Raw genomic sequence first — 144179 nt, forward strand, 5'->3', positions numbered from 1 at the left:
TAATTTTAAAAAAAGAATAATAATATATATACAATTTTATTTCGTTTTAATCCAAATTATGATATATATTTAAGTATAACTTTGTTGATGTATTGCTCTTTTTTTTTTTACTATTACATATTATTTACATAATTTTTTTTCTATATGTTTTTCAGTTGGAATTTTAAATTTTATTTCAATCAGGTAGGTACCCGATTACCCAATGTGATCCAACTTGGATTCCTTACAAGAAAAACGTTGCGTGTCATCAGATTTACTAGCGAAATAACGAAAATATCCGCCGACAATATATTTATTGATAAATTTTCCATTGGAAATAATCCGACGGTATAACCCTCACCAGTAACAAATTACTGTTGGATTTTTCAATTTGTCGGTAGTTACCGTCGGATTCTACGACGGATTCTTTTTTTATTCCTCCGATAATTACCGACAAAAAATTTTCGCCGGTAATTTTGGCGCTCCACTATTTTCTTTCCCGCCTAATTACTGTCAGATTATTTTCCGGTAAATTCGACGGTAAATCTAGTTTTTTTTTTAATACAATAGGTGGTCAATTTTTTTATTTAAATTTGTTTTTCGCACAATTAGTGTTCAGATTTTAAATAATAGGAACCAAATATGGTAAATTAAATATCAATTGTACAAAAAAAATTAAAGGTCAAATAAATAAAATACAATGAAACAATCTAAAACAAAACTCTAATAAATAAATATCCTGATAGTCGTCGTCGTTGTTATCTCGCTGGTCCTGCTGAGGCGGCAGACTAGACGGTGATGTCAGTGCCCCTCTAGCAATGCCGCTGCCACTGGCATGCATCTAATCTTGGTACATCGCCATCTGTTGCTCCAACCGCTGAAGCTACTCCAGCTCCCACGTCCACTCCAGCCTGAGGGAATGTGTGTCTAACACGCATGTGACGAACTCCTGATACCTCTTCTCAGACTGCTGCAGCTGCTGAGCCTGTTGGTGAAGGCTCCGGGTGAGCTCCAGCACCTGCTCCTTCAAATTGACGTCGTCCTTGGGATCAATGGGTCGGCTGGTGGCAGAGGCAAATGAAGGTCTCATTGTGGAGGTGCAGAGGTTGTCAGCGAAGAACGATCCCACCCCGTAGACATGGTTCATGTACGGCTTAGATGCGGTCTCGCGCCAAACTATGTCAGGATTGACTTCTGATGCAATGGAATTGTTGCCGTCCTCTCCAGTCTGCTGAGATTACTGGATTGTGGCCTCCAATCTTTGTGTGTATGACTCTTGTGCAACACATGCTATGATTAGGACTGCAGTCATTTGAAAATTTTATACCACATGATATTTACTCACATAATGATCCGCAGACCGCTGAAAAGCAAATATCTCCTTGTTCTCCTTCAAGGTATGAGTATACTTGAAAGTCTCTGCCATTGTCGCATCACGACTCAATGGCTTAGACTATGCAGGTTGATACAACATGTTAAATCAAGTAATAATTATATTATATTTCAAAGACAAAACGAACTTAATAACAAAATGAAACAAGTTACTTACCAGCTTGGCCTTTGTCTTTATGAAAGTCGCTGACCCACCAGTATAATTTGACGACCTGGCCGAGACCCTGTTAGCTCTGTTTGTGAGACAGTGACGCCTGAACCCTTCATTAGTCCCCCAATGAACATACAGTTGCTGAAGTCGCCTAGCCATCCGATGGTCGAAGATCTTCCTGATCATGGCATCGTGAGTCTTGTCCCATATAAATTTCTCCTACACAAAGAACATTTAGCACTAGTCAATCGAAATTAAATATATAATTAAACAAAATAGAAGATATAAACTAAAGTTTGAACATGTTGAGTTTTTACTGTCCACTTTTGAAATCATCGCTCTCTGGTCTCAGTAGAGATCTTCTTGTAGCTCGACCATGGTTAGCTGGATGACATTAGTACACTCTTGTGTACATGCATTGTTATTTGGCACAAACCTATAAATAAAAAACTTAAGATTAATAGTTTACTAAAAAAATATTTGAAGTAATCTATAAACTTCAATTATGTTTAGATTTTTTAAAAATTTCAACAGAGTTTCATCTATAATTAGAATGCGTCAAAAACTCTATCCATCAACAATTCACTTAAATAATTCACAAACAAACAAATATGAAATTATATTACTTAAGCAGCAACATCCATCAGCAATCAAGAATTCTCAAATACTTTCAACAATTCAAACCTACTAATCTAAATCGAACCTATCTTAACAACCTAAATCTACTAAAACTAGAAAATTGAGTGTAACTAAATTAAACTAACTAACTAAAATAAAAAACTTAAGATTAATAACCACATATGTTGAATAATCTCCACAAAGTAGTTTGCATATAAAAGATTTAAAATAGTACTCATGCTATCAAACCATCAAGCCAAATTGTCATCCGTATGATAAAAGGTGGTGGAGGGACATCTGGTTGGGATCCGTGAGAGGATTCTGACACCGCAATGTCTATCACTGGAGGCGTCATCGTCGAAATAGTGGGCTGCTGATCGGATGGAGGTGGTGGAGGAGTCCACTCTGGTGAAGCAGCCAGATGACTTCCTGGTTGTGTGGGTGGCGCATCAGAAGGAGCCACGTAGTTGGGGTTAGGGACCACGATAAACAGCTGGTCCTGTGCACCCATTGCCTGTAACGTCACAGGGGTAGTCGAAGTAGAGGGGGACGACTGAGAAGTTTTAGGGGTACCAGTAGAAATCCTCCCACTACTACGACCACGAGATCGATTCGTGACACGTTTACCTGTCGTCATGTTTGCAAAGAGCATACCAATAATACAAATCTCCCCACATTTATACTTTTGAAAAAGATTTTGACATAACCTCCCCTAAAAAGTGCTAACCTTCATAGTAATAAACTGCACAACAATCAAAACAAACTCTAAGAAGAATTAATTATAAATTAAAATTCAAAAACAACCACAACACATGAAAAATAACTTAACAAACAATAATAAAATACGAAATTTTACAAAGTTAGAACCCTTCAGTCTAAACCTAACTAATCCATTAGAGAATCTATTCTCAAACTTTAGAACTACTAAAGCATGCATATCATCAAGCATTGAAAATTCAATAAAGATTTTAATTTAGAACATTTCCATTTTCAATCCTTAGTTACTTAACCTTAAGGATACCAAATTACCAATCATTTTAGTCTAATATCAATATTGTTCTCTTTCTAACTCCACTCTCAAGATTAGATTAAATATTATCTAAGTATAAAGCTTTTATTCTAACCAAAATATTAAACCAAAGGCCTAAATCACTCTAAAACCTATTACTTCACATACTTTTATAAATTCAAATCAACACTTTAAATTCTAGTTTGTATAAATTACTAGATCTTATTAAACTAAAGTTGAAAATATGTAGTTATCTCTAAATTTAAGTTCTATTAGGACTTATATGATTTATTTTGTTAACTAATTAGTTGAATACCTAATTAATTAGGTGTTTTAATTTGTTCATCATCAAACTAATTTTTATAAGTTTGCTAACTGATCCTAAATTATCATCTTAGCTCTTATTACCACTATTTACTAAACATAGAATTCAAACAACACAACAAACAAATCAATTTAGAATCTATTCTCAACTTCCAACACCATCCAATATCAATGGTCATAAAAAAATTCATAATACCAAGCCAGAACCAATTTTAAGAAGAGGGAGAAGGGGGTCTTACCAGGAGGGAGCAGCGACAGCAGAAGCGGCACCAGCAATGACGATTCAGCGAAAACGACACAGAGAGACGAAGAAGAGGAGAGCCGAACAACGAGAGAGGGCCATCGGAAGAGGCTGATAGAGAGAATATTGAGGGAGAGATGAGAGGGATAGAGAAAATGGGAGGCGAGAGGGTGAGTAGAAAGAGAGTAATTCAAAATAAAGGGGAAGAGGGTTCGGAGTTCGAATTTAAGGCACGTTTACTATCGGATTTATAGGCGGATTTATTTGACGGTACAACTTCGTGAACACATAACGTTTCACTAATCAAGGTTACTGTCGGATTTATCCACCTATAAATCCGACGATAATCGTGGCGTTTATTTTTCGCTATTCCCTTCAATTATTACCATCGAAGTTACCATCAAAAAACAGAATCCGATGATAAATATGCGGGTAATTTCGTCGCTAACATGAGCTGCTAAATCCGACAAAAAATCTGACGGCACTCAGTATTTTTCTTGTAATGATTTAATCGATTCGATATTTATTTAGATTTGCTTACAAAAAAATTTTAAATTCAAACCAATTAAAATTTAATCAATTCGATTCTCATTCTTATCCAAACCCAAATCAATTCTACCTGCAATCAAAAACTTTTATCTACCACCTTTTTTTCTCTAAACTCATTTTTTTATATATATATATTAATACCTAAAAGGTAAAAAATAACTTTTTATATTTTTAACAACCAAATCATTGCAATTTAAATTAAATTATGTAAAAAAATAAAGAGATTTGAGTTGATTATCATAGAAATATTATGGATTTAGTGATTTACAAATTAATGCAATTCTTATTTTTATTCATTCTAAACAAAGAATTTAATTTTAAAATTAAATCAATTTTAATTTCATTTTGATTCAAATATTTTTTTTATGGTCTACAAGTCTATAACATACTATTTACTTCTTAATTTAACTAGGATTTAAACCTGTGTACATCTCTCAAGGAGGCCAATAATTCCTCCACTGTACCATTACATCAACTGCAATACATCTTTAAGAATGTGTTTAGTATGGAGTATTGAAATTAAAATTGGGATTTAATATTATATTTGGTAGTTAAAAATTGAAATTTTAGTCACATAAAATTTCAGTCTTTTTGATACCTGTAAAAAGTGAAAACAAAACTCAAATTTTTTAAAAACGAGATTAAAATTTTAATGACATTTTATTTGTTAAAGCTCTCATTTTTTATTTTTCAAATTTATCCCGTTGGTAGGGCTCAGATTAGGATTTCTTTCTCTCAGAAGATCGTTCTTCTCATTAGAGATTCTTTCCTTTGTGTGAAGAATTAGCACAGATTTTAGAGAGGAATTCGATGTCAATGAGCTGGGAGTCCTTTCGGAGGGCCGCGACGATGAAGTGGTGGCCAGAATGAGAGAGCGGGTGGATGCGTGGAGGGCGGCGGCAACAGCGATGTGGAAGGCTTGAATTGCGTTTTGGGAGGTGAAGGCGATGGTGGAGAAGGATTGGAGAGAGTGAGAGAAGAGGTAGGAGACGAATAGGGATGGCAATGGGTCCCCATGGGGGCAGGGACATGCCCCCCGTCCCCAGCCCCCGCCACCCAAAATCCGTCCCCCCTCCCCCGCGTCCCCGTGACGGGTAACGGGGACCCCGTATCCACCGGGGATCGGGGTCTCTGCGGATATCTACGGATTTAAAAAAAATTCAAAAATATTTAAAAAACAGAAAAATTGAAAAATAAAATATAATTAACATTTAACATAGTCTAAACCCTAAACTGAGTATTATAATCCAATTTTCCATTTTTCCAGTAAGAAATCAAACTCCAAACCCTAAATCCGATTTCACAGTAACAAAATTCTCTAAACCCTAAATCCAATTTGACAGCAACAAAATTTATCTCTAAATCCAAATTTATCAATTAACAGAATTCAAAACTTAATCCTAACTCCAATTTCACATTAATAGAATTGAAATCGTAGCAATTTCATCAATTAAAAATCAAAATATACATTAAAACGAAAGAGCAGAGGCGGACCAGAGGCAGAGGCAGAGGCGCCAAAGCTTTGAGCAGAAAGCAGTGAGCGACGCAGTGAGAGGAGGAAGGTGAGCGGCAGCGGCTCTCCTCTGACAGCGATGAAGGACGGCTCTTCTCTGGACGGCGACAAAGGCGGATCTCCTATGAACGGCGCCAACCAAGACAACTCTCCTCTGGACGGCGACGAAAACTGCGACGGTTCTCCTCAGGCGTGTGCCGTGAAGACGGCTCTCCTGTCCTCTGGACGGCGACAAAGTGGTGACAGTTCTCTTCTCCTCAAACGCACGGCGTGAAGACGGCTCTCCTCTCTTCTGGACGCATAGGCATAGTTGGTGATGACAGATCTGAATAAGCTGGTGATGGCAGAAGCATGGCTGGAGCAGCTTCGTCTTCGCGGAGTAGAAGCGACAATGTGGGTGCAGCGGCGACACGGGTGCAGGCGGCACCAACACTGTGAGAAGCAAGCACAGAGCAATACCGGCGACTCAGTGAGAGGAAGAAAGTAAGCGGCGGCAAGGGAGAAAGAAAAAGGAAAAAAGACGGAGAGGGTGAGACTTGAGAGAGTGAGAGACTGAGAGTGATCTGATGAGAAAGTGAGGGAGAGACGTGAATTAAGTTTTTGTTTCCATCATAATACATACATATATATATATTATAAGGATATTTATTTAATTCCAGCTATACGGGTATTTTACGCGTATCACGGGGTGGATACCTCTCTTCCTGCTTCCGCCCCATACCTGCTCCGTCAGAGAAAATTGCCATCCCTAAAGACGAAAGAGGACGATGTGGGTTGGATGGTGAGTGTTGGGCACCAAAGTACCTTTCGACGTAGTTGGGAGGAATGTGGTGAATGCCACAATGGGGTTTTGTTATGTGCTTGTGGATCTACACTTGAATGTGGTGGTGATGGACGTGGTCCTCAACTTTTTACTTCTTACCGTAGTTCTGGGCTTTTTGGCGGTTCATTTCCGCAGTTTGAGCAAAGCAAATGGGAAAAAGAGAGAGGGGAGTGGATAAAAACAAATATTAGAAGGGTATTTTAGTAACTTTAAATATATCAACCTTTATTTTCATCTTAAACAAAATATAATACTGAAATATTTTTCTCATCACATCAAGTTACTACCACCCTAGAATTGGACCGGTCATAGTTACATTTTAGTTTTTGGCAATGCGGTACTAAAATTGGATTTTGGTATTTCCTTTCTCAATATTTCTATTTTGGCCAAATGTTGAGTTACAAAATTGGTAGAAGAGAAGCTTGATTTGGAGGCCCATATTGAAGTGGCCATTTCAACGTACGGAGACCAAAACACAAGGGGCAATGGTTCTGGTTTTGTCACACGGCAAATTCAATGCCTCGTGAATCATGAAAATGAACCTCGACCAAAAACAACGAAAATGAGCACTCTACTTGGAGGAGAAATATAAAATATTTGCGTGGTTATGGCATATTCAGTTTATGTAATCACAATTAATAAATTTAGTTAAATGAGCTTTTTATGGTTTAAAAGTTTTCTACTTTTCTTACAGTAAATATATTGAATTTTTTTAAGAGTAAATCACCTAAATAAATTATTTCCTACTTAATATTATACTGTTGTTCTAAATTAATTTTTGTTACACATATATCTTATAAAAATCATTCTCAAAACGAATAGTAAATCAGAATGATTTTTATAAAATATATACGTAACAAAAATCAACTTAGGATAATGGTGTAATAGTGAATGAAAAATTACTTATATATGTGATTTATCCTATTAATATCTTTAATAAACATCCTGAAAACACTTATTACTAATTATCTTCAAGTAAAAAAAATAAATTTAATATATAACTCACTCCTTATTTATCTACACTACAAAAAATGAGAAAACTCTTATTTTAATTAACATTTTTTTATTAGTCACCAACATCATGCATTTATGACATTTGAGAAATCTCGTTAAAATTTCTCATCAACTCGCCAAAAATGTTTTGCTTTTTATTTAAAAAGAAAAAAAAAGTAGAAATATAATGAAGATAAGACACTTGTGGAGAACTCGTGCCACATAAACACACAGCTCCCATCTCAACCATTCAAAATCCAATCCAACGGTCCAAATTGACCTTCCACAACCAACCACAAACACATACAATATTATCATTGCCACTATCCAAAAAACCAAACTTTCCATAATTTCCAACCACCCCATTTTCCATTTCTATCAAAATTCATCAATGGCTTCAGTGATCATGTCATTTGCACCAGCAACAGGTAGAGTCTTTGCAGCAACAGCAGCAAAAGGTGCTTCTGGTGGCAACAAAGAAGAGAAGGGTTTGCTTGATTGGATCCTTGGCAATTTGCAGAAGGAAGATCAGCTTCTTGAAACTGATCCAATTCTCAAGAAGGTTGAGGACAAGAGTGGCGGAGGAACCACTAATGGCGGCCGCAGGAACTCCGTCACCGTGCCGCAGAAGAAGAAGAATGGTGGATTTGGAGGCTTGTTTGCTAAGAACTGAAAATTAATTGAAAAAAGGAAAAAAGATGAAGCATTTTAATTTCCATTGCTATATAATTTACCTTGTTTAAAGGTTATGTTAAATTCTCTTGACCATTATGGAATATTTTTATGCTGTGTGTCCTTTTTTTGCTCTTATTGGTCATTTGTATTTACAGAACAAATGGATTCATTTTTGGATCAGTTAGAATTGCCAGGTACATTCTGTTTTCAACAATTTGGATTGTTTGAAGTCTTTAGGCCAATTTGGTAATTTAGTTTACTTATCTTGGCAATTAACTTGAATTTATGTGATACATATAGTTTGTAATAGAGCAAATTCATCATCTTAATTATCTTTCTAATACTTAAACGAATAAAAATTGAAATATATACATTGAAGACAAAAAATTCAAAAATTTTCTTTATTTAAAAATAATTAAAAAAATAAATTAGTACTCCCAATATGAAGATAAAAAAAAATTAATAAATAGTTTGAAACCAGTTATTATGTAAGATATCCACAATTTCATTTTCATTTTCACTTTGCAGATGACCACCCAAAATGAGATTCATTGTCAAATGAGATTTACTAAATCATACAATTAGCTAGTTAGCAAGTGATGTTGTTGGTCTATGCAATGTTAGTGATACACTTAAGAAAATAAAGAGATTTCTTGCTCAAGAAAATGTCAGTTTAAGATCTATTAGCCTAGCTATGGACTTAAATAAATAAATAGTTGCAATCTCTAGCATCCTCCCATTATCAGATTAAATATTCCACAATACTGTGATGTTTATATGTGGTCATGGTTACAGTTTACTACAGTTGATTTAAGCATGATCTGCTGTGAAATATTATCGCATAGCTTGATTCATGTATCCAACCTAATAGAACAAACTTAACTTGTTATTGTATAGTTGATTAAGCATATAAAAGTTGGCTTTCAAATTGATAAGAAGTTTATCTATATTTAAAAAATAATAATAAAAAATAATAAACGCATTCATATACAACCATACATATACAAACAAAAGCAGTGTCAAAGGTTTAGAGCTTCGAATCCCATCAAAATACTACACAGCTAGTTCTGCTGATACAAACACAAAATACAACCATACATATCCAACATAGTAATCATCAGATGGCACCATCGTTTTTGTGAAACTAAACACATTCAAAAGGTAGACACACACACAGCAGCAAGAACAGGTTAATAGCTTCACACATTCTGTGATTCAAAGTTTCTCAAGAAAGCATGCATAAATTCATCCCTGGAAGGAGTTGGTGCAGCGGTTAAAGAATTTGATCTTGAGAACGAAGTGTGGATGAACTCAATGCAGTCTTCAACTGCAGCTGCCCTATAATAATCAACAGATGATGCCGCCGTCAGCTTCGATTTTCCTACAGACGTCGACAACCCTTGGTTCAGGGGTCGTCTTCTACTGACAGAACCACAGCACATAGCCCTTGTCAATCTTTCAGCAACACCCTTAAGAAACTCAATGGGAGAGAACTCCGTATGCCAACAAATCCCAAAGATGCATCTCGGCTCGCGCCGAATTCTAGCCGGTTTAGTCCTCCTAGAGTTGTTCCTCAAGGACAAGCTTTTGTTCTCAAAGTAGTAGCCTGTGTGATTCATTGTGTTTCATATAACTTTAATTTTGGGTACTAACCATCAAGATTTTTATATATGTGAGGTGATTTTGAAAGGAATACAGGTAAGACCCAGAGAAGCACAGTTGTTGAAAAAGGTTTGAACTGTGAAAATGAGAGAAGGTCTTGAAGTGTGCTTGAGTGAGGAATGAAACAAGTTCATACATTTGCGTTTATCATGTATCTATGATTACAATAGAGCTTGTTTGTAAGGATACAAGGGCATGTGCCAAAAGGGTGGGTTAAGGAGGTTAGAAAAAGGCATTTTAAGTAATGTGTGAAAAGTAAAAGCTAATATGAGTAGATACTGTTGCTTTTCTTGCTGGGTTTGCTTCCTGTTTCTGATGCACTATCACTCATTGACTAAATGACTATGTTGGTAATTGTTGACAACCCTTTCAAAACAACAACCCTATCCAGGCATAGAAACACCTATGTGGGTCCCATAATTGGTAATAACACATTTTTGAGAAGTTGAATGTATAATGTAAGATAGTTTTTAGTTTTATGGATAATTGCAATTCACCACTTCGATTTTTACACCATGTGCACTTTAACTTCTGAAAAATTCGAAAACTGTGCAAATCAACTACCTAAACTTTCCCAAATCTGCAAATCAAATATATTGATATGATAATCTTTTCCGTTCTTTGTTAACAATAAAAAGACACTTTTAACAAAACATGGCGTATCAAAGTTGTACAATTTAGGAAATTTTAGAGAGGCAATTCACACAAAAACCAAAGTTCAACAAGGCATAATACATTTGTTTTAGTTAAAACGCATGTTTATAAAAGTTTAAATGACTGATTTGCACATTTTCAAATTCCAAGGAATAAAATACAACGTAAAAATCTTTAGAAGTAAATTGGCACACAGATCCCAGTCCCAACCCAATCGCGTCCGCGATCCCATAATCCTAGCACAGTCCCAAATCTTTGGGAATCCAACCTCCGATCCTGGCCCAATATTGCAATCTCATCCTCAAACTGCACCTTCGATTCCTTAATCCTAATACAATACCAAATCTTCAGGAGACCCCTAGAATAACACCTTGATGGAGGCCTTTGAATCCTATAAACAGGTAGAGCTAAGACAAGCAAGGGAATTAACCCTACCACCTTTATGGTACCATCATGAGATGGATGTAACCCTGCAGTCTATATTAACACACTCCAATACCCTTAGATATCAATATGACCTCCATTCCAATACTCACTTTTATTTTTCACCTCTAAATCTTGATGATGTCAAATGGACACCAACTTTGGATGCCCAAAAAATTCCTTCTATTCTAAAATACATGATTAGGAGGGAGAGTAAAGGTTATATGCTATATTTTCTTATCTTAGCTATATATTAACAAACTAATAACTTCAGATCTTTGTATTATATTTTCCAGTTTAAAAACTTTCAAACCCTTAGAAATTAACATGGCCAACAAACTGAATCTGCTTACCAGGATTGGCTTAAGTCCAAACCATTGTATATAAGGCACACTCCCTGCAGAAGCATACAAAAAAAAAAGAAAGAGAAAAATGCACGCTCCCTACGCAGGCATCACCCTGATCAGGTTCAAAGGGACTATCTCAGCCTGATCTGCTAGCATCCTAGCTTTAATAATAGCCAGTGCTCATGCAGATTCAGGCACCCCTGGTGCATCTTGGGTATTAATAAAGTTTCCCAGAAAGATAAAAGATGATACCAAACAAAATACTATTACACAATTTATTCCTGACAATTGGATAATTCACAACAAAAGTAAAGTTGAAGATAGGAGTCTAAGATATTATCAACAAACTGAACTTTGTATTGTTCTCCTACAGCCAGCTTGAAAATGTTTCACACTATCCTTATAGATAAGGCCAGTTGTGTAGCCAATTCTCCCGTTGATTTGCTTCATTTATATAGTCCTGTAATATATGATAAAAGTAAAATAAGTACATTTTCACGTAAACCTATAAAATTAGACTAGATAATACATATTCTTGAGAAAAATGAAGCACTGCACAAGCCACAAAGCAAATCGATGCATGAGGCTCCCACTTGATGAGGCCTCAAAATAGTTACATGTAACAATGAATTTATGTTTGGATACTTCAGCTGATAAGTTGTTTTAAGATAATCTGTTGTATTTGGGATGTATGAAAAAAAGCTGCTTTTATATGATAGCATTACTAAAAAGGGTATAAGATGATCAATATAAATATAAAATATTTTATAGTTAGGTCAATCTGGTTAAAAACTCAAATAGTGTGTATTGCACAGAAAGCCTTTTTCACATAATGCTCAAACATGAGCTCATTAATTGGAACTTAAGTGATAAAAATGTACGGGGATAAATTCACCTCTCTTTGGAACTTAAGTATGTTGCTGGCAAGTAAATCTCTCCACCAGCTTCACCATGCTGCTCCCCACTGATAGTTTTCTTGGCAGCTAGAAATTCAGCACTCATAGCATCCATTCCACGCTTCAAAGCCTCCTCGGCGTCGCCATAGCCATGTTGCTCAGCATACTTTCTGACATCCTCAGTTATCTTCATAGAGCAGAATTTGGGGCCACACATAGAGCAGAAATGGGCTACCTTTGCGCCTTCAGATGGCAATGTTTCATCATGGAAGGACATGGCCGTCATTGGATCCAAAGACAAAGCAAACTGATCCATCCATCGGAATTCAAATCTCGCCTTGCTCAGTGCATCATCCCAGGCTTGAGCATGTGGATGACCCTTTGCTAAGTCAGCAGCATGAGCAGCTATCTTGTAAGATATAACTCCGGTTTTCACATCATCACGATTTGGTAGACCAAGATGTTCTTTTGGAGTTACATAGCAGAGAAGAGCTGTACCAAGTGCCCCGATATTGGCAGCACCAATAGCAGAGGTAATGTGATCATAACCAGGGGCAATATCAGTTGTTAGTGGACCAAGAGTGTAGAAGGGTGCTTCGTTACACCATTCTAGCTGCTTCTGCATGTTTTCAGGAATCTTGTGCATTGGAATATGTCCAGGTCCTTCATTCATCACCTGTAAAGTAATTCAAAGTAAACAAATGCACTGGTTTCTTAAGATCATATGAAATAGATAAGGTCGCCATCTAGCCCAAATAATATTTAGAGTCGATACAAAATTGAAGCTAAGGAGTAAGTTACTTCACCAGGCTATTAATTTATCAGAACATTAGTATGTGCATATCAAGAAAGTATGATGATTTTATCACCTGAACATCCTTTTCCCATGCTTTACGTGTCAGTTCTCCTTGCGTCAAGAGCTCAGCAAATTGAGCCGTGTCATTCGCATCATATATGGATCCAGGTCTTAGCCCATCACCAATGGATAGTGCTATATCATACTGATTGCAGATGTCAAGTATTTCGTCCCAGTGCTCATAAGCAAAATTCTCTTTGTGATAAGCAAGGCACCACTTTGCATGAATGGATCCTCCTCTGGAAACTATTCCTGTCATGCGCTTCGCTGTTAAGGGAATGTACCTAAGAAGAACACCAGCATGGATAGTGAAGTAATCAACACCCTGCTCGGCTTGTTCAATCAGTGTATCCCTGAAAACCTCCCAGCTAAGGTTTTCAGCAATGCCGTTAACTTTTTCAAGTGCTTGATAAATAGGAACGGTCCCAACTGGCACGGGGGAGTTGCGCAAGATCCACTCACGAGTTTCATGGATATGGCGACCTGTTGAGAGGTCCATGACTGTGTCAGCTCCCCACATAGTTGCCCACTGAACCTTGTAAACTTCCTCTTCGATAGAGCTAGCAACTGCAGAATTTCCAATGTTTGCATTTACCTTCACCAAGAAATTTCTTCCAACTATCATAGGCTCCAACTCCAAGTGCTTCTTGTTGGATGGGATGATAGCTCGTCCACGAGCAACTTCTGACCTCACAAACTCCGGGTCAAGCTTCTCACGAGTGGCACAATAAAGCATCTCCTCAGTAATGATCCCTTGCTTAGCATAGTACATTTGAGTGAATCTTGGTGTACCAAGTTTCTCTCTCCTATCAACCCACTCTGCGCGCAACTTGGGGAGTCCTAATTTATCCATGAAAAGAAATGAAGTAAATGAATGTATTTTCTAATGGCTTAGTGTAAGCGTATAGACAATCAAAAATTAGATTCTTCAATGACAATAATAAGTTAAATAAATATATACAAAAAATTGTTAATCTGGCTAGGTGTAATGTATAACCTTGGATTTAAAAAACACAGCATAACCAAGATACATATTAGTGTAGAAATTTGCAATTCTGTGAAATTTAGCCTTAATTAGTTGATCACATATCAATAATAGTAACAAATTGGAGAAAGTGAAGCTAAGCATAAACTGATGCTAAAACAACAATTTACAAAAGGACAAGTAAAAACATCTTGGAACGAGATTATATATCATATATATGACCTGTTAATGAAATTCAATCAAAATAAGTTTCAAAGAGGAAGATGTAGTTCAAGTAATCTCAGTTTGAAGCACCTAGCAAAGCTAGCAGAAAAGAAGTGAACGAAGAAAAGACAGGACTAAATGTACTTATGATTTTCCTCAAAGCTGGTGATGACATCAATGATTATATCATAGAACATATGCATGAAAGGAATTATAGTCCTTGTTATCCCAACATTATGCATAAGAAAAATGTACTGGTTTCCATTGGCAAAGAAAAATGACAACATGCTTGATTGCCATACCAATACTTGGGCTTATATTTTGGGGACCACTTGTATCATAGTTATCAAAGTGTTCTTCATCCCCAGAGAGGTGAACTCGTCGAAATGGAACTCTGAGAACATGACTAGTACCTTCATGAATGACTTCCCTGTAAACATTGGTAATAGAATGAGCTATCCAAGAATATGCTGTGTGCTTATTCAGATTACCAACAATGGGTTGGAAAGCCATATATTATCTGAAAGCAAATCACATTGGTTGCATAACTTTCTAAAGGAGAAAACAAGTCAGACCTGTATTCTTTCGTGCTCTTAGGAAAGCACTGTTCGAAGGAAGGAAGAGGCTGAAAATCGGGGGAAGCAGGGTCAACGGTGTGCTTCTTTTGTTTGGTTTTGTCCGAATTGGTTGTTTGAGGATCAAATGTTAATGTTGCTCTAGGTATCGAAGCCACGTAGGAAGGGACAACTTCCTTCTTCCAAGCACTTGAAATGCATCCAGCGACATCAAACCCAGGCAAAAATGTAGTACTTGGGAACTTCGGTTGAGAAGCATTGTTGCCACTTTTGCAAACAACTGATGTCACATTGGCATGCAAGGATGCCATCTCACTGCAGAAATATAAAATTTCAATGTTTGAAAGGTTAATTTTCAGTTAAACAGCAAGCAGGCATGTATAATGACAGAATATATCTGTATACTCATATATGGAGAGATTCCCTGTTAAAAGAATCAAATTATGTAAAATTTTGACATTCACAAATTGCTTATCTAATTAACTACATATTCATGAACTTCAGAATCTCCAAGTTAGCTATGTGAAAAATGAATCTGAGCCCAAAAAATTTAATATCAAATGTCACAAAAGTTAAAACTTATCCAACTATTCAAAATTTTTATCCATCTGTTATTCTGTTTTTAATTAAAATTATTTTTCCTTAAAATAAAAACTTAAACAAACAGATATGAGTCAAGCACAGAAGTTTATTAGTTAACCAAATACCAAAATCTCATGTTTTCCAAAGAGGTTTACATAAAAATAAATAAACAATAACAAAAGTTCCATTCCGGAACAATTTCAAGCACATCATGCTCAATGGAGACATTCTTTTGTACATGCAAAGATATTTATGACAACCACAGAAGCCATCATGAGAGATATCAAAAAATCTCATAACCAGAAAGAATCATTTAAAAAAAATAAAAGAAATTATTAAGGGTTCAGTAAATAATAAAGGACACAAAGTATATTCTCTCAATTAAAAAATCCTCTTCGAACATGACAAGCTTAGATTTTTACGATTCATATTTAAATTTGGACCACAATGGGTCCTACAATGATAAAAATGGATTTTTTTTTTAAGTGAGAAAAATCCATTCCCATAAAGCACACCATATCATCTCAGGTGATAATTTTACACGATCCAATCATGCACAAACCTCAAGCACAAAAAGTTCGTCTTTAATTCACCTTTTTTAAAACCTAACAACAATCAATTACAAAAATCAATCTATTTACAATCGAACTATGTCAAAAAAGAATAAAAATGTATTGCGGAGAGAGAGAGAGAGAGAGAGAACCTTGAAGGAAAAGCTGCGTGGATTGGGAAAGGTAGGGTTGGGTGTTATCTGGAACGGAATGGAGAAGAGTGAGTGAGTGAGTGAATGTGATGAAGAATAGCGGGTTTATATAGAGAGTGAATTAATAGATACTTATAAGATAGTAAGATACTGATGATACAAACCACACCACAAAATTCCGCATTCATGGTAGCATAGATATTTCGAGAAAAAAATCGCTTCTTTAGTCTTTACTCTTTACATTTGCATCTTACCAAATGTGGGGACTAAGTAATTAAGGTGTACAAAAATGTATATTAAGATTCATAAATATTAAAAGGTGGATACTAAGATTTTATAATTGTCTTCCTATAAAGATGTATCTTTTTTATCACTAGATGATAAATTGAAGAGTTTAATTTGATATATTATAAAAATTTTTTTTTTAAATGTGACCAAACAAATAAAATACACTTTTAATATAAGACTCTTCATAAAAATATGTTTTTAACATCTTTATTTAAATAAGTGTCATATTAAAATATAATTTAGTTATTATTTTTTATGAATTTGTAAACATTAAACTTTTTAAATGGTATGACATCTTTATTTATTGAAAATAATTTTTAAGATATATTTTGGTATTTATTAATTTTTTTTAAGTAAAAGAGCTCAACACAACAAAAACTAACGAATAGAAAAAGCCCTACAATTAAAAACAAAAAACACAACCTATAATCATGTCGGGCAATGTCATCAACAATTATTAGGTCTAATATTATTTCATTCGGTGTTGTTAGGTTTTTTCTCTCCTTTGTGAGGTTCAAACTCAACATTTTGAGGGTGTCTCTTTGTATCTATTGTGTCACAATCCTAATCAGATTTTGGGTTCAATTTGAGAGAAAGAGAGTAGCCACCAAAAGAGAGAGAAGAGGGAAAAACAGAATTTCCATTTTTTTGTAAAGCAGCAAATTTCAAATGACAGTTTCTCATTCGTTCACCGTTGGATCGGCTTGAAATTTGAATTTCGTGTTTCTATCATCTTGTTCTTTATTCTGGTCGGTGAAGATGTTGATTGGAGGTTTGCAGTAGGAGAAATTGGCTTCACAAGAGAGGAATTAGGTTTTCCGTTTTTACACAGAGCAGCAATCTTTGAATAACAGTTTCTCATTCTTTCATCGTTGGATCGACGTGAAATTTGAACTTTAGATTCTTCACATCTTGTTCTTCATTCTGGACGGTAGAGATTTTAATTGGAGGTCTGCAGAGGGAGAAATTGGCTTCGACAGCAGCTCTATTTTTTGGTATATTTCATCTTCTTGCTTCTCATTTGTAAGTTTTGGTGATTTGATATTTTGGCTGGTTATATGTACGTTTTTGTGCTTTGTTTGAGACTCTCTTGTACCTCATTTGATTATAGTGGAGCTATTTCATTGGTCTATACGACCCGTGATTTTTACCTCTCACATTGAGGGGGTTTTCCACGTTAAAATATCAGTGTGTTCTTGTTATTGCTTTACTTGCTATATTTGCTTGTTATAGTTGCTGCTATATTGTATTGTGAGTGCTTTCATATTATTCTTGTGTTGGATATTTGTGTCGTTTCCGCTGTTAGGCTCTTTCATACTGGCATCAGAGCTTGTTGGTATTTTTCTGGGCTTGTGATTCTATGAACAATGGAAGCTAATACTAATACTAGTAGGATGATCACTCTTAATGGTCCTAATTATGATTTGTAGAAGTCAAAAATGGAAGATTTGCTTTATGTCAAGAATTTCATCAACCAGTTTTTGGTACAGAGAAGCCTAATGATAAATCTGATGATGATTGGACTTTGTTGCATAGACAAGTCTGTGGATATATTAGGCAGTGGGTTGACAATAATGTGTTGAACCATATTATTGGAGAGACATATGCTCGAACCCTTTGGATTAAGCTTGAACAGTTGTATGCTCGAAAAATTGGGAAAAACAAGATGTTTTTGATCAAGCAGTTGTTGGCTTTGAAGTATACAGATGGGACATCAATGACAGATCACTTGAATAATTTCCAAGGAATTATGAATCAGTTATCTTCCATGGGTATCAAGTTTGATGAAGAGGTTCAAGGATTGTTACTTCTTGGCTCCTTACCTGACTCGTGGAAAATTCTCAAAATGTCATTGTCTAATTCTGCTCCTGATGGTGTAATCTCTATGAATCTTGCCAAGAGCAGTGTTTTGAATGAAGAAATGAGAAGAAAGTCACAAGGTACATCGACTACACATTCAGATGTTCTTTTTTCTGAGTCTAGGGGGAGAAACAAAAGTTGAGGTCCTAAAGGTAGAGATCAAAGCAGAAGCAAGTCTCGAGGAAAGTATAAGAATATTGAGTTTCATCATTGTGGTCAAAAGGGACATGTGAAGAAATTTTGTTGGCAGCTAAAGAAAGAGAAAGTCAAGGCAAGTAAAGGCAAGAGCACAAATAAAGATGATGGTAGCAATGAAGACAAGGTTAATGTAACTCATGATGATTTTCTTCTTGTTGATAATAGCACTAGTTGGGTGATTGATAGTGGTACTTCTATTCATGTTACATCTAGGAGGGATTTGTTTACATCTTATACTCTTGGTGATTTTGGTGATGTGAAAATGGCTCATCAAGGTGTTGCAAAATGTGCCGGTGTTGGACAAGTTTGCTTAGAAACCTCCAACGGTACTAAGTTGACTTTGAAGCGTGTGAAGCATGTTCCAGATATTCGGTTGAACTTACTTTCTATTGGTAAGTTGTGTGATGAAGACTTGGATAGCTCATTTTCTCGTGATAGCTGGAAGTTCACCAAGGGTTCCATGATTGTTGCTAGAGGTACTCGACACTCTACTCTTTATTTAACTCAAGCAAAGATTGTGAAAGATGTCGTTAATGCTGCTGAGTTTGTTGATGAAACTGATTTATGGCATAAGAGATTATGTCATATGAGTGAGAAAGGCATGAATATGTTATCCAAGAGGAATCTTTTATCTGGTTGCAAGGTTGCTTTGCAAAAGTGCAACCATTTCTTTGCTGGAAAACAAAACAGGGTTTCTTTCAAGAGCCATCCATCTTCAAGGAAGCCGGAGATACTTGACTTGGTGCATTCTGATGTGTGTGAGCCGATGAAGACAAGAACACTTGGAGGGTCTATTTATTTTGTAACCTTTATTGATGATCATTCTAGGAAATTATGGGTTTACACTTTGAAGACCAAAGATCAAGTTTTGAATGTGTTCAAGCAATTTCAAGCTTATGTTGAAAGAGAAACTGGGAAGAAGTTGAAATGCATTCGTACTGACAGTGGTGGTGAGAACTCAGGTCCATTTGATGCTTATTGTAAAGAGCATGGTATAAGACATCAAAAGACTCCTCCGAAAACTCCTCAGTTGAATGGCTTGGCTGAAAGAATGAACAGAACATTGGTTGAAAGAGTTAGGTGCTTATTGTCCCCTTTTATAACCAAGATTTCTGCCCTAACTTCTTCCTCTTCTTCTTCTACCCACTTTTCCTGGTTCTTCGTCTTCTTCCTCACTGTGCAGCTTTTTGGGTTTAGGATCATGAGTGCAAGTGGGAGCCAGAGTTCCCTGCGGTCAAACAGAAGGGTCTCCAGAAGAACCAGTAGAGAATCGAGTGTTCCAGAGTGGTGTGGGTGTGGCTGCCGCCCTGTTCTCTGGTGGTCCACAACAGAGGCTAACCCTAACAAAGTCTCAACTAATAAGAATTATACATAAATAGATATGTAATAAAAGCATTAAATTTTTATGAATAACTACAAAGTGATTTCTATCTAATCCTTGAAGAAATTGCCAAAAGAAATTACCAATAACCCATGAACTTGATAGATTTCATTATCACAGGAAATGGTGGATGATGGAAATTGAAAATACCTGGTATCCATGAGAAAGATGTCCACCATGAGGAAGATCAAGTGCCATGATTCTGTCATGAGGTTTTAGCAATGCAGTATAAACTTGAAAATTTGAAGGAGACCCAGATAGAGGCTGAACGTTCACTGCAGTTTATGAGTAATAACATATGAGAAAAATTGACACCTAAATAATTTAAAAGAATCTACTGAATATCAAGAAAGCTCATGAGCATTCATTTTGAAATTTAACCAGCAAAAAGTCTACAAGAGAATTCAACCTAAATGCTACTTCTGAATTCTGAACAAAAACTCGTGTGCCTCAAGTGGTAGAAGAAGAAAGGAAAAAAAAAAGGTAATTACAAAGAATAGATCATGTCCACCTGAAAGCTTAGAACAATTAGAACAACAGGACAATGACCAACAAGATGAAATAATGTGCAATCAACAAAGCCAAATAAAAGGGTATACCAATATAGTTATTGTGCAGTTACCTCCCCATTTAGCTGGATCCAACCTAAATGCCTCGAGGGCACGCTTCTGACATAGTCTTTCTGCCATATCAATGTACCTTGAGGAAGAAAGGCAACAATTTTTTAATTGGACTAGAAGCAGGAGTCCAATAATAAAATCCAAAATGCTAGCCACTATATATTATTGTGTTTGTTGAATTATCGAGAGGTGAACGAACACAAAGAAGAAAAGTGAGTTCCAATCCTTATGTAATGTTCTCCCTAGGTGCGGTAATTTTGAACAGAACCACGATTAAAACAGAAATAATTTTGTTGTTCCATGATCTCTGCAATCACATTGCACGCAACAATTGTAGCTGCATAAATGAAGAGTCTCATGACCAATAACATGTATGTAAATAAATTACCTTCCATTGCCTAGCTTTTTCGAGCTCAATTATATCAGCAATCTAAGGATCAACAACCTCAAGTGGGGCATTCAATTACTTTGGCCACTGAAAATCCCAACAAGGAATTATGAATCAGTTATCTTCCATGGGTATCAAGTTTGATGAAGAGGTTCAAGGATTGTTACTTCTTGGCTCCTTACCAGACTCGTGGAAAATTCTCAAAATGTCATTGTCTAATTCTGCTCCTGATGGTGTAATCTCTATGGATCTTGCCAAGAGCAGTATTTTGAATGAAGAAATGAGAAGAAAGTCACAAGGTACATCGACTACACATTCAGATGTTCTTTTTTCTGAGTCTAGGGGGAGAAACAAAAGTCGAGGTCCTAAAGGTAGAGATCAAAGCAGAAGCAAGTCTCGAGGAAAGTATAAGAATATTAAGTTTCATCATTGTGGTCAAAAGGGACATGTGAAGAAATTTTGTTGGCAGCTAAAGAAGGAGAAAGTCAAGGCAAGTAAAGGCAAGAGCACAAATAAAGATGATGGTAGCAATGAAGACAAGGTTAATGTAACTCATGATGATTTTCTTCTTGTTGAGGAGTTTGAATCTGTTAACCTTGTTGATAATAGCACTAGTTGGGTGATTGATAGTGGTACTTCTATTCATGTTACATCTAGGAGGGATTTGTTTACATCTTATACTCTTGGTGATTTTGGTGATGTGAAAATAGCTCATCAAGGTATTGCAAAATGTGCCGGTGTTGGACAAGTTTGCTTAGAAACCTCCAACGGTACTAAGTTGACTTTGAAGCGTGTGAAGCATGTTCCAGATATTCGGTTGAACTTACTTTCTGTTGGTAAGTTGTGTGATGAAGACTTGTATAGCTCATTTTCTCGTGATAGCTGGAAGTTCACCAAGGGTTCCATGGTTGTTGCTAGAGGTACTTGACACTCTACTCTTTATTTAACTCAAGTAAAGATTGTGAAAGATGTCGTTAATGCTACTGAGTTTGTTGATGAAACTGATTTATGACATAAGAGATTATGTCATATGAGTGAGAAAGGCATGAATATGTTATCCAAGAGGAATCTTTTATCTGGTTGCAAGGTTGCTTTGCAAAAGTGCAACCATTTCTTTGCTGGAAAACAAAACAGGGTTTCTTTCAAGAGCCATCCATCTTCAAGAAAGCCGGAGATACTTGACTTGGTGCATTCTGATGTGTGTGGGCCGATGAAGACAAGAACACTTGGAGGGTCTATTTATTTTGTAACCTTTATTGATGATCATTCTAGGAAATTATGGGTTTACACTTTGAAGACCAAAGATCAAGTTTTGAATGTGTTCAAGCAATTTCAAGCTTCTGTTGAAAGAGAAACTGGGAAGAAGTTGAAATGCATTCGTACTGACAGTGGTGGTGAGAACTCAGGTCCATTTGATGCTTATTGTAAAGAGCATGGTATAAGACATCAAAAGACTCCTCCGAAGACTCTTCAGTTGAATGGCTTGGCTGAAAGGATGAACAAAACATTGGTTGAAAGAGTAAGGTGCTTATTGTCACAATCTGCATTAGCAAAATCCTTTTGGGGTGAAGCTTTGAGCATTGTTGTTCATGTCTTGAACCGGACACCATGTGTTCCCTTGCAATTTGAAGTGCCAGAGAAGGTATAGTCAGGTAAAGATGTTTCTTATGATCATTTAAGAGTCTTTGGATGTAAAACTTTTGTTCATATTCCTAAATATGAGAGATCTAAGCTTGATATAAAGACTAGGCAGTGTATTTTTATTGGCTACGGCATGGATGAGTTTGGTTACAGGTTTTATGATCCTGTTAGCAAGAAGTTGATTCGGAGTAGAGATGTTGTCTTTGTTGAAGACCAAACACTGAAGGATGTTGATAATGCGGAGAAGCCAATGGTTCAGCCTAGTGATAATTTTTTTGACTTGGATATTACTCCTTCTACGCCTGTGGTAAAGGATGGTAGAGTTGAAACTCAAAATAATGAGCATGATACAAGTGCAGGTGAAGATGGAACAATTGATCCAATGCTTGATGAAGTTGGTGATGATGATCAAGATGAACAACCAACTTTGGAAATTCCTGCAAATGCACTCATAAGGTCTACAAGAGAGAGGAAGCCTTCGTCAAGGTATTCTCCACATGAGTTTGTTTTGTTGACTGATGAGGGAGAACCTGAATGCTTTGGAGAGGTTGTTGAAGATGAAAGCAAAGCTCAATAGCTTGAAGCTATACAAGAAGAAATGAAGTCCTTGCTTGAGAATGATACCTATGAGTTGGTGAAGCTATCGAAGGGTATGTGAGTTTTGAAGAACAAATGGGTATTCAGAATCAAGAATGAAGAACACAATTCTAAGCCTCGGTATAAGGCTAGATTGGTTGTTAGAGGTTTTAGCCAGAGAAAATGTGTTGATTATGAGGAGATCTTTTCTCCTGTTGTGAGGATGTCATCCATTCGTGCTGTGCTTGGATTAACAGCGTCTCTTGATTTAGAGATTAAGCAAATGGATGTGAAGACAGCTTTTTTTTCATGGTGATTTAGACAAGGAGATCTACATGGAGCAACCAGAGGGCTTTGTTATTAAAGGAAAGGAAGATTTTGTGTGCAAGCTTAAGAAGAGTCTTTATGGGTTGAAGCAAGCTCCAAGATAGTGGTACAAGAAGTTTGAATCTGTTATGGGGGAGCATGGTTACCGTAAGACAACTTCAGATCATTGTGTATTTGTGCAAAAATTTTCTGATGATGATTTTATCATTCTTTTGCTTTATATGGATGATATTTTGATTATGGGCAAGAATGCTTTGAGGATTAATGAGTTGAAGAAACAGTTGAGCAAGTTCTTTGCTATGAAGGACTTGGGTCCTGCCAAACAGATTTTGGGCATGACTATTACTCGTTATAGAGATTCCAAGAAGCTTTATTTGTCACAAGAGAAGTACATAAAAAAGGTGCTTCAAAGGTTTGGTATGAATGATGCCAAATATGTTACTAGTTCTTTTGCTCCTCATTTTAAGTTGAGCACCAAGCAGTGTCCAACCACTGATGAGGAGAAACAAGCAATAGATGAAATTCCTTATGCCTCAGCTGTTGGAAGCTTGATGTATGCTATGATATGTACTAGACCAGACATTGCTCATGCGGTTGGTACTGTGAGTTGTTTTCTCTCTAATCCAGGTAAAGAACATTGAAATGCTGTTAAATGGATTATGAGATATCTCAAAGGTACAACTAACTTGAGTTTGAGTTTTGGTGGTGAGAAACCTTTGCTAGTTGGATTTACTGATGCAGACATGGCAGGAGATATTGACTCTCGAAAGTCTACTTCAGGTTATTTGGTCAAGTTTGCAGGGGGAGCTACTTCATGGCAGTCAAGGCTATAAAAGTGTGTTGCACTTTCTACCACAGAGGCAGAGTTTATTGCAGTAACTGAAGCATGTAAAGAGTTGTTGTGGATGAAGAAGTTTCTTGCAGGACTTGGTTTTCAGCAAGATCGTTATGTGTTGTTGTGTGATAGCCAAAGTACTATTCATCTTGCCAAGAATTCTACTTTTCATGCAAGATCTAAACATATTGATGTTAGGTATCACTAGATACGGGATATGTTAGATTCTAAGTTGTTGGAACTTGAGAAAGTTCACACTGATGACAATGGTGCTGATATGATGACAAAACCATTGTCAAGAGAAAAGTTTGAAACATGTTGTTTGATCGCCGGAATGGCGAGAGCCTCCACCTAGTCGAGAAGGGGGAGATTTGTTGGGTTTTTTCTCTCCTTTGTGAGGCCCAAGCCCAAAATTTTGAGGGTGTCTCTTTGCACTCATTGTGCCACAACCCTAATCAGATTTTGGGGTCAATTTGAGAGAAAGAGAGTAGCCACCAAAAGAGAGAGAAGAGGGAAAAACAGAATTCCTGTTTTTTTGTAAAGCAGCAAATTTCAAATGATAGTTTCTCATTTGGTCACTGTTGGATCGGCTTGAAATTTGAACTGTATGTTCCTCTAATCTTGTTCTTCATTCTGGTCGGTGGAGATGTAGATTGGAGGTTTGCAGTAGGAGAAATTGGCTTCACAAGAGAGGAATTAGGTTTTCCATTTTTACATAGAGCAGAAATCTTTGAATAATAATTTCTTATTATTTCACCGTTGGATCGACGTGTTGAACTGTAGATTTTTCACATCTTGTTCTTCATTCTGAACGGTGGAGATTTTAATTAGAGGTCTGTAGAGGAATAAATTGGCTTCGACAGCAGCTCTATTTTTTGGTATATTTCATCTTCTTGCTTCTCATTTGTAAGCTTTGGTGATTTGATGTTTTGGCTGGTTATATGCATATTTTTGTGCTTCGTTTGAGACTCTATTGTACCTCATTTGATTATAGTGGAGCTATTTCATTGGTTTGGATGACCCATAGTTTTTACCTCTCACATTGAGGGGGTTTTCCACGTTAAAATCTCGGTGTGTTCTTGTTATTGCTTTATTTGCTATATCTGTTTGTTATAGTTGCTGCTATATTGTGTTGTGAGTGCTTCCATATTGTTCTTGTGTTGGATATTTGTATCGTTTCCGCTGTTAGGCTCTTTCAGGTGTAACTTATAAACGAGCTTTCAATAATATTCGTTATTTCAGCCTCTTGACTTTTAAATAATCTATTATTCCTTTCCATATATGTATTTTAAATAATAAAAAAAAACTCATCAACCACTTTTTTCTTTCTTCTTTTCTTGCAAGCACCCCTGACCAACTCCCAAAATGTTTAATTGACCCTGAAATAGTCCACAACCTGTCTTGGGCAATTAGTTATGCCCACCACACTTGTCAAGTAATCTCACAACTAATAAACAAGTGGTAAATAGTTTCAACATCCTTTTTACACAACATACATATATTATCATACAGATCGATAACGCCTGATTTTCATACTCTCTTCTTAGTATTAATCCTACCAACTAATACAAACCAAGTAAATAACTCAATCCGAGATGGTACTAAGCTCCTCCAAATAGAACTAGTAAATTGTAACTAGTAATATCTCCTAGGAGAGTTGCCGCCTGCAAAACACATAAAAGAGTTAATGGAATAAACGTCTGATTTATCAAATTTTCGTACAAGATGGTCCTCTCTCTCAGTCGATAATTTGACTGACTATAGAACCCCATGAAGTTAGTTAACTAGTTCCAACTTTCATTAGAATAGTTCCGTCCTCCATTGAAAATTTCAAATCCACTCCAATCCTTCCCAAAAACCCATAATCTCCTATAACAGATCTGTTTTGGTTTGAGACCGAAAAAAGCCTTGAAAAGGAGTCTTTCAACATACCACCTGATAACCAATTGTCCTCCTAGAACTGGATACTTCTATTATTCTCCACCTCCAAAAAAGTCTACGGATCATTTTATCTCTCACCTCGTGCTCTTTAACCTGTAATTGACATATATCCTTTCATGGACCCCCTCTTATAGGTAGAGTCTGATGAGAAAGCAAAACACTAGGATTTAACCTATTGTAAGAACACACAATCTTCTTTCATAATCGACAATCTTCCTTTGAGAATCGCCACCACTTAAATAAAAGGGTCACATTTCGAATTACTATATCCTCCACTCCTAACCCTCCTAACTTTTTTGGAGTTTGCACGATATCTCACTTTACTAAGGGAATTCCATGCTTACAATTCTCATTACTCCACAAAAATTTTCTTTGCAATGAGATTAACTTTTCTGTCACTGCTCTTAACATTTTGTACAAACTTATATAATATACTGACAAACTATTAAACACTAATTTAACAAGGATCAGCTTATCTGTTTTATTGAGGTTTTTTGTTTTTCATAAATTTAATTTTTCTTTCATTTTGTCTATTAATTTTTAATATGTATTTTTGTCTATTTATTCTAATAAAAATAATGGCCAAAATAATTATTAAGAATAGACACTATCTTGATTCTCAACGAATTTTTTATCAAACAATTTAAATTTTGATAAATTGCTAGAAATTCTTGAGGATTATTCCACAAATTGGTTCCTCTATAAATTTTAATTAAATTTTTAATATATATATATATATTAAAAATAATTATAAAATAATTAAATTTTTAAAAAATTTTATTATAAAATAAATTAATACAATGGAAGGACTAATATCTTATAGGAGTAATTTTTAAGAATAAAAATTTATTAAAAGTAAAAATTTGTTAAAAACTAATTTAGTTATTCTCTCAAATCTCAATAATTAAAAGCTAGAGTCATTTGGTGATTATAAATATGATTATTATGTTAGTTATACAATTTTAAGAATATTTTTACTTAAAAAATATTATTAAAATTAATGTCAAACTTTTTTTTTATGTTTTTGTAATATTTTTATTTTTATTTTTATTTTAAAAAATTTTAAAAATGTTAGCATAGCTACTATAACTACGGATAAACTACCTAGATAAACTAAATGAATAAAAATATTATATATAGGTATATCTCCCAAAATCTATTTCTATGTAAATTGAATTAGGGGAATTCGAATTACAATTTTCAATAGTAATTTAAATTAGGCTGATTAAATTTACTAAGGGACGTTGAGATGGACATAAATCGAATTAGTCAAATTCAATTTATGTATGCAATAGGTAAATCGAATAAGGGTGATCAAATTTATACATGACTGAGATTTTTTCAAGTAAATCGAAGTAGCTTAATTCAAATTACCTTGTTGGAGACTTACATACATAAATCGAATTAGGTAAGACAGATTTATGCTGATTTTTTTAATTAGACACTCTTCACCTTACGCCATTCTTCATTTTCTGTAACTTTTTTAAATAAATTAAATAATATATATTTATACATAATTATATAATAATTAATTTTTAATATATATTTTGTATTATAATATATATTTTATACAAAACTATTAATTTAAAAACCAATTTTTTATTACATATAGTATAATTATTCGTGTATAAAAATTATATATTATTTTACAAATTTTTAAAAATAATATATATTTTAATATATAATTTGTATTTGTGATAAATTTTTAATGTACATACAATACAGTTAGTAAAAAATGAGAATTATTCAAATAAAAAATAAATAAGATATTAATTATCTAATATTTATAATTTTTTTATATTTGCATGTTTAATTAATAATAAAAATTCATGTGTAATTATTTTTATAAAAAATTAATAATTAAAAATTATTAAATAATAATTTAATTTGTATAAAAATAACTGACCGTAAATTATTACTTTTAAAATAATTTTTTAATTTTATAATTTTGTAAAACACATCCTCTATTTTCTTTTTCATTACTTGTGTTTGGGGTGGTAAGATAGTCTAGAATATTCTATTCAGAAAATACAATACACCAGTAGCGGATCGGCAAATTCGAGGCAAGCCTGGGCTGGAACTGGAGGAGGGGGAGATTTTGGTAGATGTATTGATTCAGAATGGTAATGGACAAGAGGAAGGAAGCGAGAATGGTGCAGAACCAGATTCAGATTCAGAGATGGATGATCGTTTAGATGATGATAGGAAACTAGACCCTGAGGAACAAAGGCCGAGTTGGAAAGAAGAGATGGCTGAGAACAAAGAAGCTTGGAAACTAGCTATAGAGTCAGGTGCTCATTGTAGTGATGAGGACTGAGGAGGATATTATGGCTATTTTGCAAGAACAGAATGAAGCTATTGCTATGAAACGACGACAGGCTAAGCAAAAAGAAAAAGTCCGAGAAGCCAGCCAAAAAACCGTAAACATGTGTGTAATAATTTGGTTAAATGATTTTCAGTTCTTGGAATATACGGGAGTTGGGAAGTGCTACAAAAGTTAGTATGCTAAAGATTTTCAAAAATAAGTTTAGGTTGGATATGTTGGGCCTGATAGAAACAAAAAAGGAATTAATAACTAAATTTGATGTGGTGCGTATCTGGGGGAGTGATAGAACATGTTGGGAGTCTGTGAGCTCTATTGGGACTTCTGGAGGGTTATTGCTAATATGGGATGAAACGGCTTTTAAACTGTATAATTGCTATAAAGGGGATAGATGGATATGTATAGAAGGAGTTGTGGTAAAAGATAACTTTCATTGTGCTATTTGCTTAGTATATGGACCGCATGAGAGAGCTGAGAAGATCTCCATGTGGGAAGAATTGAGTTATATCGCAGGATTGTGTCAGGTGCCATTCTTTTTTTTAGGGGATTTTAATGAGATTTTGCATTTGAAGGAAAGGAAAGGAGGAACTACATTATCAGCGTCTGCGGTAGATTTTAGGATATGGATAAATGATATGGAGTTGATTGATTTGACACTTAATTACCGAAAGTATACATGGTTTAGAGGGCAGTCGTGCAGTCGTATCGATAGGAGCCTAGTCACCTTGGGGTGGCTTGATATGTACCCGGAGGCGCGTCTAAGGAGTGGCCCGAGAGGATTATCGGATCACTGCCCTTTGGTTATGGATGATAGCAGAAGATTTGAGGGTCCAAGACCGTTCCGTAGCTTGGACTCGTGGTTCACGCATGAAGGGTTCTTGAGAATGGTGAAGGAAGAATGGAGGGAACTAGGCGATGTACAATTCTTACAGAAGATGAAAGCGATGTCAGAACCACTACGTAGATGGCATAAGCATCATTTTAGGGATATGGCTGAGCGGATTAAGAAATTTGAGGAAGAAATCAGGAAGGTGGATGATTTGGTTAGTAGCGGATGGTATGACAGTACAATAGAGGCGAGAAGAAGGGCATTAGTGAGGTGCTGCGAAAAGTGGTATCTAAGGCAGGATGCGCATTAGAAACAGATGTCAAGATCCCGGCATGCCAAGGAGATGGATCGGAACACAAGATACTTCCATAATATAGCCTCGGCGAGAAGAAGGAATAACCGGATTGAATCATTGGTGATTAATGGGAGGCTAGTGAGGAATCAAGCAAGAATAAAGGTTGCGGTTCGGGACTTTTACAAACGCCTGTACCAGCAGGAAGCGTCCCCAAGGGTGAGCTTTAGGGATGGATTAGCTAATCGATTGATAGGGAGGAAGCGGACACCTTAGAGGCACTACCATCAGTAGAGGAAGTGAAGGAGGCAGTTTGGGATTGTGAATCTTATAAGGCTCCAGGGAGTGACGGATACAACATGAATTTTATTAAAAAGTGCTGGGAAGAGATAGGAACGGAATTCACTGCAGCTGTGATGGATTTCTTTGAGACAGCAAGATTACCGGCAGACGCTAATGTCACATGGGTAGCATTGGCTCCGAAATTCATTGGGGCGAAAGAGATAAAAGACCTCAGACCCATTAGTATGGTTGGGTGTGTCTATAAGGTTATCTCTAAAGTGTTGACATGAAGAATGAGGAGTGTTATGCCAGGCTTAGTTGGAGAATCATAGAGTGCCTTTGTGAAGGGGAGAAAGATACATGATGGAGCTTTAATTGCATGTGAAACTGTGCAATGGTTGAAACTAAAGAAGAAGGCATCAGCGATTATTAAGCTGGACTTCCAAAAGGCATATAACAGAGTCAAATGGTGCTTTGTTGATACTGTACTGGAGAAGATGGGTTTCGGAAGAAGATGGAGGGCGTGGATTAGGGAGTGTGTTACATCGGCTTCTATTTCTATACTGGTTAATGGGTCACCATCGAAACCTTTCAAAATGGAGAGGGGACTCCGTCAAAGCAGCCCATTATCGCCATTTTTGTTTGTTCTGGTGGTGGATGTGCTTAACAGGATGATCGGGAAGGCAGTTAGAAATGGTCGGATATCTCCACTCTTAGTCGGTAGGGATAATATAGAGTTATCACATTTGCAATTTGCTGATATTATATTATTCTGTCCGCCGGAGGAGTTGACACTATGAGAAATTACAAGAGGCTTCTGAGGTGCTTTGAAATGATGTCTGGTTTGAGCATTAACTTTGAGAAGTCTAACTTGATACCAGTAAATTGCAGCTAGGAGTGGGTTAACCGGATGTGCCAGCTACTAGGTTGTCAAGAGGCAGCTTTACCGGTGAGGTACCTTGGCATTAGCCTAGGAGCAAATCTGCGGTTGGTAAAAACTTGAAAGCCGGTAATAGATAAGGTAGAAGAGAAGCTCAGCTTGTGGAAAGCAAAGATCCTTAGTAAGGCTGGTAAGCTGATACTTATAAAGTCAGTTATTAACAGCCTACCTATTTATTATCTGAATTTGTACAAGATGCCTAATGCGGTTGCACGAAGAATTATCTCCTTGTAGAGGAGGTTCTTTTGGGGAAAGGATGATGGTTGACCTGGTATGGCCCTTGTGAAGTGGGAGCTGATCCAGGCACCAAAGAAGCTAGGAGGATTGAGGGTAGGTGATGTGGTGATCCGTAACACGGCTTTACTATTTAAATGGTGGTGGAGGTTCTCTAAGAAGGATTGTTGGTATGCGAAATTGTTACTCTGAGGTTGTAAAATTTGTTGTTCGTTCTCTCCCTGGTAATGGCGCCAACAAACTGGTGCATAATACCATGGTCCAAGCATAACTTCACAACTTCGCACAACTAACCAGCAAGTGCACTGGGTCGTCCAAGTAATAAAACCTTACGTGAGTAAGGGTCGATCCCACGGAGATTGTCGGCTTGAAGCAAGCTATGGTCACCTTGTAAATCTCAGTCAGGCGGATATCAAATAGTTATGGAGTTTTCAAAAATATTAATAATAAATAAACAGAAAATAAAGATAGAAATACTTATGTAATTAATTGGTGGGAGTTTCAGATAAGCATATAGAGGTACGTTCGTTCCTCTGAACCTCTGCTTTCCTGCTGTCTTCATCCAATCAATCCTACTCCTTTCCATGGCTGGCTTTATGTAAGGGCATCACCGTTGTCAATGGCTACTTTTCATCCTCTCTGTGAAAATGGTCCGATGCGCTGTCACTGCATGGCTAATCATCTGGAGGCATCACCGTTGTCAATGGTTGCATCCTATCCTCTCTGTGAAAATGGTCCAATGTGCTGTCACTGCATGGCTAATCATCTAGAGGTTCTCGATCATACTGGAATAGGATTTACTATCTTTTTGCGTCTGTCACTACGCCCAGCACTCGCGAGTTTGAAGCTCGTCACAGTCATTCAATCCCTGAGTCCTACTCGGAATACCACAGACAAGGTTTAGACTTTTCGGACTCTCATGAATGCCGCCATTAATCTAGCTTATACCACGAAGATTCTGATTAAGAGATCCAAGAGATACTCATCCAATCTAAGGTGGAACGGAAGTGGTTGTCAGGCACGCGTTCGTTGGGGAATGATGATGATTGTCACGTTTATCACATTCATATTGAAGTGCGAATGAATATCTTAGAAGCGGAATAAGTTGAATTGAATAGAAAAACAGTAGTACTTTGCATTAATTCATGAGGAACAGCAGAGCTCCACACCTTAATCTATGGAGTGTAGAAACTCTACCGTTGAAAACACATAAGTGATGAAGGTTCAGGCATGGCCGAATGGCCAGCCCCCAAACGTGATCAATATGATCCTAAGATGAACTAAAAATCATAAGATGATCCGAAGATGAACTAAAAATCATAAGATGATCTGAAGATGTAACTCAGGATGTCAATACAATAGTAAAAAGTCCTATTTATACTAAACTAGCTACTAGGGTTTACAGAAGTAAGTAATTGATGCATAAATCCACTTCCGGGGCCCACTTGGTGTGTGCTTGGGCTGAGCTTGAAGTTTACATGTGCAGAGGCTTCTTCTGGAGTTGAACACCAAGTTGTAACGTGTTTTTGGCATTCAACTCTGGTTCGTGACGTGTTTCTGGCGTTTAACTCCAGACTGCAGCATAGAACTGGCGTTCAACGCCCTTTTGCATCGTCTAAACTTGGCCAAAGTATAGACTATTATATATTTCTGGAAAGCCCTGGATGTCTACTTTCCAACGCAATTGGAAGCGCGCCATTTTGAGTTCTGTAGCTCTAGAAAATCCACTTTGAGTGTAGAGAGGTCAGAATCCAACAGCATCAGCAGTCCTTCTTCTACCTCTGAATCTGATTTTTGCTCAAGTCCCTCAATTTCAGCCAGAAAATACCTGAAATCACAGAAAAACACACAAACTCATAGTAAAGTCCAGAAATATAAATTTAACATAAAAACTAATGAAAACATTCCTAAAAGTAACTAGATCCTACTAAAAACATACTAAAAATAATGCCAAAAAGCGTATAAATTATCCGCTCATCAATTGTCCTCTACGGAAGAAGATTGTATGCTCCTGCAATAGCTTGGACCCAAATCACTTGTTGTCAACTCAGACTTTACCAAAGAGAGGGGGTCTGTGGAGAGACATATGTCAAGTACAAATAAGGGAGCAACATGTAAGGCAGAAGATGATTGATGGCCTGGCTATGGAAGTAGGTGATGGAAGATCCACTAGATTTTGGGAGGATACATGGCTGCAAGTGGAAAAGCTGAAAGACCCCTTTCCGAGACTCTTCTTGATTTCAAACTAAAAAGGATCAGTGATTGGGGATTGTGGGTTCTGGAATGGGTTAGAGTGGGTTTAGCACTTCCAATGGAGAAGAGAATTACGACAATGGGAGACAGATACATTGAACCAACTATTCCTTGTTTTGCAATCTGTTAGACTGATAGCAGATGTACAAGATAGAGTGGTATGGAAATTTGATAAGGAAGGCGTTTATTCTACTAATTCATTTGTGCAGGTTTTGCAGGAAGAGACTTTGGATGAGGAGCTTCTGAAATACAAGTTCACTAAGGAGATCTGGAAAGGCCTAGTTCCGTCTCGAGTGGAGTTATTCGCTTGGTTTGTATTGGTAGGCCGGGTCAATACAAAGGACCGGCTAAGTAGACTGGGAATCCTACAACAGAATGATGTGTTGTGCGTGCTGTGTAAGAAAGATGTTGAAAATATACAACATTTATTTATTACTTGTGTGTACTCTTGGCAGGTGTGGTGTGCTTGGATCTCGGCGTTTGGACAGACGTTGATTGTTCCTGGTACTTTGAAAGAGCTTCTTGAGAGTTGGAGATCCGTGCCAATGAGAAAAAAGAGGCGCAAGTATTGGCTAGTTGGATTCTTCTTAGTTATATGGAGTATTTGGTTATGCCAAAATGATGACATATTTCACAGTAGGACAGCAGAAATTAGCGACTGTCTGGAGCAATCATTTTCATGTGCTAAGGAGTGGTGTTGTAAATAACGCAACTCATATTATTGATGACTATGCCGGAGATGACATAGGAGTTATTTTGCCTGTATTGTTTTTAACTTTGTCTTACAATACTCCACTTAAATATTGAGCTCTTACTTTTAAAAAAAAAAAAACATGCGCATGAAATATCGGTATTTTTTATTTTACCTTGCCTTTAAATCATAATCAACTGGTGACCTGTATAAACTAGACTTGCTCTATGTGCAGGGTAAAAGACGTGTACTAGCAATCGACGAATGGTTGCGAGTAAAAGGATGTGAAGATGTGTATGTTGTTGGTGATTGTGGTACAATAGATCAACGAAAGATCATGGTATCGTTTCAATCCTAAGTGTATTTTTGAATATTAAGCTTGTATGGAGGAAAATACAAGACCTTCTTTAGACATATATAAATCGAATTATTTGTATTATATATATTTTTACACTACCGCCTACGAAAAATAACATACAATAGTTTGAGCCTTAGTTTAGTAAAATTTGTAAAGAAGTCATGTTTTGTAGTTGATAAATAAAAAGGATTATATATTTATATTTATAGTTTGTAAAAATTTAAAATTAAGTATTATTTTAATTTTTAAAATTGTTGATAAAAATTAAAATCTAAATTCTTAACTTTTTTTTTCAAAATCATCTTTTGCTACTCAAATCTTAGTTTTTGGAAAAAATTACCACTAATAAAAATAATTATAAAACAAAAAAATCGTTTTCAAATTTCAACTCCACCCACACCCATTCCAAACCTCCAACAGCACCCATTTCCAACCTTAAACCTGCAACTAACTACCATTTTACTCCGGTGAACAGGAAGAGACCAAGAACGACAGTGAAAAAGCATATTCTGATGATAAGTTTTGGTAGTAAGTAGTAACCGTTAGAAAAATTGAAGTTCAATAAAAATTAATTTAATAGTAGAAGTATCAAAAATAATTTTTTTATAATTTGTGCAATTAAATAGACAACTTTAAATATATTCAAACAACAAATATAATGACAGAAATTAAATAATTAAATACCGAAAATTTTATCGTAAAAAAACTTTCAAAAGAGAAAAAAAAACTCATAGAACTTAGTCCATTAAAATCTTTTACTATCAAAATAATGGATTCCAATCAGTCTTCCTGTTAACACTAAAATATTTCAACAATCAACAAATTAAAATACTTTATTAAAATTGATAGATCAACATATACCCTCCATAAAATTAGGTATCTAATCAAACGAAAAAAACAATACAAATAATAAGTTATATTTTAATGTTCATCTCTATGCAGAAAATAATATACTAAAATTTCATAAAAAATAAAACAAATTTACTAAATCAATAAGATCAAAATAACACCACCATTTTTCTCTTTTCTTCTTCTCTTCTCGTCGACAAACCCTCTCTCTCATCCTCGGTCTTCTTTTCTTTCCTTTTCAAATGAAATATTCAAATCTCTCTCTCCCTCTCCCTCTCACCGTGGCTTAAAGGCCACTTTCTTTTATTTATTTATTTATTTTTTATTTTAAAATTATGTAAGTCTTACTTGAAATTTGAAATTCACCAACAATAACAACGACAGTTTGACGGCAAAAGGGTCCATTAGCGGCCTTCTCTCCTTCTTTGCTACACTAGTATGTGTTTATATTTATTAAAAGAACTTCGTTAGGGAGACAATGAAAAATCTTGACAATATGTACAATGGACTTTGAATTTGGCCTAAATACATATAAAAAAAAAAACACTTCACAAATTATCTAAATAAAAAAACCCACTCAATTATTCCAAAAAAATAACCATATCAAACTCTAATTTATCAAAACATTTCATTCCAATATCCTCTTCTATTCCAACCGGCTGCCACCCCACCTTCATCAATAATCATCCTACTTCACTGTTGCTACTTGGCTTGCCACACGCCACCACCGGCGTTGTTCACCCATAGTAAAAATAACCATCCATACTATGATAAAAATAATCATCCGCATACCTAATAAATTGAACATCCAACATATTTTAATTATATATAACTAAACTCAATCCAATCAAAATAATAATCCATATAACAATTAAAATAACCATCTGCATACCTACTAAAATAACCATCCTCCTATAATATGCTCAGTTGTGTCCGTGGTCATTAAGCATCCCAAAGTCCAAATATCCTCCATGCAATGATAATGAAGGAAGCATACCACATGTAAATTACCCAAGGCAATCAAACCCATAAAAGCGGTAAAGAAGATAAGAAAGACAAAGAAGAAGCACAAATGGAACGGTCAATTGTTGGACGCACTAATTGGAATGCGTATGGAAAGAGAGAGAGACAGCGGTGGTTGAAAACGACTTCGATGTTGGCTTCCGACACGGGAGAGAGAGACGAGCCTGGGGACGCGCGACGGGGAGGTAGGACTTGCCGTCCGCGATGATGGCTGCCGGGAGAGTGGTGCGAAAACAGCGGCAGAGGGCATCAAGGCGGTGTCGGTGGGAGACTGCGGCGGTGTCGGTAAGGCCGGCGGGGAATGCAGCGGCGTGATGTGAGAACCAGAGAAGATGATGACAAGTTTTAGACATGTATTGGAGGTTATGGTGAGACTAGGAATAACCGTAAGTAGTGTGAATGAGTTTAAATGCTAATTCTAATTTTATTAATTTTAAAATTCGAAATTAAATAATTAATGATCTAATTTTTAATTTTAATTTTATTTTTCTTTTTTATTTCCATTGTATACATTGTATAATAAAATCATTGTCTCCCCATATTTTCTCTTATTAAAATTTAATTTAACTTGATATATTAAAAAATATTTAAATTTTTTTATATTTATATTTTTTTCATTTTTAATTTTAAAAAATATTCTGACCCAGCCCAACTGGTCCAATGTCCCAACCCGTCCAGCCGACCCGACGGGTATACAAAACCCAAACCGGGTGGGAACCCAAGACACCTCCTCCCCTCCCACGGGGTACATGACAGCTGGAAAAGGAAGTTTTCTGGAAGGTGGATCTGCTCCCGTGGGACCCGCCCTAGGTGCAGACTATATAAGGGGATGGTCCTACCCTTCCTCCGAGGTACGTCACTTAACCCTCACTTTTCCTGCCACCTTATACGGATTCTGACTTGAGCGTCGGAGCCCCTTTTGCAGGTGGCTCCCCCCTCTTCACATCATCAGCTCGGGAGGTCCAATCACGCACGAGAAACCCGCATCCGGGTCTCCTGTCCCCCCGTATACACAGCATCTCTGACCCGTTCAAGAACCAACCGACCGAACATTGGCGCCCTCTGTAGGGACCTGGCCTGAATGGATTTCCTGTTGGGCCCAGTGGAAGGACAAGAGGGAGGCGAGCCGCGCGTAGAGGAGAACACTCACCGAACCAGTAGGGTGGCCTCCTTGGCTTCTTCCCACGAACGCACGAGATCTCCCTCCCGCGAGGATGAGCTTCCCTTCCGTTCCCGGAAAAGACGCCCTTTCGGAGGAACGGGAAGCGACAGCGCGAGAATAATGCAAGAGTTACGCCACAGGGTGCAAAACCTTAAGAGGGAGCTGGCGGCCAGGGAGCGCTACCAGCCCGGCCCGAGTCAACCTCGTTCCAAGTCTTCTCAAAGGAGAGGGGAAGCCTAAGGAAGAAGCCCCCAAAAAAACCACGCCAGGCGCACACCGGGCTCCCGGTCCCCACCGACCCGTGTGGAGTCTGAGGGCCAAGGGAAAAGTAGGGAAATACTGAGGAGACGACAAGACCCCATAATCTGTCCTTAGCGAGACACGCTGAGGAGGAAGACCGAGAAGAGAGCATGGAGAGACCGAGAAGGCGACTGACGTAGCGGAAATTGGCGAGTAAAGAAATTATTATAAGAGCTGCGTTGCAAGTATATTTCTCAACCAACTAAAATTTCGCTTATCAATTTAGAAGGGTTGTCACAAAATTAGAATTAAAATACTGGGAGTATGAATCCCAGGTCGTCTCCCAACGAGTTGCAGAAATATGTGCTATTTTATTAATCAGAAGTTTTCTAAAAATGGTTTGAGTTGATAAACAGGAAATTAAATCAGAGAATTTATGTAATTTAAATAAAAACCTTGACTGGGAGTAGATTAGTTAGAAACCCTATCCTTGATAGAGTTCTCCCAAGATTAAAATGATAATTGAAGGTTATTCTGCTAAGTTATCCTTTACTAGGTAGAGGAAAGTCAAGCAAGTTGGAAGGCAATTTCTATTCACAAGTCCCAATCCTCTCCCTTGGGAAGGACTAGTGTCAGTGACTAGAGGGCGATCCAACAATAAACACAATTACAATTTTTCTCTTGAGTATTCCAACTCAAGGTTCTCCTTTCAATCATCTCCCAATCAAGTATGGAACTACTCGCTCATTATGGATGTAAATTTCGCAAAATAAGGAAGGGAAATATTGAAAGACATGATAAATAATAATCAAGGAAACCAATTAAAAATAAAAATAATTCTTGTATTAATAAATTCTAAAAATAATCCAATAGTAACTCTGAATAATTTAAGGACATGGAAGAGTAAGTGACAAGTAAGGAAACAAACTAGAATGACGAAGTCTTGACGGAAGTAATAACTCTTCTCAATATCCCAATCCAAAAAGCAATAAAATCAAAATCCTAAGAACTATGAATGTGTAGAGAGAAAACCTAGAGGAGGAGTAAAATCAGATCTAAAACTAAAATTATGCGGAATAAATGTTGTGTCCTCGTCTCTGCATGTTCCCTGGCTCTAATATGCTCTTCTGGGCCGAAAACTGGGTCAAAACAGGGCCCAAAATCGCCCCCAGCGAATTCTGCAGATTCAGCAGATCGAGCACGTCACGCGATCGCGTCATTCACGCGTTCGCGTCATCCGGCGTTTTGCCTTGCCACGTGTGCGCGTCTTCCATGCCTTCGCGTCACTTGTGCAGTTTCCAATCTGCGCGGTCGCGTGAGCCATGCGTCTGCGTCATTTCTCGCTGGTCATCTCCTCAATTTCTTGTGTTCCTTCCATTTTTGCAAGCTTCCTTTCTAATCTCTAAGTCATTCATGCCCTATAAAGCCTGAAACACTTAACACACAGATCATGGCATCGAATGGAATAAAGGAGAATTAAAATACAAAATTAAAAATCTCTAGGAAGCAAGTTTTCAACCATAAAGTATTTTTATGAAGGAATTATAAATGCATGCTAATCAGATGAATAAGTGGGTAAAGATTTGATAAAACCGCACAATTAAGCACAATATAAACCATAAAATAGTGGTTTATCAACGACGAAACCCCATAATCATGGGAGCAACCCCTTTTCACCACTCCATTCTCGAGGTCCAGCTGCAGAAACATTTCGACAAGCCAACGGACATGAGATACGACAGAACCCATGACCCCCAGGAACACCTAACGGCCTTTGAGGCTAGGATGAACCTGGAGGGTGTGGGCGACGAGGTGAGATGTCGCACTTTTCCCGTGACCCTGGCAGGACCGGCAATTCGATGGTTCAACGCTCTCCCTTAAGGGTCCGTGACGACTTTCACGGACATAACTCGTGGCTTTCTAGCACAATTTACCACGCGTATTTCCAAAGTCAAGTACCCGATCAACCTTCTAGGGGTGACCCGAAGAAGTGGGGAATCGACCAGGAAGTATCTTGACAGGTTCAACGACAAATGCCTAGAGATTGACGGCTTGACCGACTTAGTGGCCAACTAGTGTCTAACAAACAGGCTGTTGAATGAAGACTTCAGAAAATACCTCACTACCAAACCTGTGTTGACCATGCAGGAAATTCAAAATATGGCGAGAGAGTACATCAACGACCAGGAGGTCAACCAAGTGGTGGCGGCCAACAAACGGCAGCCCGCCCATCTTCCTACTCGCACATCCTAGAAACGGGGAAAGGCCCAAGGAGCACTCCAAGGATGGTGGGCCGACTAAACCCTTCAAACCGTTCCCCCAAGTAGGAAAGTTCATGAACTATACCCTTCTGACGGCCCCGATCGTTGAGGTGTACCAACAGATAGCCACAAAGACATCTTGTCGAAGCCTCGCCAGCTCAAGGACAGAACTGGCAGAAACAAGAATCTCTACCGTGACTACCACAAAGGTTTCGGCTATAAAATCCAAGATTGCTTTGACTTGAAGGACGCTTTAGAATAGGCAATTCGTGAAGGCAAACTGGTGGAGTTCTTAAAGTTCATAAAAGAACCCAAGAGGCGAGAGCGCGACCGATCTGACGACGACAAAAGCATGTTGTGAAGCCAAGGCAAGAGCCCGAAGAAGACAACGACTGCAGCCTCATTGCCGTGAATGTCGTAGTCGGAAGGGACGTAGCACCGAGATCGAAGTTGGCAGCAAAGAAAGACGCTAAGGTTATGGCCATATCATCAACTAACCATGGACCCTCCCTCAGGAAAACCCCAACGATATCATTCGGACCGGAGGACCAATGGTTCTACGACACACCGGAGAACCCTGCCATGGTAATCACGGCAAGAATGGAAACAGTTTTGGTCAAGCGAATTCTCGTTGACACCGGCACCGACTCTAACATTATGTTCCGAAACGTGTTTGACGCTCTGGGCTCCCACGAGCTGACTTAAAAACTCATCAGCACGAGGTGGTCGGCCTAGGAGATAATTTTATAAAACCTGACGGGATAGTCTCCCTCCCGATCTCCATAGGAGGATGGCAAGGAAAGAGGTCGCTAATGGTGGAGTTTTTCGTTCTGAGGGGCTCTACGGCTTACAACCTCATCTTGGGGAGGAAAACAATCAACGAGTTCTATGCGGTAATATGTACTAAGCTGCTGATAATGAAGTTTGTAGCCGACGATGGATCGGTGGGATCCATCAAGGGAGACCTGGAAACAGAGGTCGCGTGCGACAATGTCAGTCTCTCCCTAAGGAAAAAGTCAAAGGAAGCGTCTGGGGTCTTCCTAGCCAATTTGGACGCTAGGATTGATGACAAACCGAGACCAAAGCCTGAAGGAGATCTGGAAAAGTTTAGGGTTAGGGATTCGGAGGACAAGTTCACTTTCGTGAATAGAAACCTCCCCCACAACCTGAAAGAGCCTTTGATAGAGATGATTTGAGCAAATGGAGACTTGTTTGCTTGGACACCAGCCGACATGCCGGGATCGACCTCCAGTTCATATCACATCACCTGGCCGTGAAGGCAGATGCAAAGCCCGTAGCCCAAAGACAAAAGAAGATGTCCCAGGAGAGAGCCAACGAGGTGGCCAAGCAGACAACCAGCTTGTTAGAAGCAAGATTCATCCGGGAACTAGACTACTCGACCTGGCTGTCGAACGTAGTACTGGTTAAGAAGGCCAACGGGAAGTGGAGGATGTGTGTAGACTACTCGGACCTAAGGACTCGTTTCCCCTCCCCAACATTGATGTTTTAGTGAACGCGGCCGCGGGATATTGTTTTCTGAGTTTCATGGACGCATACTCTGGTTATAACCAGATACCGATGCACCGGCTAGACGAAGAAAAAACGGCCTTTATAACGCCAGGTGGCACTTACTGCTACAGGGTAATGCCATTCGTTTTAAAGAATGCGGGAGCGACTTATCAAAGGTTGATGAGCAAAGTTTTCAGCGACCTTACCGGGAAGTTGGTAGAGGTGTACGTGGATGACATCCTGGTAAAGACCAACCAATCGAAAGACCTAGTTGGTAACCTAAAGACTGTGTTTGCGTCCTTTTGACGACACAATATGAGGCTTAACCCCCTCAAGTGCGCTTTTGCCATAAAGACCGGGAAGTTCCTGGGTTTCATGATAACCCAGAGGGGAGTTGAAGCCAACCCTGAGAAGTACGAGGCAATTTTGCGAATGACGAGCCCGGGATGCATCAAGGACGTGCAGAGGTTGGCCAGAAGACTCACAGTCCTATCCCGTTTTCTCGGCGCGTCGGCGGCCAAAGCCCTTCCATTCTTTAGCTTGATGAAAAAAGGAATAGCTTTTGAGTGGACTCCAGCATGCAAAGAGGCTTTCAACCACTTCAAAAGCATACTCTCGGCACCCCCAGTTCTCGGCAAGCACAAGGATGGTGAGACGCTGTTTCTGTACTTGGAAGTAACGGATGAAGCCTTGGCAGCCATTTTGGTACAAGAGGAGGGAAAAATCCAACAGCCGATCTACTTTGTTAGCAAAGCACTGCAAGGGGCAGAGTTAAGATAAAGTAAATTTGAAAAGCTAGCATATGCGCTCTTGACCTCGTCCCAAAGGTTGCGGCAATAGTTCCAAGGACATCGGGTAATCGTCAGAACGGATCAGGCGATCCGCCAAGTCTTGCAAAAACCGGACCTGGCTGGATGAATGATGACTTGGGCAGTCGAGCTATCTCAATATGATCTGCAATATGAGCCCAGACACGCAATTAAAGCCCAGGCAATGGCTGATTTCCTGGTGGAAGTAACTGGCGAGAAACGACCCTCACGAGATCCCGAACACGCAGTGGAAACTCCATGTGGACGGAGCTTCCAACCAAACGTTCGGGGTAGCAGGGATAATCCTAGAAGGCCCGACCAGAATGGTATATGAGCTTTCCATCAAGTTCGAGTTCTAGGTCTCTAACAACCAAGCAAAATATGAAGCCCTCATTGGTGGCCTGCTCTTAGCAAAAGAAGTCGGGGCGACCAAAGTGGAGGTAAACAGCGACTTCCAAGTCGTCACGTCCCAAATCAATGGAACATATCAAGCCAGGGACTCCTTGCTGCAAAAATACTTGGAAAGGGTAAAAAATTTGACTGAAGAATTTGACGAGGTCGTGGTGCAGCACGTTCCAAGAGAAAGAAATACCCGAGCTGACCTCCTGTCAAAGTTGGCGAGCATGAAACCGGGCACAGAAAACTGATCCCTAATCCAAGGACTAGTAAAGGAACCAATGGTCACTTTACATATAACCCAAGCAGCCGACATCCCCTCATGGATGGATCCAATTACCGACTTCTTGGAGAAGGGGACACTCCCTGAGGATGAGAAGGCTTCGAAGGTGGTGAGGAGGGAAGCGGCCAAGTACGTGATAGTACAGGGCCAACTATTCAAGAGGGGACTAAACCAACCCCTGTTGAAATGCCTATGCCCCGACCAAAGGGACTATGTCTTAAGAGAAGTCCATGAGGGGTGCTGCGGCCACCACATCGGTGGAAAGGCTTTAGCCCGGAAGCTCGTCATGGCTGGTTACTATTGGCCCTCGATGATGGCGGACTCCCAAGAATTCATGAAAAGATGCAAAAAGTGCCAGGAAAATGCCAACTTCTATAGGACCTCAGCAATAGAATTGAGTTTGCTTTTGGCCCCCGACCTTTCAGCCAGTGGGGGGTTGACCTTCTGGGGCACTTCCCGGTAGGCCTCGGACAGATCAAATACCTTATCGTGACCATTGACTACTACACCAAGTGGGTTGAGACGAAGGTCCTGGCCAGCATATCGTCAGCAAATTGCCAAAAATTCATGTGGCGGCAAGTGATCTCCCGGTTTGGAATCCCGGAGGTCGTGATATCGGATAATGGGGCACAGTTTGCAGACAAGAAATTTGGTGAGTTCCTTATCGGCCTAGGGATAAAACAAAGGTTCTCGTCAGTAGAGCACCCGCAGACCAATGGCCAAGCGAAAGCAGCAAGTAAAGTCATCCTCCAAGGCCTTAAGAAACGACTTGACTAGAAGAAGGGAGCATGGGCAGACGAACTCACATCAGTTTTATGGTCCTACAGGATGACACCACAATCCTCCACCGGGGATACGCCTTTTCGGCTTACCTACGGGGTCGATGCAGTGATCCCTGTGAAAGTGGGAGAACCGAGCCCACGACTACTCCTTGACGGAGTCAAGGAAGCAGTGGAGAAGGATCTGGTTGACGAGACCAGGGAGATGACCCACTTGTCAGAAACGGCGTTAAAGCAGAGAATAGCCCTGTGGTACAACATCAAAGTTCTAAAAAGGAGTTTTGAACCAAACGACCTGATCCTACGACGCACGTTGGCCTGCAGACCCCCGGAGAAGGGAAGCTAGCAGCCAACTGAGAAGGCCCATACCGGGTAAAAAAAGTAGTCGGCATCGGAGCATATAAGCTAGAGCGACTGGACAGAAAGGAGGAACCCAGAACGTGGAACGTAGGGAACTTAAAAAGATTCTACTCTTAGAAGCCTCAGCGGACCCGGCGGCCAGCCGGTACCCCGATTTAGTAACACCCATCTCGTTTCATGTTCACTTGCCATTATTTACTTACCTTGTTTGTTTAGTTCATGAACTCAGCATGCTCTAATTACACTTTGTTGAATTTTACGCTTTGTTGAATTTTAATCATTTCTTTCTTATTTCTGACTTACTGCCTTTAATACATCATTCAGTTATTTTAACCGGTCAGTTCGATAAGATTGCGGCATCATGGGACTGATCACCCCGGGAGCCATCAAAATCGTGAAGCACCACACTGAACAGCTACGAAAATATGGCCATAATCCAAATGCTTAAACATAAAAGCCACTGGTTGGCTTCGTTTGTTGTCAGCATTTGACAAAACGGTAAATTGTTTTACATAAAACTACAAACTACTAGTTCAAAGTACATAACACAAAGCCACAACGGCAAAAGAGATAATACAAAATCCACAAGTCTTTACATTTCACTTCTTCGAGAGGTCGACAATCTTACCATCCTTGATGGTCTTGAAGGCGCTAACGGGCGAGACATCAAAGTCGGGAGCCAACAGCTTCACCTGCGCTTTAATCGCCTCCTCGGTGGCCCCAATGGAATTCCGGGCATGCTTCACAGTCTCCTTGTTTTTCTTCTTCAGTTCGGCAACCTCAACCTTAGCGGCATTTGCCAACGAGACAGCATTGTCGCGCTCCTTCTCCAACTCCTTCACCCGACCTTGAGCAACGTTGAGTTGACCCTTCAGAGTAAGCTCTCGCTTGGTAAATCGGGCAACTGTCACATCAGAAGTCTTCACCTTTTCTTCAGAAGTAGCCAGCTGCGCCTGCAGTAACTTCACTTTGATTTTTAACTTCTCCGCTTTCCTTGCTATGGTGGCAGCCCGGAGCAAGGTGCGATACACCCACTTGGCTTGGGAGGCAAGATCCCCACCATGAAAGAAGTCCTCTGTGCCGGGTAGGAGTTGGGAGTCAATAAAGTTTCCGGCATCAAAGTTCTTCTCCATTACGGTGAGAACTCCCTCAAGGCTCGAGGTCGGTTTCCTTTTCCTCAGATTATCAACGACGACGACCTTGGGTCCCGCCCCCTTTCCTCGACCTCTGGCCGGGGGATCGGACCGGTTCTTGTACCGACCACCTCCCCTTGGGGAGGTTGGGATTATACTTCAGCAACAGGGGAATGCGGCGCCTCATTGGCATGTGTGGTGGAGCTATCATCGCTGTCCCCAGGGAGGAACATCGAAAACCAGTTGTCAAGTCTGACCTGTTTGCCAGCCATTGACACTGAAACAAGGAAACACATAAGAGCTCGTTAAGTGGGATGCTAAATAAATAAATAAGTTGAGCATTAGAAATCAGGAAGCTACGACCAGCCGACTACTCATCTATGTAACCCATACCCATCTCGGGATCACCCATAAGAAGGTGTGGGTTAACGTTATTTTTGCCAAAAATAGCCAATAGTACATTGGCAACCTTTTTATTCTGTGGGGTCAGGCATTTGTAAGTCACTTTTGTGAATGCATTGGCCTCGGCCCCAAAGCTCCAGTAAGTCGGGATGTGGCGTTCTCCCTCCAAAGTTAACCAGAAGGGATACTGACCTTTGACGAATGGATTTTTGATGGTTTAGAATTTCACAAATGAAATCTCGTTGAAGTATAGTCTCTAAACCAACAATAATCCTTTCATGCAAAAATTTGTTTGTCACAAGTACAAACCCCTAAAATCTATAAACCGAAGTATTGGACCTCGGGTCGTTCTCCCTAGGAATTACAATGAAGTGTCTTGTTATTGGTTATGAGTTATTTTGGGGTTTTGGATAAGAAGCATGAAAAGTAAATGGCAATGAAAATAAACTAACAACTATAAAAAAGGCTCTTGACAAGGTATGAGAACTAGAAGTCCTATCCTAGTTATCCTTCTCAATTGTGATGAGAATTGTTCATTGCTACCACTTAGTTAACCCTTACTAAGTAAAGGAAAGTCAAGTGGATGAATCAATTTGATTCCTCAAGTCCTAATCAACTCCTAAGGAATGGCGAGTTTTAGAGGCATTCAAATCAATTAACAACTTCTAATTATCAATCAATCAAAGGAATTAGATAACTCAAGAGTCACTAATTACTCTACCATAGCCAAGAGGAACAAAATCTACACTAAAACTAAAAGAAGCATTTCAACAAACACATAGAGTGCAATAGAAGTAAACATTATTAATTGCAAGTATTGAAGGAATCTACAACTACAAAAGCAAGAGATCAACAATAGAAAAGCAAAGAAAGCACATTTATTATGAATTACCTCTTATTGAATTGAAAGAAAATGGAATGAACAATAGTAGATCTACAACAAAACATAAGAACAACATAGAGGAAATTACAATCAAAGGAATAGAAAAAGATTGAAGGTAACTACGAGGAATTGAGAGATAGAAGTAGAAGAACATGAATCTAAATCTAGACCTAAGAACTAAACCTAATCCTAATCCTAATTCTAGAGAGAAGTGAGAGCTTCTCTCTCTAGAAACTAACTCTCAAAACTACACTCACTAAAAAGTGATTAGTTTCAAGTCATCAAAATCCTAAGTGATAATGATGATGATGATGCCTTCCCCTTAATCCTTCATCCTTTTTTTCCTTTCCCTTAGCAATTTGGCGCCAAAAATGGGTTCAGAAACCCTCTCAAATCGCCAGGCACGTGTTGCATTAATGAGGTCATGTGCCAGCATCGGCGCGTGCGCGCATGGTACGCGTGTGCGTCCCTGGTCGATTCTGCAATGTGCGCGCGAGCGCCTTGTGCGCGTGCGCGTGCATGGCTGACTTTGCTTCTTTGACTTTTTATGCTTCTCTCCACTTGTATGCTTCCTTCCTTGCTTCCTCTGATCCATGCCTAGCCTATTTCAACCTGAGGTTACTAGCAAACACATCAAGGCATCTTATGGAATCAAATAGAAACTAGAATTCACCAAAATAAGGCTTAAAAAGCATGTTTTTACACTTAAGCACAATTATGGAAGAGATAACAAAACCATGCTAATTCTTAGGCTAAATGTGACAAAAGGTTATCAAAATGTTCTAAATTCAATGCAAAACAAACCGTCAAATTGGGGTTTGTCAACCTCCCCACACTTAAGCCTTAGCATGTCCTCATGCTAAAATAAGAAGGAACTAAGGGGTATGGCATTTATTGAATGCAACTAAACTATATGAGTCCTATCTAAATGCAACTATCTAAAGCAATTGGAAATGCTTAGTTCAAACAAATCAATTCCCAAGAGAGCATGTGTAAGTACAAGAGCTAAGTAATAAGGACCAAGTCCAAACCACAATTGTATTGAATTGTTAAAAAGAGTTCAAACTTGCAAGAATATAGATAATGTGGGTGAACACATGTGATTGAACTTTTGAACCCTCACCGGATGTGTATCCGCTCTATTCACTCAAGTGTTTAAGGGTTAATTCACTCAATTCTCTTCTAATCATGTTTTCCAAAATTTGATTTTCTTCTAACAATCAACATTTATTCAATGCATGCATACATTCATCATGAGGTCTTTCATTTAGGTTGTAATGGGGTTAGGGTCAAGGTAGGATCATTTATGGTCAAGTGGGCTAGGATTTGAATCTTTGATTAGCATAGACTTTCCCACCCAACCTATCTAATGACCTATACAAATGCGAGCTATTCTAACTACCCATTCTTCACTTTTTCTTACATACTCATGCATTTTCTTCTCATTTCTCAACACTTATGCATTGATTCTTAGTGAGCTTCACTTTGGGCATTTTGTCCCCTTTATTGCTTTTCTTTTTTTTTCCTATACACAATTTTTTTTTCTTTTCTTTTCATCATCATTTTTTTTTCTTTATATGTATGATTTTTTTTTTCTTTCAAACTAAATACGAGAACATCAATGCATAAGGTCTCTACATTTAATCAATACATGAACATGTGCCCAATTCCTAAACATAAAAGTGTATTGCCCCTTTTTATCCCATCCAATGTTCCCAAGCCTCACCAACTTTGAATAATAAAACACTCTCACTAGCCTAAGCCAATCAAGGATCCAAACAAGGACTTTTCATTGGTTTTCCGCCTTGGGCTTGTAATGAGCTAAAATAAGGATGAGTTGGTTAAGCATAGGCTCAAAATTGGCTAACAATGGAGAGTAAAAGGTTGGCTATTTGGGTAAGTGGCAAATGAAATAATGGCCTCAATCATATAAATGCACATACACAAGAATTAAACGGATATATAGAATCAAGCAAATTAAGGGTCATAATCATGGAAAGAGAACAATTTCACACAAGAATGGAAAATAGGTGGTTATAAAATGTAACCACATCAATAGGCTCAAGTCTCACAAGCTTGTGTTCTCAATTCAATACATGCTTCACAAGGTATGAAATTCAAGCAAGTTCAAAAATTCTCTTTCAATCAATTGGGTTAATGCCCTATATTTAAACTTCTTGAAAAATCTCAATGTTTGACTAAGCATTGTTGTGATTGAAAAGTTCAAAGATTTTCTTAGTTCACCCTTTCCTTTTTCACTCAACCAATTTCTTATGCAAAAAGGGTGACTAAATATTTGCAATCCAAAGTATGATTTCTAATCACAACTATGAACTAAAAACAAAGATAAACAAAGTGTATAAAAAAAAAGAATCCAACTAAAAGTACGGAATCTATCATCCAAAACATCTAAAAATATCCAAAAGCATCCAATAATATCTAGAAGCATCAAAATATCTAAAATCCAAAATAAGCAATAAAAGTATCCAAAGCAAACTAGAAATGCAAATGCATCAAAATATATACAAGGATGTGCAAAATGAGATAACTAGGCCGAAAAAGTTCACCGGTTCCCAAATAATGCTACCGGTGCCCTCCCCACACTTAAAACCAAGCATCGTCCTCGATGCTAAACCGGAGGATCAGTGGGAGGTACAACGATAGGCTCTGGCTCTAACTGTGGCTGTGGGACCGGCTGAGTCTCCTGTGTCTGAGGTGGTGCCTCCATGTGTGCTGGCTCTGTAGTGTCAGGGGCATCCTGCTGAGCTGGTGCCTCCGCGTCCTCCTCCTGATGATCCTACTCATCGGAGGCCAGAGAATCGGGAAGCGGAGGTAGCTCAACGCCCAGAGAGATAAGGGCCTGGTCCATCCGATCCAAACGGCGTCTGACATGGTGTCGCTCTCGCTCTAAGAACCGGAAGAGACGCTGGACCAGGAGATAGGTAGGCTCAGGTGCTGCTGGAGGGTCTGTAGATGGTGAAGGAGCTGCGGCTGTAGAAGAGGATGGGCCAGCTGCAGGGGCTGGTGGTGAAGGTGTCCCTATGACAGCCCTAGCCCGAGAGCGGCGGCTAGCAGGTGGCTTCTCGTGCACCCAAACACCCCAGGGGATAGTAATCTCCCTGTCATCTGCATCAGCTGGTGGTGGTCGCACATCATCATCTGACCACGGGACATCAGCCAAGGCTGCCATACTCGTGACCAATGTAGGAAACGGAAGTAGGCCACGAATATGCGCCCGCCACATGCACTGTCGGATAAGTCTAGGGAAGGAGACATCCTTCCATTCCATAACACACCCGATCAGCAGAAGCATCTCCATGGGGACCTCAGAAAAGTGGGTGGTAGGCAGGACGTAGTGGGTGAAGATCATCTGCCAAGTCCTGGCCTCCCTAGTCAAATGAGTGAATAACATCCCCTTTGGCTTGGTGTTGCTCGCATCCATAACCCATGAAGCCTCCGGTATCCCAATCACGCGCCGAAGCGCCTCATAATCAAAAGTCATGGTATGGATGGCTATCTCAGCCTGATGATGGGCACACTGGTCATGCGGGATGTGTCGGCAATGTAATGCCTCCCCAATGGCGGCCTCGGTGAGCATAATCTCTCTACCCCTCAGCTGAACTGAATCCAAGGTCGGACGGAAGAAGTTGCAGTAGAATTCCTTCACCCAAGATATATTAATGTCACCCAAATCCCGGTCAACAAAGTCAATACCTAACTCAAGGATCCGACCATTAATGCGCCGTCTCACATCATTAGGTAGGAGCAACTTCTTCTCAATATTTAGCTTCGTGGTTCGATATCTAGAGAACCGAAGCTCACAGTAGAGATTGGGGAATTTGCCAGGATTGGTAGAAGGCAACTGCTGATTCTCTTTATCCTCGTCCTGCAATGGATTCCTAGCATAGTTCTTGTAGATGGAAGGAATGGAGGGGGTAGAGTGTTTTCTCTTCTTGGAGGCGGTGGCTATGGCTTTGCCTTTATCCGTCATCCTAAAAAAGGTGATAGAATATATAAAACATTTAGCATGTAACAAAAAAAAATGGTCAGGTCATAACAGACAAAGAACAATCATGATGTTGCAATGAATATGCAAAAGTGAACAAGTAAACCAAAAATTGCAAGCTTCATTAAAGTCAACAACTCACATTCACCAGGCAATAATATCATCATATAGTTGAAGGAATTTGTTAAAGATGGTTAAAGGTGAGTGGAAGTGGAAAGGTGAAAGGAGTTAGTAAGTTAGAAAAGTAGGCGAGTGATATGATGATATTTATGCGTAATGAAAAGAAAAGTTGTGGTTTATGTTCACGATGATTTTGCAAATCCGAGAAGTCAAAAAGGAAACGGAGATTATGCCCAAAACTGAAATAAAGATCAAAATGAAACTAATTTCTTTGAAAATCGGGCAGCATTCCGGCTTAAAATTGGACGTTCCCGGATAGCAAAATAGCATAATTGGCATGGAGAACAACATCAATTAGGCAAAGTAGTGGTTGTATGACATTCAGTCGACAAGGAATGCATAAAAACAATCCAAAATCAGCATACAACATTCAGAGAAACAGACAGCGAGTAAGCACATACGGAGCACTTATCAGGCCTAGAATCCTCTATCCAGCCCTAGCTACCTAACCGCAATTATTTCTATCTAACCTAACATGCAAAATTGGAATTTAGCTAATTAACATGAAATTCTAGGAAGTAACATAATTGAACAAATAAAAAGGGAAAATAGAAACAGAGATAGCAGAAATGGAGCAGGAACCTGGGAGCCGGGAAAACTGAAAATGGAAAAGGGGGGAACGACGATAGGGCAGCAGAGACAGATTGGCACCGCCGTGAACGGTGGCGCGGTGGTTCGAGAAACTGAAGGGTGGAGGGACGGCGATGGTGAGAGGGTGAGTCGGTCAGAGGAGTAAGAGAGAAGGGAAGAGAGAGAGAGAAAGGCGGTGATGGTGGCGCGGAGGCGAAGACGGTGGCGCGGTGGGAGTTCGGCCGGGAAGAGGAAGAGAGGAGTGAGAGAGAGAGAGAATGGGTGGTGGTGAGAGGGGGAAGAGAAGGTGATGATGAGGGGGGGCGAGTCGCCGACGGTGAAGATGGCGCGGCGGCGGCCGGTGTTGCTGCTGCGATGACAGTTGGGGCGAGGAGAAGAAGAAGATGAGGTTGGAGGTTGGGGTGCGCGACTGCGCAGTGTGCTTCGCGAGCTAGGGTTATCCCTATTTTTGAATTGGCACGCGCGCGCACCTTGCGCGTCCGCGCCCATTGAGAGAATGTGGACCCTACGCGTGCGCGTACAACGCGCTTAAGCGGGGATGAGCAGAAAGAGGAAAGGACGCGTGCGCGTACCGTGCGCGCACGCGTGCATGGAGTTGGGCCAGGGGCTTAGAGTTGGCCCAACTCAGGCCTAACTCTCTGGAGAATGGCCTGGGAGTCGCGCCACGAGGTTTGCGCGCACGCGGCATATACGCGTCCGCGTGAATTGAGGGGGATGGAGATCCACGCGTGAGCGTACAGTGCGCGCTAACGTGGGGTGGCATATGAGGCAGGGGCGCGTGCGCGTACCATGCGCGCACGCGTACATGAGATTGGGCCTTAGGCTTAGAATGGGCTTGAGGCACGCCCAACTCTCTAGTCCATGGCCTAGTTTGGTGGCACCACGCAAGGACGCGCGCGCGGCAAGTGCGCGTCCGCGTACATTGACGAATTAGTGAAATGGCGCGCTGGCGCGATGCGTGCGCTCGCGCAGATGGGGTTGGGCCTGGGGTCTAGAGCTAGCCCAGAAATGGCTTAACTCTCTGTCGTTGTAGTATAGTGGTGAGTATTCCCGCCTGTCACGCGGGTGACCCGGGTTCGATCCCCGGCAACGGTGCCATTTTGACGAATGGATTTTTGATGGTTTAGAATTTCACAAATGAAATCTCGTTGAAGTATAGTCTCTAAACCAACAATAATCCTTTCATGCAAAAATTTGTTTGTCACAAGTACAAACCCCTAAAATCTATAAACCGAAGTATTGGACCTCGGGTCGTTCTCCCTAGGAATTACAATGAAGTGTCTTGTTATTGGTTATGAGTTATTTTGGGGTTTTGGATAAGAAGCATGAAAAGTAAATGGCAATGAAAATAAACTAACAACTATAAAAAAGGCTCTTGACAAGGTATGAGAACTAGAAGTCCTATCCTAGTTATCCTTCTCAATTGTGATGAGAATTGTTCATTGCTACCACTTAGTTAACCCTTACTAAGTAAAGGAAAGTCAAGTGGATGAATCAATTTGATTCCTCAAGTCCTAATCAACTCCTAAGGAATGGCGAGTTTTAGAGGCATTCAAATCAATTAACAACTTCTAATTATCAATCAATCAAAGGAATTAGATAACTCAAGAGTCACTAATTACTCTACCATAGCCAAGAGGAACAAAATCTACACTAAAACTAAAAGAAGCATTTCAACAAACACATAGAGTGCAATAGAAGTAAACATTATTAATTGCAAGTATTGAAGGAATCTACAACTACAAAAGCAAGAGATCAACAATAGAAAAGCAAAGAAAGCACATTTATTATGAATTACCTCTTATTGAATTGAAAGAAAATGGAATGAACAATAGTAGATCTACAACAAAATATAAGAACAACATAGAGGAAATTACAATCAAAGGAATAGAAAAAGATTGAAGGTAACTACGAGGAATTGAGAGATAGAAGTAGAAGAACATGAATCTAAATCTAGACCTAAGAACTAAACCTAATCCTAATCCTAATTCTAGAGAGAAGTGAGAGCTTCTCTCTCTAGAAACTAATTCTCAAAACTACACTCACTAAAAAGTGATTAGTTTCAAGTCATCAAAATCCTAAGTGATAATGATGATGATGATGCCTTCCCCTTAATCCTTCATCCTTTTTTTCCTTTCCCTTAGCAATTTGGCGCCAAAAATGGGTTCAGAAACCCTCTCAAATCGCCAGGCACGTGTTGCATTAATGAGGTCATGTGCCAGCATCGGCGCGTGCGCGTCCCTGGTCGATTCTGCAATGTGCGCGCGAGCGCCTTGTGCGCGTGCGCGTGCATGGCTGACTTTGCTTCTTTGACTTTTTATGCTTCTCTCCACTTGTATGCTTCCTTCCTTGCTTCCTCTGATCCATGCCTAGCCTATTTCAACCTGAGGTTACTAGCAAACACATCAAGGCATCTTATGGAATCAAACAGAAACTAGAATTCACCAAAATAAGGCTTAAAAAGCATGTTTTTACACTTAAGCACAATTATGGAAGAGATAACAAAACCATGCTAATTCTTAGGCTAAATGTGACAAAAGGTTATCAAAATGTTCTAAATTCAATGCAAAACAAACCGTCAAATTGGGGTTTGTCAACCTTCAACAGGCCGCACTTTAAAGTACTTCTCTTTGAAACCATGAAAAGAGTCTTTGAACAACCCGAAAATCCATCTACCCTGGGCCGTCCGGAAAGACATGTAACCCTTCTTGGCTTTCCCTTCCTTGGAGGGGTTCGTCAAGACAAAAAATCACAAGAAAACCTCCACTGAAACCGGTAGTTCGAGATATTCGTAGACCATCTCGAAGCATCGGATGGAGGCCCAACTGTTCGGGTGTAGCTGCGACGGCTTCACGTCACATCAGTTCAGTAGCACCAGTTGGAAGGGGGGGAAGGGCATGCGAACCCCCAGGCTGGTGAACATCACTTTGTACAACCAGATCCAATCAACAACCCGGGGGTGTTTAGATTAAGGTGGCATATTCGTTCCCGGTCCGTGGGAACAAACACGTCGTAGTGATCCTCCTCGGGACCTCCCCTGCACAACTGGTCGGTTTGACGAAACTTCGTGAGCTCCTCCAGAGTTATTTGCGAAGGAGTACCCTTCACATCTGATGTCACCCAGGCATACCGGTCCACAGGAGCCCTCGTAACAGGACGCTGTGCCATACCTACAGTGGGGGCACCACTTAGTCAATGAGTTCGGTAGGTCGGAGAACCGGGTAAGCCAGAACTAGCACTACGTGTCACAGTAAGTCTATCTACAGTTAAGCAAAATGAAAAAGGGCTAGAAATACGGTGGTAACCCCCCCTAAAAGCCTAGCTAAACAACGGCGTAATCCAAACAGATAGGCATACACAACCTATGAACTACAAAAGCAAAGCAGTGGCAACAACAACAATAGCGGCATTGGGATTGAGAAAGAAGTGCTTACCAGAAAAATTGTTGTCAAGAAAAGTTGGAAAAATCTAAGGGAATGCAGTTGAATTGGAAGCAGAGCAAGGCAATAGAATCTAGAGGGCTTGAAAGGGAGAATGAGAAGGAGCAGCGCAGGAGTAATTGAGAAATGAGAAAATGGAACGCGAAAGTGGGGGGAAAAAACTGGAAACTGAGGAATAACTGCCACTATAGGGAAGCGCGAAAGTCAGGGGTATAACAGACTTTTTCCCCAAGCTTTCAAATCAGTCATAATGGCATTAATGATAAGCACGGAGAACGAGGCGACGAATGACACTCCTTCGAAACGGATGAAACTCACTCGCGCGTAGGGGGCACGTCCCTATCACGAGCGGCTGACCCTGCGAGGACCCAACCAAAGAGAAAGTAGAATAGAACGCGCCAACAACGGCGTTCACGACCGTAGCTAGCGCGTTGGGGACACTGTTTCTGGCCCAGCCCAGCTGGTCCAATGTCCCGGCCCGTTCGGCCGACCCGACGGGTATACAAAACCCGAATCGGGAGGGAACCCAAGACACTTCCTCCCCTCCCGCAAGGTATATGACAGCTAGGAAAGGAAGTTTCCTGGAAGGTGGATCTGATCCCGAAGGACCCGCCCTAGGTGCAGACTATATAAGGGGAGGGCCCTACCCCTCCCCCGAGGTACGTCACCTAACCCTCACTTTTTCTGCCACATTGTACGGATTCTGACTTGAACGTCGGAGTCCCTTTTGCAGGTGGCTCCCCCCTCATCACACCATCAGCCCGGGAGATCGTGAAACTCCTTTCCTCTCTCTTCAACGTTTGCCCGGGAGGTCCAATCACGCACGAGCAACCCACATCCGGGTCCCCTGTCCCCCCGTATACACAGCATCTCCGACCCGTTTAGGAACCAACCGACCGAACAAAAAATTATTTTACTAAATATAACTATTATTGTTTATATTGGTTAAAAATTATTTTTAATTTGATTTATTAAATATAAATATTATTGTTTTTAGTAAAAACTATTTTTCAAAAATCATTTTTAATAAATTATTTTTAAAATGTAAAAATTTTAAACTACTTTTAAAATATAAAAATTTTTCCAAACTGATATTATTCTTATTTTACTATTTTTTTTTTTAAATATAAACAATCAAAGAAAAAAATTACCTAAAACCATGGATTCTAAATTTCTAATTGTGAAAGAGTTATAGCAAAAAATTTAAAAGTACCAAAGATAATAATAAGGTAAAAAAAAAAGAATTCTATCCTTAAGAGCAACTCCAATGGGTATATGTTGAGGTCCTGTTTCTGACAAAAGGGGAACTGGAACTGTTGGAGCAAAATAGAGTGGGGACCTTGCACAAGGACACCGATGGGACAAAGCCCCTCTTAACGGGACTGAGAGCAATAAATAATAACTTGTCATTTGGCAAGTTATTATTTAAATAAATAATTATATAAAATTTTAATTAATTATATTAAAATAAATAATTATATTAAATAATTAAATAATAATTAATTTAATAATAATTATAATAATTAATTATATTAAGTAATTATATTTTTATTTAATTAATGATTTATATTAATTATTTATATCAAAAATAATATTAAATATTATTTATATTTATATTATTATATTAAATTAGCCGTTGTAAAAATAACCGTTGCACAAATAGCCGTTAGAAACTAGCCGTTACTATGTTACCATTATTATTAATAAATTAATATTTTTTTACTCTATATATACCACTTAGATACACTTGTATTCTCACACTCTCTACTACTCTTCTTCATCTTCTTCCAAGTTTACAAAATCAAAATTCTGCTACTATTATTTTTTGTTCGAAAAATGGATCCAAACCAACTCAACTCTTTCTTCAATTACTTACAAAACTTTCCTCAAATTCCAAATACCCAACAATCTCAAACCTCAAACTCTCAAGTTCCAAATCAAAACTTCATACTACCAAATACATTTCAAAATCCAAATCCACAAAATCTCTCTAATTTCAATTTTTGAAACTCCTTATAATAATCAATTTCATATATTCCAACCGCAAAATCAAAATTCAGAAACACCCCATTTTCCATTTTCATCCATATTTAACCCCTCTATCGGAAATGTTACTCCAACTTCTTTGCCGTTTCCAACTCAATTCAGTGCATCAAGACATAACTCATCTGGTGTTGGTGACTCTTCTAACCCATCCTCTCAGACTCCTATACAATCTAGTCCAAATTCGCAATATTCAGATTTTGCCAACCCTCGTGGATTAGATGCTATCGACCTTAATGATGATGATAATATTGAAGATCGGAGGCAAGATAGTATTCAACACTAGCATTGGAAAGAGGATGAGATGCTGATCAGTGGATGGTTAAATGTTTCAACTGACCCTGTAGTTGGTACCGATCAAAAGGGGGAAACATTTTGGAGTCGAATTCATAGCTATTGTGTAGAATTTTACACCGACATGACAAGGGGGTAGTTGCATGTAAGAAACGATGGTATAAGATCAACAAGGCTGTTGCACAATTTGCTGGTTGCTACGATCAAGCTAGTCGAAACATAAGGAGTGGTTCGAACGCTGATGATATAAAGGAGTTGGCTTATAAACTTTATTCCACAAATTATGGTCAAAAGTTCACTTTTGAGAGGCATTGGAACATGCTTCGGTTGGAGCAAAAATAGAGAAGGCAACTACCTACACAGAGTGGCGGCTCAAAGAGAACCAAGGTTAGTGCAACAAGAGCATACTCATCCTCATCAAACCCAGAAACACCGTTGGCTGACGAACCCGGTGTGGACTCTCCCGTTCGCCCACAAGGATCAAAGAAGAGCAAGCGAAGAGGTAAGGGAAAAGCACAGATGTCTGAAGATTTTAGCGAAAGAAAATTATTGGTTGTCAAAAAATTATCTCTCATGGAAGATATTAAGAATGTTAGAGAAAAGGAACTAATGGAAAGGGAAAAAGAAAGAGAAGAGGAGAAGGAACATAGAGCAAAGATAATGGCAATCAAAGAGAAGGAGTTACAAATTCAAGCGGCAATGAAAGAACAAGAATTACAAACTCAGAGGTATATTAAAGAAATGGAGATAAAAGCAAAAGAAAGGGAAATGGATATGCAAATACTTAATGCTGACACGTCTACAATGAGTGAGAAACGACGAGCTCTTCATGAGATTGCATGTGAGAAAATAATGGTCAAGTGGTTTACTTAATGGTTCCTTGTATTCGTAGAGTTATGTAGTATGTTCTTATTTATTTATTGCGTATTACTGGTATGTGATGTAGTTTGTTTTATTTATTTCTGATGTAAGTTTTTAAATTAGTCAATATTATTGTGTCGTTATTGTTCATGAAAGTGACCGTTGCAAAACTAGCCGTTAATTAGCCGTTAAGTAGCCGTTAAGGAAAACTAGCCGTTGCAAAACTAGCCGTTGCAAAAGTAGCCGTTGCAAAATTAGCCGTTACAAAATTAGCCGTTAAGGTACTTATTGCAGACACACTTATAAATATCAACTATCAATGACTCCACAACTCCACTTCAACTCTTTGTTTCTCACCTCGACAGAGAACTAAAAATTACATTTCTCCATATGGCTAGAAATTTTGATGATATGTTCAATGAGGCTTTGTATGGCAAAAGAAGATGGCAAGATAACACACTCATAGATAATTGGATCGATGAGTATTTACTCGAAGATTCAGAAGAAGAAGATATCGATAGAAGCCCTATCCCAATTACTCGTAGATGGATCAACAGAGATCGAGAAGCAGGACATGATCGCCTTTTCCAAGATTACTTTGCAGATGAACCGGTGTATAATGCTGACATTTTTCGACGGAGATTTCGAATGAGAAGAGATGTGTTCCTTCGGATAGTAGACGCTCTCTCAAACGTCTATCCGTATTTCCAACAGAGGGTTGATGCAACTGGAAGAAGAGGCTTGTCGCCACTTCAGAAATGTACCACTGCGATACGGATGTTAGCATATGGCGTAGCAGCTGATGCTGTTGATGATTATGTGCGCATAGGTGAGAGCACTACAATTGAATGCTTGGAAAAATTTGTTGAATGTGTCATTTCCGTGTTCCAGGATGAATACTTGCGAAAACCCAATCCAAATAACGTACAACGCCTGCTACAAATGGCGGAGGGTCGTGGCTTCCCTGGCATGTTGGGTAGCATTGACTGCGTGCATTGGCAATGGAAAAATTGTCCAAAGGCGTGGAAAGGTATGTACATGAGTGGTTATCGTGGGGTTGCAACCATAGTACTTGAGGTTGTAGCATCTTCAGACCTTTGGATATGGCATGCGTTCTTTGGAGTTTCTGGTTCAAATAATGATATCAACGTGTTAGATCGTTCTCCAGTGTTTAATGATATTCTAAATGACCGTGCTCCGGAGGTAAATTATACTATTAATGGTAATAATTATACAATGGGATACTATTTAGCAGATGGTATTTATCCTGAATGGGCCACATTTGTCAAATCAATCTCAAAGCCACAAGGTGAGAAACGCAAGTTATTTGCACAATACCAAGAAGGGCAAAGAAAAGATGTGAAACGAGTATTCGGAGTGTTGCAAGCACGCTTTGCAATTATACGTGGTCCAGCTCGTTTTTGGGAAAAGAAAAAGCTTGCCAACATAATGAGAGCTTGTATTATATTGCATAATATGATTGTTGAGGATGAAAGAAACAGCTATGTAGGAAATTTTGCTCAAGGCTTAGAGTATGATGATGTTGAAAATGGCTTATCACAACCTCAGCTGGGAGAGGAAGATTTTGCACCATACCATCAATTTCTCCAAAAAAATGCCCAACTTCGAAATAGGCAGCAGCATAGACAATTGAAGGAGGACTTGATTGAACACATATGGCAATTTCACAATGCTTGTTGTCAACTATAGAGTTTAATTATGTTTTCCTTTGTATTAAGTAATTTTACAAATTAGTGTAACCCCAAATTCATCTATTGTGTATTATTGTTATATATGAATTTATTTAATATTAATATCTTTTAATAGTGAATTATTTTTAAATTTAAATATTTAAATTACATTATTAAAAAAAATTAATTATATTGATTATAAGTATTTTAATTAATTAATTAAGTAGGACCACAACAAGGACTAAAGTTAGTTCCTCCTAATGGAGAAGAGAGAGATGTTTTGAATTTCTATTTACTGTTTATGACGTAAAAGCTGATGTGGAGTTACTTTTTATGACAGGTGGACCATAAATAGGAACTGGGATGAGGACCATAAATATGTGTAATATATTTCTATTTTTTATATGAGAATTCAGTGACACATAATTATTTCATTTTGTTTACCATCCATCATGTTTAAATTCACTTAAATTAACATTTATTTTAAAACAGATGTAGTAAAATAAGAGGCCAGGAGAATAATATTATGATTTGTAAGATATGAATTGATCATTACTATCTATTTCTACGGTAATCTTTTTGTTCATAAATGAAAAATTATGGTCACCATTTTTGCAAGTACTTTTTTTTTCTTGATTAGAATATTCAAATTCCATTTTTCTTAAAAAAAAAATTTTTATTTTGCATCCAGCAGGAGGAGGAATGGAGCAATAATAACTTGGGAGGGAATAATAATTTAATAAATGGAGTCATCAATAATTTGAATAACTTAATACGAGCCAATGAGCAATATAACATAGAGAACTCATCACAAAGCAATGAAGATCATAGCATGTTATTATCAGTTGCGAGGCAAGAATCAATAGATGAAAACTTAATCTTCTCAATTGCATCATCACCAAGATCTGTGTTACCTGAGAAGACCATGTCAGATGATGTTTCATCACCATCAGCTTTTGATCAACATGATGAGGTGCATGCAAATAATAATGCTCATCACCAATTATCAACCATGGAAGATTTGGGACAAGAAACTTCAAACATTGATGAACTTCCATTTAACACCACCACCATCCCACAAGCCAATCTACCTTTGAGGGAGGATTCAACTCATGAATCACATGATTTTCAATTGCAAGTATGAATCTTGGGGCTAAATGTTTATTTTTGTTTTTAACTTCAACTTTTTTTTTTATATCTATATTACAAACTTAATTAGTCAATCACATATGACTTTTCTTAGCATAGATAAAATGATATATATATATATATGCATGCCAATGTACAAATGGAGAAATGTCTTATTCAAAAAATGTAATATAGATAATTTAATTTAATAATTATATTAGTGATTGATTTTACGATTTGAATTTGACTTTGGAGACAAGCCGACTGTTGCTTTAAATAAAGTATATCTAAAAGTTAAATACAATAAAAATATAAAATAAATACATTAATATTCGAATTGGTCTTTGGAGTAAATGGTGATGTTAGATAGGCAAAGATTAATTACAATATAGAAATGTCACGTAAAAATTCTTATTCTCTTGATAAGTAAGTAACATACATCTTCTTATCACTCATTCTCTTTATCATTCATCTTTTTTCTGCATATTTAGAGTTATTAATGTTCTTTCCAAAATCAATTTCAGTTTCTTCTAAATCAAATCCCTAATATCTCTCAATCACATTATTACCCATTAAAATACAAATTTTCTACAGAAATTATAGAGATTAAATTAAAAAATTTTAACAATTTCTACTATACAATTCATATTTAACATATAGGCTATTAAAAAATAAAAAATAAAAAATAAAATATAAACAAAAATTAAAAAATAATTTTTTAAAAATAATTATTAATTCGTTATATTAAAATCAATAAATAAGCATACATATGAATATTAAATAAAAAATATTAAAATAATTAAAATTATGACCTATTAGTGCACATATGAGATCATTTGAAGAATACAATAAGATGCATAATTTAAAATTTGATAATATTAATTATAGACATCATATGTATGAAATTATGAATACAAAATTATGGATGTAATTAATATAAAATTATGGATGTTATATGTATGAATTTATGGATGTTATGAGTAAATTTATCAATTGAATAAATTAATTTAAGAATTTGACATTTTTTCAAATTCAATTATGATAAAATTTAAAAATATCTATGTTAATTTGATAGTTACTTATGCAATAACTAAAAAATGATATGTGTATGGATGTAATATCTAATAAACATGAATTTAATTTTTAGATGTTAGTTGTATGTAATTATAGATATTATATATATGAACTTATGAATGTTATGTGTATAAACTTAGTTAGTATAGTATAATTATAAATGCACATAAAAACACACAAAAAATTAAATTAGTTTATTATCATACCTCATCAAAGTTAGTGTGGTTTTTCATATTCTCAAAAATTAGTTGACTGACAACAATCTCATCGGGTGAGTTCGTCTGTGATTCAAATTATTCTTCAACTCCTTCTTATAATTTTTTTTAACCTATCTTAATTGTGCTTATAATTAAAATAGACTTGTGATTTTTGGTTTGAGGAAGTAAATAACTTTTATGATCTAGATTAACAATGAAAAACCTATTAAACCAATCTTTCATATTTGCCAACACTTACAATGATAATAAATGAATTAAAAGAAATAAAAATCAATTACAATTAAAATCATTTAATGAATATTATTATTACTGTTTTTAATTGTTATTAGTCTTTATTGTATTCTTAAATTATAAAAATGAATATTAAATAGTGATTACAATAATGCATAATAATTAGGAATATGATAATAATATCATTAATAAGTGAGACTAATAAAAATATAATAAGTAGATTGATAGGAAAATGAGATAAAAAATTAAAATATTATTAAGTTATATAAATAAAATAAATTATAAAAAATTTTGACTAATTATGACTAAAATTTTTTTGTTACCAAACTTTTTTCTTGGAATAATTACACTTGCGCTTTAATTTGGTTCTCATCAAAATATCATTTTATTTAATTTTTTTTTCAACTTAACATCTATGACTTACATTAGTCCTTCATCCTATTTTCGTCATATAATTGTTAACGAGATGCTGAAATTAGGATTAGTATTTTAAATGTTTTGTAAGGGGACAAATTAAAATAAAAAAAATTAATTATCACTTCAGATAGCCATTAAGAAGTTTAGCAGGATAGTCATTAATCTATCTCAGCATGCTATAAATAGTATTAAAATTTAATTTTGATACACTATCAGTGCAAAATAGTTTTATACGTGTATTCAATTATGTAATATCATATTAGCAAAAACAACTACCTTTTACTTTGACCGCATGAATGATCATCCAAAAAAACAGATGTGCTTATACAGTGTAAAATTTTTTTACAACTGTCAGTACATAAAAATTAAACTCATAGTATTATGATAAAAACAATATTAGAGATGAACGTGAGTCATAAATAAAAGGTATTTACAAAATTGATTTTTTATTAATTATTATTATTATTATTATTATTATTATTATTATCAAACGGTTACCAACTGTTAATATATTGTCATTTATAATAAGGTTGAAATTTAGGTATAGTCAACTTCACATAAAGTTGATCATTGAGAGCCGTTAGATGAAAATTTAGCCAAATCAATTAAATCATTTAACGGCTCTTAACTATCAACTTTTCGTAGAGTTGATTGCACCTGAGTTTTCACCTTATAATAAAGGTACATAGTACCATTTGGCTAAAGAGATACAACCCTTTAAAAATAGTGTATGTTTGAAACATTATACCTTTGGCTAAAAGGACATAACCCTTTAAAAATATTGTATGTTTGAAACATTATACCTATTGATAATAGAAGAGTCACAATAATTTATGTATGTGACAAATTATAATTGCTGTGTGTAATGTATATAAATATACCCTTGTCCACTATTTAAAATACACTAATTAAGGAGTAAATCCCCATAATAGTCCTTGAGATTCGCGTGAATACCCAATGTAGTCCTCAAGATCCCAATTTTTTCATAGTAGTCCTCCAGATAAAGCTCCGAGTACTCATAGTGGTCCCTGGATATATTTCTGGTGATAAGTCATCACTGGAACGCTGACGTGGCGTTGTTTCGCCATGCTGGAAGGCTCTAACAGCTAGCTTAGCTGGCACGTTTCCAATTTATATCCATATTGGTCCCTCCCTCTATATTTAACCCTAAATTCTCAAACTTTTAGAAAGCTTATTTCTTCTTCTTGTTCATCATTCTCTTCTCACTCTTCTGGTTGTTGTTCTTCGTCACGTTGATGATGGGTAGTAGTAGCACTGCTGGTGGAAGCTCTATTCATTCCCCATTTAGTTGGAACCAGACAACAACGCCAAGCAAGAGCAGAAGATCGGGGTTGCTAGAACGGTGCGATTGTGGCTACCGGCCGATTCTTAGGTGGTCCGAGACAAATTCAAATCCAAACAAACCATTTTATGGTTGTCCCAATTATAATATGAGTTACCAGTATTACTTGTGTTGTTATGATTATTTTTACCTCACTATTCTTCTCTTGTTCTTGTCTGAATGTTGAGCATGTTATATCTTTTGTTGGTTACAGACAAGTGAAAAGAGATGGTGTGGGCTTTTTGTGTGGGTAGATACTGAGAATGATGAACATGTTGATAAATCAGAGTCTTCTGGTGATGATAATCAAGTGAAGATGAACTTTGATTGGAGACTTCAGAGGTTGGAGGAAGATGCCCGGATGCAAAAAGTGGTTACTCAGTTGTTGGTGTTAGTATCTGTGTTGATAGTGTTGATGGTTATCCTGTATTGTAAATCATGAATGAGTTGGTATTGGATTTCCTGTATTCATTATATGAGCAATAAATGTAAAAATGGTGTTTGTTGATGGAATGAAAATCCAGATAACTATGAATGTATTGTGTTTATATTTGTTCATGACTTTAATAAAAAAATAGTAATATGTTAAAAAAGGCAACAAATGTGATTGAAAATCACAAAGCATAAGTGTAATAAGATAAATTTTGTAGTTTAGCAAAAAATAGCCAGTTACAAACATAAAGGGCAGTCAAGTAACATGAAGCTGTTAAATGTAGTTACCTCAAAAGGAAGGACATCACAACAAAATATAAAGGATTACACATCCTTGTATAGTCATTGTCTAGTGAAAAGGTCTAATAACACACAACAGAAGGCCCTATACACATTTATCTAAAGTCTTCAATTCTTCTTTTTTGGAGGCTTAAATCATGGAGTAGGAACGAACTTCATCAAGTTGGCAAATTTTGTTGTCATTCATGAACTAGCACCCTGCATGGGATTCATTGTTGGAGAGGTTGCTAGTAGAGAGGATCTTCTTCTTGGTGACAACTTTGAAGGCCTTTTCATACCAGTATCCTTATGAATAAAAATTGGCATTACACATAAATGAGCATTCCACTTAAATAATGGTTGCCTAATGATATAAATATTAAGTTACCTGTTGAGAATCTTCTACCTCAGAAGCAGTTGGTTGAGATATCTCTATCTCCACTGGTTGTGCAATAGTAGTGGGTGGTGCGTTGTCAGTAGACTGCACAACAAGATTTTTTTTCTCCATCACCTTGGTCACCATCATCTTGAGGCTGCCCAACTTGCTGCTTAGGTGCAGGATCACCTCCATTATTTTTCTTCTTCTTATTTTGCAACCTCTCCTTGTATGTCCCTTTTCACTATAGAAACTGTAAGTAAAGGTCCCCAACTGCCTTTTTAGATGTATATTATTTTCATTGTTACTCATAATTTTTGTATCAACTTTAGACTTTTTGGATCCTCCTCTACCATTCTCATTTGCATCCATCCTTCTCTTTATCTTGAGTTTTTCAGGTTTTTTCTTGATTTTTGGTGCATGTGGCCTGTTGCAATCCTCTGCTTGCTCCCATAATGGTTGCCTAGGAATTGGATAAATGTGATGATTATATGTTTCCTTGTATGATTTCATCGTTAGCCATCTATGAAAGAAATCTTTTGGTTGCTTGTTAACCCAAAAAAGTGCAGCACACGCGTGCACACACGGAATACCTGCATATGCCAAACAATCACATCAACCATGCATTTGAGCCACATAAGCGTTATTGTAATTAATTGGGATACAAACATAATTGTTATACATAAGCAACTGACCTGTAAACATCCAAAATTGGTAGGTATATAATCTTTTTCCTATGTCCACGACATGGTTAGTTGGGTGCCCATGCACCTCAAACTTTTTGTATCCATTATCCCTGGTCCAAATAGGCTTCCAATTCTTAGACTCTTTTCTGACTTTCTCCAGTCTACTCTTTATAACCGATGTGAGCTTTCCAGTGTGATTGTTTAATTTCACCTTGTTCTTGGCGATGGTCTCCATAACGAACATTCGAACCTCCTCTAGCAATGTTATAATGGGCTTGGCTCTTGCATCCTTGATTTTAGCATCGAACACCTCACATGCATTGTTACATATGCTATCCAATTTCGGCTTATGGCTGACTAAGCTTTTGGTCCAAGCATCCATTGGCCACTTATCTAAATATGTCCACGCATCCTCATTTAGTCTTTTTATCTTGTTCATTCCATCCCTGAACTCTTGATAAGTCGTTTCCCTTGCACATTCCCACAAAAGATCCCGTAGCTGTAAATCCTTCCAATTTTTGTTGAAATTTTTTCATAAATTCCAAACGCAAAAACAGTGATGCACATTGGGCATCACCTCTTGCACCACTGATATCAGTCCCTGATAGGTTCATGGAACAGTTTAGACATCATCATAGGTTTACATATCTAACCATCTAACCATTCATCTAATATGCACATAAAAGTCCCTGACTCTCAAGTCGATATCCATAAAAGTCCCTAACATTTACTCAATGTCCCCATAAAAGTCCCTAACATTCAATATATAACAAACCATAATAGTCCATGACTAGTCATACTAACCATTCCTATCATCACACTATCAGCAATCTTAATGTAACAGCACAATCACATATCTAATGTAACCTATAAGCATTAATATATCATAGAATCAGATTAGCACAAAATATAACATGTCTCCATACCTTTTTCTATATCTGATATGAAGCACTAGCCATTATCCTTGTAGTAACCTAAATCTAGATGTAGTAACTCAATAAACCATTTTCAGGTCTCTGTATTCTCCACTCTAACAATAGCCCAAGCTATTGGGTAGATATGATGATTTATTTCTAACTCGATTGCTGACAAAATTTGTCCACCAAATTGTGTCTTTAGGAATACACCATCCAAGCCTATCAACGGATGGCAGCCAGTCTTGAACCCATTTTTACAGCCACTTAAGCACACATACATCTTATCAAATGTAACTTCACCATCTGGTTGTGATGTGGTACATATTTGCACTGTGGAACCAGGATTGGTTTTTAGCAAGGTCATACTATAATCCCGAACCATCCTATACTGCTTTTTCTCATCACTATACACCACACTTCTAGCATCCATTAAGGCCCTTGAGATAGAGTTCTTGTTTAGTGTCAAATCAAATCGTGTCTTAAAATATGTTGTAGCCTCGCAGTGTCTAAAATTAGGATATTTTTTCACCTTTTTGACAAGCTTGCTGCAGACCAAATTCCTGTTGGTAGCCCGATTTTTGTCCTCTCTTAGACAAGTGTGGTCATCGTTAAGGTAGCGTTTGTTTTGAGGTACTGGAACAGAGACTGAGAGACTGAGACTCAGTATTATGTTTGTTGGCTCAGAAACTGGTACTAAAATTTCTGTCTCTGTCTCTAAAATTTCAGTATTTCAGTACTTCCAAAAGTGAGGACACAGGGGACTGAAATTTTTAGAGACAGAGATTGAAACTTTAATAACATTTTATACCTAAAATACCTTCATTTCAATTAATTAATTCCAATTTTACTTTTTGTACAAATTAAATTAGAGTTTTATTCTTGTTTTAATTTCTGTCTCCCACTTTGCACCAAACAGAATACTGAGATTTATTTTTATCTCTGTCTCTTAGTCTCAGTCTCTCAGTCTCAGTCTTTCAGTCTCTGTCTCTCTACCAAACGCTACCTAAAGGTTTTAATTTACCAACACGTGTCCTCATGGTCTCTTGATGCATAGGCAACCCATGGACACTCCTTAACCTTACAAATTGCCATGCACCTTATGTTATCATTCTTAACCAGCTTTATGCTCTTACCCTTTTAAATTGTATATTCTCTCACAGCTTCTCTAAATTTTTACTTCGTTCCAAACTTCATGCCAACCTCAAGATGCAGCTCCCCAAACCTTGCACCTTCTCTAAACATAGGATATGCATCCTCAAAATCATAGCCTTTTTCCAGCTCATCTTCTAAATCTGGAGGATTCTACATCTCCTCTGCGTGCCATGAATTAGTGCCATCTGAATCAACACCAGGGTCTAATCCATCTTCTGCACCTTCAGTAAAACTACCGACAAATCCAAGATTAACTTCCTCACGCTAACCTCTTGGACCAAAGAATCGTCTTCAAGCAATATCTTCTCATTCCCTTTTGTCAGTGGATTAACATTTCTGGATTGCATGTTTGTTTGTACCTTATTTTTCCTAATCCTACTCTCAATCTTGACATCATTTTTTGCAATATCAGAATCAGAAGAACTATCTTCCTCAGGGCCTGGCCTAAAAAGGCTATCTTCTTCACTGTCAGAGGAGTCAGAAGACACATCAAAGGAAACTTCATTGTTAAATACCTTACTCTTGAGTCCTCTAGCAGTAGACCTTGTACAGGGTCTCCTTGATATACTGGGTTTATTGGGCAGTTTTTGTTTGTTAGACTTATCTAATTTGGTGCACCGGCTGAGCTTGGTGGGCTGGATGATTCCGGTGGGCTTAGTGGGCTAGATGATTCTAGTGGATTTTGTTGCCTTGGGGGGATTGGTTGTCTTGGAAGGGTTGGTAGTCTTGGGAGTGTTAGTGTTGTGTGTAGGCATATTAGGTTGATTTGGAGTCCTTGAAACTAGTGATGGCTGTGTGACTTTGGATGTGGATACACCTTTGGTTGTTTAGGGTAACGGTTGTGTTTTCCTTGGAGATTTCTTGTTTTTGTTGGGGTTGGACTTGCAATGCCTGTTAGTTACAGAATTGGTGGTGGGAGTAACTATGATTACATAAGTCTCATTTTGGGGGAGACTCACAGCAGCCTCTGAAGTAGTATTACACCCTTCTCCACCATCATCATCCAAATATACAACTGTGTTATTGCCCTCTAACACCTCCGGCACTGACACTCCATGCTCAAAATATACATCAATCACTCCATCATTTCTCTTAGCACAATTCACCATCTCTCTTATTTTCTTGTCACTATTTACATTTTTCAACCCATTCTCCAAGCCTTTTTCCAAGAACATGCCACCAACAATGCTTTATGTCATTGTACCCAAGCTCTTTATGGTAGTTCCGTATGTAGAAAATATCTAGAGTATCGACGTCTATATCATCTAAACACGCCTTGTTGTTTGGAGAATATACCATTATTCCTTCTGCATTTTTTTTGAAATCACCCCATGATGAAATATAATGTCCAACCTCTCTTCCATCTGCAACAAATTCAAAATTTTCACTTAATACCAACGAATTTTCTTGGCCCACTAATGCATAATTAAAAAAGCAAAATCAACACCATAAGAACATATATTTTTTCAATTCTATAAATATCGCTTATCATATTTCTATTTCATTCGGGTAAAATAGAGCAACACCACAAAACCCCAACCAACCTTCAAACCCTAGAGACTAAAATGACAACAAAATGACAAAACCTCAACCACACTAACAACTTGCATATAATAAAGAACCAACACTATATTGAAAATCCAAGGTAAAATAAAAAGGTTACCTTGAGTCTGATAAGGATATCGCAACCTCGTGCTTTTGGTGGAGGAGGGGAACAACTACAAGACTCTTCAGTCGGATTAGTTCTTTTCTCAACTTTTTCAACCCCAGAACAGAACCTTACGACAACGCCATTGATGAAGAGACAAAAAAGAAGTTGGAGGATGGAAGAAGAAGACACGAGTGAAGTGTTTGTATTGGAGACAAAACTGTTTTTCATGCTACATATCATCTAAACAGCATTGTTTTTTACACAAAAGGGTGCCAAACCAAAACGATGACATTTTGGAGCCATCCAGCGTAGCGAAATGATGCCATGTCAGCGCTCTGGTGATGACTCATCACTAGAAATATGTCCAGGAACCAGTGCTTGGAGTTCTATCCGGAGGACTACTATGGAAAAATTGGGATCTTGAGGACTACATTGGGTATTCATGCGAATCTCAGGGACTATTATGGGGATTTATTCCTAATCAAGTGTGTATTTTAACTATTGAGAGATTTTCTCGTTCAAAAGAGTTGACAATTTCTTATTATTGCTAATTAAGTAATTCATAGGTTTCATTGTATCTTTAGAGAGTATTATCATCAACCCTATAGCAATTAAGTGTGGGGACAAATATCTTTCTAAAGAAAGCAATCTAATTATTCCTTGAAACCAAAACATAATTAAAGTTTTGTCATCTTCTTAATCATAATTACCCAACAATAAATACTAAATTAAAAATGTCGGTTAAAGAGAATTCTAATAAAACGGATGCACTATTTGCCCTTAATCCTTAAGTTGAAACGATTGTATGCATCGATAAGTTTGGCCCCTCATATAACCTGGTATAGTAGCAACAAGAGAGATGATGGAATCATGATACATCCGTCACACAAACAAGTTTGGAAGCATTTTGATCGAGTCCATCCTATATTTGCGAGCGAGCCTAGGAACGTTAGACTAGCTTTCTGCTCTGACAGTTCGCAACGAATTATAATTTTGGTAATGCGTACTCTTGTTGGCCCTTAGTCGTGACACCTTATAACTTGAGTCTCGAAATGTGCATGAAGGACCCATACATGTTCCTAACTTGCATCATACTTGGTCCCAGCAATCCAAAGGCCAAAATATATGTCTTCTTGCAATCCTTGGTGGACGAGTTACAGGAGTTGTAGATACATGGTATACAAACGTATGATATATCGATGAAGACAAACTTCCAACTGCAGGCTGCGTTAATGTGGACCATTAACGACTTTCCTGCATATGACATGTTGTTAGGTTAGTCCACTCATGACAGAATGACATATCCTATTTGTATAGAGGATACAAAGACATTTTGGTTGACGAATGATGACAAGAATTTGTTATTTGATTGCCATCGAAGATTCTTCGACATGGATCATTTGTTTTGGCACAATAAGGACTCTTTCAAAATGAACAAAACTGAACAAGAAGAGGCACCTGTGAAGTTGTTTGGTAGGAAAGTTTAATATGTTAGAAGAATCTCACAGATCGTCGATAACAAGGCAGGATTGAAACTTCCTAGATATGGCAGAGAGCATAATTAGACTAAGCAGAGTATATTTTAGGAGTTGTCTTATTTGAAAGACAACTTAGTCTGACATTGTCTTGATGTGATGCACATTGAAAAAAACGTATTTGATAAGATCATGCACACAGTAATGGACGATGAGTTAACAAAGAACAACGATAAGGCTAGGTTAGACTTGATGGACATTTGTAGGCGGTCAGATCTACATTTAAAAAGACTTGATAACTAGCGGTGGGTTAAACCAAAGTCGGTGTTCTCTCTAACGAAAGAGCAGAGGCAAAATGTTTGTAAGTAGATTAAATGATTAAGATTTTCTGATGGTTACACCTCTAACTTGGGCAGGTGTGCAAATGTGTCACAGGGTAGACTTGTTGGGTTGAAGAGTCATGATTGTCATGTATTCATAGAGTATTTACTTCCGGTCGCATTCAGAGAACTTCCAACCAATATCTGGAAACCCCTCACCAAAATAAGTAAGTTCTTTAGCGAGTTATGTGCTACGAAACTTACCATTAATAACCTCACAGTCATGGACAAGAATATTCCCATCATATTTTGTAAGATAGAGAGGATATTTTCTCCATCTTTTTTTGACGTTATGAAACATTTAGCAATCCACCTACTGTACGAAGCAATACTATATGGGTTAGTCTAATTTCAATGGATGTATCCATTTGAGAGGATGATTGGGTCATTCAAGCACACCGTGAAGAACAAAGCTCGGATTGAGGATAGCATCTGTGAAGTATTTCTGGCTAAGAAAACTTTTGCATTTTGCTCCTTCTATTTTTAGTCTCATGTTGAGTCACGTAGAACAAGAATTGTAAGGAACGATGAAAGGGGAGAATCTTCGTCAAGTGAAACCACATACCCAATATTTTTGTCGGAAGGAGCTGCAATGAGTGTGAACAGTGACTACTGGTTAGAGTAAAAGGAGATCGATGCAGCACATCTGCATGTATTGCTTAACTATGATAAAATTTTACTGTACCTTATATCAGTTTTTTAAGTCTTCGTAAATATTGCAATCATTAACATACGAGCTTCTTAATCTAATTAAAATTTCGTTATCCTATTCTATCATTAGATTATTCTGAGAGGCAAATCTTGAGACACCATTGAATAATTTTTCATGTTGGTTCCAAGAATACATCAGCGTGCAGCTAACTGACACAACAGATTCGGAACTAGTTGTACTTAGTTGGGGGTCCAATGAATAAAGCCACTAGCTACCCAATTTATACTATTAACGGATATTGGTTCTATACCTTACAATGGTCGATTAGAAAGAAAACAGATAACACTGGAGTTTGGGTTTGTGGGGATTCGGATAGGGTCCATTTTGATTGGTTTGGTATATTGCACAACATAATTAAATTACAGTATTTTTGTCGCACTACGTACAAGGTGTGTGTGTTTAAATATGAATGGTATGATCCAATTTCACAACATGAAACATGAAAGCACAAGGACTACGATATCACTGAAGTTAATGTAACCAGGAAATATAGACACTAAGATCCTTTTATACTGCCTCAAAATGTATGACATGTATACTATTTGCCTTATCCAAGTTCATGCAAATCTAGTTGGGTGGTTGTGGTTAAGATTAAGCCAAGATACCATATCGAGTCTAATGATATAATAGAGGGTCAGGAACCTTACCAAATTGACAACCCAACTCCTTCGAAAATGGTGCTTGATACTAGTGAGCCAATCTCCCTTAGGTTTGCTATTATGGATGATGACATCATTGACCTTGAACTAGATGTACACGCACTTCCACTAGAGGATGATGATCTTCAACAAGAAAAAGATGGGGTCGATGGGACGAAGAAGAGGAAGACAAGTTCGATGATAATCAGAAAACTACGTCGGAAGTGGAGGTGGTGAACCAGAGGAAGAAGATGATGAATCTTATTAGGATTAATGTAAACATAGTTCTGTAATATGCATTTCTTAAGAAACTTTGCATTTTTGTAATATACATTTCAGTGAATGTAAACATAGCTCTATGAATGTAATATAGTTAGCATTGTTTCAGATATTTCAGTTACCATTATTCGGTATTTGTAATTTATATTTTTCGTACTTCACATTAAGCTTGAAGCACTATTTCAATTGCTAATTATCAGGATACACTAGAGATGGACGAAAAAAGATAATTAAACAAAAAATAAAAATGCTATCGTCAGAATTATCGTTAGAATATTCCGACAGTAACATTATTTTTAAAAAATTTTAAAAACATTGCCGTTGATATTACCGGTGGATTCTGGCAGGAAAACAAACGATGTGGTGCCAATATTACTGCTAGAAATTTCTGACGGTAACATCCAACACTATTCATTTTCATACTAACTATATTCCGTCACAGAATCCGACGATAATTATTGTTGGAAGAAAAATTTGATGGTAAACATTTACCGACGAGGTTTATACTCTCTGATTGTTTTCAACGGTAAATCTGATGGTAATTAACTTACCGTTGGATTTTTTTCTATTTTCTGACGGTAAATTCGAATGGTACTCAACGTTTTTCTTGTAGTGACTAGGGATTCTGTGACAAACAAGATTCCTATTGTGATGAACATAGAGGGTGATCTTCAGACATTCAAAGAGGCTATGCTTTTAAGGGATTCTGCCTTTTGAAAAGAATTAATATTATCAAACAATATTTGGGTTTTGGTTGATTTGCCTCCAAAATCAAAGCCTATAAAATGTAAGTGCATATTTAGAAGAAAGTATAACACTAATGGTTCATTACAAACCTTTAAAGCAAGGTTAGTGGCCAAGGAGTTTAGATAATAAGAAGGTCTAGATTATTTTGATACATATGTACCTGTGGCAAGAATGACTTCTATTAGAACTCTTATAGCATTAGCTTCCCTTCACAAGCTTTATATACATCAAATGGATGTTAAAACGGGTTTCTAAACAATGGCATGAGAAGTTTGATTCAGTGGTGCTATCAAATGACTTCTCACATAATATTGCGGATAAATATATTTACTCAAAATTTACTAAAAATTATGGAGTAATCATTTGTCTATATGTTGATAATATATTAATCATCGAAACAAATTTAGAAGGAATTTGTGTAATGAAGGAGTATCTAACTTCTAAATTCAAAATGAAGGATTTGAATGAAGTTGATATAATATTAGGCATGACGGTGCATAAGAATGAAGTTCGCTTTACTTTAAGTCAATCTCATTATATCAAAAAGATATTGGAAAAGTTTGATCATCTCACAATTAAAGAATCTAATACACCCTATGATCCTAATTTTAAATTAGAAAAAAATATGGAAAGACCTATAACATAATTAGAATATGCTAGTACTATAGGAAGTTTAATGTATGCAATGCATTATACCAAACCTAATATAGTATTTACTGTGTGCAAATTATCAAGGTTTACAGGAAAATCTAGCAATCAATATTGGAAAGCTATTGCAAGAGTTCTTGATTATCTCAACAAAATCATAAACTTAGGATTATATTATAGTGATTATCCTGTAGTTTTACAAGGATACTCTGATGCAAGTTGAATTACAAATCTTAGTGATAACAAATTTACTTCAGGATGGATTGTCACCCTAGGTGGTGGAGTAATAAGTTGGACCTAAAAAAAACAAACATGTATTATACATTCTACTATGGAGGCTGAGTTTGTAACTTTATCAGCCAAAGGTGAAGAAGTAGAATGGTTAAGAAATTTGCTATATAATATAAAGCTATGATCACAGCAGACGACAATTATTTCAATTTTTTGTGATAGTGAATCAACCATGTCACCAGCATATAATAAAGTTTATAATGGAAAGTCTAGACATATAAGTTTGAGACATGAGTTCGTGAGACAACTAATAGATAATGATATAATTACCATCACTTATGTAAGATCTCAAGGAAATTTAGCAGACCTTTTTGACTAAAAGTTTGTCAAGGAATAAAATCAAAGAAACTGCTGCTAAAATAAGATTAAAACCTATTATTGTTAAATGATGAGAACCCAACCTTATTCTAGTAGACCACTAGTTTCAAGGTTTAATGGGTAATAACAAGTTATTTATCAATTGGAATACTAAGGTATAGGATTTAGTACTATGTACAATAAATAGGAGGGTGAGTTAAAACTCTTAATGGAACGATAATATTATTTATCAAAAGATTTCACCTATACAAATATAGGAGTGGTGCCGCTCTAATAGAGAATTTTAGAGGTTTTATTCTCGTAAATATTTATGAAACCAAGATGAGCATAAGGCCATATAAGTGCTTAAAATTATTAACACTTGAACTTGGAGGATATAAGTGATGTGTGTAATTTTTCGGTACTAACATATGGAGTATATGTTTAATCAATTAGACACCTATTATTTCGTTAGAACTTTAAAATTTACACTAAAAAAATGTATAATCTTAATGACACATTCTTTGATACTTGTATAATATTTAAATTTTGTAAATAGTGGAGATTAAAAGGTACTTACAAAATTGATTATTAATATTATTATTAATGTTATTATTTAATGATTACCAGCATTAATATATTGTCAATTATAATAAAGGTACATAGTATTATTTGGCTAAAGGGACACAACCTTTTAGGAATGGTGTATGTTTGAAATATTATATCTTTGACTAAAGAGACACAATTCTTTAAGAATGTTGTATGTTTAAAGGATCCCGCTAGGGAGACAATGAAATATCTATACAATACCTACAATGGGCTTTTTTATTAAGCCCAATTGAAATTAAAGCAAGAAATTAGCCCTAATCCTATTATGGTTGTTTACTTTAACACACTACCATATTTTTACTATTTCTACTTTTACCCCAAATCCCCAATCCCTTTAGTTTTGCCGTTTTTCCTCCCCCACTCAAACCCTCCTAATTCGTTCCAGAGACCCGTGACGGCGCTAGAACCCTGAACCCCCGCAACCTGCAACCAAGGAAGGTCACAGGTGAACGCAAGCGACCTGTTTGTTGCCCTCAAGCACGGCGCCGTCGCTGAACATCCGGCATTCGCTGCAACCCAGCCGCCGATCAGAACTACCGCCAGGGAGATCTCACCGCCGAACTGAACATCTTCCAAGTATTCTGAGACCGGGCCCGTTGTCTCTGAGCATAGAAGTAGCCGACCTTGCATAAATAGCCGCCTGCTACTCAACAGTTCACCGGAAAGACAACGAACATCTTGATCGAAAGAATCTTAACCATCCAAGGTAAGTGGGTGAGGTTGTTCAGTTTTTGATTGGTAATCGCAGTTGCATGTTTGATTGTAGAAAGATCTTGTTGATGAAATGCGTGATTAGCCATGGTGAAATAGCAGTAGGAGCCATCTTTGTAGTTAGTTTAGGTTGTTGAAGTTCTTCATGATTTTATTTTAGCGCGGAAAAGGTCGAAAAAGTTTGGGATCGTGTTTATATATGAGTTAAGTTTGAAAATTTTTTTGTCTTTTTCTGTGTGGACCATGTGCATGCAGCGTGACCGATAATGGCTGACCATCGTTGAAAACCGGTTGAAATTTGTTGGATGGTTACTTTAGTAGAATATTGGATGGTCAGTTTTGTGAATTTTCTCAATTCTGAACAATTTATAATTCCTGCTATGTTGCTCTTGCCACTGCAGCCAAATAGTTACATGAACTAGTTGTTATTGGTTTGTAATAAATTAAAAATTATTTTCATCTCAGTGCTGGACCATTATGATTTTTAAACTCGAACGGTAAAATTGCATTTGTGATAAAAAATATTTGTGATGAATGATACAAATTGTCTCTACTGATTAGATGGTAGTGGTGTTCATGGATTAGTTAGTTTTGTTTTAATTGATTTAATTGGGGGTGTTTTTCTTTTTATTTTTAATTTTGTGTTTCCTTGCAGATTAGTGAGTGTTCTTGTTTTTCAGATGGAGTGATTATTATGGTTACAAAGAGCAGTATTTTGGCTTTCAAAAATTGGATCCCAATTTGATAGATGTAACCCAATTAGTGAGTGTTCTTACTGTTACAAATTGTCTCTACTGATTAGATGGTGGTGGTGTTCATTGATTAGTTAGTTTTGTTTTAATTGATTTAATTGGGGGTGTTTTTCTTTTTATTTTTAATTTTGTGTTTCCTTGCAGATTAATGAGTGTTCTTGTTTTTCAGATGGAGTGATTATTATGGTTACAAAGAGCAGTATTTTAGCTTTCAAAAATTGGATCCCAATTTGTTAGATGTAACCCAATTAGTGAGTGTTCTTGATGTTATGTTTTAGCTTCATCTCCAGGCTTTCAAAAATTGGATGCCAATTTGTTAGTTGTAACCCACTTTGATTATTTCGCCCTATTTGTTCTTTATCTCGCTGATCTCTATCATTTTCTCTCTAGTTTCTAAATACATAAAATGGTGTGCCATATACTAGTCTTGTATATAGATAATTCAGCAATAGAGAATCATTCATTAGTGTTTAGGATATATTTTTTTTTCTTTTTTAAGGTTTTATGAATTGTGAGTGCTTTGTGACGAGGATAGTCTTGTATATACATAATGTGGATTATATATATATATATATATATATATATATATATATATATATATATATAAGGTCATTAATTTTTTGTTGCTCATGATTCATTACCAGCATTATATACCAGTACTGCCACTTCTTGAGAGTAATTATTTGATCCTATGACTGATTGTTGAGAAATTTGTGGTGTATATGTTCAGTGTATAGTTGCTCCTTCATATTAACTATTTTTATTCCTATGATCATTTTGTCTGCTGGAGCTCTTATTTATTTATCTTTTCATCTTCATTGGTCCTGCTTATTAGAACAGTGTACAGAACATATGTATAAGGCCTCCACATCATTTTCAAGATTTGTTTCTGCTTGTCTTTTTTTAAGAAGAAATATTTATTTGTATCAGACCATTTTTTATTGTTATGTGCCCCTGGAATTGATTTTGAGACCATCTTGGACTGTTGCTGAGATTTTATTTAAGTAATTAGTACTTGCAATAATGCAGCTAGTTGAAAATAGCAACTACACCAGACTAAGTAAAAGACAAACCTATCTCTAAACCGGCTGAAGACAAAACCAAATGGGTAAAAAGGTATCCCATTCATTACATGAGTAAATGAACATATCTAGGTAATTTTTTACCACCTTCTACTGATCCATACTTGTTTTGCTCAACAGAAACTAGTCGAGACGCGTTGCTCACCTTGCTACATTAACAATTTATTTACCCACTTGGAACGACATAATGAGCAAGGTAAGTTGGCTGAGATTGAGGCCATTGGATTTGATTTCCTGCGTCGGGTACCTCAATGGCACGTGAAGCAGAGCATCATGCTCCAACTAGCAAGGGCCTATGACGTGGAGACAAATACTCTCAGGGTCGACGCCGGGGACATTCGCATTACTGCAGAACTTATTGGCAATGTATTCGGCATACCTTCTCAAGGTACGTGTAAATTATGTAAGATGTAAATATTTTGCTATGTGGTAATGCTTATTCTGATGTTGACACGTACTAATAGTGGTAAACTATTTTGTTTCGCGTAGGGGACCCAATTCCCGAACTGCAGAAAAAAAATGAATCGCATTTGGCAATTAAGAGAGAATTTTAGAAGAAAACTACAACCCAACTGCGGGACTTTGTATTTGCATGTCCAATGGAGACCGAGCAACAGAGGATGACATTTAGAAGGTACTTTATCATGGTTGTTTTGAAGATGTTTCTGAACCCCACAAGCCAGCAGACTATTTCTCCGTGGCACCTCCCTCCAGTATTGGATGTCTCGAACCCTAGAAGGTTTCATTGGCCGTATCACATATTAAAGTGGCTGCGAGATGCGATAAGAAAATTCCAAGACGAGAACCGGGAAACATGCGGGGGGGTGCATGTTCGTGTTGCTGGTAATGGCAATAAATTACTTAAATTTAAAACCAATGTATGGCTATAGGTGTAATTCCTAAAATCTAACATATTTCTGTATAGGTTTTGTACTTTCACCGATTAAAGCATGGTCCGTTGCATGCATGTCGAGTACCCGAGCCTTGGATTGTGGAATGAACCACTAATGAACTTGATAAGAAGGCCGACCATGTTATCTCACAGGTTCAAACTCTAATAATGTTTTTTTTCATAATCTAGTTGAACAAAAATGCAATTGGCGGTTCACGTTGATTATTTTCATCTCTATATTTCCCAATGTTGAACACACAGGGCTGCATAGTCAACAATGTAAGGAACCGGAGAAAAAAGAAGAAACAGTCTTCGAGTGAAGCAGTTAACGAAAGAGGACGATGTAAAAGGACCCGCAAGGACACTGACCAATCACCGTCTACCCAAGGGAAGACTACACCTCATCCAAGCTACAAGAAGGCGGAAAAGGTGATTTGCCTTCCTCATAATAGATCGTGAGCTCATTTAATTGGTTCCTTACTTGTGTGGTATGATGGTTGATCCTTATCATAGAATTTGCGGTTACAAAATTCTAAAGTTACTTCCTTATATGGTTGCATGGCTTGTTTTGATACATGGTGGTTATAAATGAACGTTTGGCAGAGCTAAATTCAATGCCCGTGAATGATATTTACATGTTCTTATGTTGAAAGCTTGTTTGAATACAGTTGTTGTGTCTTATTTTTAATAAGGGTTAACTTGAGTTGAGTTTGTTAATTAAATAGATGGATTTAGGATTATCAAATTAGGTTATAATCTGAACTGGATATATAATTTATGATTGCTTTATTTGGCTGCCTTCTTATGTACGAAACAGTTGCTTTACGGGGCTGCCTAGTTGGTTGATTGTAGTTGAGGATGTTCACTCGAGTAGGGTTTTGGATGTTCACTATAGTATGGCTTTAGATGGTTAATTTTGATGAACGATTGTCTGTTTGTTCTGTTTCCTTAGCGCTTTAAAGTTCACATTAGTTTTTTCCATCTATTTGTTGTCCCATGTTGAACACACAGGGTTGCCTAGTAAACAATGCAATGAAAGAGAAAAAACATAAGAAACAGTCTTCGAGTAAAGCAGTTAACGAGAAAGCAGGGTGTAGGAGGCCTTTCAAGGACACTGACCAATCTCCGTCTATCCAAGGCAAGACTACATCTCAACCGAGCTATAAGGAGGCAGATAAGGTGATATGCTTTATTTATGATAGCTCATATTGGATGTTCACTTCCTAATTTCTGATTTATTTTTGATAATATTTTCATGCATCCTTCTTAGTCTTTGGACATTCCTTCATTGGCTGGTGTGCAACATGCTGTGATGTGCATGTAGTTGTAAATTAGGATTACCTGCGTTATTATCATCTTTGTTTATTTTTGCATTCAAATGACAATATCTATGATGAAGAGTTTCATTGTTTTTTATGCAAATGACGATATACATGAATTTACCCCACAGGAATCCAAGACAGGCACGAGGAGAAAGTTGTCTGTCCGCAAAAGCCGTTCTAGACGCGGCACCAAACAAACAGTTGCAAGAGAAAATTTAGCAGGAAGCAATGCTGCACCATTGGTAGTCCCAGATTCTGATGATGATGACGACGTGTCGCTTGCTAGAAGGATACGGTTATTCCAACAGCAGCCTCCGCCACATGATTTGAAACAAGCAGATCCCGTGTTCAAGGGCAATCATAGTAGTCATCAAGAAGCAAACACTGACCTAAAAAAAGGATCTCCACAAACACCGCCAGCAGCACTTGTACAGCTCAGTGACTATGATTTTGACCGGTAAGTGGTTTCTGGATTACCTTGCTGTATGCTTCTCTTCTTTATATTTCATACCCATGCCATGTGATTACCCGTCTAGCTAGGCATAAATTATAATTTTAGCTAACTACATGTCACATTCATTTGTAGCGAGTTCGACATCTCGATCGTTCAGTGTCCTGAATTTGAGCAAGTACTCAATAGTGTTGAACAGGGGTGCGAAACCAATGCCATCATCATGCATCCCCTGCAAACGGTCTTGCCAAACAAATCAAGCTACCATACACCGAGTCCAGGGAGACCGAGCTTTTCACTCGGTTTAACTCAGTTTGAAAAGACTCCAACCCCTTCCCCGTTACATTCAATTCATCCAACCCTGAAAAAAATAAAGTTGGGGGAGACTAAGGAGGAACAAATTAGAACATGGATAGTTAGCTCGTCCTTGGACAAAGATCAAGATTTAGCTAAGTATGAAGGACGGGACTACATGGTATTACAAAGGAAGGACTTCTGGACCTTGAAACCCCGCAGTTGGGTCAATAGCTGCGTAAGTATATGAACTTAATAATGCGTTTTTATTCACTATCTTTATATTGGGGTTTAGCTTTCACTAGTTAAATAAACTGTGCAGGTAATTCAATGGATGTGCTACTCTTTAAACGACACCGACTCATCTAGATTCAAGCGAGATTTCTATTGCGTGTGTCCAGGCATATTGGTAATTACATTCTTCTCATTACAATTTGGAGAAGATTTTATCGGGATTCTTACTATGTTTGTGGGTTTGCAAGAATCCGTCACACGAAATGATAGCCTTGCTTCATTTATTGACGGTGAGAGACCAATTTATGATGGTCTTAGTCCAAGCTTTAGTGAGGATACTAGGTTCTTTGACAAGGCAGTAGCAGCAAAGAGAAACTGGGTGAGTTGCTATTTTGTTTTGAACTGTTTATATCCACCTTGAACCCAGTATTGGTTTATGCGGCTTGTTTATTAGTTTACAACAATTTTTGTCCAATCCCTAACCTGGGCTTCTGATTCAACTAATAATTACATGGTTAAATCTGGAACGGGGGGTCACTGTGGCCAATTTTTTTATGGGTGTTTTTATTTCCATATTTTGGTATTGGGTTTTCCCATGTTATTATGTTGAATGACTTTAGCATACTATGCTGTTGGAATTAGGTTGTCATATAATTCGAGGATGTTTGGTTATTGAATGCTCGAGGGAGATCAATAAGTTTTTTTGGGGTTTTCTTTTTGTTTACTCACGAGACAAACTGAGTCATATGTACTGTTTGCTGCAGTGGTTATTTCCTTATTGTTGGAGGGACCATTGGTGGGTATATGTATTTGAGGTGAATGCGAAGCGCATAGTTATACTTGATAGTTTGCATTCTGTACCAGAAGATGACAAACGAGATAAACTCGATGCATATGTGGTAAGATACTGTACTTCATTTATTCAATATATAGCTATGTTATTTAATTCAATAGGATGTTGTTCCACTATGTTCATTCTATGGTTTTCAGGGGAGACTGTGTGAGGATATGGCAAGCATTGCTATTCCTGGATTCGTTCGGACTCCGTACGGCTCAACTTGTTCCTACGCTAGGGTTCCAAAGCAACCGAACAAGTGAGATAAAAATATAACCCAAATTTGAGGCTTCTTTAGATTTCTTTCAATAATTGGGCGTAGCATGTTAAAATTTGTTCTCATCCTAATTGCAAAAGTAATTTATTTTCCTGTAGCTTTGACTGTGGCATGTGCGTTATTAAATTCATTGAAAGTTGGACAGAAGATCGTGAACTTTACGAATGGGATGAGGTTTGTTAAATAAACATTTTCGCAATTCTCATTATTCGTGCTGTAAAAATATCACTGTAACGATTCTTAACACTAGATCTCCTGATAAATCTACGCACAGGATTCACTCAGTTCATACAAGATGGAGTTGATGCTAGACATAATATATGGCCCACACAATGCATTGGTTCATCAGCTTGTTTCATTATTGAATGAAAGGGCTAAACCTGTTCGTCGCAATGCACCACGGAACAAGAAGAAGGACGTTAGTTCACCATACACTGCACCTAGCACACGGTCATTGATTGAATGTGCGGAGGGATTACCGAAGGGGGCAATGCGCAAAGGGAGGAAGAAGTTGCTTAGTTAGGATTAGTTACAATGAATTGAACTACCAGATTCTACTGAGTTTACTTATTGATGACATGCTTAGGGATTTGTTTTTGTCACATTAGAAAGACTTGATTCCAAGACATATTTTGTTTTTCTACAGTACAATGATTAATCGGTTATGCTACCTAAAAATTATCTATGTTTTTTTATATGTTAGAATCCCGGATTTATCAAGGTTGTTTGGTAAAGTTGCCATATTTGTGCACGCTAAAATAGGTGACCAGTAACCATCCACCAATATAGTTAAACTGAACATCCTATACCTTACTATAATGAACATCCAGTTTAACTAGGTCAAAATCAAAACATAACAACCAAGTGACACACGAATATTAAAGTTAAATTTCGGTGTCAAAATTAAAATTTTTCTATATCAAGGTTAAAAAATTTTAATGCTATTTTTTTATTTTATATTTTTTCAAATAACAACTCTTTCTCCTTCTCTTCTTCTTTTTTTTTGTGTTCATAGTTTTTCTTATTTTACACTCTCATAATTCATAGTTTTTCTTGTTTTACACTCTCATAATTCTTATAGTTTCACCCTCTAAAAAGAATTTAAAAAAAAGAAAAAAATAGAAGGAATTATGCAAATTTTTGTTTCATTTTTTGTTTATCCTTTTTGACAATAAACACAAAAAATTTTTGAAAAAAAAAAGCACATAACTTTATAAAAAAAGACAGAAATTTTGCATGAAAAAAAAAAGAGAAGAAAAAAAATTGTAACATAAAGTTTAAAATTTTAAAAAATTTTGATGTTAAAATTAAAAAATTCTTGTGTGGTTTTACACGTATGTCTTTGAACATATTTTGTTGGGTTTGAGCTAATTTAATTAAAATTAATTGATAAATGTGTAATAAAATTCAATAATTATTTATGTCAAATTTAATTATCATAATAGCTATTTATTTTATAAAAAATATGAAAAAAATGTTTATATAAATATTCTAACCCGATTAAATAATTTTAAAGAAAAGAAATGGATGATATAAAAAAATAATCGTTTTTAAATCAAATATACTAATCGATATTCTTATTTGATCGGAAATATTAGGGAAACTAATATTTTTCGTATATAAAAAAAGAATTGGCTAATATTAATTCAAATAAAACATGATAAGACCTAATATCTTTTTAAAATATATCAAAATTGTATTTCTTTTTATAAAAGATTTAAGTTTGAATTGAATGGTCCTAGTGCGTGGTGAATGAGCTGATTCTGGATTAATGAATTCTCCAGCTCCAGTTACCACGTACAAACTATTTGTTAGAGTTGTCTAATTGACTTTAGTGATGCATAATTTTTAGAGCAATTCCAATTAATAGGTGACCAGTAACCATCCACCAATATAGCTAAACTGAACATCCTATACCTTACTATAATGAACATCCAGTTTAACTAGGTCAAAATCAAAACATAACAACCAAGTGACACACGAATACTAACGGCTAACCATCCATGATGAGAGTAAAAATGAACATCTGATCACCTATGGAAATGAACATTCACTTTAGTACATTAAAAATACGTGAAAACAATGTCTATAACGAACAGCTACGTACCGAAAAACTATACAGTAAAGTATGTAGAAATCAGGTACAACTTTATTAAACTATCTCGTAAATTACAGAATAACCATCAAATATACTCTTTATGCATTAAGTCTACACGAAATAAAAATAGTAAAATGGTTCGTTCTAACAAATGGAAAAAGAGTTCTTGCAATTAATAACATGTGGACGTTTGCAACAGCTGCCTTAGAACTTTGAAACAAACGTGAATCCATACAAACACAGAGATGAGAAAATATACATCATCACAACCTTGTCCAACTAATCCTACTTTTTGTTGAAGGAGCTTAACAAAGACATGAAACCACCGGCTTGGTCGGGAAAATTCAAGCCAGCAATAACACCATGGTTTATATCTTGAAATGCGTGCGGACGAACCACCTACCAAAAATAAAAAAGAATAAGTCCAACAGTTATGTTCTAGGATAGTACTATACCAAATAAACATACAAAGTTGATATTAAGCCAAACATCTACCGGGGATGAATTCTTTTGTTTTCTCCGTCTTGAATTCTTGAAGGACTTCTCAAGGGCATAGCCGAGCCTCTTACTCTTTGGCTTGCCTTTTGTGGTGACCTTCGATGGGCCTTGGATGTCATCAATACCAACATCGTTCGAACTCTGTGAGCCAATGTTGGTCTGGGTATCTGACACGCTCTCGGACCTCTTTTTGGCACGGTGCGCAGCCAACTTGGCCCTTGTTTCTTCCAAAGCAACATGCAGCAATGCTATTTCATCATCGTCACCAACGAACTCTTAAGCAACATTATAGAAGTGTGCACACAGTCCCCTGAATGCAACATGACTCTCATCCGACCGACTGACACCATGGCTACTTTTGACATACGTATGCTTGCGCTTTATCTTCTTGCTCCATCAAGGGAGAACATAACAGGAAGGTACTTTGTATACTTTATACGAATGGAAAACTTCAAGGCAGTGATATCACAACACACCTGAACTCTCAAAAAGATTGCACTCACAACGAAGCTCCTGTGTGGAACGGTCAAAGTGAACATCGTATGGAACACATAGAATAGTATCGTTGACTAGTTTCTCCTCTTCCACCTTCACGCAGACCAATGGACCCTGTTCATCAACTGCAGAAACTCTGCAATTAGCCTTCTTCACAAACTCAATTTGAACATCCCTAAAAATGCTCGTGGTATACTCTTGCTAAAACTGTTTCTCCATAGGCGAGGTCGTTGCACAAGGAATTACCCCCCTCGAGTCTGCAGCATCATCCTCCAGTTCCCTCTGCTCCATGACTCCAAGCACATTGTCATATTCGTGAACAAATTGAACCAAGCTAGTTTTACTGTATAAGTATCCACCGTAGAATGTGTGCATGCTCTCACTCCTTTGCGTACTCCGCATTGCTGCCCAAAATTTACCCTTGAAGTATATTGGGACCCACATGCGTCGGTCATCATATAGATCTACAAGAAATAAATAATCCCAAATTAAGCATAGAAAGCTAACACCAAACATATTACTACACGTGGGAAATGACCATCCACAATCACTGATATATTAAACATCCAAATGTATACTATAATGAACATCCATATAATTGTCATCCAAAATTACTGATAACACTAAACATTGAAATGCCAACTAATTGCAATTAAAGCGTGTGAAGTAATCGTACAGTAACAAACCTGACAGCCATGTGTTGTCATGTAAGTTGTACTCATCTATAAAATCAGCCCACTTATCTTCAAATGACTCCTCGGTCTGAGAGTTCCACACAATGTCGTTTAGGTCACCATACAAAGCTCCGTACCGGCGGTAACCCCCAAGCTTGGAAGGTAACTTATTCATAATATGCCAGATGCACCACCGGTGGCGTGTGTCGGGTAAAGTATTTTTGATCGCACGGTAAATGGATCGACATTGATCGGTTATGATACACTGTGGAGCAGTTTTTATGCACTTCACCCATTGGCTAAAAACCCACTCATAACTTGTGATTTCCTCATTACCCAACAAAGCACAACCGAGGAGGGTCGACTTACCATGGTGGTTGACCCCAACGAACGACACAAACGGTAATCCATGCCTACAAGAAAAACCAACCAGAAGCAAGAAATGCCAATCACGATCGAATAGCGTTTTATCAAGAAAAGGAAAAAAAACCAACTTAACTACTACGTACCTATTTGTACTGTACGTGCTATCAACTGACACGACGTCTCCATAGTATTCATAGGACGCCCTACACCTTGCATCAACCCATACCGCGCTCTTAAATTTACACTCCTCGTCCAACTTCACCGCGTAAAAGAAGTTCGGATTAATGTCCTTCATTCTCATGAAGTAGCTCATCATCTCCCTGACATCCGCATTCACGTTGCTAGTTCAGAGCCTTGCTGTTATATAGTTTCTTAAATCCTTCTCTGAGAATCCCAAGTTAGAGGGGCCACCAGCCTCATTTGACAAAGCAAGGAATGTCTTATTTGGTCGAATCTCAGCCTCATCATTATCCTCGATCACGCACTTCACATGCATGGTCAGCTTCCTATACTCATGGTAGTGCACTGCCTTTCTCGGTGAACAGGGGTGTGAGTGCGTCAAGTCAACCTTGAACAAAACCCAGTCTTGCACGTCTTTATCAAACTTTACATATATCCTTGCCTTGCACCCAGCAGCTGAAATCGTATTCTTCCGTGTTGGTGCTTTAACACGAGACTCGCGGATCCCGTCGCGATTACAGTGTATAGCTTGGTTAACGGGAGCCTTTGTGATCTTGTCAAATGTTGTTGTCTTTATCTTAGTTGCAAATCTAGCTTTCTTTGCATAGGTAACATAAAAGTCATGAGCCATCTGTAACTGAACAAACCGCATTCCAACTCTTGGTATCTCGTCTTCTTGTAGGCAACCATGATCTGGTAACTGTATTTTATATTAATTTGAGAGAAAAATTAAATACCATTAGTTATCAAATCAAACATGAACATTATGACTACACAAAAGTAAGCTAGACTCCAATACCTCATCACCAAGCTCCATATCTTCACTTCCAACATCCGTAACATCCGACAACTGCGTGACCTATAGCTCCAAAACAAACAGAGTACCAAAAGGAGGAATATCCTTATCAAAACTCATTTAAATAAAATCTCTAAAACAATCACCGAAAACACATCAACAGCTACAAATCAAGCCAAGAGAATTATTTTTACATAATTGGTTAATCTATGCAAATGTAGGATACACATAATCATATAATCACATAAGCATGAAAAATATTAAAATAATATGCAGAAAGCATATGAGCATATAACTAAAAAATATGCAGTGAGCATATAAGCATAAAATTACATCATTAAAACACTCATATAAGCATTCCATGGTTAGCATGTTGTAAATACAAGTAGCATTCACTTCAATTCAGTAAACAAATTTAGCCACTACATCACCCTATGGTTATCTATTTTACATACTTGCATGATCATCATGTACGGATAATATACGCACACCATAGATAGAAATGCATTTAGATTAGCATACCAAAAAAATTAAATTATGCTATCTCATCATCCATATAAGCACATGTAGGATACACATAACCATATAATCCCATAAGCATGAAAAATATTAAAATAATATGCAGGAAGCATATGAACATATAACTAAAAAATATGCAGTGAGCATATAAGCATACCATTACATCATTAAAACACTCATATAAGCATTCTATGGTTAGCATGTTGCAAATACAAGTAGCATTCATTTCAATTCAGTAAACAAATTCAGCCACTGCATCACCCTATGGTTATCTATTTTACATACTTGCATGATCATCATGTACGGATAATATACGCACACCATAAATAAAAATGCATTCATATTAGCAAACCAAAAAATTAAATTATGCTATCCCATCATCCATATAAGTACATAAGTCCATAATAGAATGATTAGCAAATAAAGATGCCATTTAACATGAAGACAACATACATATCTATACAAAAACACGTACGAAAATATGCTTCCTGGATATAATCATATAAGCATGAAATGATTAATTAATTTCACCTAGTCCTCAATGCATATAATCATACCATTAAATATAAAACAAACATAAATTTAGTTGCATCTCAACTAATCGATTACAACTGCATGTTTCAATAAACATACAATTAAAGAACTCATTTACATTGTGACTAAACATAAAAATTAAACGCAAAATAAACATCCATGGCAGAATTTGAGGATCCTAATTGCTCACCTTGTTCGACTTGTGACCATGGCCTGCGACATCGCCGGCTAAGTTTTCTTGTTCGTATGATAAATTTTCTGAAACGTCAGAGGCTACACAAACTAACGGTTCAACTATATCTACCTCTATTAATGAATTTCGGGTAGGTGATGTGCATAAAGGAGGACCCTCGCTTGAAACACGCTCTTCTTGCGATTCTGCCATTCTGAAGGAGTCAAAACCGGCTGCGTTCTGTGCGGACGAGAGGGCGGCGCTGGTTGGTTAATTGTTATTGGCGGTGGACTATTCGATCGTAGATGAAGGAGGAAACCGATCAACAGGAGGCAGTGCTGGGCAGTGGACTGCTCTGGGAGGTGGAAAGATACGCATAGGGCAGCCGTGTGATCGTGGAGGAGACCACGCGGGGAGATTCTCGTTTTGACCTAATTAGTTGATTTGAATCTATAATTAAGAGTAATTCTAAATGGTTTTAAATTTCAATTAAACCCCCCATTGTATGCATTGTACAATAAGCTTATTGTTTCCTCATACTTTCCCTTGTTTAAAATATTGTACCTATTGACAATAGAAAAGTTGCAACAATTTATGTATGTGGCTGTGTGCAATGTATATAAATATAACCTTGTTCATTTTTTAAAATACACTAATCAAATGTGTATTTTAATTCTTGAGATTTTCCTATTCAAGAGACTTGAGAATTTTTTATTATTGCTAAATAAAAAATTCATAGGTTTCATTATATCTTAAAAGAGTATTTTCATCAATTTTATGACAACTAAATGTGAGAACAAGTATTTCTCTAAAAAAATAATAATCATGCCTTAAAACTAAAATACAATCAAAGGTTTGTCATCTTCTTAATTATAATTACCTAACAATAAATACTAAATTAAAAAATTAAATTAAATAAATCAATCCGTCAGAGAATTCTATAGAAGAATACAATATCTCTAGAGATTAATAATGAAGCAGAAGCTCAGAATAAAGAAGTGGAAGATAAGTCAAAGAAGAAGCTTCAAACATAGAAAGAGAAGAGGGTGTTGTAGGGTCCACTATCTCATTCAAATATGCAACTTGTAAAACATTTTTGTGGCGATGGAATAAATGATTGGAGGGCACATTTTTTGCACTATAGTTAAGCAAGTGCTGACTGCTGAGACTGCTTTATTTGCAGAAAACGGTAACAACTAAGAACGTTATCCGCAACAACCACCTACCTACCCTCTTTTGTCTTTTCTTTTCTGTTCAAATCCAACTTCTATTCGATTCTTTCAGCTCTAACTAACTCAATTCAGATATTCATCCAATCAAGAAACAAAAGCCATGGAGGATGATTGTTTGTACAAAAATCCAACGGCGCCCATTGAAGCGCGCGTCAAGGACCTTCTTTCCCGGATGACTCTGCAGGAGAAGATTGGTCAGATGACTCAGATCGAGCGTAGTTTTGCTACCCCTTTTGCCCTCTCACATTTCTCCATTGGTACTTTCTTACTTACTTACCCCTTCCTCAATTGACTTTGAGTGTGTCACTTACAAGTGTGTGCTTTCATGTTTTGGGTGGAAAATGTAACTAATCCCCTAAATTATGAATGGTTGTTTATTTGTACTCTATAGACATGATACATAACAGGATTGCGCATGTAACCGATCATACCTGGCTGATGTTGCTTCTTTTTCTTTGTGTACTTTATGGTTCAAACTTTTCAAGTGAAGACGATAATTGAGAACTGTAAGATGGTTTGACATAGATGACTAAATTGCCTGACATATCACGTGTCTGATATTTTAACTATCATCTTCAGACATTTTCGTGTGAGTAGCCATCTTCAAGATATGCCATTTGATGTTTTGAAGTTGTTAAATGGTGCCAAAAATAAAAGAAATGTTGACAAAATGTCGCTTTGCATCACTTGACAACTTCAGGTGTTAAATTGCACATTTTGCAAGTTTATGGTCTAAAGTGCACGTGAGACAAAGTTTATGGGTTAATTGCATTTTAACTACATTTTGTTCAGGCTTTAATTTGATCATTTTAGATACTTTTGAGTTTTGAGGGACCTTCATTGAGACTGTTCCTTGACAAATTGGGAATTTTGATGTTTGTATACGTTTGTGACTTTGTATTCGGTGTTGAATTGATGAAGTAGCAATGAACTTGTTGGAAGTTGAAATGATTTTGACTTGAGTTACCCAATTGAATGTGTGTCTTAAAAGTCAGAACCTTGACCTCTACGTGTATGTAAGTTTTAGCCCTCCTTTTTTTTCTTTCATAAGCTTTGAAGTTGTTGGAAATTGAAAGAAGTTTGAGGGACCCCAATTGAAAACGCTTCATAAATAATGAGAATTTCGATGTCTGTGTGTATATTTATCGGTCCATTTGTGCAAGCTTTGAACTTTTTGAACAAGTTTGAGGGACCTCAATTGAGAAGGTTTCTCGCATAAAAAGATAAAAAGGAAATTTGATGTGTGTATCTTTGTGCTTACATCTTCTGCTAGCTCTGGGATAGTTGGGAGTTGAAACGATTTCAGGGTACCCCAAATTGAGAGCTTGTCTTAGAAATGGGAACTTTGATGTCCCCGTGTGTGCTTGTGGTGTTTTGGACTTGATCCTTTGTTGGCATTTGACTACATGTTCATTTATAGGCAGCGTACTTAATTCTGGAGGCAGCATACCTTTTGAAAATGCTCGTTCATCGGATTGGGCTGATATGGTTGATGGCTTTCAAAAATCGGCTCTCAAGTCAAGGCTTGGAATACCAATCATCTACGGGCTTGATGCAGTTCATGGTAATAATAATGTTTATGGTGCAACCATATTTCCTCACAATGTTGGCCTCGGAGCTACTAGGTTTGTATGCACTTTTCCTGTCCTTTTTAGAACTCAATTAGCATATGAATTTAATACTTTTACACTGGGCAGCGGTTAAAGAGTAAAGCAGTATGGCATGAAGTAATTATGTGGTTTTATTGTTTGACTATTTTTGAGAAAACAATGCATAATTATGAGAAAAGAACAATTGATCAGGGGTTTCATTTGACAGGACTGCATGTTAGTCTGTCATTTTTAAATATGTTTAGTCAACAGTAGCCGACACTAATAATCGTATTTCTTATACTGGAGAGATGGGAATGTTCTATAAGATATTGTTTTCAAAGCTTCTTGATATGTTGATAATGTGGATTAAAATGCTGTTCAACAATGTTCATTCATACAAAATATAAATGTGATATTGAGTTGATAAAGTGATACAAAGTTCAATAGTTGTAATTTGTAAACAAATACTCAGTTACACATTCATTTAGATCCCTACAATTTGGAAGAGTGTGATTAGGTCCCTATATTGAATACAAATTTTCAATTAGGTTCTAATAGTCTAAACTTTCTAATTAGCCCCTCCATTGTACAAAGTTTGTTTTAACAACCAGGTTCCCTTGGTTTAAAAATTTTGTAGTCAAAACCCTATAAACCTCTTTTAGGAGTTTTACAATATAGGGATCTTAGCTGGGAGAAAACATTACATTAGATGTAGAATCCCCCTGAAATCAATTTCGGATTTTAACTGGTGGAATTCTTGTAGAGATGCTGATATAGCTGAAAGAATTGGAGCCGCTACAGCACTCGAAGTTAGAGCAAGTGGAGCTCACTATACCTTTGCTCCTTGTGTGGCAGTAAGGCACTGCATTCAACTAGCAATTCTATGCATAGATGTGTTATGCTTTTGCGAATTTGCATTGCTATGGTGCACTGATTTACATGTTTCAAACAGCAGATAAAAGAAGTAAAATATATTAACTCTTGCATCTTTCTTTTATTTTTATTTTCATTAAAAGGTACTTGGTTAAATATACAGGTCTGCAAAGATCCTAGATGGGGAAGATGCTATGAGAGTTATGGTGAAGACACCGAAATAGTCAGAAAGATGACTTCCATCGTTTCGGGTTTGCAGGGCAAGCCACCTGAAGGACATGAACATGGATACCCTTTTGTAGCTGGAAGGTACCACCATACTACTGTACTAGGAAAAACTACAAAAGTTTCAAGCTAATGATATTTTGTAACAGATTATCCAATTTGTATATTTTTTTTAATTTATTCAATTTTCTCATGTCATGAACTGACCATTACTTTTTATGTCAAATTGTTCATGTTATGTACAATTTATTCTTCAGGAACAACGTTGTTGCATGTGCCAAGCATTTTGTCGGAGATGGCGGTACTTCTAAAGGTGAAAACGAGGGAAATACTATATTATCATATGAAGAATTAGAGAGAATCCACATGGCACCTTACTTAGACTGCATTTCCCAGGGAGTTTCAACGGTTATGGCATCCTATTCTAGCTGGAATGGGCGCAAACTCCATGCTGACCGTTTTCTTTTGACTAAAATCTTGAAAGAAAGGCTAGGTTTTAAGGTAAAACAACTCAAACAATATTCTCATTATAACTAGCTAATGTTACACATTTGCAGTTATTTGGTAAATGTAGAAATCGTTTCTCATTTTTCTTATTCAAAACACAGGGACCCTTATTGTTATCTTATTTCCATTAATAGATTATAGATAAGAAAATCATTTAAAAGCCCCCACCTAACAATCAAGCTTTGTTGAAATTTCATCAACTAAGTGGTTAGGAATTTAATCCATGCTTAGATTGAAGTTGCACATGTGGACTCATTGGGATATAAAATCGTTCGCGGGCCTCTACAAGGAGAGTTGGTTTTTGACATGGTATCAAGGTTTCTTTGACCAATTGATCAAATAATTCGATTCTTGCCTCCCACATTTTCTAGATATAGGTTGAATTTTTAGACCAATTGATCTTAAGAAATGGGTTAGCACATAATCTATCATTCAAATTCAAAGGTCTTGATGTGAAGAGGCATGTTAATAAAACCATTTATACGTCTTACACTGAGAATTTGAAAGTTGGTCCTTTATAGCAAAACCTGTATATAAGTCTAAGTTGCCAGGAGTTCAATCCTTGCAATCCTTATACTTCTCATGAAAGATAAACTGTTGTCCACACTTCAATGCCCAATGGATCTTGCATATAGGGGTATGATTGATATAAAAATGGATTTATGAGCCTCCATATATCAATACACTTTTTTTTTGCCTTATATTTTGTTTCTTCGTTTGATTATAGCACTTTTATTTTAACTATACTGCTGCTGTTATATAGGGCTTTTTGATTTCTGACTGGGAGGGACTTGATCGTCTTTGCCATCCTCATGGATCAAATTATCCCTACTGCATTAAATCTGCTGTCAATGCTGGAATTGACATGGTATAGATCTTCAACAAGTGGAATTTTTTACTAGAACTTTTTGAATTTGTTCATTTATTTAAGATTACATACAGGTAATGGTGGGTTTACAATTTGAACCATTCATTGAAGATTTGACCTCTCTTGTTAAATCGGGGGAAGTACCAATAAGCAGAATTGATGATGCTGTTGAGCGAATTTTGAGAGTGAAGTTCGCCGCTGGTCTTTTTGAATTTCCTTTTAGTGACAGATCTTTGCTAGATACGGTTGGATGCAATGTAAGAAAATAATCTCTTTGACCCTTTCTAAGTTGATTTCTATTTCATGATTCAAATATCAACATCATTGTAGGTAATTGTGTAAACTATTGCTGCTTAACTATGTCTATATTTAAATAAAGTCAAGTGAGCAATAGTTAGAAAATTAGTTCTAACTTTGTTTTCCCTTATTGTTTAGCAACATAGAGATCTAGCACGCGAAGCAGTTCGAAAGTCCTTGGTTCTGTTGAAAAATGGAAAAGATATTAGCAAACCCTTTCTTCCATTGGATAGGAAAGCAAAGAGAATCCTTGTTGCTGGGACTCATGCCGATGATCTTGGATTTCAGTGTGGAGGTTGGACGAAAACTTGGTATGGATGTAGTGGGAGGATTACCATTGGTAAGCCATTGATTTCGTTGCTTTTCCCACATATTTTGTTTCCTCTGAAAATCTGAGAACCTTTGTTGCCTTCTCAACAATACTGAAGTACTACTTTGCTCATTGCTTCATTAACTAACAAATCTAGAAATTCATTTACTCCATCTATTCCCAAGTTTCAATATTAGTTTTCTAGTAGGGATTGTCCTATACTCATACTTATGATAGCAGTTAAAATTGATTTATACATATGATTACGTTCTTATGTTACAAATGTCTTACACCGACCGTTTTAGGGACGACAATCTTGGATGCTGTCAAGGCAACAGTGGGAGCTGAAACTGAAGTTATTTACGAGAAGGTCCCATCGAAAGACACCATAAACAGTAATGAGTTCTCATTTGCAATTGTAGCTGTTGGTGAACCTCCTTATGCAGAGTCCTTGGGTGACAATTCTGAGCTTAAAATCCCCTTCAATGGACCTGACATTATAAGCTTAGTTGCTGAACAAATCCCAACATTGGTTATTCTGATATCCGGGAGACCCTTACTCTTAGAGCCACAGTTGTTGGAAAAGATAGATGCACTTGTTGCTGCTTGGTTGCCTGGTTCCGAAGCACTGGGAATCACGGACGTTATCTTTGGCGATCATGACTTCAAGGGTCAATTACCAGTGACTTGGATTCGAAGTGTTGAACAGCTCGATCAACCAACCAATAGAGTTAGTTCACAAGAACCCTTGTTTCCTCTTGGTTTCGGCCTGACATATAAATAGGAGAATTTACATAATTGCTTAAGTACACCAAAGATATAGCAGGGACTCTGTAATAGTGAATGGTATTGGTGCTCCATAGGGAATATTAATTAGTTAATCCATATTATCAATATATTATAATTGGTCCCCTTGGTTCAGTACTTCAGTTCAGATGGGGAGAAATTATTATAGAGCTTATAAGGTCTTTAAACTGATCATACTTAATTGAGATATTAATAATATAAGATGGTTGTCTTTCATATGCTATGGCCTCTTCATTGTGAAGCAGTTTGAAAATCCTTTGTTCTTGTTTTGTTAGTAGAAAGTGCAAATGATCCTTGGAAGATTTTTCTTCCACCAAGAATTCCCCTTACTCATCCTGATGATCTTAGTTTTCAATATTGACTTGCTGTTGCATTTCCAGTTTGAAAGATGAAGAATATGTTTTTATTATCTAAGTATGAGTTTTTCTTAATTCTTGTTAAAAAGCTAGAACGAATTTCAAGTATTTCAAGAATATTGGTATTTTTCAATGATTTTAGCAATTAATTTCAATTATATATAAATTTTATGATTGAGATCAACAACTAAAATCATTGAAATATTAGTATTTTTGGAATACCTGAATATTTTCTAAAAGGTTAAGACATTGGAATTCACAAGTGCACATATACATTTGGTTGATGTATTGTTCTGACTTATTTTCAGCCCTTTGTTCTGACATATTAGGGTTATGTATTATTAGCTTACTGTTATATAATAAGGTTAAGGTATGTTGCATTTTATTTATTTTTATTTTTTTTTAAATTTTAAAGTAGATCCACATGCTAAGTCTTCTATAATTGGAACTCTGACAGAGTAGCAATATGTGAATATTCTTATATACATGGCATTATTCCTTTTTCCACTTGTGTAGTGTCTAAGGTAGATGCTGACAAAATGTCTATAGTGGCTACTCTGATAGCTAGGTGACCCTTGTTCTTAGGGCTATGGCCTATGGCTGATGGAGAAAATAATGCTCTTGTTTCTGGTTGGGATCTTGATTACAAGTGCCAACTATTGGTGACTTGATTCAAAAAGTTGAACAGTTTGATCAACCAGTTGAAGTTAAAATTGATGACAAATTACAATGACTTTCCTTTTAAGGTATGGTAAATGTTCAAATTTACTGTGTTTCTCTCTTCTTGTTCAGGTGACTTTGAGTCATTGGTTTTTCTAAACCACTCTTTAGAAGATGTTAGTGTTATGTTTAGAGGAATATTTAGTCTTATGTTCTATATGAAATACAAGAGGTAATAAATGTTAAGATTTATTTTTGAAATGGATTCATTTGGGTGTAATGCACTAAAATGAAATTTGGGATGATTTACTTTAGTATGGTATCTTCTGCTTTTGATAGGGTTTGAGAAAATTCAACACTAGCATGTATCTAACTTAGTTTACTATACAGAAGCAAAAAAAATGTTTTTTGCTAATTGTCAAATACATAAAATTCGGGATTTGGATCCTCTAAATTTTGAGTTTTACTTTAGAGAGTAAAGTTTGATCTCTCACCATTTATTTCATAAGTGGGACCAAGAGAAAATATGAGAGAGAAACCATTTAAGGGTGAGAGATCAAACTTTACTCTCTAAAGTGAAATTCAAAAGGGTAAAGTACTAAATTAGTCCCCTATATTTGGGCGTAATTTTGTTTTGATCCTTAAGGTTTAAAGTGTCCTATTTGAATTCAAAAATGTTTCATTTAGTATCAATTTAGTCCCACAGTGAGGTCAAAGTTAAATAATTAAAGAAATGTCCTACATAACAACAGTACAAGAACAAAATCGATAATCTAGAGAACATGTACAAGCTCCAGAGGCACAAAATCAAACGTTGATGCTTCAATACATTTATTTATTATTTTTCTTATAATATAAATAAAATATTTTCTATAGAACTAAAGAGAATGATAAATAAATGTATTGATGCATCAACGGTTGATTTTGTGCCTCTGAAGCTTGTACATGTTCTCCAGATTATCGATTTTGTTTTTGTACTGTTGTTATGTAGGACATTCCGTTAATTATTTAAATTTGGCCTCACTGTGGGACTAAATTGATGCTAAATGAAACTTTTTTTGATTCAAATAGGACACTTTATACCTTAAGGACTAAAACAGAATTACGCTCAAACATAGGGGACCAATTTAATACTTTACCCAATTCAAAATTTAGAGGATCCAAATCCTAAAATTCGTATTCTCGTATTTTATTCAGAGTTTTTATTTTGAAATATTATATCAAATTTAGATCTATATCTAAATTTTTTAGCTACTAAATAATATACTATTACTTTATTTTTTAGAAAAAAAAAAAAGAATGCATTTTTCTCAAAAATAGAGAATGGAGATTTAGAATTTAGTATTTAAAGAAAAAAAAATTAATAATACTAATTGAGTTACATAAAGGAATGATTAGGAGAAAAAGAATGTCCTTTACACACAAGACTTTGTTCAACTTTGGGTCCCATGTCATATGCAAATGAACACATTAAAATATTTCACATGGGAAATTTCAATTCATACTCAACTTGGTAGACCTCATAATCTTATTGAGAAGACACCATCTTTTACCCTTCTATTTGTCCACAATCACTAGACTCCTAATCATGAACTCTGTTCCTCAATGCTCAATATTCTGGTTTATTCCCATTATGGGGATATATGATATCTTTTTAAGATACAAATTGCATTAACCAATGAAATTGAGATTTGATGCACCAGCTTTCCGTCCTCTTCAACTTCCTTATCAATGTGTAACATAAGTCCTAATAATAAAAAGGTAGAAACTCAGGTGGAGTTGACTTTATGTGAAGTTAATAGTTGAGAACTGTTAGATGGTTTGACTAATTTGATTAAATTTTCATCTAACAGCTCTCAACTATCAACTTCACGTGAAGTCGACTACACCTGAGTTTCCACCTAATAAAAAATAACACCATGCCTTAGATTCTAGGACAATTGAAAGCATAGTGAGAATCCTACCCATTTCTCTCATAGCCACTTTAGAAAAAAGGACTTTGTGATCAAAATGCTAGTTGCAAAGACTTTGAGCTTTGTTGACCCCCCATGAAAAGGACAAGAGCTTTGTTACCAAATTTTTATTTTTTAACCTTCTTTTTTTTTTTTTTTTGGTAGGACTAAAACTTTGATTAAGGGGAAAAAGCTTGTCTTAATTTTAGAGTAAGGACATCTAAGTTATAATTTTTGTACTTTCAAGATAGAAGGACATTAAGAACATGTTTTGATGAAGAGTTTTAAATTAATTTATGAAAAAAAAAAAAAAAAAGAGAGAAACTAAAGAGGCATCTCTACTATCCGAATATATCTTTCTTTTCTGTTTTAGGACAAGAACTAAACACATAAGGCTAATATGATTCACAATATCTTAGGTAGCATGTAATTATGCTTGTAACTGTTTGATTCTCCACTAAAATACTTATTCTATATTATTTAATTAGATGCTTAATCCTCCATCATACACCAAAAAGAAAATTGTATTGTAGTTACTACAAACAATGTGGTTAGAAATGGTGCTAAGTGTTGATGGAAATGAGGAATAAAGTGTCCAAGCTACTTTTTAATTCCACTTGCAAAGAAAAAAAATAAATAAAAGGTGACACTTTCAAATTGAAAAGGATGGTGGTTGGTCTTGTCACATATTATATGAAAAAAGAAAAATTGAAAACCGACTTGGAGGCCCACGTGGCAGATACTGCCATGCAATGTGTTTGTTTTTATTAGAATTAGGGTTTGCATATACAAGATATTTTTTTTAGCCAAGTTGCAAAGGGATAAAAACAAAGGGCCATCTTAAAAATTGAACAAATTATTTTTGGAATTTCATTGAAATAATTGACAATAAAGTTAGCAAAAAAGAGTGAAAGTACTCTATTACTTTCATAAAGGTTTACAATTTTTCTTTTTCTTTTTCTTTTTCTTTTTCTTTCCAAAGATTAATTGTTGCAATTTTTGTTGTTGGTTAATGCGTCATGCACCTTGTGTATCATAAACATCGTTCAACAGGAAAATAAATAAAAGTGAAACTGTAGTAGAAAGTAACACATTGGTTTCAATAAATTTAAAATAGAGTAACCTATAAAAAAAGACATCCTTGAATTATTAAACTACCGAACAACGTATTTTTTAAATTTATTAATGATAAAATACTTTCATAATTTTTTTAAATATGATAAAAATAACAAAAAAGTACAATTTTTATAAATAGCAAATGAGTTTTATATTTGACAAATTACTTGTGTATTTAACTTTTTTTTAAGAATATTTGAATAACTATTTAAAAAATATATGCAAAAAGTCAAACCAAAATTCAATCTCTAGATTTTTGTTAATTTTTTAAAAGTATTTTTGAATATTGACAAAAAAAAGACTTGTAAAAAAAATATATTTAGCGTATAATTATTAAATTTTAACATAAAAATATTTTATTTTTATAATTATGTTTACAAAAAAATCATATCAAAATTCAAGTCCTTTATGAGAGTTATATATTTAATAATTAAGTACTTTATTGTATTTTAAAATATTTAAAAAAAAATTGTCGAGTTAACAAATTTAAATGATACTTTTATCAAACAATTTAATAATTTAGAGACATTTTTAATAGTTTATTACTCCTCAAAATTTCCAACTTCATGTTCTTGCACAATTTTACTATAAAGTCCACTAAGCTGAACCGTCCAATATTCAATCATTCATTACTTTTATGAACCAATGGCATTGTTCATACTTTGTCCTTAAGTGAGTAAAATAAATAGAAATAATCTAATCATATATACAATCATAATTTAATTTGTTCATAGAAAGAAGGAAAGCTAATATTAAGTGATGATTTATGCATCTCCAATCAAATGCACATAATAATATGTGCACTTTATATACCAGTCAATTTCCCCACCTTCTTCAAATTTGCAAATTGACCACTTGAACTCATTTTAATAATCAATTGTTAAAAATAATAATATAAACTTATCAAGCTTTAGAGGTCAAACCGTCAAATTAAAGTAATATATTCCAGAGAGATATAATACATTTATTTTCTCTAAAACAAAAATAATTTTATTGTTTTCGTTGTTTTTTTCTTAACAAAAAATTTAAAATAGAAAATATTAAAAAATAAAAATTAAAACACAAATGAATCAAACCTTTAAAAACTTAAAATGTGTTTAGTTTGTGTTTATACTTTTAATATTTTTTGTTTTTTGAATTTTATGAAAAAAATAAAAATAAAAAATAAAATTTTATTATTTTTACCATTTTTATTTTCTTTTATAAAATTCAAAAAATAAAAAATATTAAAAATAAAAACGTAAACCAAATGCATTCTTAGAATCTTCCGTATTATACCTTAAAATTTGGAGTTAAATCTATCCTAAACTCTAACGGCTCATTTTTATTGATATGGAGGTTTTGTGTGTGTTATCTAGATATGGATGCATGAGAGCACAATACAGATATGTGGGGCAGCTTTTTTGCTAATGTCAGGTCCAACAACTCGGATGGTGCGAGTTGTTTGAGCGTCCTGTTTTGCACAGCAAATCGGTAGGTCCGATTTGAGGAGGAAGAGATGATGAAATTCTGGATGATGAAAATCGTACCATCTGAGTTGTTAGTAGTGTTATTTTTTTTGTGTTGTGTTATGAAATCGGAGGGTCCGACATGCATTTTTTTATTATTTGTTTGAATTTAGTAGAAGTAATCGCATGGTCCGATTTGGTTGGGACTTTAAATAAAAGTTGGTGAAAACTGGATCAGAACAACCACTCTCGCATCTTCTTCTTCTCCTTCTTCAACGGTCCTTCTGGTTTTTAGTTTAGTTCCTCTGTTTCGTTACTTGTTTAGTAAAGGAGCCAAAAATCTAAAACTCAAGTTTATGAGCTTGTTAATGTGATTGAGAGAAATGAGTGACAGAGTGTTATTGAAAGTGTATTATTTTGGTCAGATTTTGTTATAAACATCTGAAGGAGTAACATTTGTTTGTGAAAATCCATTAGATTTGGTGATTCCTTTTACAATCTCATTTGAAGAGCTCAAAGGTGTGATCTGTGAAAAGATTCATTCTGAGAGGGCAAGAAGGATATCATGTATTCTATACAGAAATCCTATACAAGTGTTTGGTGGATTCGTCCAGTTTCAAACGAAATATGTAACGGATGAAGCGAGCATGCAAGATATGTTTTCCATGTATATTGAAAATCGGAGTCAACTCTCGTTCATCGAGTTGTATGTTGAGTTTGAGCAATCTGAGGCCGACCGGAATATTCTACGGGAGGATTACAATAGCGACAGTGAAGAAGAGTTCTAAAGCAACTACGAAGTTGTTGGTCCAGATGGAGATGAGGTTCAAGGTGACGGAGCTATGGCTCCGGATGTGTCTGATGTGGCAACTGCTCTGGCAAACGATGTGCCGTTTGAGGAGCCATCATTTATGCGAGTTTTGGATTTGGAAGCCATGCATGTTCCGGAGTTTTCGGATTATATCAATGCAGGTACGTAATTCTCCATAATTATACGAAAGATTGGAATTTTTTATTAATTTATCTTGATAGTTGGATCAAGTAGCTAACTTAGGTTTGAAAATATACTCTATCAGTATTTCTTTTTGTTTACCTATTTGTGTATTTAACTCTAAGATAATAAATTTATAAGAGAGTTATTGATTTAGTTAAATATAAATTAGAATTTATTGGTTAAGTAGTAAACTAGTTAAATATTCGTTAGTATTTATGAGTTAATTTAGTAAATTAAGTAATTATAAATTGGAATTTATTAGTAAATTAGTTTAATTAAAATTGGTTAAATTGAAATTTATTAAGTAAATATAAGTAAATTAGTTAAATTAAAATTTGTTAAATTGGTTAAATTTAGTTAAATTAAAATTAAGTCAATATAAATAGGAATTTATTAGTAAATTAAGTAAATATAACTAGTAAATTAGTTTAATTAAAATTGGTTAAATAGAAAGTTATTAAGTCAATATAAGTAAGTTAGTTAAATTAAAATTTGTTAAATTTTTAAATTTAGTTAAATTAAATTTAAGTCAATATAAATAGAAATTTATTAGTAAATTAAGTAAATATAACTAGTAAATTAGTTTAATTAAAATTGGTTAAATTCGAAGTTATTAAGTCAATATAAGTAAGTTAGTTAAATTGAAATTTGTTAAATTTATTTAAATTAAAATTAAGTGAATATAAATAAGAATTTATTAGTTAATTAAGTAAATATAACTAGTAAATTAGTTAAATTAAAATTAGTATCTGTTAGTAGATTAGTTGAATACAAATAAGTATTTGTTAGTAAATTAGTTAAATATAAATAGTTTGGAGGGTTTTATTATAATTGATGCAGTAAAAATTTGTTTTACCTTTATTTTCGAATGTTTAAATATTTGTGTTTTTAAAATTGGTTGTATGGCTGTTCTGGTGGCAGAAATTTCTTTTGTCGCAGATGGTGAATTTGCCGTTGGGATGGAATTCAGTTACAGGGAAGCTGTTATTAAAGCGATAAAAGAGTATACTATACGAAGAAGCGTAGATTACCGGGTGTATGAGTCTGAGCCGTTGATATTTTATGCGAAGTGTACACAGTATGGGTCAGGGTGTGATTGGCTTATCCGGGTTAGCATGATCAGCCGGAAGTACTGTTGGGTTGTAAGGAGGTATAATGGCAGTCACACATGTATCAGAGCCACAATTTCTCACGATCATTCTAAGCTGGATTCGACCACGATTGCAGAAGCAATTAAGCCGTTGGTTGAGGCTGACCCCGCCTTAAAGGTAAAATCGGTTATAGCAGAGGTGCAATCGAAGTTCAATTACACTGTTAGTTATCGGAAAGCATGGTTGGCTAAGCAAAAAGCAGTGAAAAAAATATTTGGAGGCTGGGAGGCATCGTACGAAGCGTTGCCTATATAGTTTGAGGCCATGTGTCACAAGGAGCCGTCAGCTGTTGTTCATTTTGAGACTATGTCTGCATATCAAGGCAATGACTTTGTGACTGATATTCGGGTATTGCATCGTGTCTTTTGGAGTTATTACCCCTGCATTAGAGCTTTCAGACATTGTAAGCCAGTTGTCCAGGTGGATGGGACTCACTTGTACGGAAAGTACAAGGGTTGTCTACTAGTGGCAGTGTCACAGGATGGCAACAACAATATCGTCCCAATTGCGTTTGCAATTGTGGAGGGAGAGACTTCAGATGCGTGGCACTTTTTTCTGAGTAACCTTCGTCCCGATCAGCAACATAATATGGCACTTCACATACCTCTGTATACTTAATTCATCAATCAACTGAATATTTTCTTTTAGATCCCGCAGCCAAGTCAGTTTTATGCAGCATCCTCTACACTCTGACTTACGCGGTGCCACTCCAAATTGATGCAAACATTTTGCCTCCAACGCTGAGAAACTACTCATTGTCATCCCAGTAACTGGAAGACCATTCGTCGGGAGACCAAGAATTAAAGCCACGTTTTCAAGAGTTACGGCACACTCACCAATTAGAAGGTGAAACGTATGTGTATCTGGGTGCCACCGTTCTATTAGAGCATTCACGAGTGCTTTCTGATTTTGTACGACACCAATTTGAGATGCATGATAGAATCCAGTAACTCGTAAATAGTCCTCCACCCGATCGTTGTACCGATCCGGCAGAACTGGATGGTCACAGGTCAACATTCTTAATTTCTACAAAAAACATAACAAGTTATTAGTCAACTCACAAACTATTGCTAACACAACAAATATTCACAACTAACTCAACAACAAATATTACTTAAAACCAAACATCTGTTATAAATTATTTGACTTAACTTGACTAAAACAAATAATTACTACTTTCAAAATGAATTATTAATAACATTAACTAATAGATACAAATACATAGATTCATAATACATACATATACATACTTTCCTACTCAAATCTCAATAAAATTAGTAAATTAGAGATGCTGTTTTTTTTTATTTACGATATATCAATAATTTTTGTAATATATAACATTATTATTATCTGTTTTATTAATTACCTATTAGCTATTACTTAAATAAATTTAAACATATATTTTGAAATTTTAAAAAATATTAATAATTATTGTCAATATCTTCTTAAATTCATTTTCTAATAACAATAATAATTAACTTTTCTAACAATGATAATTACAATTAACTACAATAAAATAACATACTTTTATAAATTAATACTAATAATCATTCAGTTCTTATTCACCGACTATGTCCAACTGTTCATTGTAGTCACAATAATATTAAATAATATCGTAACAATTATAAATAATTAAAAATTTATAAAATTTTTCAAAAAACAAATTGTATCCAAAAATTAATAACAATTCGGTTTAAATTTTATAATTTATTTTCTAAATATTTTAATATTTCACTTCTTCGAAAATTTTAAAAATTATAAAAAAATATTAAACAAATTAAAAAAAATATTGTGTTTCTTTCTTTTAAACTGCAACAACAAGAATCGTATATAGCATCATCATTGTAACACACTAACAATAATAATAATTAACACACTAACAATATTAATTTTTATACACAAATAGTAAAAAAATAAAAAAAAATTAAAATTACTCCTAATCATTCTAATGTATATTTCTAAGCTCAGATCCTAACAATAATAATAACAACTAAATTTTTAACAATAATAACTATAATTATAAAAATTAAAAAAATTTTAAACAAACTTACATAATCTGGAAAACTGAGATAGTGCATAATATGAAGTTTAGGGCGATCAACATCTTTAATTTTATTTTTTCTTGACATTTTTCTATTCACTCCACCATGCAAACCCACCACCAGAAGAGGAATGAAGAACAACAATAGAGTTTTGGGGTTGAAAGTGAAGGCTCATAGTTAAAACTCGGATGGTGAGAGTTTTTGTTGCATCCAGCAACTCGGTATGTGGGGCACCGTCTGGGGAGCAAGGTTTGAGCGCTGCGTGTCCACCATGCATCAACTCGGACCCTCCGTTTTCGTTGCAACATGTCGGACCCTCCGAGTTGCTTATTGTCTGTCGCACGGTCCGATTTGGTTGACACCCTGACACCACATCTATGTTCAGCACCCCACCTTCCCATAACTCGGTTCAACACATTTCAGGGATCCATATGAAAATTAAAAAGTGAACTCTAACTTATATTTTAACTTTTGTTGGTTTCTACATATGTCGTAATCGATTCTGAATCAATTAATATTAAAAAAAAAAAATTGTTAGGTAGACAATAATTTTTGTTAACAATATGAATAATAGACTCTAGAATTGGCTCAATAAAATAAAAAATATTTTACTCTCAAATTATTATCTAAATTCTAACATTAGGATAACTATTTGCACATCTAATAAATTGAACATCTATTCATTATTAATTGTGTATGAGTAAACTAAATCAAAAAAGAATAACTATCCAATTAAAAATAATAAATATAATTATCTCCATACCTATTAAATTGAACATTCGATATATCTATTGTTTACATTATTTAGTATTCTCATTGTCTACCTATACATTTTCTAAAAAAAAAATGTTAGAGTCAAAATGGTGTAACACGTATACTAAGTTATTGATCTTTAACTTTAAGTGATAATTTTTAAAAATAAAATAAAACTGCTCTTAATTTATAGACTCTCCCAAGGGAAAAGGGTAGTAACTAGTAAGAGTGTTGCAACCGTGTCCAATGTGGAATATGAGAAAGAGAGCACACTCACTAATTTTTAGATGGAAAAAAAATCTTTAACTTTTGGTAATTATTTTAAAAGATAATAAATTTTTTAATAGAAAATATTCAATCCAATTTTTGAGATTTATTTTTATTGGACCGATTAATTTTTGTAACAGTATTTTTTTTTTTAGTACAGAAGTTAATCAGTCCCATAATAATAAAGTTCAAAAGTTGATTAAGTATATTTTTTTTTGTTGAAGATTTCGTAGTCTTTTTAAAGTAATTATCAAGAATCGAATTGAGTTCACTCTTATTAGATCCTTACCACTTTTTCAAGTTTAATCATGAAGAATAAGTGGTAATTGACCATGACATTAGTACTAAATGTAATCTGTATTAGCAGCTTCATTAATTATTTAATTTGATATTTTCAATTATGATGAGGTCCACAAAGCACTCTCTGTGGAAGGAAGGAAGAGAGGAAGATATTCATTCTCCCTTTCAAAGAAAAGCAAAATGATGTGGTTCTCACCCAAAAAAGAGAATCTCAAATTCTCCTTTCGGTCTTATATATAATAAATTCAAGTAAAATTTTTCTATTGAATTTTTCATAAAAATATTGACATATAAAATTCATATGAAAAATATGGTGCATTTGTTTTGTATTTTTATTTTTAGTAATTTTTGTTTTAAAATTTTATAAATAAAATAAAAAATAATTTTTTTTATAAAATTTAAAAAATAAAAATACAAACTAAATGTACCCTAAATTTTTTCAATTTTTAAATGTTACACTTGCATATATATATATATATATATATATATGAATCAATGATAACGAATGTGTTCCTCTCATTTCATTACTACTAATAAGGAATACATTAAAATAAGGTGGTTAATTTAGAAAAGGATAAAGATATATGTATCAAGAAGTTAGACAACCAAATTGTGATCAGTCATTTGTTCTTAAGTAAAATATTTATAATAAAAAATAATCATTACATTAAATGTAATTTATTTGAAAAAACTTATTAGAATATAATTAGGATCAATTAGTATTATTTAATATATCTGAATATTTATGATAGGAGATTACGTCTTTATTATTATGATTCTCTTAATCCCTATAAATACCCCTTATATATTGTACCTTTTAACACACTCAATAATACACTTTTCAGATTACTCTCTCAGTCTCTTGTTTCTAACAAAACTATTTTTTTTTTTGTGACAATTTGAAACTACTAAATTATACATTATTTAAAGTTAAAAAGGTAATTTATAACTAATGGCAAGTTAATAGGCTGAAGAGTTATTTTTTTAGTGAAGCAAGGCTTAGGTTGTCTCCACAAGTGGGTTCAAAGAATTTGGCCAATCAAAATAAGAGTAGTGAAACATTTAAAATTATGTTTTAATACATAGAGGCTCCGTACATATAGAATCACATAATAATGATAATAATAATAATAATAAAAACACTATGATGCTTTATTTGGGCTTAGATTCTAGTGTCTATTGAACACTATTACTACTCTACAAGGTGATCAAAACCTCTTGGGAATTCCACATGAAACACATTATACAACGTATGAATTTTAATTAGATAATGATTAATATTCTAAGAGTATTATTTAAAAGGAGAATGCTAGGTAAATAATGACAATTTTGAACAGCTGAACAACTACCAATCAAATGAAAATACACTACACCTTAATTTAATGCTATTAATTAAATTTACTCTTTTAACCCTATTAATTCACATTATTTACACATTGTTCAAAAATCTTGTTGATTACCTATACTTTTCCTATTTAAAAACACTATAGTTAAAAAATTACAAATTCTCTAAACCAATGTCTTTATTAAAACTCTTTTTAACTAAATCCTTAAAAATTAACTAATTAATTTGTTAATTACCTAATGAATCCTACTTGTACATCTTATCTTTGGAGAACAATTGCTAAGGTATCATAGTACAATTTTATTAAGCGAACACTAAAAATTAACCATCAAATCAGCCATTAATATTAAAATACAAAAATATACACTAAATCACTCATTCATAATAACTGAGTTAATGATTTCTTGTAAGGTGTACACAGTATTTTTTATCCTGCTATGAATCACTCAACTAGTGAAGCTTTAGAAGTTATTGAAAAAACAATAACTATATGCGCCTTCCTTAAATCACACTTAAAACTTATGCCTAAGAAGTGTCTTAAAACAAAAAACATTTTCCCTATTTTCATCTCTCTCTTTTTAAATAGACTTAAAATCTAAGACAAGAATTATGCAATATTCTAATGTAAATATATTCACATATGATAAAACTAGGAAGGAAAATCGCACAAGCACTATTTTACTCTCTCTCTCTCTATAATATAAGTGAAGAAAAGATAGTACTAGTTCTAGGCATAAATAATTTGAATACAAGCAGGCATATATGATAGTAGTGTGTTGTAAGGGACAACTACATTTGGAAAGCAATGTTTTGTGTCTGAAGTGCTAAGTAAGAAGACTGATTAAGAGCACTTTTATGCATATTCTGACCCTGCATCTTAAAACCATAGGAGGAATTAACACCATAATGATGAGACATAAAAGCTTCATCATCATTGTTGAATCTCATAGTAGATACTCCTCCTCCTGAATTTGACTTAGTATCATCATTATCATTATTAATATTATTGTTCCATTGGAATTTCCCTATAGGATTTGAATTTGAGAACACCATGGAATGATGGTGTTGTGGTGAAGTGGATCTCTTGCTGCTATCTTCTGAGGAAGGATTAGCAAGTGTTCTGTTGTTGTTGTCTGTGAGATTAACTGTTGTTATGTCATGGATGCTTGCCCTCCTCTTGTCTTTGCCGCCGGAGAGTTGTCGGATGAAGTACTTCTGAGCATGGCTCGCCACCTGAGTTGGCGTCCGAGTGATCACGAAGTTGCGCGAAATGTTCCTCCAATCGCCTTTGCCATACTTCTTTAGACCAAGTAGGAACAATCTGCATAAACACAACTTTTCATGTTCAGGTCTCAATCCAACAACCAAAAACAAAACATGAATTTTGATTAATGCTAACTACAACATTCAAAGCTCAAAAAACCTCAACACCAATAACAACAATTACTCATTCAATCACTTTCATCTGTTACTGTCACTCTTTAGTACATTATGAAATAAACCTATCCCAATGCTAGCACTAAGCTATAATTCTAAATCTTAATAAATACATATAATTGTTCATATTAAGGAGATTATAGACTATAAATTACATCCACCAATGCTTACTTTCCTTATTAGATTTAATTCTTATGTTTTGTTACCATTTACAAGTGTATCCAATTATGAAACTTTTTATCATTAAAATTAAACTTAAAAAAAAAAAAAAGAAGGTAAGAGTGATAAGCTTACTTATGCTCTTCTTCAGTCCAAGGCACACCTTTCTTCCTCTCTTGTTCTGGTGTTTTTGAAGATCTCTTTGCAGCAGCACCAATTCCTTTAAACCCATCATACCCAGAACAATTATTGTTGACCCAATCCAATGTAAAAGGTGAAGTAGTTGTTGTTGTGCTGGTACTGTAACCTGGAATTGGTACCAACCCATTTTCAATATCACTAACATCTGCTAACAATTCATGGTACTGCTTCATCACATCAAGAACAGTTTTCCCTGGAATCATCTCAGCTACCCTGTGCCACCTATCTGGTGTATCCTTATCATGCAAAGCAAGAGCATTCTCAAACAATTTGTTCTCTTCATGGGTCCATTTTGTGCTGCTCCTATTATTGTTGTTGTTGTTGTTGTTGATGATGTTGTTATCTCCAAGAAACCAATGAGTTGTGTTGTTATGATGAACATAAGGTGAAGAAGGAGAGAGTACTTCTACTTCCCACTTCATCACACCCAACTAATTAATTGCACAATTTATGTCTATAATTTCAAAGATTTCAATGAAAAGATTCAAACTTTATAGAGAAACAAACATGGGTTTTGAACTTTTGAAGCAGAGGTGGAGGTTTTACCACAACACTACTAAGGATAAATCCCACAAAGAACCTTTTTTTAATTAAAAAATAAATAAAATTAAAATTCAAAGGAATCAGAATACCCCTTTTTTATGTGTAGGACAAGTGCTCTACAGGAATCTAGAAAAAAAAGACACACTTTGTTTTAAAATTAAACAAAAAGGAAATTTGAAGAGAATAATACTCCTAAATTGAGATTGATGAAGGAAAGTATTGTTTCCTAATTGGTACAAAAGGATTAACCTAGAACCGCTACTGAGATCTAATTCCCATGAAAAATTGAAAGATAACAACTTTCATAGATGGAAAGTTCTTACAATTACTTACTGCAGCTTCTAACTTATGCTCAACCCAATTTAGAAAGAAGAAAATGAAAGAAGGAAAATAGGAGAATGCAAAATACAATGAATGGTGGAAACCCAAACTAGGAAAGTAGCAGAAAGACTCAAGAATTTAAAAGGGTCTTCAATAAGTTTGAAAAAAATAAAACTTTTTTTGTGGGGGAGAGACAAAATTGGATTTTTTTTTTTTTTTAAGTTCCCTTTTCCTTGATTCTGAGGAACAGAAAACAAAGGGGGTTGAATTATATGGAAGCTGAAAGCAAGGACACTACCAAGCTTCAAGGAATGAATAAAAAATACAAACTTTGGTTATATAACAATAACAGCAACAATGATAATAATAATGGTCTTTCACAAAAGGGGGAAAGCACAAGAGAGAAAGTGGATGAAGCTGGTGAGCTTTGATTGGGTGCAATATGTTTATGGATCCTGCAACTATATAATATAAAAAATTATAAATTAAAAAAGGAAAAAAAAAAAGGAAAAGTTCCCTCTTATTATAATAATAGGAACCCCTTGCTACTGTGCACTTTTTTCAAAAAATATGTAAATAAATAGGAAGACATATATATTTCTTTTACAAGATGCTCTGTTATTTGTTCACATATGCTTGTCAATTTTATTTTATTCATTACTATTTAATTATTATAAATTATTAATCTTAAATAAACCTTTTCTTCTTTTAAAATGTGAATTTTTATTTTGGTTTAAAAGAAATTGGTTTTAGACTTTAATATTTAAATCAATATAGTGGAATTTAATGAAACAAATAACAATAAGAACTAAATAAATTGACTTTTTTTAACTAATCATTAGCTAATAAATAATAGATGAATAAAAATTAAACAGAGAAAATTTATTTTTCAATTTTTTTCATTTTATAATTAACTAAAAATTATTTGAACTTAAACTTTTATCTATTTTTGTTGGAGTGACTAAAAAATGAAACAGGAATTGGCAGCTCATCAAGCTCTCCTGTTTTGCACTAGTCAATGAAACTCAGTTATATGTATCATAATAATTGCTTTATTTAAAAAAAATTAAATTATTTCTTGCTTTATCATCACTCCGTGTGTGTTTTTTTTCTTCAAAAAATTACAGATAAGAATTGATTCATACATGGTGTCTAAAAAATAATAAATAAAGGAAAAAAAAGGAAAAATACTCAAAATAGTCTTGAATACTTCCCCTTTTCTTTATTATTATTACTAATTTATTATTAACATGTTGAATACTTCCTTATCAATATTGATGTATATGTACCAACATCCAGAAATACATGAAGTTTTTTAGTATTATTATACTATTCTTCTACCCTTAAATAAGTAGCAATATTTATGTAAAAAGTTGACTTAAAAAATAAAAAATATTGTTTTTATAGAATCCTTATACAAACTAAGCTAAGAGGTCAAAAAACTCATGTAATATAATAATCCATAGACCATTGTACATATCCTTTTGGGGAATTGAATTTGGCCATAAGAACAAAGAGAATATGATGAATCACATGCTGTAGAAAGAAGGGGTGACAATCTTTACTTGGATGAAGTTATTTTAGACCATGATGACTGATATTTGGAATTACAATACCAATCAAGATTAATTTTTGTTTCATTGAACTATTGAAGAGAAAAATGGTACTCTTAACTCCTAAGTTTGATTTGATAAAACTTTTTAGAGAGAAGTTTGTGTTTTATATTTGACAAATTAAAAAAAGTTACGTATTTGTTTTTGTAATTTTAAAAATTAATGATATTTTTAAAAGTATTTAAGGAAATAATTTTTTATAACATATATTAATTAGAATTAGTTTATACTTATTAAAATTTAAAAAATATATCTTCTTATATATTAATAATTATTTAAATTTATTTTTATATTTATATTTATTTTAATCTTTTTAAATTTTAAAAATTATTTTATTAAATACAATTATATTTTTGTTTACGCTTATTGATAATCATCTTTCGTCTTATTTACTAAATATAAATAATACATTTTTTAAAAAGTAAAAATTTTATTAAAATTAAATCTTAGTCTCGTGATATATATAATACATAAAAAATCAATCCTAAATTAATTATTATATATTTTAATATATATTTTATATTTTAATATTTATTTTATATACATGACTGATTTAGTAGTTTGTTTTTGTATATAAAAAACATGATCGATACTTTTTTTTTTATAAGAGGTGGGATAAAAAAAAGGACAAAAAATTAATCTTTCTATTGGAATTTCTCTAAGTTTTAATTTCCTATTAGAATATATTCAAAGTAATTGTTTCCAAATATAGAGATCTATCATATAGTTGATATGATTGTTACAGATAATCTAATTGCTTTGGGTCAAAAATTGAATTTTAGAGTAATAGTTAGAACTTAGAAGTTAGAAGCAACAAATCCAGTTCAGTGATAAATGCAGAGCATTAATAATAACAATTATATATTATAGGTTTTGAACTAGCAAGTAACATTGTAACAATAGGGCAAGTTTTTATGTGTGAAACTGTGAATGAATTACTTATATTTATGTTTTTGAATTGTAATAAAATTTTATTATTATTTAAAAAAATAATAAAACTCTTCTACCAAAGCAAAATAATTAAATAAACCCAATTAAATAATGTGTGTGTATTTTTTCTTCTTCTTTTTATTTATATTTGTGTTACTTTCTCTTTTTTTTTTCTTTTTTTTTTTCATTTTTCTTTTTTATTTTTGTGTCATCATCACCACCATCACTACCTCCTCTTTCTCCTCCTTTTTTCTTTTCGCATTTGATTTCTTTTTTTTTTTCTTTTTTTTCTCTTCCTCCTCCGTCATTATTATTATTATTATCGTCTTTTTTATATACGTAAATGCTACTGTTCATTTTCTTTTAATTTTTTGTATTTGTTCTGCTTAATTTCATTGCGTTATCTGCAGATTTTGTTCACTTATTCTCTTTTCTATTAAAACTTATATGTAAATCTGCAACTCAAGTCTTCATGAAATAAATTTTTAGTTCTATTATATTATTTAGTTAGAAATTCCGATAGGAAAAGTATGAGGAGCCAATGGAATATTTATACAATGTGTACAATGGAGGTTTAGGGAGTATTAGAGATATAACCATTAGTGTTACATTTTCCCATCAGCTGAAGTTTTTGGGATGAGTGGTATCACGACATGGTATTAGAGCTCTAGATCCAAAAGGTCAAGAGTTCGATCTTTGGTGAACCCAAAAGTCAATTTAAACTTTTAGGAAGATGTTTATTAAAGTGAAGATATTTCGGTGTTATTTTTTAGATTTTTATGTGTTGTTTTATATAGGAGATAAACATTCAATTCATTGAATGTGTAATGTATTTTAGAAAGATTCAATATTTTTTGGTGTCATGTTACTGAACTTCTGGTGTCAATTTTAATAAGTAATTTTGGTATTATGTTATTTCATTTTATAGAGTCAATGTGATATTTAGTATGGAATTTTCTATCAATGTATTTAAATTTTAGTGTCACTTTAAAAAAAATTAATGCTATTTTTATTTTTGACAAGAATTTAATCTAATAAGTGTGAACCTGCATTCATTCAGTTAAATAAGATTGAAATAAAGTATAGATATGTTCGTTCAAGTCTAATATAAAAATTAATACTTTTAAAAGAAAAAGTAAAAACAATAGAAAAAAAAAGAAGAATAATAAGAAGCTAGCAAAAAAAATACCATTAAAGAAGAATTTCTGTATTTTTTAGCAAAATTAAAAAATTTTTGTATTATTAATAAAAAATTTTGGTATTATTTTTTTGATAAATTCTGTACAATTCAAAATAATTCTTCTTCTTCTTCTCCTCTTAAGAGGAATAAAATCAAGAAAAAAAAGGCTCATTTTTTTGGTTATTGGAGAGAAGAATGTGTTGTGCTGAGTTATGGGATAAAGGGGTGCTTAACGTTATTGTGGGATAGAAATTTCTGACATGCTAAGGTAACAAGTCGGACCATGCGACTTGTATGAGAGAGAAAATAGAATTTACAAATCGGACGGTCCGATTTGCAAGGAGAAAAATTCGAATTTTGAATGTAGCAAATCGAACCGTCCGTTTTGTTTTTTTTTTATTATTATATAAATTGTTAATCAATTCGAACCGTCCGAATTGTATAGTTTAATTTTTTTTTGAATTATCTGAAACTACTCCGAATTGTGCAGATACATTTATATAAAATTGGGCAACACAATAACAAGGAAGTAGGTAGTCTAACTCAAACATTACCATTGAATTAAATTTTTTCTATATATATATATTTCTAACTATTAGTTACTTATTATCGTTTCTTAACTTTCTATCAATAATAATAATAATAATATCGTCACTTACTCTAAATTTAAACTACTAACAACCTATAATTAAATTTTTAATAATAATAATTACAATTCTGAATAATAATAATAATAATAATAATAATAATAATAATAATAATAATAATAATAATAATAATAATATCGCCACTGACCCTAAATTTAAACTACTAACAACCTATAATTAAATTTTTAATAATAATAATTATAATTTTTAATTAATAATAATAATAATAATAATAATAATAATAATAATAATAATAATAATAATAACATGTATAAACATTCTCAGTTTTCACGTTGAGCTAGTAGTACTAACAGCAACAACAACTACTATTATAACTCTCAAATACTAAATCGGAGGGTGTGACTACATGCAGCAAAGCCCTATGCTGGGTTATGGGGCACAGTTGCGGGGAGCAACATCAACGCAACACGTGGTGGGAGAGGGACAGATCGGACCCTCCGATTTGTTGCAACAATGCGGACCTTTCGATTTGGCTTCGAGATTTCGGACCGTCCGATTTGTCTATAACTAATCCCACAAACTGGTAAAGCTCACCCGCATCCCATATCCCCGTCCTACTCCAATCCCTCCTCCATAACAAAAATAAAAAGCGGAAAAAAAAAAGTCAAACAAAAAAAAAGAAATAACTGCAATAATATATGAGGAAGAAGAGAAGAAAAAGAAATAAAAATAAAATATAGTAATAGTACTATAGTAGCACCAATAGAAAAAAGAGAATTCAAAAACAACACTAAAAAAATGAAGAAAAAAGTGTGTGATTTTACATACAGGTTGTGTGAGTGGATTTTTTTAGATTTAGGCTAATTTAATTGGATTTGATTTTTAAAAAAATTTAGATGTGTAGCGAAATGGTTAAATGAATGAGGATAGTAAAAATCAATAAAATGATAAATTTAAAATTTTTATTTTGAAATATTACCAAATTATTTTTTCTAAACATTTAAATTATTAAATACAAATACATAATTATTATGTACTTAGTATAATAAAATCTTCAGTTTCATTCTCTTGGAACAAATAAATGGCAACATTCTCCCAACAATTAGTAGGGCCCAACATTATTGATTCATCTCTTGTACAAAGTTTTGAAGATGAAAGAGACATACTTTTTATTAACAAATTGAAAACCTGATTTGTATGTTATTTTAATTTGTTACTCCCAACATTAATTTAGGAGTAACACGTACTAATACTAAATTTCAAACAAGAAAAGAAAAGTTAAGCATTTTTGTGGGTGGATCAAACCTTAGCTAAAATTGATGGTCATGAGTGAAGGTAGAATATTTTTTATGATCATCATTACTTGTCCAAAAAAATAAATAAAATAAAATAAATAGTATTCTTAGTGAGCAACACTCAATACTCGTCAAAAGAGGTGTTGAAAGACATTCTTGATGGCGACTAATAATTAAAAAAATATTTTTTTGAGATTACTTATTTGTTGACATTTATTTTTGATAATAAATATCTCATAAAGATATATTTTTGACAATGATCTTTAAAAATACTTTACTTATATATTTTCATATATTTGGCTCTCAATATTGCTCAATTTTTTTTATAGTAGTAGATCAATTCTCAAACTAATTTATTTGACACAGTGAAATAAAAAATATATTTATAGATAAAATACATGTTGTTCTGTAGGTTACTTAAAAGTGGGTTGTATTTGAGTCTGGGCGTGAGGTTCAGACTTCGAATGAGGCTGCGCCCGATTAATCCCGTGCCGAGGTGTCGCCGTCCGAGTTCCTCGTGAGGAGGTGGGGGGTGGTACCTGCAAGACACTCTGATGTTTAAGTTAGCAAGGGTTCCAGCAGGTTTATGTTAGATTGGATCTTAAGTATATCTGAGGGGTGTCAGTGTATTTATAGGTGATGAACCAATAACCACCGTTAGAGTGGCTCCACTATTGGTGGTGGATAATCGTCCTCTTTAACTAAGGGTTGTTGAGATCTCTCTTCTAGAAGTAGGTGAGAGATAATAGGCGTTAGTTATGACTCCTTCAGGGGGGAAGTAATCACTTTGTAGCGTTCAGTCCGACCTCTGAAGAGATCGGTTACCCAGTAGCTGTCTTATGAGCTTTCTCTGGTTTCGGCCTGGTTTATGTTTTGGGTCAGGATATGAACAGTGTCCCTACTTGAGTCCGATCTTTTGCTTAGGTCGGATTCAAGCATGTGAGAAATCGGACAGGTGTTGATAGGCAGAGCTATCACGTCGGGTCGCTTAGGTCTTCGTTTTCAAGTCGGAAACCCGACGTGATTTCGAAACGTCAACCTTTGTGCCTGTTGGCTTTTATTTTTGACACGTGGAATGCGGTTTCATTGGTAACCGCACACGTCTTTAAATGAGAGTATGATTTTATTGTTTTGTCCTTTAGGTCTTATAAATACCCAACCCTTTATCTTTCTTATTTTTTCGCTTCTTCTTCTTTCCATACGCTGTTTCTCCTCTGCAAAGAGCCCCTTCTTGCATTCTCTTTCTAGCGCTGAAAATTTTCTTGTGCTGCTCCTTGAAGCGTTAGGATCGTTCGCTTGCTATTTGCTATTTGAAGGTGTTCTTCGTTTCTTCCTCTAGGTTGGTTTTGTGTCTTCTCTTTTTTCCTTATACGTACACTATGTGGTTGGCTTGTTTTCTTTTGAAGAAAAAGGTTAGCTCTTTGCACTGTATATTATTTTGTGCATTTGAATTAAGGAATCTTGCATAAATATGAAATCTTGTTTGTTGATGTTACTATTTTTGGACTTTGCTATTTCTGTAGTATTTTACTTTCATAGTTTCATGGAAAAATGGTTCTTTTGCGCTTCTTTTTGGTTTTTTGTACTGTTATCGTTTTCTTTGTGTATTGTGATGCCCTTAAATAATATTATTTAGCTTTTGAAAATGATGTCATTTTTCTTTTCCCAGGGATTCCCCCTCTGTGTTTATTGTTGATTCTTTTTGTTCTGAAAAGAGGCCTTCCACTTGTTTTCAACTTGTTGTGATGATTTTTGTTTTATAATGTAGGTATATCTCTTCTGTATATCTCGTTCAATTGTTTCGAGAATGTCGCCCAAGGTTCCCGAGGAGTTGTCGAGATGGGTAGATATCTTGGTTCTTTCTGCAGTTCCTGTAGTAAATAATGTGTTTGTAGATAAATTTTGTAGACACCATAGGGTTTGTAGTTATATGGATGACGAGGGGAAGTATGAAATAGTGGCCCCTGACCCGGAAGACTGAGTATGTTTTAACTGTGTTACCACATCGGAATCCCACTTTCTCTTCATGTATGACTGTCTTTTTACCCGATTTGGGGTAGTTTTTCCATTTTCCAATTTTGAAATCAATGCCCTGTCTTTTTGTAAAGTGGCCCCCACCCAACTTCACCCGAATTCCTGGGGGTTTATGAAAATTTACCAGCTCGTGAGTCGTGAGCTCGATTTTCCTATCTCTTTGAAGATCTTTTTCTTCTTATTCCAGCTTACGAGACCTTTCATTTCTACTAATAAACAACAATGGGTTTCTTTTCAAGCTATAAAAGGTCGGAAAGTATTCTTTATTTTCGATGAGTCATTCTATGATTTCAAAAACTTCTTTTTTAAGGTTCGGGCTGTTGAGGGGTCAGCATCCATTTTTTCTAAATGAAAATAATGAACCTCGCTTTCAACTATATTAGGTTGAGTTAACTCTTGTCGATAAGTATAACCTGATAGATTTGAATGAGGTTGAGGAGGCTATATTTGAGTTCTCCCGAGAGGCTTGGGGGTGGGCTCCAAACCTTGATACGAAGAATTTCTTCTCAGAAAGCCGAGTTATGTTCGTACCGAGATAGGTAGTTATCGTTATTATTGTAGATACTTGTTATTGACCCGAGTTGTTTCTAATTTCCGATGTTCTTGTACGGAAAAAATGAAGAGTGGTTCGAAGGCCTACCAAAAGGTTCAAGAAGCCAAAAGGAATGCTAGAGCTCGGGCCCTATAGCTTCACGATTCGGGGAGGTCCGATACTCCTTCTCCGACCAAATCAGATTCAGGCACTTCTTCCCAATCTAAGTCGATATCCCATCTTCCTCCTCTTCCTCCTCCTTTTGTTGTTACCCCTCATGTCCCTCACTTCTCGGACCCAAATTCTAAAAAACTAAAAATTTCAGATTTTGGAAGTATCAGTATTCATGATGCTGGTTTTGATTGGATGAGTTTTTGCGAGAAACATATCCTTCCTCGTAGCTTAATTGTCATGGATGATGTTTCTATCAAAAACCATCTCCAAGCCTTGATCCGAGGTAAAATTCAGACAGCATGGGTATGCTCTGCTTTGCTGAAGGAGCTGGAAAAGACTCCTTTGGGTGCTACACAGCACTCTCTGGAGGCTTTACAAGTCGAGGTGTCTTTTCTTCACGAACAAAAGAAAGAGTGGGAGGAAGAGAAGTCTAGGTTGGAATCTGACCTTCATAAAGCTCGGGAAAAGGAGAAGCAATCCTCTGCTTCTTGTGCGATGGCTAAGGGTTTGCAGAAGAAAGTTATACCCGAGTTTTTGGAGAAAACATGGATCTGAAAGAGGAGGTGAAGCGACTTAAGGACGAATATGCCGAGTTGGAAGAGTCGGTCGCTGAGGGTTCAGATGAGATGTTTGAAAACTTGAAAGCCCAACTTCAAGTTATTGCTCCCGAGGTGGATCCCTCTCTTCTTAACCCTCGACATGGTCGTGATTGATGGCAAAATCGTCCCTCCTCCTCGAGAAGGGGACATTCGTATGTCTAATCTGAAGGCTTCGGAGGATCCTACTGGGGAGTCCTCTCAGCCTGAAGTCGTGCAAACCGAGGAGACTGTGCCAACTTCCTCTTCTCATCCTGAAGTCGTTCCAACCGAGGAGACTATGCCGACTTTCTCTCCGCAACTTGAGATCTCTACTGATGTGACTCCTAATGATCAGAATCCTCTTACTGGTCCTTGTTAGTTGCTTTTTCAAGGCCCGACTTGTGGGTCTTTTTATGAACACTTTTTTTTTGCGTACATTTGTGGATGCTAATCTTTTTTTAAGTATTTAACAACTTTTTAAATACCTTTTTATAGATATTTCTGTTTAAGTTGTTATCTTAACTGTCGTAAAGCTTTATAAAAAGCTTGCTGAGAGTGATTACCTTTTGAGATTTTTTTAACTCAAAATTTGTTTTTAAGTATATGATTTTTCCATTGTTATACTCGGATGACCGTCTTTTTTTTTGGAAGTTGGCCTTTTTAGAATTTTTATTTTGGAACTTTTTTCCATTTTGGGGCCCGGACATGTCCGACTTATAAGTCGTGAAACACGGGATTTTATGATCAACATGTATAACCTCTTTACGCGGACTTGTGTCTCGTCGCTTTATCTTGCTGACCATTTAGGTCGAGCAACTGATTTTCGCGTTTTTTTTTAGTTTAAGTTGGCGCGTGTCGTAGAATAAACAATGGAATTTAAGAAAACTTTATTAATGAAGAATAATTTACAAAATGCTTTTGCTACTAAGGGTGGTAAATTTTTTTGTCTCTAGCCCTCGCTTTGATGCCTCGTTAAAATCCCTTTCAAAAAAATTCTTTTCGGAAAAAACTATGAAGTCAGAAAAAAGAGTACACCAGGGAGCGAGGTGCACCTCTAGCTATAATATCTCTTCGTGTTACATGCGTGCCACGTCCTAGGAAGCCTTGTCCTTGTAGGTCGGACACCTTGTAGTAGCCTTTTCCGAATATTTCAACTATCTTGAAAGGTCCTTTCCAATTGGCAGCGAGCTTCCCGTCTCTCGACTTATTTGTCCCGATGTCATTCCTTATCAGGACTAAGTCGTTTGTGGTGAATCTTTTTCGAATGACTTTCTTATTATATCTTGCCGACATTCTTTGTTTTAGCACGGCTTCCCTTATCCGCGTTTGTTCTTGAATTTCTGAGAGGAGCTTGAGTTCCTCTTTCAGAGCTTGTATGTTTCCTACCTCATCATAGAATCTTATCCTTGGGCTTTGTTCATTGACTTCAATAGGGATTATGGCTTCTATCCCGTATGCAAGTCGGAATGGAGTTTTCCCAGTTGTCGAGTGAGGATTTGTCCGATAAGCCCACAGGACTTATGGAAGTTCTTCTACCCATTCTCCCTTTACGTCTCGTAGCCTTTTCTTTAATCCAGCTAATATGACTTTATTAGCTACCTCTGCTTGTCCATTGACTTGGAAATGCTCCACCGGCGTGAATTGATGTTTGATCTTCATACTCGCCACTAAGCTCCTGAAAGTTGAGTCGGTAAACTGAGTACCATTATCTGTGGTGATGGAATGTGGTATCCCAAATTGAGTAATAATATTTATGTACAGGAATTTTCGACTTTTTTGAGCTGTGATAGTAGCTAGTGGTTCAGCATCGATCCACTTAGTGAAATAATCCACTCCCACGATGAGGTACTTGACTTGTCCGGGGGCTTGGGAGAAAAGCCCAAGTAGGTCCAGCCCCCATTTTGCAAAAGGCCATGGGGAGGTTACACTAATGAGTTCCTCAGGGGGAGCGACGTGGAAGTTAGCGTGCATCTGACACGGTGGGCATTTTTTGACAAAGTCAGTCGCATCTTTTTGTAAGGTCGGCCAAAAGAACCCGACTCGGATTACTTTCCTGGCCAATGATCGGACTCCGAGATGATTCCCACATATACCATTATGTATCTCTTCCAAAACTTCTTCAGTTCTACAAGTTGGAATACACTTTAACAAGGGTGTTGATATCCCTCTTCTATAGAGGACATTGTGTACCAAAGTATAGTTTTGTGCTTCCCTTCGAATTCTTTTAGCCTCCTTTTGTTCTTCGGGGAGGATGTCGAATTTCATATATTCGATAAGGGCAGTCATCCATCCGAGGTTCATACCAGAGATGGGTAATATGTCCGACTTATTGTCCGATTTGTTGACTGATAGCTCTTGGAGAGTCTCTTGAATCAAACTTATATTATTTCCCCTGGCTTAGTACTTGCCAGTTTGGAAAGGGAGTCACCTCAACTATTAAGCTCTCTAGTTATATGTCGGACCTCAGTGTCATGAAAGTGTTCGAGTTGTTCAAGTGTTTTTTCTAAGTACCTTTTCATATTGGGGTCCTTCACTTGATACCATTGATTTGAGAAGTTACTATTTGAAAGTCACTAAAGACTACGACCTTTGTTGCTCCAACTTCTTTAGCAAGTTTTAAGCCTGCAATCATGGCTTCGTACTCGGCCTGGTTGTTAGAAGCGGAGAATTCAAATGTTAAGGAGAGCTCTATTTGAGTCCCTTTTTCATTGACTAAGATAATTCCTGCGCCACTTCCGACTTTATTGGAAGACCTATCTACATATAGGCTCCAAGTTATGGGGACTCCACCTTTGTCTCCAGTGTATTCTTCTAGAAAGTCGGTGAGATATTGGGTCTTAATGGCTGTCTGAGTTTTGTACTTCAGGTCGAACTCGGACAACTCTATGACCCATTGTACCATCTAGCCTGCTATGTCTATTTTCTGAAGGATCTGCTTCATGGGTTGGTTAGTTCGGACCTTTATGGTGTGTGCGTGAAAGTAAAGTCGGAGCCTTCTAGAAACCAGAATTAAAGCATATGCAAACTTTTCAATTTTTTGGTACCTCAATTCTAGTCCTTGTAAGACTTTGCTGAAAAAGTATATGGGGTGTTGTCCATCTTCATCCTCCCGTATCAGCGTTGAAGCTACCGCTTTGTCACTAACGGCTAAGTATAATACGAGTTCCTCCCCTATCTTTGGCCGAGTAAGGATGGGCGGTTGGCTTAAACAGTTTTTGAACTCTTGAAAAGCTTCTTCACATTCTAGAGTCTATTTGAATTAGCATCCTTTTTTTATTAGTGAAAAAAGAGGCAAGGATCTTAAAGCTGGTCGTACCAAAAATCTGGATAGTACTGTAAGTCGGTCATTTAACTGTTGGACTTCTTTTAAGCAGGTTGGACTCCTCATATCTAAGATAGCTCTACACTTGTTAGGATTGGCTTCAATTCCCCTTTGTATGAGCATGAACCCCAAAAATTTTTCTGCTTCTACCGCAAAGGTGCACTTTGTTGGGTTCAATCTCATCCTATGCTTCTTTATCGTATTAAACACTTGTGAGAGATCGGATAGCACATCTGCATCTTCCTTGATTTTTACCAGCATGTCATCCACATATACATCCATTAATTTTCTGAGGTGAGGTGCAAAAATTGTGTTCATCAATCTCTGATATGTAGCTCCTATATTTTTTAAACCAAATGGTATGACCATGTAACAGTAATTCACTCTTAGAGTGATGAACGATGTCTTCTCCTGATCCAAATTGAACATCGAGATTTGATTATATCCCGAGTATGCGTCCATAAAAGATAGGTACTGGTACCCTGAAGATGAATCAACTAAAGCATCAATATTGTGTAGAGGGTATGGATCCTTTGAGCAAGCTTTATTGAGGTCGGTGTAGTCGACGCACATCCTCCACTTCCCATTTTGCTTTTTCATCAACATAACATTTACCAACCATGATGGGTATTTTACTTCCCTTATGAACACGGATTCTATCAATGCTTCAACTTGTTCTTTAACCATTTGAGCTTGTTCAGGCCCGAGTTTACGCCTTTTTTGTTGGACAGGTCGCGATCCGGGGTACACAACGAGCTTGTGGGCCATGAGTTCGGGATCAATTCCAGGCGAAGAGGTAAGAATTTTTGCATAGGAGCTTAATGAGATCTTCCTTCAAATTTGTCCCTAGGTTCGCTCCTATGTTAGTGATTTTTCCGACCTCATTCCTGATATGCAGTTCCTCCGTCTTTCTTTCAAGTTGTGGTCTCAAGTCGTCTCTGCCACGGATTCCACCGAGTTTAATTGAATTGACTTCTTTACCTTTACCACGCAGATTCAAGCTTTTATTATAACATTTTCTTGCTAATTTTTTATCCCCTCTTACAGTACCAATCCCTTACTGCGTTGGAAATTTTATGCAGATATGAGGGGTGGAGACAACAGCCCCCAGTTGGTTCAGGGCTGTCCGACCTATTAGGGCGTTGTAGGCTGAAGCTACATCAACAGCAATGTAGTCGATGCTCAGGCCTCATCCCTTTACCGAAGGTAGTATGTGGGGAAATGAAGCCCAATAGCCTGATAGGCATATTCCCTAGCCCGAAGAGGGTGTCAAGGTATGCCTTTAGTTCTGTTTTTTCCAATCCTAGTTTTTTGAAAGCAGGTTTGAATAGAATGTCAGCTGAACTTCTTTGATCTACCAAGGTCCTATGAAGATTTTCATTAGCAAGTATCATAGTAATTACCACGGGGTCATCATGCCCGCGTAGTATACTTTGCGCATCTTCTTTTGTGACAGACATGGTGGAAAAATCAAGGATTTCTTCTTTCACTTGGTAGTCTTTCTTTAGGTGTCTCTTTCGGGACAACTTAGTTAGTCCGCCTCTGGCGAATCCACCTACTATCATGTGGATATGTCTTTTTGAAGTTCGGGTGGGCCGGTCTCTTTGTCTAGTGTTTTCCTCATCCCTTTTCCTCTTTCCCTGACTGTCCGACCTTTCTATGAGATATTTATCCAACCAACCTTCCCTGGCCAGTTTCTCTATCACAGTTTTTAGGTCGTAACAGTCATTTGTAGAATGTCCGTATAACTTATGGTACTCACAATATTCAGTACGACTTCTACTCTGCTTATTTTTAATTGGATGAGGAGGGAAAAGCTTTTCGGTATGGCAAATTTTCTTATAAACATCCACAAGGAAAACTCGCAATGGGGTGTAATTGTGGTACCTACTCGGTTTTTTCGGGTTGTATTCTTCCTTCTTCTTGGGCTCTTTCTCCTTTTCTCATGCTTGATAAGGATGTGTTTGTTAGAAATTAGGTTCTCATAGCTTGGTATTCTCCTCCATATTGATGTACTTTTCGGCTCGCTCTTGTACTTCATTTAAAGAGGTCGGATGCCGCTTTGAGATAGACTGGGAGACAGGCCCCTCTCGGAGACCATTGACTAACCCATTATTACTGCTTTTGTGGGAAAGTTTTGGATTTCCAGGCATGCCTTGTTGAATCTATCCATGTAATCTCTGAAGGATTCTCTAGTCTCTTATTTGATTCCTAGCAGATTAAGTGCATATTTGACCTTGTCCTCTTAAATTGAAAATCGGGTGAGAAATTTTCTTGCAAGGTCGTTGAAGCTAGTGACTGACCTAGGTGGTAGGATATCGAACCACTTCATGGCCGACTTGGTAAGGGTTGTTGAGAAGGCCTTGTAACGGGTCGTATCTGAGGCGTCGGCCAAATACATCCACTTTTGAAATTGCTCAAATGGTGCCTCGGATCGGTCGTTCCATCATAAATGCTCATGTTGGGGCTTTTAAAGTTTTTAGGAACCTTTGCTCGCATGATGTCTTCGATGAAAGGATCTTCTCCTCCAAGTGGGGTGTCTTCCCGAACTACGCGTCAGTTTCTACTTCGAAGGTCGGATTCCAGCTTTAAGAGCTTTTTTTCCAGCTCTCTTCATCGTTTAATTTCTTTCCTCATGTTTCTCTCTGCCTTTCTTTGTCGCTCTATCCCTTGTTCGAGTTGTTCGAGTCGGTCGTGGTGTCCGTGCAGTAGTCCCATAAGTTCGGTAAAATGGGGTTGATTTTCATCCTCTGGGTCAGGGACGGATCCAGAAATATTATCATGGGGCCAATAACATATATAATATTAAAAAATTATGCAAAAAATTATATAATGTAAAATGTATTGCAAAAATATACCGATAGAGAATATATTTTGAAGTACAAAAAATATGTATGTACTTTTTATTAACGAAGTGGTCGATTCTTCGTATTATAAAATTCATCGATAATAGAATCTGTGTCAAATTTTTCAGTAATTTTCTTTTCAATATAATGAAAATACAATTAGCAAGAAATTCATCTTTTATTTTATTTCTGAGTTATTCTTCACAATATTCATAGCTGAAAAAGATCTCTCAGTTGTAGTAGTTGAAACAGAGAGAATTAATATCAAATGAATAAAGAAGGACGCTCACAAGAAGAAAAAAAATCCACTTTATGAGATTTGAAAAATTTCATTTAATTAAATAATAATAATAATAATAATAATAATAATAATAATAATAATAATAATAATAATAATAATATCTTTTCAGATTTTTTAACATTGTTACTTACTTTTTAGATATTAGAAATCATTAATATTTAAGTTAGACTGGACTTTTATTTATATTAGACTAAATAGTAAATAAATAAATAATTAATTAAATCGTACTTAATAACTTATTACTATTAATCTTTTTCTAAAAAAGTTTGGAGGGAGGGCGAGGCCTCCACTCGCCCCCTTATGTCCGTCCCTATTCGGGGTGGTGAATCTCGGAATGAATTCTTTTACGAGAAGGGTTTTCCGAGGTGCCTTCACCATGTGGTTCTTCTGTTCTCTGAAGGGGTATCACAATGGCTTGGTCATCGTTGCCTATATTTTGGTGCTCTGGTTTTGATTCGGACGCTGTACGTCCATCTTCAAAGTGGTCATCTGCCATGGGGTGTTAACTTCCAGGTCCTCGGCAATGGCGCCAATATTTCGTCGGTTACCTAAAACTGTGTTGTATTTGGGGCCTGGGCGTGAGGTCCAGACTCCGAGTGAGGCTGCGCCCGACTGATCTCGCGTCGAGGTATTGCCGTCCGAATTCCTCGTGAGGAGGTAGGGTGTTAGTGTATTTAGATCTTAAGTATACCTGAGGGGTGTCAGTGTATTTATAGGTGATGAACCAATAACTACCGTTAGAGTGGCTCCACTGTTGGTGGTGGATAAACGTCTCCTTTAAGTAGGGGGTTATTAATATCTCTCTTTTAGAAGTAGGTGAGAGATAATAGGTATTAGTTATAACTCCTTTAAAAGAAAAGTAATCACTTTGTAGCATTCAGTCCAACCTCTGAAGAGGTCAATTATCCGGTAGCTGTCGTTTGGACTTTCTTTAGTTTGAGCCTGACTTATATTTTAGGCCAGGGTATAAACACATATATTTTGCAAAATTTAGAATAATTATGTAGTTTGGAGTAGCAGTCTTATTAAAAAAAAATTGTAGTGACCTATGTTTGCTGAACTAAATTAAAGGTAATTTTTAATAAACACAAACGACAATAATTTGTGTTTAGTGAAATATTTTTAAATTTAAAATGATCATAATAGATATAAATAATAAAAATTAATTGTGAATTAAAATTTGATATTAATAATTTAATTAAGAATAAATTTAAATATTAATTAATATATAAATTTATATTATTTTTATTAAATTTCAAAAAACACAGATCAATTTTAAAAAATATTTCTTTAGATATTTTAAAAAGTATCGCTAATTTTTTAAAATTACAAATACAAATCCATAGTTCTTTTATTTCCAACATACAAAGTAATATATTTGTGTTTTATATAAAATTACTAACACCTCTCCAACAAATTTTACCAATCGAGAGCGCAATATATATGCTTCATAAACAAACGTAACAATTCTTCATATGTATCGTTATGAGATAATAGTAATACTATATACGATTATATTTATGAAATTTAATTATTTAATATAAGTTTGTAAGTTGATAGTACATTATTTCTTTTTTTATTTCATTGTTTCCAAGTTCCAACCACTCACCGTGGAGGAGCACCGCCGTGAAAACATTGGTTAAACAGTGTTATTAGTAATAATTGTCAAAGATTTTGTTAAACAGTGTCATAAAAATATTGGTTAAAATAATAAAATTAAAAGTTTATTTTTCAATATATTCAATTCATAAAAAATTATATTTAATTTACTTTTTATTAAAACTTTCTTTAGGTGGAAAAAACAAACACTTGTTGTATATTTAATAACGCTTGTTTTTTGGGTGACTTTAATTTCTATTTTTAAGTAATTTTTTTAAAAATATTTTAAAAAATAAAAATAATTTTATATTTGAATATCTTATATAAAAATATTTTTTATTTAACAATTATATTTTAGTACAAAAATATAAAAATATTATTTATTTATTTATTATGTTAAAAATATTTTTTTAAGTAAAAAAATCTCTTAAAAATATATAAATTATATCTTTTAAAAAATATTTTTATTTTTATTATTAAAAGTTTACTAAACACAATAAAAAATAATTTTTTTTAATTAATTAATAACTCCCAATCTTAGATGCTTAAATAAATAGAGAATATATATATATACTGTATGTGTAGTGATTTGCTTTTATTAGTTGGCATTATTATTTACCCTTTGAATGATGAATACTTGATTTTACGTAGTTTGGTTTATTGCAGAAAGTGTCCATTGTCGGCAGATAGATAACAAAAATATAAGTCAAGTCTTTAAAACAATAAATACAAAACCTTATTAATTTTCTGTTTGGGTAGTAGTCTTTGGTTCGTTTTAAACTTTTTTTTTTTCAATTTTCTTTCGAATTGATATTTTAAAATAATCTTCTATTTTTTATTTTAAAATGACATGAATTGTCTTTTTCATCAATAGCATTTTTATTTATTTGTTATAATTTTTTTTAATCAAATATAAGGAGACTCGAACCCGCCGCAACCGCTTAAGTGAGTATGAGGAGATTATGTCATTTGAGTTATAACTTATTGACATTTATTTGTTATAATTAATAGTTGTTAATTATATATATTTATTTTAAATTATTTTTTTATTCATCATAAAATTTTAACCATGAACACAATTCATTTAATTAATTTTTTATGATTATACTATATGTACACCAAAATTAGCCACCAAAGTCTGCCATCAGTATAAAATATATGTTGAAATACAAATACATATTGAAAATAAATTAAATCACACATATATTTATACACAAATATATTAGTAACTAATTTTAGTGACTGATTTTAGTGTACAAATAGTATTTTTAAATTTTTTAATATATATTTTTCATATAATTATTTTAAAACCGATTAACCATTTAGTAGAGTACTTGCTTAAAATATCAGTATATATTATAAGAACGATAATTTGGAATCCTAATTTATTTTGAAAACAAAAAAAAAATTTAAAATTTTTTATTTAAAAATTAAAAAGATAATTAAGAGAATAAATTAAGATTCTTAATCATTTTTCATATTATAAAATTCTGACATCGGAAACCTATTACTGTCTTAAAAACACAAAATCTAAATAAAAGTGTATACATTCAAGATTAAACTGAGCCTTTTTAATCACAAAATGCAGCTATGTTACCTCTAATAGCTAATTTACACATGTTAATTATATCTTAAATATATGAGTTACTGCATACACAAGACGGAATTCGAACCCCAATACTTACTTAAGTGGACGAGTAAATTGGTCACTCGAGACTCGACCAACCCAAATTGATTGTCCTAAACATACTATTAATAATGAACATGTCGTTTTTATTTGTTATTTTTTTTAAAGAAGAAAAAGTCACATGTATGCAAGATGATTTTTTTAATAATAAGAAGTAGGTTCTTGGAATGGGGTTGTTCCTCGAATTATGTGAGTATGTGGATGTGTCCCTATTCAATGGCTTCATTAGTGTGCCACTATGCTCAGCCACTGCACATCCATCTCGCAATTCTCTTCTTTTATTTCCTCTCTCCAATTATTGCTTCTTCTCTCTCATTTTTATAACTTTTTTTTTTTTTAATTTTATATCACTCATCAACTCTTCCATGCAACTTGCTCTACCATCAAGCTTCTTTGACCAACCTAATTAGTTTATGTATCTACCTTAGTCTATAATGAAGAATCAATGAATATATATATATTTGGATCATTGATGAATTTTGTATAAATAATTAAAATTAATGTAATTTTCATGTGAATAATATTATATCCATAACAACTAGAAAAGAAAAATAATAATATAGATACATACATATTTACTCTTCCTACTACACTTGTATATACCACATTTCTTTTTTTTTTTTAGATTCTTTTTTCAGTTTTTTATGCAGAATTTTTATTAACGAATACATGTACATACATATATATATAGCATACTAATTAATGATGAAAAGAGGTCAAACACTCACATGGATTTTGTTAAAAAAAAAATTGTTGGAGGCACAATAAAAATTCAATTTAAAATAGTTTAAAGGATTTTTATTTTATTATTTAATTACTGTTAAAATAATTGAATAATTTTAAATGTAATAAATATAAAATTATAAATATTATATATATAAAATTATAGATATTATATTAAATAGATTTAATTATTTTATTGATTTCTATAGTTTTATCCAATTTATAATTTAGGTCTCTATACTTTTTTTTTTAATTGAAATTTTATATTGCTTTTAATTTTATAATTAGACTCTTCTTAGTGTAAAAAATATTAGAGTTAATTGAATATTTTTTTACAAATTGAAGGTATTCATAATTAAAAATCTAGTTTTGACCACATGTATTTTGAAAAAAAATATTCTATTAATATTTTTCACATGAAAATGATTTAATTATAAAGTAAAAACAGTATATGGATCTAAGTGAAAAGAAAAAAATTATAAGAACCTAATTAAAAATTTGATAAAATTATAAAAACTAACAGAACAATTAAATCTATTAAATAAAATAATTTTAAATTATTATATCCTTAATATATATTAACGTTTTGTTAATAAGTAGTATTTTAACGTTTTTGTTTCTGACAACTTTCAATTGATTAAGAGATTTTATGTGTTATGATTAAAAAATTTGGTGTAAAAGTAAGAAATTTTTTATGTTACTGATTAAAAAATTTTAATATTATTTTTTTGATAAATTTTATACAATTCAAAACTCTTACTTTTCTCTTTTTTATCATCTTTTTTTTCTTCTGCATCTTCTATTCTTGTTTTACATTCTCATAATCATTCTTATTTTACCATCTTAACAAAAAATTTGTACGACAGTTAAAAAATTTTAATGTCAAAATTAAAAAATTTCGATGCTATTTTTCAATATATTATGAATAATTTAAAACTCTTCCTCTTCATCTTCTTTGATCTTCATCACACCATCGTCATCTTTTTTATCTTCTTCTTATTTTACTTTCTAAAAAAAATCAAATAAAAAATATTGCAACAACGAAAGAAAAGGAAGAAAAGAAATAAAATAAAAACACAACAACAATAGCAAAAAAAGAATGACGACGAGAAGAAAATGCGTGAAGAGAAAAAAAAAAGAATAAAAAGAAGAAATACGTAATTTACGTACACATAATGTAAGTGATTTTTGGTGGGTTTAAATCAATTTAATTGGACTTAGTTAATAAAAATATTTAGATTATAACAAAATCGTTTCTAAAATAGGTAAATTAAATTTTTTTTTTTGCAAAATTTCGTTAAAATATAGGTAAATTTATGAATATTTGCATCATCAATTGATTGCAATTATTACAAGTATTGTTCTACATTTTGTCCCATTATTTGAGTTCTTACGTTACGTATGGCTCACCCAACAATAGTAATTTCTTATTATTATGACCTGGCTAAGAACGAAATTTTATATAAGGGAATTATTTATTTATTTTTCCGGTTTACGGAATTAAACTGCTACCAACACGCACTAACTAAAGTCATTAAACAACTAACTAAACTGATAGCGCCACAATCATTATAATGAGCACGAGTCTAATTAATCTAATACACTAAGTAATTTAAGATTAATTAATTATCATAAGCTTCTTAGTTATTGTCAAGTACTTCTGTACGAGTAATTATTCTCACGTGTTATCTACATGCTAATATTCTAGATTTCTGTTCTTCATAGAGATGCAAGATTATTAGTTATTAATTACTAGTTTTATATTGAGAAGAGAATTCTTTATTTTTTGACCATGATTTTTTCTTTTTTAACATTTTCTCATTGTTTTGTACTCAGTAGATCAGAGTGCATGCATTAACTTCTTGGGGGAACAAAATAAAGTGAACAAAAAATTATTTGTCCTTTAAATTTTTAATATTCCCTTATTTGAATAGTGCTTGTTGTTAACAGCATGGAACAAATAATGGTGTTGCCAAGATCAAACACAAAACCCCAATATAACATCATTAAATATTCTTTGGTGCCAAATAGCATTGTCACGCTCATTTTGTTTTCGTCTGTTCATTTTATTCTTCCAAAGTGTAAACGATTTAAATTTAAATACATAAATTAACCCATCTGAAACTAACTTGAGTTGGTCGAGTGGTCAGCTCACTTGTCCGCTTAAACAAGTGTCGGGAGTTCGAATTCTGCGTTGTGCATGCAGCAATTCATTGGCCAGCGACAAATCAGTCCTTGGCCTGTCGGGTCGAGGAATACCGTGGACAACTAAAAAACTAACCCATCTGAATATTATATTAAACATTTTTTAATATTTTGTTTAATTTTATATATAATGATTTTGATTATATTGTACTACTATTTAGTTAAATTTTTGTGTTTATATTATATATTTTGAAATAATATATCATTAAATCAAATATTTAATTTTAACCAGTATAATACATTAACATATAACTGAATATTTGTATAAAATTAAAGCACATATAAAATTTATAAGAATTTTAGGAGATTAACCTTTTGTTATATTTATCTTAAATTTAAACCACTATGAAGTAATTCTTTATTTGTTACTAAAAATACCGCCTCTAGCATTTTTAAAAGTTAAATCCAGTAGTACACTTATTATTGAGTCATATCTGCTATATGCTAATATGGAAAGAATGAAAACAAAACAACAATGATTAATATATATTTAAGAGAAAATGCCAAGCCACCACTACCAGAAACAATTAATTATAAAGTATACTAATAAAATAAAGACATTCCTAAACAAGTACTTTGAATTATTATAGCCCACACACCATATATAATTATATATAAAAAATATAAAATAATGTAAGTATTAAGTGGCATGATTTTTATTTTGGTTTTAGCAATGCATTATTATTATTATTATTATTATTATTATTATTATTATTAAAAAACTCTTTAGACCAGTCATTTTTAGTTATTTTTTTCATATTTTACTAATATAAATATTAAATTATCTTTAACAAATAAATTTTATTAATTTATATGTGCAAATTCTGAAAAATATGAATACAAACTATATTGATTTATGTGTATAAATTTTGATAAATATAAATGTAAATTATATGTATTTTTGTGTATAAATTTTTTGTAAATATGAATATAAATTATTATTAATTAAATATTAAAAAATAATATTTCCTAGTCATATAATATATTATTATTATTAGAGAAAATTCTACTCACCTCCTCTAAGAGATGCTAAAATAATATTCTCCTCTCCTCTATTTGTAAAATATACACTCCCCTCCCTTATGACTTTTAAAAAATCTACTCTTTAATCCATTTTAAATTGTGTTAACTAACGCTAATTTTATCCATTTTTTAAGAAAAAATAAATTAGTTTTTACAAAAATACTCTTTAGCGAAAATTTTATTTTTTTGTGATTACATTTTATTTACTAAAATATCCTTTACCAAATTATTTTTTTACTAATTAAATTGTATTTTTATTGAAATATTATTTTAAAAATTTTTTAATTAAATTATTTTTTCTTAAGATACCCTTCAATATTTTTTATTTATTAAATTATAATTTTACTAAAATTTTCGTTAACGATTATTTTTGTACCTTACTATTAATTTTTTGATGTCAATATATATTATTTTAACATTCAATTAAAAAAGTCTTACAACTGTTAATATGTACGATAATTAATATTAATAAATAATTTATTTCATATAATTATTAAAAATTATTAACAACTTTATTAAAATTTAAAAATAAATTAAGATAAATAAATCCCAAATTTAGAAAATTAACATCTCATTCCTTCACATTTTTACAAAACAAGTATTAAAGAATATCTTTAAAAAAAATTTAATTATTAAAAGAATTTTTAAAAAACATTTTGAAAAAATATAATTTAATTAATAAAAAATTTATTAAAAAATATTTTAGTAAAAAAATTAACCAAAAAAATAAAATTTTTGTTAAAGAATATTTTATAAAATATATATTTTTTTTTTGAAAAATAGACAAAATTAATGTTAGTTAACACAAAATTTTAAATAAATTAAGAATTTTTTTTAAGTTATAAAAAAAGAAAATATATATTTTATAAATAGAGGTAAGGAAAATATTATTTTAACATTTTTTAAGAACGACAATTGAAGTTTTCTTCAATTATTGTTATGGTGTCCTTTGGTGGCACTGTGGGGATGGGGCAGGTGTTGAAAGAGAAAGTGACTCCATCTTCATATGAGAACAAATAAATAAAAACACATACGACGCTTGAATAGAAAAAAGAAAAAGGGGGAAAGAAAACAAACTTTGAATATTTAAAAATAAAATAAAATAATGATGAATATAATTGGCGTTGGCACACCAGCTACCACCAAATAATTTTTCCTAAAATGGAAAGATTCTTTTTTTGCAAATGATGCTTTGGGAAAAAGTCAGCCAATGTGATTTGGGGTTTCAAGTTTCAGTCCTCATTTGAGTTACAAGTCTTTGAGTTTGAGTGTTGAGTTTTGTGTGAACCTACAACTCATCACTCATCATGTGCGAGCGTGCAAATCCAGCCAGACAAGGATCTTATTATGTGAACTAATTTTGGAACAAATTAAAGAAAAAAAAAAGAAAGAAAATTGTTGAAAAATAAAATATGATCCGCCAAAGTCTAATTGCTTCCTTGCAAATAAACCCTAAATAATTCAGTTCCTTCTAGTCGTCCTTACTATCATCAAATAATAGCCAGCTAAGAATTGGGTTAATTGATTAAAGATGTATTTGATTTGTATTTTTATTTTCAGTATTTTTTTTGTAATTTTTTATATATTATAAAAAATTAAAAATAAAAATTACTAAAAATAAAGTAAAAAATAAAAAATAAAAAATACTAAAAATAAAGCAAAAAATAAAAACATAAATCAAATTCGTCAATTTTTTTTTAAGTATAGAAAGGTCTATTGGTGTTGAAGTTGATATTAGATAATAAAATTGTCAGCATATAAAATTCAACTCAACAATTCTATAGCAACTTAATTTAAAAATTTTCTATAATTTTTATAGCCAATATATTTTCAACCATTAAGCGCCACTATAATCTGTCATATTTTCACTTTATTATATTTTCAATTAATCTGTAATCTCTGTCTTGTTCAAAAAATTTCTTATTTTCTTTTAAAGCATTGTTTTCAATTATACTTGTAAGTAGATAACTAATTGCTTAATTATTATAAGAATTTAATTTTGATGTAATTATAGTGTAAAATATTTTATATAATTGTGTAATTATATTTTTTTTTATGATCATTCATGTAATCAATAAAAATAATAGTTATTTTTTATGATATGTTGTTACATAATTAAATACACGTGTAAATTAAAGTTGCTTTATTCTGATAATGCATCAAAATTAAATTTTTATTATAAATTAAATGATTTGTGTAAATTAAACTTTAGAATAAGTAACCTTATTAATTCTATTGCATAAAGATTGAACTTAAATAGGTATAATAATAACTGAAACTTTTAGAGCAACAACAAGCAAGGCAAGGAGTTCAAAATTAAACGAAAATATTTCATAAAAAAAATAATAAAAAATAGTCAGAATTTATTTTATTTAGTATCAATTAATTATTACTTGTTATTTTATTTTTGTCTTCGTAACATTATCGAAATTAAAATCCTTTCAATTTTAAATGAGTAATTGCGTATTATTAGAATATCATAATTAGGGAACAAAATCAGAAAAATATCAAAGAGGATTAGAAAAAAACAATATAATTTATTAAAATATTATTCCATAACGAGCGTACAACTCTTACTTCTTCTCTTCTGGCCTTGCCACCGCTGTTGATGACCTCTGGGATGCTCATAGCGGCGACTCCCTTGCTCTGATTTCTCGATTACTTGGAATTGTTTTTCTACCTATTAGGGCTGGCAATGGGTAGGGTAGGGTAGGGTTTGGACCATATCCTAACCCTATCCGCGGGTTGAAAATTCTATTAAAACTCTATCCTACCCTACCCGCGGGTTGAGAATCTCTCAACCCTAACCCTATCCGCATCCTAAAATTCTAAATCCTACCCTACTCTACCCTACCCGCAGAAAATATCAAATTTTTTCAAAGTAAATATAAAATTAAATCATTTCAAATTTTATACATATTAATAACATAAAAAATAACAAACTAATGCTTTAAATTACTAAAATTAACTAACTAGTTTAGTGGTTGTTCACTTATTGTAAGTCATTACATAAGATAGGTTGTGGGTTTAATTCTCACTTCCTTCACTATATACCTAATTTTTATAAAATATGTGTTATATTTGAGGTGCGGGTAGGGTAGGGTAGGGTAGGGTACACCCTAAACCCGTACCCTACCCTACCCGCAGGCATACCCGGACCATACTCAACCCTACCCGCTGCGGGTAGGGTATCCTACCCTACCCGAACCGGTTGGATCGGGTTGGATACTCGCGGGTAGGGTATGAATTGTCAGCCCTAACACCGATATGATCTTAGAGCAGTTTTTTTTGTGTGTTTTTTTTTTCTTCTTCCACTAATTGTTTTTTTCATCAGAGTTGCTCATAATGGATAATTATATCCGTTTAATTTAAAACCAATTGACAAATGGTCCGAATTGGTTTGTGATGATCGCATGTCAAAATTATTGCGTAGCATATTTGTAATTTGTAATGTTTTGTCGGAATTTTGAGTCCTTAGAACCTAACTCTGCTATGATACCATGTTACCATGGTACAAAGAGTTTAGGAAAGAAACTAAAAGTTATTTAAAAAAGTATTATTTTTATTATTCATTTTTTTTATCTGTAATTACAAGGTTCTTACTAATATATAGACTAAAAGTACGCTAAGAGTACACTCATTATGAAATAATATTCTAATAAATTATATTAATTTTTTTTCTAATCCTCTTTGATATTTTCTTAATTTTATTACCTAATTATAATATTCTAATTTTTTTTGCAAGAAATAGTTCTTTCATATCCAAAATATTTGAGCACAAGGAGAAAAGGAGAAAAGAGCAAGTACACTTACATTAGCATACTTACATTAGCATCAAATCGCTAATGAAAATGCTTGAAACTAATTATACTCATTCTCAAACTACAGCGAGATAACCTACTTAATGATAATAATACTACTCTTTTCAATGTTTAAGTAGAGATCAAAGATAGTAGCAGCTTATTACAGAGAACTCATTTTTTTTTATATTGCCATAAGATCACCATATTAAAATAATACTACTCTTTTTTTTTATTTAAAAAAGTATTATTTTTATTATTTATTTTTTTATTTATGATTATAAGGTTTTTATTAATATATAGACTAAGAGTATACTAAAAATTCACTAAGAGTACATTCGTTATGAAATAATATCCTAATAAATTATATTAATTTTTTTTCTAATCTTCTTTAATATTTTTTTGATTTTATTTTTTAATTACGATATTCTAATAAGTATATAGCAAAAAATATTATTCAGAAAGAGCTCGAAAGATAAGAATACAAAAAACAATACAACATATAATGAAAAAGAAAAGAGTGAAGACATTTGAACTAATCTTATTTAGTCACATCTACCTTCACCTCTTAACACTCCATTAAAACCTTGTTATATTAGCCTTGGTGGTTCCTTTGTTTTTGGCATCTCTATCTATATAATTTTCTTCATAGAGTGTTAATGGCACTATTGTAGTATTCTCATCAACACTTGGGAAGATCACTTGGAGGTGGTAACAAAGATTCATTTGGTCCTTTTCCATTATCCACAACAAATGCCATTTTCAATCCCCATGTTGTATGTATTTCCAAATGGCAATGCATAAACCAGACACCTAAAATGAAAAAAGAAAGAAAAAATCATGTATTGTTTAGAAAAAGGTAGTTGTTATCCAAATAAATCATTATATATTTAATCGTATAATATCATTTAAATATCAATATTTTCTATTGTTTTTCAATTTAATTTTGATATAAAATCTTTCATATATTCATCTAATCATATAATATCATTTAAATATCACTATTCAACTCTAATATATTAGTAAATTTGTAATTATATTATTTGTATGACTTATGAGACTCTTCTACATTAACATAAAAAAAAAAGTAGGTTGAAATTATTTTTGTTGTTTTTGTAATAAAATATGTAAATTTTCGTTGTTGTTTCTTTATTTTTTTTTTAAACCTAGAAAATTTACGTAATTTGGTTTTAGTGCTACTATTTGTTTATTACGTTAAATGTTAACGTGACAAATTAAATACTAACGAGCCATGTATTTTGTCACACTAGTGTTTAATGAAACAGCCTAATGGCTAAAACTGAAGTTTAAAATATTAAATTATATATCCATCAAGTGATCAAACCTAGAGTGTTTGAGAATTAACAATTTTAATCATAAAATAATGTAAACTAATTTTGCATTCATTATAAATGGAATAATTTGACAAAATTATCGAAAATAGATAATTTATTAGATAATTTTGTCAAACATTTTGTATAATTTTATCCAAAAACTCAAAATTTGATGGTATCAAATTAATTTATATTTTTCATAGTTAAAATTATTAGCACTCTAATTTTTCAAGGTAAAATATAGTATTTTATTTTGAAGCAGAAATTTATATGTACTTTTTTTTGTGCGAAATTAATAATTAAAAATAATTAAATAAAAATTTAGTTATATATATTAAATTATCTAATAACTTTTAACTATTAATTTCACGTAAAAACAATTTGCACATGAATTTTTACTTTATTACAGTAATAGTTTCTATTTTTACCTGGATTATCAGCTCTGAACCTTATGGCAACCCAGCCTCCAGAGGGAACACCAACTGTGTTTCTCTCCACAGGATCCACAAGATTAAACTTCTTAGTATCTTTATTAGGGTTGAAATTCCCTTTCCCCTTTCCAACCACAAAGAAATTGAATCCATGGAGATGAATTGGATGATTCTCAGGTGTTATCATCCCAGTATCTTGCAACACTAACTGAACCGTAGAGTTGTAACCAACCCTATAAACTCTTGTCCCTTTTGTGGTTCTCAAATTCGTTACTTGTGACCCTGTGAAGTTAAATAGTGCTGGAGGATTTGCTGGAAAATCATCTGTGAAAACTCCTTTGATGTTGAAGAACTTTGCTTGAAGAAGAGAAATCTTTGGCATCACGAAAGTCACGTTGTTGATGTCTGCTACCAATCTGGTTCCGTTTATGCAGGTGGCGCAAGGCGCGATGCCGAGGCCCACGGTGAACAGCAGGTTATGGTCAATCTTTAAAGGGACTCTCGCCGGATATTCTTTAGAGTTTAAGCTTCTTAAAGATTCTGTAAAAGCGGTGGAAACTGCCGTAGCATTTGTTGGAGGTAAGGAAGCCACTGTTGTGACGGTTGAGGCAAGGGTACCTGTACAAATTGTTAGAGATATAAGTATTCATATGATAATAGGAATAATAAAAGGTGGAAACTCAGGTGCAGTCAACTTCACGTGAAGTTGATAGATGATTTGACTAATTTGACTAAATTTTCATCTAACGGCTCTCAACTATCAACTTCACATGGAGTCGACTGCACCTGAGTTTTCACCATAATAAAAATGTTAAAAATTTAAATGACAGGGATTTTGTTAGGGTAATTATGATTATAGATGGGTGAAAACTCAGGTGCAGTCAACTTCACGTGAAGTTGATAACTGAGAGCCGTTAGATGATTTGACTGATTTGACTAAATTTTCATCTAACAGTTCTCAGCTATCAACTTCATATGAAGTCGAATACACCTGAGTTTCCATCTTATAGATTTAGTTGGATGGATTGATGAATTTCAAGTGAGAATTATAATTGTTAATTTATGATTTTGAGGAACAAGATAGAAGGACTATTGAGCACCAACAACTAGCTATTTTGGATTAATATTTAACGTAAAATGTATTTAATCTTTGTAATCGTAAGAGAAAGTTAAGATATAATAATTCATGTTATATATTCTTTATAAATTTGTATATAAATTCTACATAATATGAATGTAAATTATAATGGTTCAAACTTCAAAGTGTATACATGTAGAGAGAAGTTGATAAAATGTTATTAGTTTAGTGTGATAGTCCACTATTGACTGAAACTTACAAATTATACATAATTTATGTGTATGTGCATGCATGTGAGTAAAATACTTGATAGAAAATATCAAAAGTTTAGTATATTGATTAATGAAAATTAAAAACTAAAATACCTTGGTAATGTAACGTCGCAATGGCGGTTCTGTTGTCAACGGGAATGGGGGCGTCCATAAAAGGAGAGGCTGCAAGTAAGAAATTGCCGGTCTTGTGGTTGGCTTTTAGAAGAACATTTGTGGTCTGGCCGGGTGCTATGACAATGGTGTTTGTGTTGAATGGTTTTATGTATGTGGCATCAACCTCAACCACTGTGAGTTTGTGCCCTGCTACTTTGAAGAAGAGCTCTTCATTCAGCGCACCATTTATGATTCTTAGCAAATAGCTCTCTCCTGCTTTCACTTTCACTGTTAACCCTGCTGCCCAACAAATAAATGAGCCTCAGACATAGCCTTTACACTTTACTGAGTTATCTTATTCGCATATGAAACATATTTTAAATACCATACTTATTGATATTTATTAGATATGCATGCTTTTTTTATGTTTAATGGTATCTTAATAAAAAATATTTTTTTCGAACACGTTTGAACAAACTTAAATTCTATTGATGTTAGTATGTTCAACTTTATTCTAAATATATATTATTAAATTTAATTTAAAAATAATATATATTATTAATTATTAAAACAAAAAATATTTTATATAATTAAATAAAAATATTAAAAATAATTAAAAAATTAATTTATATTTTGATATCAAATAAATATCAAAATATTTTATATAATATATATATATATATATATATATATATATATATATATATATATATATATATTATGTCTCTATGTTTAATAAGAATTTAAAATTCGTGTATCCTGTATCATGTCGTATCTTGTATCCATATCAATGTGTGTACATCATAGGTATGTTATAATTTTAATACAAAATTTTTATGATTTTAATTTTAATATATTCACAATAAAAATGTAAATATTTTATATAATTATTTAATTATATCTATTATTTTTAAATAATTATTTATATAATTAATATAAAAAATAATTATTTTTATTAAAATATTATTATGTAATTAAATATATATATAAAATAATGCATTAAAATTAAATTTAATTATTATACTGCTATAGTTATTTTAAGTCACATTAACTTGGTCTAGGCTATGGTACTTGGTTTTCATTACCTTTTGAAGAACAACCTTGGATAGGTCCTACGTTGCCATTGATTGTATGTGCATCAGAAACATTTGGTGCTAATCCTGATTTCAAAGCTTCATTTATGATAGCCTCTGTATCTGATTTCCACCATTCACCTAATAAACAAAATAAAGTATTTCGGTAAACTATAAAAAGTCATTCTCTATTCTATTTGACTAGCCTATATATGTTCAAAGGAAAATCTTGATTTTGATTTTATTTTCTCTCATTCTTGACCATACAACCAGAGAAAATGTAATACTTAGATATAATAATTAAAAGTTTAATTACTTTATAAATCCTTATAGTTTTAATCCATTTTTAATTAAGTTGCTATAATTTAAACATTTATAATACAAAAACTTACACTATATAATAATTTTTAATCAGATCATTATAATTTAATATATTTTTAATTTAATCCCTAAAATTTAAAAAAATTTGTAATCAAAACTCTATAATTAAAGTACCATATATTAAGAAAAAATTGACATGGTATAGGAATTTGATTAGAAATGTTTAAATTATATGATTGAAAACTTTTGTATAATAATATAAAGACTTGAATACAAGATTTCAAATTATAAAGATAAAAAAATCTAAATATTAATTAAACCTTATAAAATATTCAAAAGGATAAAGTATATTTTTTATCTTTAAAATTTGTCAAAAATTTTAAAATATCTCTAAATTTTATTTTATTTCAATTTTGTTCTTAAAATTTTTAATTTATATCAAATATACCCCTGACAACTAAATTTTTAAAAAATTTAGGACTAATCCAGCAATAATGTATAACAACTATGCCTTATTCACTTGTATTAAAGGTTGTTCTTATGAAATTGTTGTTGAATTAATTTTAAATTTTTTAAAAAATTAGCTGTTAGACGTATATTTGATACAAATAAAATTTTTTAAAAAAAATTAAAATAAAATAAAACTTAAAAATACTTTAAAAATTTTTAACAAACTTTAAAGACAACAAATGTCCCTTAGTCTGTTATTAAACTTACTCAATATGATAACTTGTTCCCTATTAGGTTTGGGAAATGGGTAAGGAACTCCAAGCTTGGGCAAGATAACAAGGGCACCATGAACAGTGGCCCTAAGCCATAGGATATGTGCATGCCACCATAGTGTGCCTCTCTGGCCTGTGAGTGTGAACTTATAAACATAGGCTTGGCCCGGTTCAATTGGGCATTGAGTGATGTATGCTGGCCCATCAGCCCAACCTGTTCTCAGTTGTTTCACCCCATGCCTGTCCAATTTTCATTTATCAATTTTTTTTACTTTTAATTTTGTCTTTTTTTTTTTAAAGAAAAACCTAAAATAGTCTCTGACAATTATCTCGAAAGACAACGAGATCCTTGACAAAAAAAAAAATCTAATCCGATCTCTGATAATTACTTCGAAAGGACAACGAGATTTCTGTGCCAAAAAAAAAATTAATGTTATTTTTTTGGCATAGGGACTAATCAGTCCCAAAAAAAAAATATCAGAGGCCGAATTAAGTGTTTTTTTTTTTCTTGGGATCTCGTCCTTTCGAGGTAATTGTCGGGGCCGGACGACGGGGTATTCACTCTTTTTTTTAATTTTTGTTTCTAATGTTAGTTTGTTTCCTTAAATACTAACTAGTATGTTAAATATTGCCATAACTTTTTATATCAATAAGTCCCTTCAACATTTAACAAAAGAGTACAACTAAAGAACTAACTGTTTATCAAATCAATGTCAGTTAACAGTTATTTTTTAAAAATTTTATTTCAATATCAGTTAATAGTTATTTTTTAAAATTTTATTTTTAACTCATATTAATATTTAAATGAATATTCAACTGTATAATAAAAAAATATCCAAAATTCTACTAAAAAGAATATTCAAAAATGAAATAGAATATTCAAAGTTAGTGGTGATTTTGTTGAAAGCCATGAGAGAGATGAATAATATGAATCTGGAATTGAAATGAGATCTTAATAAGTATGGATAAAAAAATGTTAGTAAAAAAAAAGTTATTTAAAAAAAATTAATAAAAAAAATAGCACCCTGTACTTTTTCTTAACAAAATAAATTTTATTAACTAAAAAAGAGATTTAAGATCAAAACCACAAAAAATACGAAATCAATAATTACATATTTTATCAAAATCAAAATCTTATTTAATCCTTGTTAAATAATAAAAAAGTAGTAGAAAAAAGAAGGATATTATTTAGAATGATAAAAAAAAAACACTATAACACTAATTAGTACTTACCAATGGATGGTAAGATTGTATTTGACATGGTTGACCACCTTAACAAGAAGAGTGTCATCTTCCCTAGCATATATGGTGGGACCTGGGAACTTTCCGTTTACAGTCACAATAGGCTTTGTTGAGCACAACTTTGTAGCATTCTTCATAACCACCTATTACACATTTCATTAACCAATTAATTAATCAAAAATGATAGGGAGCCAGCTGTTTTTAGTAATTTTGACTATTATTAATTTATGTATATAAATTTTTAAAAATATAAATATAAATTGTATTAATTTATATATATAAATTTTAGTAAATATAAATTTAAATAATTTTTTTTTGTATACAAATACCTATAAATATAGATACAAATTATTATTAGTTAAGTACTGATTTAAAAAGATAATATTTATTAATCATATAGTATTGGTATTAATTAATTTTTATCATATAGAAATATAAGGAGTTATTTCTTCAAAAATAATAACAAAAAAATATAACTAACTAAATAACTAACTAATTGGAGCATGCATGCATCTACCAAATTTTTATATTATATATATATATGCAACATGCCCAATTGAACAAATTGTACGTTTTATTAATTAACCAAAATATTATATACATAAAACATTATAAAAGTGAATCATTTTTCACCCCCTTG

General features: G+C 34.6%; 6 protein-coding genes and 1 non-coding gene across 14 annotated transcripts in view; 3 read left to right on the forward strand and 4 right to left on the reverse strand.

Moving 5' to 3' along the window:
* Positions 1-7663: 7663 nt before the first annotated feature.
* LOC112720025 (uncharacterized) lies at positions 7664-8481 on the forward strand. The gene has a single exon (XM_025770819.3). It carries the CDS (start codon positions 7984-7986, stop codon positions 8263-8265), a length of 282 nt encoding a protein of 93 aa, XP_025626604.1. The 5' UTR covers positions 7664-7983; the 3' UTR covers positions 8266-8481.
* Positions 8482-9231: 750 nt separating this feature from the next.
* LOC112720026 (phosphomethylpyrimidine synthase, chloroplastic) lies at positions 9232-16417 on the reverse strand. Of its 6 annotated transcripts, none has more exons than XR_011867201.1 (9): positions 16324-16417; positions 16155-16202; positions 14870-15184; positions 14597-14724; positions 13119-13945; positions 12249-12925; positions 11707-11813; positions 11360-11553; positions 9232-9873 (listed from the first exon to the last, which is right to left on the reverse strand). XR_011867201.1 is itself a non-coding variant. In XM_029290089.2 (7 exons), exons 3-7 carry the CDS (start codon positions 15178-15180, stop codon positions 11804-11806), a joined length of 1953 nt encoding a protein of 650 aa, XP_029145922.1. In that variant the 5' UTR covers positions 15181-15184; positions 16155-16202; positions 16319-16417; the 3' UTR covers positions 11600-11803. The 6 variants fall into 6 exon arrangements, 4 of the variants coding, with proteins under 4 accessions (XP_029145922.1, XP_072062467.1, XP_029145921.1 ...); XR_011867200.1 differs by having other exon boundaries at positions 16319-16417; XM_029290089.2 differs by lacking the exons at positions 9232-9873; positions 11360-11553 and having other exon boundaries at positions 11600-11813; positions 16319-16417.
* A 35883-nt stretch (positions 16418-52300) lies between these two features.
* On the forward strand, positions 52301-52372 carry TRNAD-GUC (transfer RNA aspartic acid (anticodon GUC)). The gene has a single exon. It is a non-coding gene; the product is annotated as a tRNA-Asp (tRNA).
* Positions 52373-65718: 13346 nt separating this feature from the next.
* On the reverse strand, positions 65719-67136 carry LOC140175994 (uncharacterized). The gene is made up of 3 exons (XM_072205835.1): positions 66825-67136; positions 66594-66620; positions 65719-66297 (listed from the first exon to the last, which is right to left on the reverse strand). Exons 1-3 carry the CDS (start codon positions 67134-67136, stop codon positions 65719-65721), a joined length of 918 nt encoding a protein of 305 aa, XP_072061936.1.
* Positions 67137-89738: 22602 nt separating this feature from the next.
* On the forward strand, positions 89739-95694 carry LOC112720028 (uncharacterized). Of its 2 annotated transcripts, none has more exons than XM_025770825.3 (10): positions 89739-89956; positions 90089-90256; positions 91420-91624; positions 92355-92445; positions 92628-92773; positions 92947-93190; positions 93960-94064; positions 94139-94321; positions 94500-94701; positions 94977-95694. In XM_025770825.3, exons 1-10 carry the CDS (start codon positions 89881-89883, stop codon positions 95453-95455), a joined length of 1899 nt encoding a protein of 632 aa, XP_025626610.1. In that variant the 5' UTR covers positions 89739-89880; the 3' UTR covers positions 95456-95694. The 2 variants fall into 2 exon arrangements, with proteins under 2 accessions (XP_025626610.1, XP_029145924.1); XM_029290091.2 differs by having other exon boundaries at positions 89742-89956; positions 90072-90256.
* Positions 95695-108567: 12873 nt separating this feature from the next.
* Positions 108568-111092, reverse strand: LOC112720029 (transcription factor DIVARICATA). The gene is made up of 2 exons (XM_025770826.3): positions 109594-111092; positions 108568-109183 (listed from the first exon to the last, which is right to left on the reverse strand). The coding sequence occupies exons 1-2, from the start codon at positions 110079-110081 to the stop codon at positions 108652-108654; spliced, it is 1020 nt and encodes a 339-aa protein (XP_025626611.1). The 5' UTR covers positions 110082-111092; the 3' UTR covers positions 108568-108651.
* A 26317-nt stretch (positions 111093-137409) lies between these two features.
* LOC112720030 (laccase-4) overlaps positions 137410-144179 on the reverse strand; it is a 7927-nt gene continuing 1157 nt past the window's right edge. The window contains exons 2-7 of one of the 2 annotated variants that reach the window (XM_025770829.3): positions 143531-143682; positions 142293-142537; positions 141267-141395; positions 140182-140478; positions 138736-139356; positions 137410-137786 (exon numbers count right to left, since the gene is read on the reverse strand). In XM_025770829.3, the coding sequence (XP_025626614.1) occupies positions 137656-137786; positions 138736-139356; positions 140182-140478; positions 141267-141395; positions 142293-142537; positions 143531-143682 (1575 nt within the window). In that variant the 3' untranslated portion in view covers positions 137410-137655. Of the gene's footprint in view, positions 137787-138735; positions 139357-140181; positions 140482-141266; positions 141396-142292; positions 142538-143530; positions 143683-144179 lie in introns of both variants that reach the window. The other variant, XM_025770828.3, reaches the window with a different exon arrangement.

This window comes from Arachis hypogaea, chromosome 11 (genome assembly GCF_003086295.3).
Source record: "Arachis hypogaea cultivar Tifrunner chromosome 11, arahy.Tifrunner.gnm2.J5K5, whole genome shotgun sequence".
NCBI classification, from domain to species: Eukaryota; Viridiplantae; Streptophyta; class Magnoliopsida; order Fabales; family Fabaceae; genus Arachis; species Arachis hypogaea.

Coding starts and splice junctions, on each gene's coding strand:
- LOC112720025 (XM_025770819.3), top strand. CDS start 7,984: ATGGCTTCAGTGATCATGTCATTTGCACCAGCAACAGGTAGAGTCTTT.
- LOC112720026 (XM_029290089.2), bottom strand. CDS start 15,180: ATGGCATCCTTGCATGCCAATGTGACATCAGTTGTTTGCAAAAGTGGC. Junction 13,946..14,596: donor AAATATAAGCCCAAGTATTG/GTATGGCAATCA, acceptor TGGATAAATTAG/GACTCCCCAAGTTGCGCGCA. Junction 12,926..13,118: donor CATGGGAAAAGGATGTTCAG/GTGATAAAATCA, acceptor ATTACTTTACAG/GTGATGAATGAAGGACCTGG.
- LOC140175994 (XM_072205835.1), bottom strand. CDS start 67,136: ATGGATGCTAGAAGTGTGGTGTATAGTGATGAGAAAAAGCAGTATAGG. Junction 66,621..66,824: donor ACCCAATAGCTTGGGCTATT/GTTAGAGTGGAG, acceptor TGTTACATTAAG/ATTGCTGATAGTGTGATGAT. Junction 66,298..66,593: donor ATAGTGTGATGATAGGAATG/GTTAGTATGACT, acceptor AAAAATTGGAAG/GATTTACAGCTACGGGATCT.
- LOC112720028 (XM_025770825.3), top strand. CDS start 89,881: ATGATTGGAGGGCACATTTTTTGCACTATAGTTAAGCAAGTGCTGACT. Junction 92,446..92,627: donor CCTTTGCTCCTTGTGTGGCA/GTAAGGCACTGC, acceptor TTAAATATACAG/GTCTGCAAAGATCCTAGATG. Junction 94,322..94,499: donor TAGATACGGTTGGATGCAAT/GTAAGAAAATAA, acceptor CTTATTGTTTAG/CAACATAGAGATCTAGCACG.
- LOC112720029 (XM_025770826.3), bottom strand. CDS start 110,081: ATGAAGTGGGAAGTAGAAGTACTCTCTCCTTCTTCACCTTATGTTCAT. Junction 109,184..109,593: donor TGGACTGAAGAAGAGCATAA/GTAAGCTTATCA, acceptor GTGTTTATGCAG/ATTGTTCCTACTTGGTCTAA.